The following is a 144,179-nucleotide window of genomic DNA, read 5'->3' as shown; positions in this document are numbered from 1 at the left end:
GGAATTCTACCAGACATTTAAAGCAGAGATAATACCTATCCTTCTCAAGCTATTCCAAGAAATAGAAAGGGAAGGAAAACTTCCAGACTCATTCTATGAAGCCAGTATTACTTTGATTCCTAAACCAGATAGAGACCCAGTAAAAAAAGAGAACTACAGGCCAATATCCCTGATGAATATGGATGCAAAAATTCTCAATAAGATACTAGCAAATCGAATTCAACAGCCTATAAAGAGAATTATTCACCATGATCAAGTGGGATTCATTCCTGGGATGCAGGGCTGGTTCAACATTTGCAAATCAATCAACGTGATACATCACATTAATAAAAGAAAAGATAAGAACCATATGATTCTGTCAATTGATGCAGAAAAAGCATTTGACAAAATTCAGCATCCTTTCTTAATAAAAACCCTCGAGAAAGTCAGGGTAGAAGGAACATACTTAAACATCATAAAAGCCATTTATGAAAAGCCCACAGCTAATATCATCCTCAATAGGGAAAAACTGAGAGCTTTCCCCCTGAGATCAGGAACACGACAGGGATGTCCACTCTCACTGCTGTTGTTTAACATAGTGTTGGAAGTGCTAGCATCAGCAATCAGACAACCAAAGGAAATCAAAGGCATCAAAATTGGCAAAGATGAAATCAAGCTTTCACTTTTTGCAGATGACATGATATTATACATGGAAAATCCGATAGACTCCACCAAAAGTCTGCTAGAACTGATACATGAATTCAGCAAAGTTGCAGGATACAAAATTAATGTACAGAAGTCAGTTGCATTCTTATACACTAATAATGAAGCAACAAAAAGACAAATACAGAAACTGATCCCATTCACAATTGCACCAAGAAGCATAAAATACCTAGGAATAAATCTAACCAAAGATGTACAAGATCTGTATGCTGAAAACTATAGAAAGCTTATGAAGGAAATTGAAGAAGATATAAAGAAATGGAAACACATTCCGTGCTCATGGGTTGGAAGAATAAATATTGTTAAAATGTCAATACTACCTAAAGCTATCTATATATTCAATGCAATCCCAACCAAAATTGCACCACCATTCTTCTCGAAGCTAGAACAAGCAATCCTAAAATTTGTATGGAACCACAAAAGACCCCGAATAACCAAAGTAATATTAAAGAAGACCAAAGCGGGAGGCATCACAATCCCAGACTTTAGCCTCTACTACAAAGCTGTAATCATCAAGACAGCATGGTATTAGCACAAAAACAGACACATAGACCAATGGAATAGAAGAGAAACCCCAGGACTAGACCCACAAAAGTATGGCCAACTAATCTTTGACAAAGCAGGAAAGAATATCCAATGGAAAAAAGACAGTCTCTTTAACAAATGGTGCTGGGAGAACTGGACAGAAACATGCAGAAGAATGAAACTAGACCACTTTCTTACACCATTCACAAAAATTAACTCAAAATGGATGAAGGACCTGAATGTGAGATAGGAAACCATCAAAACACTAGAGGAGAAAGCAGGAAAAGACCTCTCTGACCTCAGCCGCAGCAAATTCTTACTTGACACATCCCCAAAGGCAAGGGAATTAAAAGCAAAAATGAACTGTTGGGACCTCATCAAGATAAAACGCTTCTGCACAGCAAAGGAAACAATCAATAAAACTAAAAGGCAACCAACGGAATGGGAAAAGGTATTTGCAAATGACATATTGGACAAAGGGCTAGTATCCAAAATCTATAAAGAGCTCACCAAACTCCACACCCAAAAAACAAATAATCCAGTGAAGAAATGGGCAGAAAACACGAATAGACACTTCTCTAAAGAAGACATCCAGATGGCCAACAGGTACATGAAAAGATGCTCAACGTCGCTCCTCATCAGGGAAATACAAATGAAAACCACACTCAGATATCATCTCTTGCCAGTCAGAGTGGCCAAAATGAACAAATCAGGAGATTATAGATGCTGGAGAGGATGTGGAGAAACAGGAACCCTCTTGCACTGTTGGTGGGAATGCAAATTGGTGCAGCCGCTCTGGAAAGCAGTGTGGAGGTTCCTCAGAAAATTAAAAATAGACCTACCCTATGACCCAGCAATAGCACTGCTAGGAATTTACCCAAGGGATACAGGAGTACTGATGCATAGGGGCACTTGTACCCCAATGTTTACGGCAGCACTCTCAACAATAGCCATATTATGGAAAGAGCCTAAATGTCCAACAACTGATGAATGGATAAAGAAATTGTGGTTTATATACACAATGGAGTACTACATGGCAATGAGAAAGAATGAAATATGGCCCTTTGTAGCAATGTGGATGGAACTGGAGAGTGTTATGCTAAGTGAAATAAGCCATACAGAGAAAGACAGATACCATATGTTTTCACTCTTATGTGGATCCTAGGAAACTTAACAGAAGTCCATGGGGGAGGGGAAGAAAAAAAATAAAAAGAGGTTGGAAAGGGAGAGAGCAAAAGCATAAGAGACTCTTAAAAACTGAGAACAGGGGCGCCTGGGTGGCGCAGTCGGTTAAGCATCTGACTTCAGCCAGGTCACGATCTCGCGGTCCGTGAGTTCGAGCCCCGCGTCAGGCTCTGGGCTGATGGCTCGGAGCCTGGAGCCTGTTTCCGATTCTGTGTCTCCCTCTCTCTCTGCCCCTCCCCCGTTCATGCTCTGTCTCTCTCTGTCCCAAAAACAAATAAAAAACGTTGAAAAAAAAAAAAAAAACTGAGAACAAACTGAGGGTTGATGGGGGTGGGAGGGAAGGGAGGGTGGGTGATGGGTATTGAGGAGGGCACCTTTTGGGATGAGCACTGGGTGTTGTATGGAAACCAATTTGACAACAAATTTCATATTAAAAAAAAAAAAAGATTAGTTGGCCATAGGTTTGTGGGTCCATTTCTGAGTTCTCTATTCTGTTCCATTGATCCATGTGTCCGTTTTTGTGCCAACCATCTTAACCATTTTCATATGTAGATGTTCTGTTGTATTAAAAATATTCACATTTTTGTACAACCATCACTACTGTCCATCTCCCAAATGCTTTTCATTTTCCCCAGCTGAGAATCTGTCCCCATTATAAAACTCCCATTTCCTTCCCAGCTCTTATAAACCATCATTTTTGTCTTTATGAATTTGAGGCCTCTAGGAACATGTTAGATGGATCACACAATAATTATTCTTTTCTGACTGCCTCATTTCATTTAGCATAATGTCTTCGAGGCGACAATCAATGTGACAGATTGTCTTTCCTTTTAAAGCCTGAAAATATTCCATCATATGCATATCTTACATGTTTATTCTTTCATCCATTGATGAACACATGAGTTGCTTCCACCTTTTGGCTATTGTGAATAGTGCAGCTACAAACAGGTGTGTGCAAATATCTGCTCAAGTCCAGGCTTCCACTTCTTTAAGCTATGCAACCGGAAGTGGAATTGCTGAGTCATATGGTAATTCTATATTTAATGTTTTGAGGAATTGCCATACCACTTCTCACAGCACCTACACCATTTTACGTCCCTCTAGAGTTTGAATTTCCCCATATTCTTGCCAACACTTGTATTTTCTGGGTTTTAAGGAAGTATCTCTTGTGGTTTTGATTTTCATTTCTCCAGGAACTAGTGATATTGAGCATCTTCCTCTTGTGTTTCTTGGCCATTTGTCTATTTTCTCTGGAGAAATTTTTACTCAAATTCTATGCCTATTTCTGTGTTTTATTTTATTTAAATCAGAGTTAGTTAACATATAGTATAGTATTGATTTCAGGGGTAGAATTTACTGATTGACCACTTACATATGACAACACCCAGTGCTCATGTCAACAAATGCCTTCCTCAATGCCCATCACCCATTTAACCCATCCTCCCACCCACCTCCCCACCAGAAACTCTCAGTTTGTTCTCTATATTAGGAGTCTCTTATGGTTTGCCTCCCTCTCTGTTTTTATCTTATTTTGCCTTCCCTTCCCCTATGCTCATCTGTTTTGTTTCTTAAATTCCACATATGAGTGAAATCATGATATTTATCTTTCTCTGACTGACTTATTTTGCTTAGCATAATACATTCTAGTTCTATCCACACTGTTGCAAATGGCAAGGTTTCATTCTTTTTGATCACCAAGTAGTATTCCATTATATGTATATATATATATATATATATATATATATATATATATATATACATCTTCTTTAACCATCTTCTTTAACCATTCATCAGTCAATGGACATTTGGGGTCTTTCCATACTTTGGCTATTGTCGATAGTGCTGCTATAAACATTGGGGTGCATGTGCCCTTTCAAACCAGCATTTTTATATCCTTTGGACAAATATATAGTAGTGCAAATGCTGGATTATAGGGTAGCTCTATTTTTAATTTTTTGATGAACCTCCACACTGTTTTCCAAAAAGGTTTATCAGTTTGCATTACCACCAGCAGCACAATAGTGTTCCCCTTTCTCTGCATCCTGGCTAACATCTGTTGTTGCCTGAGTTGTTAATGTTAGCCATTCTGACAGGTGTGAGGCCATATCTCATTGTGGTTTTGATTTGTATTTCCCTGATGATGAGTGATGTTGAGCATCTTTTATGTGCCTGTTAGCCATCTGGATGTCTTCTTTGGAAAAGGGTCTGTTCATGCCTTTTGCCCATTTCTTCACTGGATTATTTGTTTTGGGGTGTTGAGTTTGATAAGCTCTTTATAGATTTTGGATACTAACCTTTTATTTGATATCCCATTTGCAAATATCTTCTCCCATCCCATTGGTTGCCTTTTAGTTTTGTTGATTATTTCCTTTGCTGTGCAGAAGATTTTTATCTTCATGAGGTCCCAATAGTTCATTTTTTCTTTTGTTTTTCTTGTCTCCAGAGACATGTCTAGTAAGATATTGCTGCAACCGAGTCAAAGAGATTGCTGCCTGTTTTCTCCTCAAGGATTTTGATTGTTTCCTGTCTTACATTTAGGTCTTTCCTCCGTTTTGAGTTTATTTTTGTGTATGGTGTAAGAAAGTGGTCCATGTTCATTCTTTGGCATGTCGCTATCCAGTTTTCCAGGCTCCATTTGTTGAAAAGACTTTTTTCCATTGGATATTCTTTCCTGCTTTGCCGAAGATTAATTGTCCATACATTTGTGGGTCCATTTATATGCCAACAAATTGGGCAATCTGGAAGAAATACACAAATTTCTAGAAACATATAAACTACCAAAACTGAAGAAGTAGAAAATTTCACCAGGTACATAACAAGTAAAGACATTGATTTAGTAATCAAAAATCTCCCAAGAAACAAGAGTCCAGGGCCAGAGGCTTCCCAGGGAAATTGTGCCAAACATTTAAAGAAGAGTTAATACCTATTCTTTAGAAGCTGTTCCAAAAAATATAAATGGAAGGAAACCTTCCAAATTCATTCTATGTGGCCAGAATTACCTTGATTCTAAAACCAGACCAAAACCCCACTAAAAAGGAGAATTGCAGACCAATCTCCCAGATAAACATGGAATCAAAAATTTTCAACAAGATACTAGCAAACTGAATCCAATAATACACTGAAAGAATGATTCACCACAATCAAGTGGGATTTACTCCTGGGCTACAGGGGTGGTTCAACATCCTCAAATCAAGCAACGTGATAGATAACATTACTAAAAGAAAGGGTAAGAACCATATGATCCTGTTAATAGATGCAGAAAAAGCATTTGACAAAATACAGTATCCTTTCTTGATAAAAACTCTCAAGAAAGTAGGGATAGAAGGAACATACCTCAACATCATAAAGACCATATATGAAAGACCCACAGCTAATATCATCCTCAATGGGGAAAAACTGAGAGCTTTCCCCCTCTAAGGTCAGGAACACAACAGTGATGTCCACTCTCACCACCATTGTTCACCATAGTGTTGGAAGCCCTAGCCTCAGCAATCAGACAACAAAATAAAATAAAAGCCATCCAAATTGGCAAGGAAGAAGCCAAACTTTCACTCTTTACAGATGACATGATACTCTATGTGGAAAACTGAAAAGACTCCACAAAAAACTGCAGCTAGAACTGATAAATGAGTTCAGCCAAGTTGCAGAATACAAAATCAATGCACAGAAATTGGTTGCAATTCTATACACTAATAATGAAGCAGCAGAAAGAGAAATCAAGAAATGGATCCTGTTTACAATTGCACAGAGAACCATAAAATACCTAGGAATAAACTTAACCAAAGAGGTAAAAGATTTGTATGCTGAAAACTATAGACAGCTTATGGAAAAAAATGGAAGAAAACACACAAAAAAATGGAAAAACATTCCATGCTCATGGAATGCCATTAAAATGTTAATACTACCCAAAGCAATCTACATATTCAATGTAATCCCTATCAAATTAACACCAGCATTCGTCACAGAGCTAGAACAAACAATCCTAAAATTTGTATGGAACCAGAAAAGACCCTAAATAGTCAAAGCAATCCTGAAAAAGAAAAACAAAGCTGGAGGCATCACAATTCCAGACTCCCAGCTATGTTATAAAGCTGTAATCATCAAAACAATCTGGTACTGGCTCTTTTGCCTATTTTTTAAGCTTTTTGTTTGTTTGTTGTTGTTGGGTTATAAGAGTTCTTTATGTACTCTGGATAGCAATCCTTTTTTAGAAAATTGTTTTGCGAATATTTTCTCCTATTTTTATGGGCTGTCCTTTTAATCTGTTGATGTTCTTTGATATACAAAAGTTTTAATTTTGATGAAGTCCAATTTGTCTATTTTTTTCTTTTGTTTCTTGTGCCTTTAGTATTGAAGAAATCATTGTTAAGTCCAATGCCATGAATCTTTCCCCTCATGTTTTCTTCTAAGATTTTTATAGTTTTAGCTTTTGTGTTTAAGTCTTTGATCCATCCTGAGTTAATTTTTTATACTGTGTGATGTAGGGAATCCAACTTCTTTTCTCTTTTTTCTTTCTTTCTTTTTTTTTTTTTTCATGTGAATATTAAGTCTTCCCAAAGCTGCTTATTGAAAAAAGTATCTTTTCACAATTAAATGGTCTTAAGTACCCTGGTCAAATAGCTTATGTTTAAAAATGGTAATGTTCCCAACTTCCTGTGCCAATATGTCACACAAGTTTTAGATTTACTATTGCTGTTCATTACCTTATTAACTAGTTGTAACTGGGGTATTGAGGGCTATCAGATTCATTGTGGGGAGTCTAAGGGATAATGTTCTGTCTATCTACATCTATATTTATAACTTCTTTCCCTGTGTTGTTGGGTTCCTCTGAACTTATCTCATTATGTTGTATATTTTCATCAACTTCAAGCTCACATTCAAATTTCCTACCTTCAAACATTGATCTATTTAGCCAATTTAAAAGTTCAACTATAAAAGGTAAATAGAGATGAATGGTAAAGTTCCCACTTCAACACTTTTAGTCTTTTGTTATCAGGAAACTCCTTGCAAAGAAAAGTGACTTTAGGCCTAATCTTTTGTTTATAGACAAAGCATTTGGTGGAATACAGTTGTGGCAGAAAGTTGAACTGTTAACATTTTGTGTAATGTCAATTCGTTTACTCCATTGAACAACTGTGTTGTGTATTACATGCTGGGAAATGATTCTGAGGATAGACTAGTGAAACAGAGCAGGCAAAATCCATGTTTGCAGGGAGGTTATGTTCTAGTGGGAAGCCAATGTGGAATAAAAGAATAGAATCACATTCCTCGGCAAGAGGACAAACTGAATGCCTCAAAAATCCAGGCACTTGATTCTGGCCAAACTTGCCAAAGATTTTAGTTTATGCTCATTTATTTCAGTAGACTAACCCTGCAACTAGCCATTCTCACCCCAGACACATGTTCTTAGCACAGCTATCACTGAATTTACTAAAATCATAAATTAGTCAATTCTATAATCACTGCACATAAAATTTTCAATTATCCAGGTCATACCAGATAAAATGTGACTGAGTAATGTATAAAGGTGAGACTTTTTGTGAATTTGTTTGACAAAACTTTTTAAATGTTCAAAACTTCAAAACTTTTCAACTAAATCCTTCAGGAGCATGTTCTCATGGCCTAAGCCCTATGCATCACTGCTTGCTCCTGGCCACCTACACAACAGTTGGAGAAGCATACATGTGAAGAGAAAACAATGAACTTTGGAGTCAGACAAGCCAGGGTCTGAATTCCAGACATGCTTCTTATTATCTGTCTGTAAAGTAGGGATAATGGTGCCTACGTCTCGTAATTATTACAGGAATTAAATGAGATCGGTGATGCAGGAGAAGTGTCTGGTATAGTATGTATCAAATAGTAAGTGCCCCAAAAATATTACCCAGCACTTTTGTATTATTACTCAACAGTATTCATTACTCTCCCTTCATGCAAGCAAGGAAAAGTCATGGGAATGCTAATGTCTCTATGAACTGGGGTCTTCTATGATCTCTTTGGAAGACTATGCAGTTAGACACAGTGGCAGAAAAGCTGAAAGAGAATCTAAGTTTCCTCTCCTCTGACACTTTTCCTGGTTGATGTTGGAAAATTTTCTTCCACTTTTAACTCCATGATTTTTTCAATAATCAACATATTTCCATCCTCATTTTCTACCCACCTCTTCCTTTTCCCTCCCCTCAGCAAATATATTCACATTTTGTCACCTGTGGCTCTAGAATGTTCGCACAGGATGTTGTGTGATGTGAGAACTGGTGTCTCCAGCAACCCCAGGGGACTCCATTCACACCAAGTAGAAACAGAACATAATCCCCACAAGAGGTCAGAGAACATGGCTCTGCTATTTAGCAGGAGGCTGTAGATTCTTTCGAGATCCCTTCTAATTTGGGGGTTCACCGTCCTTTCTGCTTCTCAGGAATAGGGACAAGGATTCGACTCCTAAACAATACCTCTTAAGGGATCTTGGACTGCTTTCCATGTATGTGGTCATCGTCATGAGTCTCAGCTGCTTGAGCTACTTAAACAATTTTGTTTATAAATTTTTCTCTATATTCTTAAACATTGTTTTGGGAAAGGAAAAAACATTGCTTTAAGGTAACTTATTCTTGTATTCATAGATTTAACTGTTGGCTATGAACACAAAGGATTAATTCTTTTCTTTTGAAAAGAGTGTTTTTTAATTACACACAATAGAAAATGTAAATTCTCATGTTCTTTCATTAACCTGAATAGTTTGTGAGAAATAAAGAATATAAGAAAAAAGGCAATGTAGGAATTTTTTATTTTAAAAGTAAAGAGATGTTTCCAGAAGATGTCTCAGTATTGACCTCATAATTTCAGTAGGAGGGAATCATTCAATCCCTTGACATTAAACTTCAGTTAGAAACCATAGCAGTCTTGGGATGCCTGGGTGGCTCAGTCGGTTAAATGACCAACTTCAGTTCACGTCATGATCTCACGGTTCATCGGTTCAAGACCCGCATCAGGCTCTGTGCTGAACTCTTGTTCAGAGCCTGGAGCCTGCTTTGGATCCTGTGTCTCTTCCCCCACTTGTGCTCTGTCTCACTCTCTCAAAAATAAATAAATGTAAAAAAATAATTTAAGAAACCACAATAGTCTGGACCAGGAATTTATAAACTTAGGTCCTACTCCCAGGTAGCACCTTGGTGGTGGGTCTTTGGTCAGTTCAAGTTCTTTCTTCCTGCTCTTTCTCTGAAACATGGAAATGCTAACATATCTTCAACTTACTTTACAGGTTTAGTATGCAGGTTAAATTGTATACTGTAGAGACTTCCCAAATGAGTAAGAGAGAATGTTTGGGAGGAAATAGGGTGCTTTGACTCCTGCTTTGACTTGGTTTCAGTTGTGCTATTTATTTGGAAATTTAGAACATTAAGAGAGCTCATAAATAGTGGCGTTTGACAAAGTGGGTTACAGTTTTAAAAGTTGAGAAACACTGAGTGGAAGTATGTGCTTTGTACAAATGTTCTTATGCTAAAAGCATTGTAAACATTCTCTTCAGTGAATAAAACAATCTTTTGCTCAAAAAGCAAACGAAAATTTAGATACATTATACTTTATTAACTAAGACAGAGTAGCAGTCAAGTAAATATTTTAAGGTTTTGGTTGAACTGAAAAAGCTTTCTGAGTTCCCTGCATTAAACCAAGAGCTCCTTCCAATCCTTCTGACTTGGATTGTGGGTGTGATTACACCATGTTGATCTGTAATCTGGGTGGCTTGGGGTGACCTCAGAGGTGAAGGACTGAGTCAGGGTCATAAGATGTGGTAAGGAACACTTCTGGAAGTAATTCAAAGAGTCCATCGGCCTGGAGAGAGAAGGTGCCACACTCATTTCCCAAGGCTGTGGCCTTTGTGCATTTGCCTTCCAACAGCACCCTTCCAGACCTCCTAGCCCATCCCCTCAGACCAAGCTTATTCCGTTGCTTATTTTGTTAGTTTTTATTTAAATTCCACTATAGCAACATACAGTGTTGCATTAGTTTCAGGTGTACAATATAGTGACTCAACAATCCCATACATCACCTGGTGCTCATCACAGGTGTATCCTTAATCCCCATCACCTATTGAACCCATACCCTCCCCTCCACCTCACCTCTAGTAACCCATCAGTCTCTTCTCTATAGTTAAGAGTCTGTTTCTGGTTTGTCCCCCTCTCTCTTTTTTCCCCCTTTGCCTATTTGTTTTATTTATTAAATTCCACATATGAGTGAAATCATATGGTATTTGTCCTTCTCTGACTGACTTATTTCACTTAGCATAATACTCTCTAGGTCCATCTACATGGTTGCACATGGCAAGATTTCATTCTTTCTGATCGACAAGTAATATTCTATTGTACATACCACATCTTCTTTATCCATTCATCAGTGGATGGACACTTGGGCTATTTCCATAATTTGGCTGTCGTAAATAATGCTGCTGCTATCAAAACAGAGGTGCATGTATACCTTTGATTTAGTGTTTTTGTATTTTGGAGGTAAATACCCAGTAATGTGATTGCTTGATCATAGGATAGTTCTCTTTGTAACTTTTTGAGGAACCTCCATACTGTTTTCCAGAGTGTCTGCACCAGTTTGCATGCCCACCAATAATGCAAGAGGGTTCCCTTTTCTTATTTTAATTGGATTTCCATGATGTTATTTGCCCCAGTCTTGCACCTGTTTAGGAAAGACGCAATCGAAGGGGAACATGAGAAACTGTGAAGGACCTCTTCCTGCTTCATTTTTTCTGTCATAGCAAACTCTTCCATCTGGGCATTGTGGCTTGGGCAGCCCTTATGTATGTCCAAACGCTCTTTAAAACATGTTTGTTGAGAAGTTATTGTATCCCAGGAACTGTGCCAGGCTGTGAGAATACAATACTGACCAAAAGAAATGGAGTTTAAAATTTAGTGGGAGACACAATCACTTAAAAAGATAATTTTAGAATGTGTTATATTTATTTGGGGGCAGACAAATTTTAGAGTGTGTTGTATTTATTTGGGAGAAAGAGTCTCTGTCTCCCTCTTTCCCTTGCTTTCAGAATTGTTATGATTCACATCTGCTCCTTCGATCCCCTCCCTTCCCCCTTCCACTACCACCCCCAAGTTCCATCCCCTTCTCACATACACATTTACTGGCAGCTAAGAAAAGGGCAACATTTTTAAGGGAATAAACAGCTGCCTAACTCATAAGTGTTGTCCAAGATTACTTTAAAAATCACATTTATAAGTGATAATGTGAAACCAGATTCTCTGCCAAATTACCAATTCTTCAGTTACAGCCTGGACTTAATCAGATTTGCTTTATTTATTAATCACTTTTTAACATCTGGCAAGATTCAGTTCTTCCAATGAGCTTGAAAATCCTCTGACTTCTATGGTTTTCCATCTGTAATAGTTTTGAGATGATATTACCTGGTTAGTGTGTAGGTGATTTCTCAAAAATGCTCCTGATATTTCAAATCATCCTGCTCCTTTTATTATCATCAGAGAATGGAAAAGTCAAAGGAAGGATTACCTGGTGGTGCAACTCACAATAGCACTTGGGCAAGACAGGACCCCTGCACCTTCTCTGCAGTGGGATCCACAAGATAAAGTTCCATCCAGATGACCTTGCCACTCTTTACACGTGTCCTCAATTAAGAATCCACAATTATTCCTTAAGCCCTAAATTCTTATTATTGGCTTATTGGTTTTTGCATAGAAGAGACAGTAGGTCTCCAAAGAAGCTTGTGCTTGTGTAAGATGAAGCAGAACAAGTCCGGCAGCACAAGCCAGAGGTGTAGGAGCCCAATCCCCCAAGCCAACTTTCCCTCTAGAGCTGCGGTCAGCACCTCATACACTACTTCTTATTGCTAGGGTGTTAGTGGCTTAGGGCTTAGAGATTTGCCCTGAGTATACTACTTTTTTTAATATCAATATCTAAAAATTTTCAAGATGGTTATTCTCTCTCTACCAAGAACGACTCACAAACATTTGTAGAACATTACAGGGCTTAGGAAGTCATGGGTCTGGCAAAATAAGCACCTTTTATGTGCAAATGGAATTTTAAAAGTGAATCCATGTTATTTTCCTGTCCATCAGTAAAACACTCAAATGATGATACTATATAAGTGTTCAAACTAACAGCAGGTGTAACAGCATTCTGTTATTGGAATAGAACTATGATAGACTGAACTATTGGCCACCAATTATCACCTCTTTCTGCATGCAAGCTCTACACCATGTAACTTGGCAGTTTCTTCCATTAGAGGCGAGTTTATTTCCTCCCACATTGGTGCTGGTCTTGGCCAGTGTATTGCACTGGCCAACAAGATTGTAGTAGGTGTGTTGTTATCAAAGATTTGAAATGGGGCTTGCTCTCCATGCTTCTGCCATTGCCCAGAAGAGTGCTGGCCCAGCTAGCTCATTGGCAGGATGATAGACAAGTAAAGAAGACCTTGCCCCACCTGTAACTTGGAACCAACTAAACAGCCTAGACCTGCTGACTTTCAGCCAAATGATAAATACGAGTGGAAGAAAAGATAAGGATACACAGAAGTCATTGGTGGTTCTCCATGGAGGTACAATTACTGGAGATCGTTGCTTCCTTCCCTGTTTATTCTGTGTTTTCTAAAGTTGCTGCAGTTACCATGCCAATAAATAAGATGATGCTGTAGATCTTCACTGGCCTTTAGTGAACCGTAACTGAGAAGGTCACTGAAAAATGTTAGACATTTCTCCCATGCTGTTTCCCACAGGCCCTACTATATTCCCAGAATAAACCCTCTGAAAACAAATGTGGTAACACCATCACAATTCCACTTTTATATTCTTTCCCCAGGTTTGAATAAACCACAGCCATAAATTAGATTCATTGTTTCAGGTCTGAATGATGTACCACCATTAACTGTTGGACTTTGATTTGGAGAGATATTTTTAGTGCTTACTTTATGGGGTAGAAAGATGGATTGGGGTAGTCTTTAAAAGAAAGACTAATAACCTAATAAAGATTTTTAAATGCACCCTAGGCTTAAACTCTACACTTTATATAATTCATTGCCTTTATAAACACCAGCAGCAGTTAAAATGCAATTACAAACAGGTACATTTATTTTTTTAATTAAAAAAAATTTTTAATGCTTATTTATTTATTTTGAGAGAGAGAGATAGCATGAGTGGGGAAGGGACTGATCGAGAGGAATGAAGAATCCCCAGCACTGCCAGCACAGAGCCCAATGCAGGGCTTGAACTCACAACTGTGAGATCATGACCTGAACCGAAACCAAGAGCCAGATGCTTAATTTACTGAGCCACCCAGGCGCCCTAACAGGTACATTTATAATAGCAATAAAAATAGGAGATATCTAGGAAGAAATCTAACAAACTATGGGCAAGATTCTTCTGGAAAAAGTGATATAAATTTGTTAAAATTTATTAAAATTTATTTTAAAAGATAAGAACAGAAAGAAATCACGTTCATGGGTAAGAAAACAATATCATTAAAATTTTCCATAAAAATAAAGCGCAAATCTAATTCAATACCAATCAAAATTCCAAGAGGGTTTCCTTGATGGACCCTAACAAGCTGACTCTAAAATGTATATGAAAGGTGGGGCACTGGGGCAGCTCAGTCAGTCAAGCATCTGATTTCGGCTCGGGTCATGATCTTCCAGTTAGTGAGTTTGAGCCCGGTGTTAAGCTCTGTGCTGACAACTCGGAGCCTGGAGCCTGCTACAAATTCTATGTCTGTCTGCCTCTCTCTCTCTCTCTCTCTCTCTCTCTGCCCCTTTCCCGTTCATTCTTTGTCTCCCTCTCTCTCAAAAATAAAGATTTTAAAAAAAATTTTTAATGTATATGAAAGAATAGAAAACCAAGTATAGTCAAGACAAATGCCTCCTTAGGTTGAAAATCTCACCACATGCAATCGAATTATCAAATACTGATTGCATTAATGTTCTTGGCACAGTACTGGACATTGAAGTTACAGTGATTAGTGAGATCAGTACACAACAGTAAGGTGCCCCTGGTGAATGCTATAAAGGAGAATCATGTGACAGGAAGGGGGATGCCCTGGAATTCTAGGATGAAGTGAGGTGGTCTGTGGAGCCATTTGCAGGCTGTAATGGAAGATGGCATGGTTATGATTATGATTATGGTCCTACAGCCAATTTCTCCTGAAATCTTACAATCAGGGATTGTTCTTAATTAATATCAAAGCATGGGGAATTTCTCTGGGCTGCTTCTGCTTTCCTGAAACCCGTACTTAGGGTCCCAGCTCCACTCCTATTCTTTGGCATCCTAGCTCTCTCTCAATTAATTCTTCTAACATTGAAGCTGATAAATGGCTTATTCCTCCTTGGAGTTCATGGATCCAAAAGATGAATTTTTGAATACAAAATATCTTCAAGTTCAAAAGGAATGCTTTATTGTAATATAATGATAATAATGGTATAATTTCAGAATGTGCATCAGTAGTAGATCTATTTAGAGAAGGGCCTGGGAATGATTTTCTAAATATAATTTGGCCAGTGGATTTATCGTGGATATACCTTCATCATGAACTTGGTCAAAGCCCATAGAAAAGAGCAACCTTGCCAGCAACACACGTCTTGCATGTCACTAGAGCAGGTGGGGGTACACAGTGATTCTGCAACAAATCAGTGAAGACTCTAGGTCCCTGATACTCCCAAAGTCACGCTCAACTATGGGTTAACATCTAAGTTCACATCCCAACACATCCCAGTACCTGGGCACTGAAGGAGGAAGAAAGAATAAGTAATGGAGGGAATATCCAGAGAGTGGAATGTTTATGATCATAAGAAACTATTTTTTCTCATTGCAGGAGATTTTGCCTTTATTTATATTATTTGAGATTTTGTGAAATATACCATTCACCTGTTATGTGTGTGCTTATAATTAAACAATTAATGACAGAAAGATAAGACTGCTAAGAGCTAATCTTCTATCTACACATCTGTACATGAATATGTATAAAAATGAAATTATCATTCATATTTATAAATTACATATGTAATATGTATTCCTTTTTCAATCCAGCATTTCCTATTAACAATGCATTCTCTACTGACTATGAAAAGGCTAGCTTACTGCACTTGAATTTTTCTTACTAGTTATTTATAAATCATCAATTATGTATTTCGTAATTTAATTTACAATTCTGTATTTACCTTAATACTTCAATACCTGAGAGATATTTCAAAAATAGAAAAGTTAACAAAATTAAAGGGCTTTTAAGACCCTTCTTTTGACTACTTTGAATATGACTTTCAAGGTTGAAAAATACTTGTTACTTGACTACATTATCATTGGTAGTCCAGTAAAATGTAAGTCAAACTGGGTCTTGCTTTGGATTTGAAACTGTGGCCTGAGTATGGAAGGTCTTTGAGCTGACAGATGTACGCTTCACACCAGTTACACAGAATCACACAGTTTAACACTGCAATGATCACTGTTTAAAAATAAACAACATTTGGGAAACTTTTTAAGTTATAGGTCAGAATATTAACTACAGTTACAATTTTCAAAAAGCTTCAAGGATTTTGAGAGGAAGAGCATTCTGGATATAATTTAATAGGGTAGGCTCACAGCTAAACATAATATGCTAATAGCAGAAATAAAAAGTGCTGAGAGACACATTCAGAATTTTCAAAATTTTACCTTGACAGTGTTTGGTCTTGTTCAGATCTGAAGACCCAGTGAAATCAAAGCTAGAATTCCAAAGAAGTTTATTTTAATCGTTTTTGTCAATTTACTGATGATTTTATGGAGGGATAGAATTTTGGATTTCCTTACTCTACCATTTTTGCTTTTCCTTTTTTGAAAGGCAGTTTGCTGCATTTAGAATTCTTTGTTGACTAATATTTTTTAGCACTTTTCCATTGCCTTCTGATCTATAATGGTTTCCGATGAGAAATCAGCTGTTGGTACTATTAAGGATACGTTGTACATGAGAAGTCTCTTCTCTCTAATTGCTTTTAAGATTCTTTCTTGGTGTTTTGAAACTTTAATTTTTCTAGGTGTATATCTCCTTGAGTTTGTCCTTCTTGAAATTCGCTTGAGTTTCTTAGATGCATAGATTATGTTTTTCATCAAATTTGGTAAAGAATATTCTTTCTCTCCTCTCCTTTGGGACTCCCATTATGTGTATGTTGGTGCATATGATGGGGTTCACAGATCTGAGTCTCCATTTTTCTGTATTTCTTTTTCTTTGTTTCTCAGACTGGAAAATCTCAATTGACTTATCGTCAATTGAGTTTACTGTTTCTTCCTTCTGACAGCTCAATCTGCTATTAGCTATGATACTGAATTTTTCTCATTTTAGTCATTCCATTTTTCAATTTCAGAAGTTCTCTTTGATACTACGTTATACTTTAATCTGCTTATTAACATTCTCTTTTTGGTGAAATGTCATTCTTTTACTTTCCTTTAGTTCTTTAGACATCAAACCAGATCTAACATTAGTACCTAGGACATATTTATAATACCTGATTTAACGCCTATGCCTATAAAGTCCAATGTCTCTGATTTTTTACAAAAAGTTTCTCTTGACTACTTTTTTTCTGTTACAAGCCAAGTTTTCCTGTTTTGGATATCTCATAATTTTTGTTGAAAACTGGGCATTTTAAATAATATAATGTGGCAGCGCTGGGAATCAGACCATTGCCCTGCTCCAAAGTAGTTGTTCTGTCTTTGTTATTATTACATTGCTGTTTGTTTTGTGACTTTCCTGAATTAATTCTGTAAAGTCTATATTTTCTATTACATGTGGTCACTGAAGTCTCTGCTCCATTAGCTTAGTGGCCAGCTAATGATTGGACAGACATTTCCCTAAAAGCCTTGAACCAGTAACTCTCCTAGCCTTTGCTGTGGGGCTTTGTGTGTGAGTTGGTGTTTCTTTAATGCTCTGGCAAGTACTTTACAACTCTGCATCATCCATTTATACCCTGCTTGTGGAGATCTTCAAGGCAGACAAAAAGTGAGAGATTTGGGTTCTCTCAGGTCTTTCCTGGGCAACATGTGCATGGCTTTTTATATTCTCAGGAATATTTTGGAGCTTTTCAAAGCCCTATGAATGTGTTATACCTCAGATATCCCTTTTGTTATTCCAGTCAGCTTCTTGTTTGACCCAGAAGTAATTGCTGCCTCAGGCAGCTAGTGTGTTAAGCAATTGCCACTGATTTTTTTTTTCCATAAATGACCCAGGGAAAAGATTGTTTATACTGAGTAAGCTCTGAGTCAGGTCAAATAAAGACAAGTCCTTGAGTGGAGGTTTCCAGAGAACTGCCAGACATGTCAAATAGTGGCAATTATCTGGGCATGGGACTTTGGGCAGCTTCAAACCCATCCTACTCCATCCAATGGCTACTTGTCACAGCCACCATGACTGTGGCTCTGTTGGTTTTCAGTGCCACTGCAGAAGTAGTGGAGAAGGGTTGGCATAGGAAAAGTTAAAATGCCACAAAAATCTTACCAAGATTCAGCCATTTTTCTTGAATAAAAATTCCTTGGGATGTTGCAAGCCTTTGGTTAAATTCTAGATTATTGAAAAAGTTTATTTTGACAATTTTGCCAGTCTTCTCATTGCTTTTATGGAAGAATAGATTTTCCAGTCCTTACTCCACTATTCTGGGAAGGCTGTTTAATCTGAAAATGGAAATTTTTAAATAATGTATATATTTACCTAGTAATAGGTGGTTAACAACTAAAATGTGGAGTAGTTAGGGACTAATAAATTGGTAGAGAAGCAGGAAATGTAGAAGGCCTGAAGAATGAAAAATAAAGAAACTCTCAATTTAGATGAGCACATCTACCCCAAGCCCAGACTCGGTGTCTTGGGAGAGGGTGTGGCTGCCACAATGCACCAGGGCTGAGAAGACCTTGTTGGAAGGTGGGGCTGACGGAATGCAGCACCCTAAGGTGAGTCCTGCCACACCACCCCATGTCCACCCACTGGCAGATGGCAGAACCACACCTTCCACTTGGTATTCACAAACCCTAACATTGCCAGCTGGCAAAAGACATCTCTGTGTACAGTTTTCATATCACAAAGCAAGGCCAAGAAAGATGAATTTCAGTCAGAGAGGCAATATATTGATAACCAGAACAGCATCTTTTGATAATGGAAATGGAATCCTCTGCAATGCATCCAACTTTTGTCTCTGTCATCCACGCAGAAGCCGGCATTCTATGAGCAACCCCCCAAATGATAGCTTCTTTATTTAAATGATGCTTCGGACTTATCAAAACACAAGGTCATTTATCTAGGAAGCTTTCATCCTGTTAGTCAACTTTCAAACGTTTCCTGCGCTCATTTGGTAGGTTCTTTGAAAGTGTGAATTTTTATTTATTTTAATATTTTGCATCTAAACTCTAGTTGGATAAATCTGAGTGAGTATCTGAGAGCTTGGTGTTTGTGAGCTTTCAGTTTGATAATAGAACTGCCTTAGTGAAGCACTTAGAGAACTCACTTAGTGAGGCACATCTTCTGTACTGCCAGATTGATTCAGCCTCATTATATTTAGGTGGTATTGATGCGAGATCATGGGGCGGACTGAGGACAAAGTGCAAGCTAGCACACCCTCCCTCCCCCCAGTTGGGACAAGTGTGACATTCCTCAGGCACTCCTGGCTGCCCGAAGACAAAGGAAAGGAAAGAAAATAAATAGTTAACTGATAAGAGATCACAGTTATGCAGGACAGGAGTCTCCATCAGTTTGCAAATATCTTAGTATATTACATGAAAAAGACAATCTTATCAATAGCCTAATCTCCAGAAACCTGTGGACTCCATTTCCTGGACCCCAACATCACCCTCCAAAGTGATGTGGGGAACAAAGGCAAGAAGGAAATGACAGGTAAGACTGACAAGAGGCTGGCAGAGTTAAACAGTTCTCCAGGAACCCCCTACCATCCTACTCTTAATGGCTTACTAGAAGAAAAACAACCTTAGTTTGACAATAGCCAGGCCTCAGGTGACTTAGGAGTCCTCTTTAGCATATCAAAGTCCCTCTGGAAGCCTCCCTTTTGACTTTACTCCCCCCACCCCCAGCTTCATAGTACAGAAGGAGCCATTCTTCACAATCCCAGGGCAGCTCTTCCTGCCCACGGGTCCTGTTAAAGACATCTTCAAGAATTCTTGTTTGGTTATCGAGCTCCGGACCCCACGAACCCCCATCACCCCAAAACTTCGTCAGTATGAGTAAATTCCAAAATGTAAACCAAAAGAGAACAAACTGAAGTTTGAGAAACCACCCTTTCTGTGTCTGCAATTGGCTCCTAAGATTTTCTAGGGCAAAAACTTCCTGACAAGATATTTTTAAATAACTTTGTTTGAGATGTCATCTTCTGCAATAGCTTCCTAGCTACATGTTTATTTACAAAACAAAGAATTTGTTTTTGGAAAAGCATAAAAACTAAATACAGTTGGCTACGGGACACAATAAGAAGTATCACATGAGCAATTGTGACCTAGCAGGAGTTGGTATTTCAGAGAGCACACAATTGCATAGAAATGACGCGCATGAATCTCCTTGCCATCTTGAATATTTTATGGTGATTTCCTTTTACTCTCCACCCAAGAATATGAGGTGGCTCACCCTACCTAGTTCAATGGCATTAGAATTTAAGGGAGAAAGTAGTGTAAAACGCAATTTTCTAGAATATAAAATGCAGGCAACAGGGTATTAACTCCCTTTATTAAAAAGCCATTTCAGGGCACCGGCATTCATGCACTAGCAGAAACTAATAGAAGCCACATGCCTTCATGTGGCTTGAACAAGTCAACAGCCTTTGCTGTTGTGGAAGTAATGGTCAATTTTGTCAAGGCTACGGAGGTACTACAAGAAGAGAAAGAAAAGATTTGAAATGACAGGACACAAAATTTCTGTAATTACCAGATGATTTTGATGAGGTTTTGGGTGACGGGGGGTCCGTGGGATCTGGAACCAATGGCCAAGAAAGAATTCTTGAAGACATCTTTGGTGCAAAAAGGTGATTTTATTAAAGCATGGGGACAGGACCCAAGGGCAGGAAGAGCTGCCCTGGGGTTGTGAAGAGTGACTGTTTTTATACTATGGAGTTGGGGAGGTAAGGGAAAAGGGAGGTTTCCAGAGGGATTTGGATGTGCTGAAGAGGACTCCGAAGATACCTGAGGCCTGGCTATTGTCAAGCTAAGGTTGTTTTTCCTCCAGGAAACCATTAAGATTAGGATGGCAGGGGGTTCCTGGAGAAATGTTGTACTGTGCATTTGCCTCAAGTATTTGTCAATGGGCTGCAGGTTATAAGGAAATGTAATCTTACCTGCCATTTCCTCCTTGCCTTTGTTCCCCACATCACTTTGGAGGGTGATGTTGGAGTACAAGAAATGGAGTCTATGGGTTTTTGGAGATTAGGCTATTGATAAGATGCCTTTTTCTTCTAATATACTAAGATATTTGCAATCTGATGGAGACTCCTGTCCTGCATAACTGTGATCTCTTATCAGTTAACTGCTTATTTTCTTTCTTTTCCTTTGTCTTCATGCAGCCAGAAGTGCCTGAGGAATGTCACACATACCCCACCTGGGGGGGGGGGGGGGGGCGTGCTAGCTTGCACTTTGTCCTCAGCTCCCCCATGCTCCCTCACCAATTTTGTAACGATAATGTGTGTTTTCATGGGAAAAATTACCTCTTTGAAGACTTCTGGGAGATATTTTCACTCTTGATGTGGGATCAGAGACAAAGGTTTTATTTTCCAGTGTCAGTCTCAGACAACTGTAACCCCAAACCACCAGGAGCCATGTGCTTACCTCAGAGGGGGTCCTGCCTCCTGGTGCCTTCCCAGCTGCCAAGCAGCCAGTATTGGATGTGTTGAGCACAATCCGTGAGAACCTCTCGTGAGGGCCAGTAAACAGGCACCTTAGAGCTCAGAGGACAGATCTTTCAGGGTCCCTCCAGAGCAATTGGCAGGTTTCCCAATGGGGTCAGCCAGCAGGAATATCAGATGCCTGGCAGAATGACTTGAAAAATAAGCATGTGATATGCCCCGATTCGAGAGACCCCCCGAAAACAAACCACCAGAGTCCAGAATCAAAGCCAGTAGTTTATTGCAGGTTCGAACCCGGTCCTCCGCGCACTCGTTGCCAGTGACGCTAAGAGGCCCCGAGTAAGGATCTTACAGCTTCTTTTATAGCCCGGCACAAACAAGTTAGGGACCTTTTTTAGAGGTTACAGAGCTGTTGTTGGTTAACATTTAAATTTGAACGCTCAGCAGAACTCGATTGGTTCCCGCCTTTATTTTAAACCATTCAGCAGAACTTGATTGGTTCCCGCCTTTATGTCAGACTACAACCGGGCACGCCCTGGCTGGTTTCGGGAACGGTGGGGGGGGGGGGGGGGGGGGGAGATCTTTTCTTTGCAGTTGTGAGTACACCTGGTAATTTTTCTCTTAGCCTCTCCAATGGACCATGAGGGGGGCCTGGGTGGTTCAGTCAGTTAGGCATCTGACTCTTGATATCGGTTCAGGTCATGATCTCATGGTTCGTGAGATCGAGCCCTGCATCTGGCTCTGTGTTGAGTGTGGAGCATACTTGGGATTCTCTCTCTCTTTCTTTCTCTCTGCCCTGCTCCGTGTGTTTCAGAAACTGGTCAGGATCACAGCAGAAGAACCAGCGGCACTCGAGATACTGGAAGGCAGGAGGTTTATTTCACAGGGGGTTGCGGGGGGTGGGGGGGTGCTCAGAGGAGATTGCTCTCCAGAGGTCTGAGTCCTGAGCTTAAAAGCAGAGGGGACAGTTTATAGTCTGTTTGAGCACAGCAAGCGGGGTGGGAAGAAAAACACAGGGAGTCTTCGGGCAGGGACTGGAATCCCCCATCAGTCCCGTTGGCCACCTTATAACAGATTTGTCCCTATTACATGCACTCTCTTTCTCTCTCTCTCTCAAAATAAATAAATAAACTTAAAAAAGAAAAGAAAAGAAAAAGAAGCATGGACCATGAAATTTTTTCTAAGGTTTAAACCCATTGATCTCTATTACCGTTCTGAGGGTTAAATAGAGAATAGGATATAAAAATCTGTGGACTTTCATGTCCTCATCTGCTCAAAAGACAGATATGTTAGGGATGGGCAGAGGGTCCGTACACAGTGTCCAGGACTCATGCAGCTTGCTTGTCTCCCTGGAAGTTGATGGCCCGGCACAGCTGTTCCAATAGCAATAGCCCAACCCAGCTCAGAGCTCGAGGAACAGCACAGGCCTGCACACCACGAGCTGCACACCTCCCTTCGTTAACAGCTGGATTTAACTAGTCTACTCTCTTCCTTACTTTTACAGCCAGCAGACCCTATGCCCACCTTTCCCAGTTCCCTCCTAACTATCGTTCCATCCATACCGCTATACACGTGGACAAGAAAGTCACCTCAGAAAAGTCAGGCTTGTGATCTGGAGAATGCAGTCTGCCCTTCACCCACAATGACCTCACACTCCTCACTTTCTAACATTTTTTTAACGTTTATTTATTTTTGAGAGACAGAGACAGAGACAGAGTGTGAGCGAGGGAGGAGCAGAGAGAGGGAGACACAGAATCCAAAGTAGGCTCCAGGCTCCGAGCTGCCAGCACAGAGCCCGAAGGGGCTTGAACTCACAAACCGCAAGATCATGACCTGAGCCAAAGTCAGACACTTACCTGACTAAGCCACCCAGGCGCCCCCACAATCCTCACTTTCAAAGAGCAAATGCCCAGTGCAACATCTGGAGACCCTATACTGTTATATCTGGGCCTTTGTCTACATGGACATGAAACTCTCTATGGGAAGTATGTTTTACAAAAAATGTACCTCCTTGTTTTCTTTTAAAGAGTCACACTTTTTAAAAGAAATCATTAAACTATAGTTAATGTACAATGTTATATTGATTTCAGATGTACAGCATCTTGATTCAACAATTCTGTACATTACCCAGGGCTCACCATGATAAATATGGTCACCATCTGTCACCATACACCCTTACTAAAGTAGTACTGACTCTATTCCCTATGCTGTACTTTTCGTCTCAGTGACGTAGATGTTTTATACCTGGAAGTCTGTACCTCTTTATCCCCTTTACCTATTTTGCTCATCCCCCATTCTTCCCACCTCCCCTCTGACAACCACCAGTTTGTTCTCTGTGTTCAAGAGTCTGTTTGTTTAGGGTGCCTGAGTGGCTCGGTCAGTTGAGTGTCCAAATCCTGATTTTGGCCTAGGTCGTGATCCCAGGGTCATGGGATCGAGCCCCTCATTGGGCTCTGTGCTGAGCATGAACCCGCTTAAGATTCTCTGTCTCTCCCTTTGCCCCTCTCCTCCGCTTTCACTCTAATAAAATTAAAAATTAAAAAAAAGAGCCGGCTTATTTGTTTATTCATTTGTTTTGTTTTTTAGATTCCACATGTAAGTGAAATCAAATGGTATTTATCTTTCTCTGATTCATTTCACTTAGCATAATACCTTCCGGGTCCATCCTTGTTATTACAAATGACAAGATCTCATTCTTTCCTGTGGCTGAGTAATATTCCATTTTGTATATGTATATCTTCTTTATCCATTCATCTATAATTGGTCCTTGGTTAATTTAAGGGTTGAAATTACCAGCTAAGAGGTCAGCGAATTGCTTTTTGTGAATCTACACTAACTTCAAATTAAGCCTATTCTCAGAAGTACGCAGACTTAGTAATTGGAAACACTTTCAAGCTCTTCTGCAATCATTACTGGCATAGGACTATTGAGTTCACAAGGAATCACATCTTTTAAAAGTCTGAAAAAGAGTATTAATTCTTTAATTATCAATAATTATATTCAGCTTCCTTTAAAGCAAAGATACTTAACTGAGAGAAGAGACATATACTGTAAGTTCAAGCCATCTTTACACTTGCTTTCTCTTACCTGGTTCAAGAAAGTGCCTCAAGTCAACCTAATCTTTGGATTGGAAAGAGAGGTTTTAGGACAAAGTATCACTTTATAAGTTGCATATGGAACATTAGCTCCCGCTCGACCTGAGTCCCAAGTGGCACATGCCCTTGAGGGCTATAATCACATCACCAAGTGATACCCACTAGGATACTTGCCTCACACAAACTGATAAAAACTCCATTCTGGGCAATTCTCAATCTACAGGCTATAAATTCACATTCCATGTATACTTGATACCAGTACCATATGGCTCTCTCCGGCCGTTTAGCCCACTGGCCCCCACAAAAAAAGAGTTTCCACAAACTTTCCCAAGGCAGGGATTTCCAGCCCAGGCATCCAACCCTATCATCTGGAGCCACTGATTCTCCTTTCTGAGCCTCTTTTTCTGATTCTTAAAATTAGGGAGGTCTTTCTCACCACTAGGATTTTAAGATTCTTTTTTTGAGGCTCATGTAAGTCCCAACTTCATTATGAGGAAATGGAAAGAAACCAGGGTGGTTACCCAGTTCTCAAGTGCGTGCTAGAGTGAGAGGTACAGGTAGAAGGGAGGCAGCTGGGGCAGTGTCATCCCTACGCTTAAAAACCATTTTTGTTTGTTATTCCTTAGGACTGACACTTGAGAAAAAAGTTTTACTTCCTTTCAATCAATTTTCTATCTCCTCAGAGATCGGATTTTTTGCGAATATATGCCATAAATTTGACCTTCTCCTTAAACTTATTTAAAAAGTAAATTAAAGGGGCACCTGGGAGGCTCAGTCAGTTAAGCATCTGACTCTTGATTTCTGTTCAGGTCATGATCTCACAGTTTGTGAGTTCAAGCCTCTTGTCGGTTTCTGTGCTGACAGTACAGAGCTTGCTTGGGATTCTCTCTCTCTCTCTCTCTCTGACCCTCCCCCACTTGCTCTCTTTCTCTCTCAAATAAATAATATTTTATTATAATTTTAATAATTATTTTAATTATTTAAAATTTAATTTTAATTTAATAATTTTAAATAAACTTAAAAAAAGTAAATTAAAAAGAAAATCAACGAATAAGTATTTAGTAAGCATCTTTTTTATAGTCATTGTTGCTGTGCCAGGGCTAAGAGGTATACAGCAACTCTCTTCCCAGGAGAGTTTATAAGGCAGTGACCAAAAATTATTTAGCAATGAAATAAAAAAGTAACTGGTTCATAACAATGTGAAGGAGCAGCCTCAGGAAGGCACAGGGATGCTGCAGTGGGCTGTGAGCATTGCCCTTGTAGCCCCCAGCCAAGCTGCACTCAAAGCCACCTGGCTTCAGGCCCTTTGTCACGTGCCCTCCGTCTGAGTTTCTCTGTATTTGGAAGGGCAGAGGCACCCCCCTTCCAGAGCCCCAGTTCCACCAGCACACTGTGCCTGTCCACTGTCCCAAGCAGAGGGATTTATTCCCTCACCCCTCTCCACATTTTACATTTTGCATATGCCTTTATTATATAACTTACCACTTACACTGTGAAGTAAACTTTCAGTGGGTATCATTCATCTTTTTTACCACTAAACCACAGCTGCTACCACACACAGTAGATCTTCATAAGTGACGAATCGGGTTGATTGTTCCAAGAGCTGTGATGAATGGAAGTGTTAGAGTCCCACCTGGGCGTTGAAGATTCGGGGTGAAATGTGGCTATTGACAGCCGTTGCAAAGGCATCATGGTGCACAGGCCAGTGGGAGCAAAGGGAGGGAAAATAAAGCAGAGAGTCCCCAACGAAAAACAGATGAAAACTTAGCAGGGAGCCCGTGGTAAAGGACCTTAACCAGGCAGCAGAGCCTCAGCTTGACTTGGTGGTTGTTGGGGAGCCCATTCCCCAGCAGGAGGAGGGCATGCAGACAAAACAACTTCTTGACACTTGCCTGGCCCAGGGCAGCCGTGATTCCTTCCCGTAGGCTGAACGAGACCAGGAGGCAGGGTCTGGGAAGGAAGAAGCAGAGGCAGGAATTATGGGAGGCTCTTGACTATGAAGAAGTGACCGTCCTGCTCCGTTTAGTCTAAAGGCCTTTAACTAATGTTGAAATGTATCTCTCCATGACTAACTTAGTTTAAAAATTGGGACGAATTTCTGTTGGTTCTGAGAGACCTGAGGATACTTTACTCAAGGAGGCTGTGAACTTTCCCTGTCTGCCTGTGGTTCCCTGGCAACACAGCAGAAACAGCAGCCAAGCTTGGATTGTGTTGGTTGTTACCCAGAGCAGCCAGAATTAGCTGTAGCCCAAGGGTAAGTACACGTTGTAGCCTTGGGGCGTAGCCAATGCTAACTTCAGAAGAACAGCCACCATAAGTACAGGGCCAATGGGATTCGGGGAAATGAGTGAGACAAAAGGTCAGGCACAGAAGCAAGAACACAAAGCAGGCTATAGAGTCAAGACACTTTCTGGGACAGATGATACAAATTAAACTAAAACCAGTTTGCAAAAATTGAATTCTTTTACTCCTGTAGCTGTGAAGTCCAGGAGTGATAAGGGGTTGTGGACAATGATGCAGTGGGGACTTGGTCTCTCCTCCTTCCTGCTCTTCTCAGCTCACCGACAGCTCCTTTCCCGGGCCACATGGCTCATGTGCCCTTCCCTGAGTAATGCCAACAGAAAGGAGGCACTTTCCCTTCCCTATAATCCTGTCCCAAGTCAGGAGTTCAGTTTCATTGGCTCAGAGGGCCGTGTGCCAGTCCCTGAAGTAATCACAGCAGCCAGGACATGTAATGTTTGGATGGTCAGGGCTAGGTCATGGCAGCTTCTGGAAAATGTGGAGAACAGATGGTTCGCCAAAGAAAATCAGGATGCTGTCATCCTAAGAAGAGTGACTGGCAGAAATAAGGGAAAGCCTACAAGAGAAATGGTTCCTACAGCAAATCCCTTTACCACTGGGTGCCAGCTCCTGACTTGAGCTGGGGCCACAAGCTCACAGTCTGGGAAGGTTATCAGGGATTTCACAGAAGAAGGAGATAATAACTTTCCTTAAATGGTTTCTTCCAGACTCGGAGGTAGAGGAATAAACTATGTGGTCAACCTCCCTGATACTTGTCCCCTTCCTAGTCCCCTGATTTTCCCACCCTTGGCCATCTGTTAGATAGTCAGATTTCAACCAAGCTAATTATCCTTATGCTTGGCCAAATTAATTTACCATTTCTTCTAGAATTAACACCTAGAAATATGCCAAATACTCGAGAAATGGACTGTTAAAATTTCTCTGGTATCATATACCCTGGTATCTTTGAAAACACAGAGTTAGGAATCAGCTTTTCTATCAGCGATGTTTCGCTATCAGATCCTAATACATAGTATATGCTAACACCATTTACTTTCAGAATTTTACACAAACCCATCACTTGGCCTGATGACACTCAATACTGGTTTATATGGTAGTTGAATGTTTTTTTTAAATGTTCTTTGTATAATAAGAGATCTTTCTAACAGGTATATTTTCATGAATTGGTGGGCGGGGGAGAGGGGGTGGAGAATTAGGTAAACTAGCCTGGAAAGATTTATTCTTAGTGAACCCAGAGTCACTGAGATCCCATAATACCATTCAACTCCTAGAGCAGAAGCCACATTTTTCTCCCTTTTTTTCTGTTATTTTATAGTGGCCAAATAGCAAACAGGCACTCAGAGTTCACATGTAGAAGCAGAAACAACACACCTCTCAAATTAGTGGAAAGGGATTATTGGTTCCATGGTGGAGGTGCCTGTGAAGTGTAGTGTGGCATTGAGTTCTGGGCACCATGAGTCAAGAGGCCCAGTGAGAGGCACAGAAAAGTTGATGGTAAAGGAATTTAACACATTAAAGAGAAGACACAGGGAAGCATGATATTTGAAGTTCCATAATGTGGAAGAGGGATTATATCTATTCTAAATTCCCAAGGGTTAAATTAGGAGCAAGGGACGGAACATTCAGGTGGGGATTTGGGCTCAGTCAGAACTGTCCAGAGGTAGCCTGTGTTGCCTTTGGGTGAAGACCTCGGGTGCTTCTTGGCTTTGGGTATATTCTAGAGGAGTATGGGTAAGCACGAAACGATCTTGCTATAAGATGCAAACATCTCTTCTTCTACTATGTGAAGCTAAGCTCCCTGTGTGGGGGACCTTGTCCTTCTAAAGGACTTTGATCAGCCAATCAACTTCAACATCTAGTTCTTTATCAGCTCCTTCCCATCATGACTTAAGTGTCTCTGATCTTAAAAACAAGCCCAAACCCTGATATTTGTCACATCTCCTTCAGCTGCTGATCCTCCCCTTAGAACTTGCAGCCAAGCTTCTCCGATCCTTTGTCCAGATGCATTGTTTGCTTTGCCTTGAACACACTTCACAGACCAACCAGCCTGCCTTGTGTTTGTACCACTCCTCTGAAACCGACCGTGCCAACGCCGTTGATGATGACTGTAAATCTGACAGACACACTTCAGTCTTCAAGTTGAGTGATCTCTCAGCAGCACTGAAATGTGACTGCCCTGCCCTCTGGAAACATCCATTTTCTAATTGCTTCCATGCTACACATTCCGGGCATTCTAACCACCTCCCTGACTGCTACCCCACGGTCTCATTTGTCATCTATTCCTGCTGTGAAGCAGAGGCTCAAGAATCTGCATTTTCATGGGCGTCCCCAGCGATTCTGGCACCGGAGACTGGTGGACCACACTTAGAGAAACACTGCCTTATGTGATGGTGTCCCCCTGGCCTCTTTCCTGACTCTACTTCCTCTTCCACAAGCTCCCCTGGATTTAACTACCACATAAAGTAATAATTTCCAAAGGACTCTCCCTTGGGCTCCTAAACTGTAGATATAACTTGCTTCTTAACATCTTCACTTAGACCTCAGGTTAGACATATCTGAAACTTACTCCTTATCTTCTCCCAGCTTCCTTTTCCTCCAGACTCTATGTCAGGCCATCCCCCAGGGAACAGAGCCAAGCAAAACCGAGTATGAAATGGATCCTGAAAGGAGGGGAATTGAGAATAATCAGTAGAACCTGCCATCTATCCAGTTGTTCATGCCAGAAACTTAGAAATAGCCTTTATAGAAGCTCATTACCAACTTCTGCTGACTCCAGCCCCTAACTGTGACAGGAATCTTGCCATTTCTTCCCGTCTCCATGCCTCCAGTCCTGTTCAAATCCCCAGCATTTCTCTCCCACGTTACACAGTTTCCTGTCTGGCATGCCTTTTTCAAGCCCTCCTATTGCCCTTTGGACAGAATCTGCATCTTTATCTTATTCCGCAAGCCCTCTTCTGACCCTCTCCCTCTCTACCCTATGGAAGAGGCCTTCCTCAGTTCTCAAATGCACGTCCTTCTCCACTACAGGCTTCAGCGCTGGGTGTACTGTTTTTCCATCTGGAACGATCTTGTCTAAGTCCTTATCATCACTTGGGTCTCAGATTAAATGTTGGTTCCACTAAAAGACCTTTCTCAAACTCCAGGGCTCTGGGGATGTAGCCTCTTCATACTGGTTATTATTCACCTTCCTTGGTAAACGCTAAGCTCTTTGAGGCCACAGCTAGTGTTTGTATTCCCACCACACAGGACTTGTAGTGTGTAGATTCAAGTGTCAGAGGCCCTTTGAGGATCAGACACAGAAAAATATAAATGTTTATAATTGCCTAATGTGGCCTTGGGCAGGTGCACTTCTGTCCTGTGCTCCCAGTGTCTCTTTGAGTTGAGCCTGGCAGAGTGTAGGGTCTGTCTGGAGTCCTGCTCCCTCACATGCACACACTGAACTCATTTATGGTGTGCTGGCTGGATCTCCCTCCCATCGTGCCTCTTCCCTTCTGCTTGTGGGAATTTTCTGTCGTGGATGGTCCGGGTTCCATCTGAGCAACAACCATCTCTAGGCATGGCCAGTCTCTAAGCTGCGATTGGACAGTCTGTGCAATCGCACCAGATCATCTTTAGATGCCTTGACTAGATTCTGTGATGCTTCCTTCTTTGCTTCCTTCAGAACCCACATCTTTTCTGGTAAGGCACACATTTAACCAAGCTTTCCAAGTCACAGGAGTTGGGAAAATTCAGGATTTGTGTGTCCTGCCCACTGCGTCTGAAGTTCTGGAGCTGAACTGTTTCACCTGCTTCTGAACCAGTATATTCCCATTAAACGTACAATCAAAATTGCATCTAGTTAGCCAGGCTTTAGAGGGAAGGGGTAGGGGGTGGGCAAAAGGGGTGAAGGGGAGTGGGAGGATTAAGCAAGCCACAGTCAATAGGATTGTGCTAGAGCTGTGCGGTGACACTTGTGGTGAGGGCAGTGTAACCCACAGACTTGGTGAGTCACCATGTTGTACATGGGAAATGACTGTGACATCTCGTGTCAACTATACTTCAGTTAAATGAACAAACAATAAATAGCTAGGCTTTAAACCCAGGACTCATAAGAACATTGAAAAACCTGGGACATGCAAATCTTTCCCTCTAGATTTCCCTGCCAAGTCACCCCATGTCAGGATCCCTGTAACACTTAAAGAAAGAAACAAATGATGAGAAGTGCCTTGGAACAGAACCCAAAGTCCTGAGCTACTTGGAGCCCTCTGAAATGGTTGCTTGACCAGAGGGACCTTAAAGCAAAAAACCTTATCTTAAACCAACAACAAGTGTCAGCCATGTGCCCTCTCCGTGAGGCTTTTTACATGATCCCGTGTTTATATCAAACAAAATGCGAACGCTGTCCTGTGGATGTGTCAAAGTTGGTGGCCTTGCCAAGGGCTTCAGAAGGACTGCCCGGTCAGGCTCTGCAGAGTAAGTAGCTAGAGGCCTTCATGGTGCAAATGTGGTCCATCTGGCCTTGCTTTTGTTTGGCTTAAGGCCCTGAAAGCTGGGAGCCCCAGCTGCCTCCAGCCGTCAGCAGGTATAAACACAGTACCCACAAGGCCTGGCACTTGGCTCATGGATGATTGAGGATGAATAACGCACGAGTTGCCCCTAGGCTGTCTGTTTCTAAGGGCATCCAAGGGAGAAATTTGTTGCTATAAAGATAACCACTTGGAGAAACGCCACTGATAAACTCATTGAAATGGATGTGGGGGAATGCTTTTCAACGATAATTTTTAAAAAACAGATTTGTCGGGGCGCCAGGGTGGCTCAGTCAGTTAAGCTTCAGCTTCAGTCAGTCTCACGGTTTGTGGGTTCGAGCCCGGCGTCGGGGTCACTGCTGTCAGCACAGAGCCCCCTTCTGTAACCCCTTCTCTCTGCTCATTCTCCTCTTGCACACACTCTCTCTCTCTCTCTCTCAAAAATGAACAAGTCTTTAAAAATCTTGTATCAAATGTGCTTCTTAACATTCCTCTACCTTGTTACCTTAAAACATATAAAAAGTCAAATCTAAATCCTGATACTACTGAAGTTCTAGCTGCATATTCTTTTTTCCAGTTTTGTAGTTCACTGCAAAACAAGCATTTAAGAGGGATGAAATAACCCTTCAAATAATCACAGCTCCCTCCAGCCTCCCCAGCATTGCTCCCGGGGAGGTGGGGGGGGCCCATTTGGCAGGAAAGGTTATATTGAGCGGAAGGGGCTGGCGGGCTGTGCACGATGCAGTTACAGGGATTCTCTCTCTTCGGCTGGTGGCTGCCTTCATTTGCAGCATAGATGTTACTTTGTTCATCGCTTGCTGTATTTTGATGTGCTTGTTTGCAGGACTAAATTATTGCCAGTCCTGCCAGAGCTCAAATTTATGAATAAAATTAGGTAATGCTTAAAAAATGGGCACAGTGGTGTGAACTTGAAAATTTTGTAGGATTTAGGTCAGTGGCTAAGGAATTTCTCTTCCTTTCAAGTGTCTGTCCATTTCCCTCTATGCCGCATTACCTCAGCCGGCTGCTCTGGTCCCACAGGCTGTCCCTCCGGTCACACTGCGTCTTCCCCTAGCACTGCTTCCCTCTTGGCCCTTCTGCACCCTGAGGCTGCACCATGCCCTCACTCCTGACACCCTGGGCCCACACTCCTGACACCTCTTCCCAGACAGGCAAGTGAGTACTGAGGTTCCTCCTCCTGATACGGACCCCAGGCTGTGGGGAGGGGGGTATGCGATCCTGGGTGAGCTACCCAGCCTCTGGCCTCAGCGGTCTGTGCAGAAGCATATGTTAAAGGCTTTAATAACGCCCAAGTGGGACGATGCGAGTCAGAGGCTTAAGTGCCGATGTCTTCCTCCTCTGCTTCCTCCTGCTGTCTACTCACAACCTCGGTGCTCTGCTGGCAGATGGAGTAACCACTGACCGGGACGCTCTCTTCCTCACTGTCATGCCCGGCGAACCTTGGCGTTGGAGAATTTTAATTCTTTCCTATCCATGGAGTCTGTCCCTTGCTCTCCAATCCCGTGGCTTTTGTTTGGATTTAGCCCCTTGCTGTCTCTTGTGGGAGCTGGATCCTTTAACGGGCCTATCTCCCTACTGACTTTACTTTCACCCCTCTGACTCCACCTCCACCCTTCTCCTGGAGTTATTTTTATTAATGGAACCTGACCCCGACACTCCTTGCCTCAACATGTTTCCACCAGCCCCCATCCCTGGAGGGCGGGGCCCTGAGCACCTGGGCAGGTCGGCCTCCTTCAGAGTCATGACACTCGGGTGCCAGGCTGTCTTCTCAGGCCAGGCTCTGCCCGGGACGCCCACCATTAGCCAAGAAAACACCATCTCTTCCTGACAGACACAGCTCAAAGGTAGTCCCCTCAACCCAGTCCACAAGTGAGTTTGCTTACTTTTTCATTTTTGTCTCCACTAGGGCCATTCTTATGACATATTTCCTTACGGTAGAAGCTGTTTAACCCAAAACCCATAGGACCAAGTCACTGCGTTAATGAAACCGATCGATGCCCAAGGTGAGCAGCGTGCCAGAGGCTCTAGGTGACTCTGACCCTCCCTCACACCAGCAAAGTGGGGCACTCGCTGTCCCTCAGTGTGTGCCACCTGTACTCACTAAGAAACAACACTAAGTAATAGCACATAAACTGAAGAAGTATGAATGGAGAAGTGAAAACAGGTTTTTTGTTTTATGGTAATTCCTTTGAATTTATTAAAGAATTAATAAAGCAAATTGCCAAATATTTGCTTAAGCCAGTATCACAAAATTCTGTAAGATTTTTTTAAATCACAAAAATAACAGAATATGCAGTTCTCAGATAGCTTTTCCTCAGAGTCCTTAAATTCTTTTTCATTTTTACTCTCACAAAAAAGTGGACAGCATAAATGATGTATTACGGGTGAGGTTTATTCCAGGAAACACATGGAGAATTCCAGACAGCAAACGTTGTCCAAGGACAAGCTATGAGTTGAACGGAAAGTGAATGTACTTTAGTCTTTAAGTTAACGTTTTTATGAATTTCTGGTCAAATTAGTGGAACAGAGGGTGCTGATAGAAGTCCCCTACCAGAGTGCGTGGACCTTACCTCACCTGTGTCTCATTGCCCAGCAGAGGACCTCGCACCAAGGGGTCACGTCATGTTTGCCAAATGAGGGAAGAACAAACTGAACCAGGCCTCAGGGCAAGAAAGAAAACCGACCTCCCGCTGCCTTGCACTGAAACCCAGCTTCTGTAGAAGAGAGAATTTCAGGAAGCCCACACACAGGGCAAACCCTACAACTGGGAGCTAAAGGTAATTCTGGGATCACCAGAGCACTTTCTGGGTCATCACTTAACACTGAACATTTTCTGAAATGGATTGGTTCACTTTTCTGGCTGAATACACTTGACCCTCTGCATGATTCAGAAGGCACAGGAGCGTCTCGCTGTGATTTGGGACATGGCTCAGAATATCAATTCTCATTGTTTGTAGCAAGTGTGGGGAATTACGATGAACCTGCACTGACCCCCAGGGGTCGCCAAGCTTGAAGCTCTTCTTCCTGACGCCTCCAATAACTCTCTGTGAGCAGCTTATTTTCAGGTCCTCTGCTTCTCTCTTAAAAGTCAAGTACAGTTCTGAGTTGCTAAATTTTGATAAACTAGAATGTCCCTGTATTGTTTCATAGCTAAGTCACTAATTATTGGGCTTGGCTCCACTTACGGCTACCTCAGGGATATTTTCCAGGTTCATCAAGTTTGCATTGAGAGGCCCCAAGCTGCCGTGTGAACTTGTTACTTTACAGGGCACTGTCAGCCTAGAGGCATCTCACGCTGCTCAGGGCTCGTGATGGGGAATCCTGAGTGCTTCCCAGACCACCTGTGGAGAAGACTAAATTACATTTCTAATGTCCAACTCATTACAGACTAATACTGCTATAAAACACAGGAAAAATCAATTACCAGAAAAATAAAATTTAAAAATACGTACACTACAGCAACTTCTTACTCAATACTTCTCCAGAGGCAAGGGAAGCAAAAGCAAGAATGAACTACTGGGACCTCATCAAAATAAAAAGCTTCTGCACAGCAAAGGAAACAATCAGCAAAACTAAAAGACAACCAATGGAATGGGAGAAGATATTTGCAAATGACACATCAGAAAAAAGGTTAGTATGCAAAATCCATAAAGAACGTCTCAAACCCAACACCCAAAAAACAAATAATCCAGTGAAGAAATGGGCAAAAGGCATGAATAGACACTTCTCCAAAGAAGACATCCAGATGGCCAACCGACACATGAGAAAATGCTCAACATCACTCATCATCAGGGAAATACAAATCAAAACCACAATGAGATATCACCTCACACCTGTCAGAATGGCTCACATTAACAACTCAGGCAACAACAGATGTTGGCGAGGATGCGGAGAAAGAGTATCTCTTTTGCATTGTTGGTGGGAATGCAAGCTGGTGCAGCCACTCTGGAAAACAGTATGGAGGTTCCTCAAAAAACTAAAAATAGAACTATCCTACGACCCAGAAATTGCACTACTAAGTATTTATCCAAGGGATACAGGTGGGCTGTTTCGAAGGGGCACTTGCACCCCAATGTTTATACCAGTGCTATCAATAGTAGCCAAAGTATGGAAAGAGCCCAAATGGATAAAGAAGATGTGGTATATATATATATACAATGGTAATATATTACTCGGCAGTCAAAAAGAATGAAATCTTGCCATTTGCAACTACGTGGATGGAACTTGAGGGTATTATGCTAAGTGAAATTAGTCAGTCAGAGAAAGACAAATATATGACTTCACTCATATGAGGACTTTAAGATCCAAAACAGATGAACATAAGGGAAGGGAAGCAAAAATAAGATAAAAACAGGGAGGGGGACAAAACATAAGAGACTCTTAAATATAGAGAACAAACAGAGGGTTGCTGGAGGGTTGTGGGAGGGGGGATGGGATAAATGGGTAAGGGGCATTAAGGAATCTACTCCTGAAATCATTGTTGCACCATGAGCTAACTAACTTGGATGTGAATTATAAAAAATAAATAAATTATAGAAAGTAAAAAAAATGCTAGAAAAAAGGATTAATTTGTTAAGATAATATCTAAAAAAATAAAATAATAAAATAAAAATAATAAAATACATACAAAAGCAAGTCCTGGATTTTATTAGATTTAGGAGACATAAAATCATACTTTAATAAATATAACCAGAACATAGCATAGTACGGACAAATTACCATAAATGCATGAGTAGTTCACTGAACTGTACATGCTGGGACACATATAACTCTTCAGCACTCTGCAGTCATAGCTACATGAAAACTTATGAAAGCAGTTGCCCACATGCATGCTTTGAAAGCATTTCAAGTCTTGGAGGTAACAAGTGTCGGAGGCTACAAATGAAGCTGCTTCTTGCCTGGTGTATCTAATCTAAGCAGGAGAGATGAGAGACACTGTGTGCAGGGGTGATGTACAACCGACCAGTTTTCGTGCTTGGTCTTTAGAAGCTCAGAGAAACCGGTCTGACCGAGGTTCCTGGGGCATGCAGGTTGTTGATGGGTTGGAAGGAAAGATAAGACATCATTTTAGCAGGCTTAGGGTAACCCTGTTAACTTTCCTGGAGAGAAGCAAGCTGTACCCTCAACCTCTCATCAAGAATCGGTACTAACTGTGCATGCTGTAAAGTCACAGTCACTGTTCTGTCAGACTGACAAATGTGTCCTAAGGTGCCACACCCATGGGGTAGACCGGCTGTGCAGGAGTGGCCGACAGCACCCATGCACATACAAGCTCCACACCACCAGGGCTGCCTCTGCCCACCCAGGACGGCAGGGAGCTCACACCTTGGGTTACCGGGAGTGCTACGCTGCTGTAAGGTTTCTGGAAGCTCTCTCGTCCGTCCGTGGGTGGCCACCACACTTCGAGTAGTCCCTTGCTCCTGGGGAGTTAAGTCCCCTCCACTCCTGGAACTTATCTGGAGAGGGCTGGTAGGTCCTTCAATCTGTGATTTTATTGGGTTTTGGACAGCACTGATGGGCATGCGTGTGTGTAAGTGTGTGCCCACATGAGCATGCGAGGTGTGTTCTTGTGTGTACAAGTGCGCACCCCATGAATGTGCGTGTATGTGTGGGATTGAGGTGGGACACAGTAAGTTCTGTGTGCTGCCCTGTTTTGTGGTTGCCTTACAGTAAACCCCTGAAAAGATCTATTTGAACAGTAGTTTTCACACACACCCTTTCTTTAAGTTTTCAAGTTAAATCACCCATAGAAGTCACTGTGTAAAGCAGACAAGTCGAGCCTCTCAGTTTATAGGCATGGGGTGGGGAGGAGAGACCTACCTCTTCCCTTGATCATTCAGCCTTTCACTGGGAAAACACTTCTATTAGAAGATGAATGGGGCACCTAGGTGGTTCAGTCGGTTGAGGTTGAGCGTCTGACTTTGGCTCCGGTCATGATCTCACAGTCTGTGAGTTCGAGCCCCGCGTCAGGCTCTGTGCTGACAGTTCAGAGCCTGGATCCTGCTTTGGATTCTGTGTCTCCCTCTCTCTCTGCCCCTCCCCCGCTGATGCTCTGTCTCTCTGTCAAAAATAAATAAACATTAAAAAAAACTAAAACTAAAAAAAAAAAAAGAAGATGATGAAGACAGAAGGCGAGACCCACCCACACAGGAGGAGAGTGCTGGAGTTCCTTCCAGGAAGATCCTGCCTGTCTCTGCCTGGTGCCCTCTTCTCCACTAGGCCCAGTGTCCACAGCCATGCTCAGAGCAGAACTTGAGTTATGCAGACCCACGTCAGGGTTCCTCCTGGAGAGTGATCCTGAAGTTGACCCAAGTGACAAATTCATTAGTATATAGGCCCAATGGCTAATACAAACGACTAAAAGCTCATTGGCACTTCCAAAGGAAGGGGATGAAGGAGCTGTCCATCTGGCATATTCAAGGCCAGGGGACTCTCAGCATCCAGAGAGCGGGGACACTTGTTCTGACCCTCTGGGGACTGTCTCCTTCTCTGGCAAGTGGATGACGGGAGCTCACAAAATTTTATGAAGGAAGGAGGGGAAGAGAAAAACAGGAAGGAGCAAAGGGTAAGAGAAATGTGCATCTGGAATTCTGCATTGTCATCTGCAGGTGGCACATCACCACCGATAGGCTATAAGACTCATCCGAAGACACATACTAACTAGGCTATAAGACTCGTCCAAAGACACATACTAACTAGGCTATAAGACTCGTCCAAAGACACATATGAAGGAGCACAGTCCAGTGAGAGTCTCTCACTTACTTGTCCATTCACATCTCCAGCACGTGTGTACTGAACTTCTGTAACATGCCAGGATGGGGTTCTCTGACAAAACACAGTCCAGATGGGGGAACCACAGGCAAACAGGTAATTCAAAGACGTAAGATAAGCCCATGGGAGGGCCTAATTCCACACGAGAGGCTTGGGGCAGCTTTCTCTGGGAGGGGGCCCGTGAGCTGATTCCTAAAGGAGTTAGCCAGACACATGAATGAGGGATGATTGGAGAAGTTTCCGAAGCAGAGAGCAGAGCATACAAAGCACACATAGCTCTGTGTGGCTCGCATCTAGACCCAAGGCAGGGCTGGGAGAGGTGGGGCTGACTCCAAGCCACCGTGCCCCCTTATACCACACTGTCTCCCAAGGAGCAAGCAAACCATGCGCATTTTATTCTCTTCATAAATACAATAAGTAATGCAGGGTATTGCCTCTTTGATTAGGGTAGTTGGTCAAAGTAATATAATCACATTTGAGAAAATCTTGAAAACAAACTAAAGGGGAAAAATTCTTATCATTAATCTTACCACTAAGTATGGCTAACATAACCAATTGAATAAATTTCCTTATATTCCTTTTTATATGCATATTTTGTGCAAAAAGAAAAGTAATCATAGTATATGTACAATCTTGTAATTTGCTCTTACAGTAATCTTTATACCATAAGTATTTTTTTTAATTTTTTTAATGTTTGTTTATTTTTGAGAGAAAGAGACAGACAGACAGACAGGCAGAGCATGATCAGGGAAGGGGCAGAGAGAGAGGGAGACCCAGAATCAGAAACAGGCTCCAGGCTCTGAGCTGTCAGCACAGAGCCCGACGCGGGGCCTGAACCCATGAACTGCATGATCATGACCTGAGCCAAAGTCGGACACTCAACCGACCGAGCCACCCAGGCGGCCCTGTAGCATAAGCATTTGTTCATGTTACCATACAGTCCTCACTGGTGCATTTTATATCTGAGAGCCAGCTACGGCTTGGCCTCCCTCATTCCTGGATGCAATATAAGGCCAGACACACAGCATTTAGACTGAACATCAGGAGGATCTTCAATCCTCAACCAACTGGCTGAACACCTATCTCATGCCAAGCAAGTGCCAAGAAAGTCTCCAACAGTGCTGACATTCTGGCAGGGAGGCATACAATTGAGTTTAAAAACAACAAAACTGAACAAGATGATTACAATGCATGTTGTGTTAGCATCGTGAAGAAAACACCCAGGGCGATGAGACGGAGTGTCTCACTTAGGCCAACGGGCTATACTACTCTAAATTCAATAGTTTTGTCTGTGAACTGGAAATTATTTTTTGAGTTGCTGTTTCATAGGATTTTTCTCAAAAAAGATAACTTTTTTGAATTTAAAAACCAAACAGAAAAATTAATATTGCTATGATTATGATTGGTGACATAGCTCATTTTTCTCTAAAATAATTGATAGTATCATGTTTAGACTAAAAATTTCACTTGAAATATTAATGGAAACTTATATTTATTACAGAAGTTGTGAGAAGGACCAGGCGGTGTGAGCTTTCCTACTGATTTATTACCAATAACAATAACAGCTTGTCTTCTTTTCCATATTAGAAGGAAAACATTCTTTCACTATTAAGCATGGTGGTTTTTCATCCTTTGGCAAGTTGGGAAAATTCTTTTCTATTCCTAGTGTATCTTGAACTTTTGTCATGAGTGGATGTTGACTTATCAAATGCATTTTGAGCATCTATTGATATGATGATATAGTTTCTCTTTTTTGTCTGTAATATGATGATTACATTGTTTGGTACATTATTTTGATTATAATGCAGGAAGGTGACTTACATTGTTTGATTTTGGACTGTTGAACAAGCCTTGTATTCCTGAGATATACCTGATTTGGTCACTATGTATTAGCCCTTTTTAAATATGGATCCGATTTACTGAAATTTTGCTGAGGATTTTTCTGTCACTATTCATGAAGAATATTGGTCTGTAGTTTTATTTTCTTGTAATTTTTTTTCTGGTTTTGGCATCAGGATAACTGGTCACATAAAATGAGTTGGGAAGTTTTTTTATCCTCTTCTATTTTCAGGAAAAGATTGTATAGAGTTAGGGTTTTTTTTCTTTGAATATTTTCTAGAATTTACCAGTGAAATCATCTATGCCTGAAGTTTTCTCTGTTGGAAGGTTGTTGACTATAAATTTGTTAGTAATATGGAGCTATTCAGATCATCTGTTTCTTCTTGAATGAGAGTTGGTAGTTTGTATCTTTTAAGAAATTGTTCTATTTGATCTAAACTATCAATTTATGGGTGCAAAATTGTCTGTAGTAGTACTTTAAATTCCCTTTAATATTTTCAGGTTCTTTAGTGATGTCTCTATTTAGTTCTGATAATAATAATAATATGTGTCTTCTCTCATCATGGGGTAGTCTGGCTAGAGGTTTATCAATTTTAGTGAACTTTTCAAAGTACAAGGTTTTGAGTTCATTAATTTTCTTTATTGTTTTCAATATTATCTATTTCTGTTTTTATATTTATTATTTCTTTCCTTTGTCTTCCTTTGTGTTTAATTTTCTCCTCTTTCTTTAGGTAGAGTTCCTTCTTTTTTTCCCCTAAGGAAAACACTTAATGCTAGAGTATTTGCCTCTAGCCATTGCTTTAGCTAAGTCCCACAAATTTTTATATGCCTCATTTTAGTTTCCATTCAATTCAAAATATGTTCTGATTTATCTTGATATTTACTTTTTTCTTTTTTTTATTTTTTTTGATGTTTATTTATTTTTGAGACAGAGGGAGACAGAGCATGAGTGGGGGAAGGGCAGAGATAGAGGGAGACACAGAATCTCAAACAGGCTCCAGGCTCTGAGCTGTCAGCACAGAGCCCGATGCGGGGCTTGAACCCACGAACCGTGAGATCATGACCTGAGCTGAAGTCAGACGCTCAACCGACTGAGCCACCCAGGCACCCCTTGATATTTACTTATTGACCCATCTATAACCCAGAGATGTTTTTTTTGATTTCCAAATATTTGGAAAAATTTCAGCTATCTCTCTTTCATTGATTTCTAATTAAATTCCTTTATAATCAGATATCACACATTGTGGTCTCAATTCTTTTAACTTCAGTAAGAACTGCTTTATGATCCAGAGTGTGGTCTATCTTGATTAATGTTCCATCTGCACTTGAGAAGATGCACTTGAAATGTATATTCTGTTGTTAGGTCAAGTTGTTTGATAATGTTTGTCAGATGTGTATATCTTTACTGATATATATCTTTCGTCTACTTGTTCCCTTGATTACTGAGAAAGGAGTATTGACATTTTCAAGTATAATTGTGGATTATATCTTACTTCTATTAATACTTGCTTTACGTATTTTCAAGCTCTATTGCTAGGTTCATGAACATTTAGAATTGTTGTGTCTTCTTGATGAATTGACCTTTTGTGTAAAATCATTTTTATGCCTTTTATTTTTCCTAGTCCTGGTCTACTTTGTCTCTTGATGATATGGTCACTACTGACCAGCTCACTTCTGACTTGTGCTTGCATGGTATATCATGGGTTTCTTATAGACCGCATGTAGTTGGGTCTTCTTTACTTATCCAAATTGATAGTGTCTTTTAATTGATGTGTTTGAACCATTTACATTTAATATAAGGATTGAGATATTTTGACTTATATCTACCATTTTATTTTTTTTCTTCTTTGTTTTTCTCTTTCACCTTTCTTGATTTCTTTAGGGCTATTTGAGTATTAATAGTATTCCACCTTAATTTATCTAAATTTTTGCTCTTTGTATTATTTTTATCATGTTTTTTATGGTTTGTATTCATTTTTATAGTGTTAACTTAGATTAATTAATGCACCACTTTAAGTAAAACAGAAGCATCACAGTCTAAAAGTCCTTTTACTCTCCTGCCTTTATGTTCTACTTTCCAAATATATTACATTTACATGCATTGACACCCCAAAAAGTTTTTTTAATAATTTTTGCTTTCAACAATTGTATGCTTTAAAGACCTTAAGAGGGGTGTCTGGGTGGCTCAGTCAGTTAAATGTCTGACTTCAGCTCAGGTCACAGTCTCATGGTTCATGGGTCCAAGCCCCACATCAGGCTCTGTGCTGACAACTCAGAGCCTGGAACCTGCCTTGTATTCTGTGTCTCCCTCTCTCTCTGCCCCTCCCCTGCTTATGCTTTGTCTCTCTCTCTCTCTCTCTCTCTCTCTCAAAAATAAATAATAAACATTAAAAAAAGTAAATAAAAAAGACCTTAAGAGAAGAAAGATAGTCTCTTATATTTACCCATATATTTACCACTTTTGTTCCTCTTCTTTCATTCTTCAAGTTCCATGTTTTCTTCTGTTACCATTTTCCTGCCACCTGAAGAATGTCTTTCAGCATTTCTATACAGCATAAAAAAATATTTTCTTCTCCTTCATCTGAGAAATGTTTTCATTGCCCTCAGTCCTGAAGTATATTTTCACGAGATACAGAATTCTAGATTGACAGTGCTTCTTTCCAGCACTTTACAAATGTTTCACTGTCATCACCTCCATGCTTTCTCATGGGAAATTCAGTCACTCAAATTGCCATGTCATTTTTCTCAGCTGCTTTCAAGGTTTTTCTTAATCTTTGTTTTTTTAGCAATTTAATGATGGTATATCTGCATGCAATTTATTTGTCTGTTTATTTGTTTTTAGTTTGTCTTGGTTGAAGTTCACTAAACTTCTTCAGTCTGTAAATATGTCTTTCACCAAATCATCAAGTTTTCAGCCATATTATCCTCAAATGTTTTTTTTTCTTCATCAGTCTATTTTATTTTTAGGATACTCCAAGCACATAAAAATCATACTTTTTGGTATTGTCCAATGGATACCTCAGGCTGCCAAAATTTTTTCCTTATTATTCTCTCTGTCCTTCAGAAAGATAAATTTCATTGCTTCTTCTTCAAGTTCACTGTCTTTTTTTGTTATCTCCATTCTGCTATTGAACCTATCCAATAAGGTGCTTTGCTATTATTTTCATTATTATTTTATTATTGTTGTTATTTTACATATTTTTCGGTTCCAAAATACCCAATTTTTGTAACAGTTTCTACTTCTCTGCTGAGAATTTCTGTATGTCCATGATTTCAAAAGTGCTTACAGACCATGTTTACAATAGCTGCTTTAAAGTCTTTCCCATAATTCCAACATCTGAATCATCTCAAGGCTGGCATCTATTATCAATTCCCTTAAGAATTGGACATACTTTTTGGTTTGCAGTATTTTGAGGAATTTTGGATGGTATACTTAGCATTTAGTCTATTAAATTGTGAGGGTGCTGTTAAAATCCTCTAGGGATCCCTGGGTGGATCAGTTGGTTAAGCGTCCAACTTTGGCCCAGGTCATGATCTCGTGGTTTGTGGGCTCAAGCCCCATGTCGGGCTCTGTGCTGACAGCTCAGAGCCTGGAGCCTGCTTCAGATTCAATGTCTCCCTCTCTCTACCCCTCCCCCACTCACACTCTGTTTCTCTCTCAAAAATAAATGAACATTAAAAAAAAATTTTTTTTAAACCCTCTAGAGAACACTGATATTTTGTTCTATCAGGCACTCAACCTGGTTAGGTTCAAACTAAAATTTTGTCCCACCTTATATAGGTAGTAATTACAATAGCAATTCATTTTTCAAAGTTTTTGTTATGCTCATTTGGTTATGCATATAACAAGTTTTGATGTATATAGTATTTTCACTTTTTTCAGTTCCAAATATTTTTTTATTTTTTGCCTTTTTTTGAACCATAGTTATTTAAAATAGATTTATTTTACCTGCTGTAATAGGTATTTTGAGAAATATACAAAAGAAGAGAAAATAGTCTCCATAAAACTATCCCTTATTTCAATAATTATCAGCCAATCTTATATAGGGCCAATTTTGTTTTATCTATCTTCCCATACATTCTATTGGATGATTATGAAACATATTCCAGTCACTAAATAATTTCATTCATAATTATTTAATCATGTTTCTTTTATAAGAAATCTTTTAAAAATCTAGCCACAATTACATATTACACACTAAAAGTTAAAATAACTCATTAAAGCCAACAAATATCCAGTTAGTCCAGAAGTGTATTTTTAATTTCTAAACACAAAGAAATTTTATAGTTATGTTTTTTCCTTCTTTTATTCTAACTTAACAGTGCTGTAATCAGAAAGCTATTTCATCTGATTTCAATTCTTCAAAATCTACTCAGTACTCTATGGCATGCCAATTTTTGTTCCATGTGTATTTGATAAAAATATGTATTGTGCTGTTTGGGGGATTAGTTTCCCCCCACACACAGGCCGAATTTATCTGACATTTTTAGATTCCTTATTCTATCAAGTACTGAGAGAAGTGCATGAAATTCTCCCATTGTTGTTGCAGGGCATTTGGGGTTTTGTTGTTGTATTTTAGTTTTGCCTACTTTTTTCTTTATATATATTTAACACTGTTATTTGGAGTATACATAATTAGCATTAGTAGAGCTTCCAGTAAATTGTACTTTTTATCTTAACGTCTGCATTGATATATAGCTTCATAATCTTTTTATTTATGTTCGCATAGTGATTTGTTTCCTATCCTTTTACTTTCAGTTTTATCTTTATATTTTATGTGTATCTCTTAGAAGCAGCATATAAATTTGGGGGTTAATCTTGGTCCTATTATTAAGTATCTGTTTCATTTACATGTAACATAATTGTTGATATATTTCAGCTGAAATCTGTCACCTCATTAATTGCTTTCTATTTGTCTCATATGTTCTACATTCTTCTTTTTCTCTATTCACATCCCATTTAGTTGACTTTTTGTTCTTTCCTTTTTTTCTTCTAACTATTAGCTTGGTAGTTATATATTCTATTACTATTCTCTTTTTGGTTATACTATACCAAAGTATAACTTTGGTTATACTATACATGCATCTTTTACTAGAAAATTCAAATTTAAATTAGTGTTTTATCTCTTTCTTAAAATTTCAAGGGATTTAGAACATGCTTTACTTCATTTGCCACCCCAAAAATCATGCTACTTATATATTTTTTAATTTTTATTAAATTTTTAATGTTTTATTTATTTTTGAGAGAGATAGAGACAGAGAGGCAGAATGGGAGTGGGAGAGGGTCAGAGACAGAGGGAGACAGAATCCAAAGTAGGCTCCAGGCTCTGAGCTGTCAGCACAGAGCCCAACACAGGGCTTGAACACACAAATCAGGAGATCATGAACTGAGCCGAAGTCAAATGCTTAACCAGCTGAGCCACCCAGGTGCCCCATATTATATGTATTTTAAATGTTTTCAGACATTATTGCTGTTATCGTTGTTATTATTTTATACAATCCATGTTCACTCAAAATTACCACACATATTCACTGTTTTCATTGTTCTTTATTCCTCCCTGAATTTCTGAGATTCTATCATCCAGTATCACTGTCCTTCTTAAATATTTTAAGCAGACTTTACATATTTCCTTTAGACAGTTCATGCTTCTTATGACAAAGTTTCTGTTTTGCTTGTCAAAAATATTTTAATTTTTTTAAAAACTGTTTGTTTATTTATTTATTTTTGAGAGAGACAGAGTATGAGCGGGGTAGGGACAGAAAGAGATGAAGACAGAATCCGAAGCAGGCTCCAGGCCCCAAGCTGGGGGTTCACTTGGCAATTTCTGCCCCTTCAACTCCTGGAGCCCCTTGTAAAAAATCTCGATCTCAGTTTTAATTAAAGAGTATGCTTACCACCTTTTTGGCAGTTAATAACATTTGGCCATGTGACATCTCTTACATGATTGCCTTAGACTACTGTTTGACACTGTGGAGTGGTGTACCTGCAGGATACGACGATTGATTCTGTTATCCACACTTCAAACATGCTTTTGGTAACGTATCTGTCCTACGGACTCACGACACCCTGCATGCCCCTATAACGCACCCCTTATACGGACTTGCAACACTCTGTACACGTGTGTAGCACATCTCTTCTGTGGGCTCACAACACCTCATTATCCTATTGCCGTATCCACCATCACCCTAAACTCTAAGCCACTTGAGGACACTCATTAAAAGATACTGATAAATGCTGGTCAAATGAAAGAATATGGGTATTTGATGTCTTCTGCTAAATTTTTTAGCCCTTGAGGAAATTCAATGTATTTCCCACACCTCCAGATAGCCCATTACGCACCATAAGCCCCTAATAATTATATGCACATTGAATAAATAAAAAGTGAACGTAGATATGAAAAGATGGGGGGAAATATAGATCAAAACATTACAGAAACAATCCCTGAAAGATATTTGGAAACTTAATTCTGTTTATGACTACCAAGTTTCCTGCAGTAAAGATTAATTATTTCCATGATTAGAAAAAAAGAATTTAAAAGCACCACGCTGACGAACTCATCAGGTGGAAGCGGCATCAGAATACGGAATGATCCCAGGTTGGGAGACGACAGAGCCTACTATGCCCGGATTCGAGAGACCCCCCAAAAACAAACCACCAGAGTCCAGAATCAAAGCCAGTAGTTTATTGCAGGTTCGAACCCGGTCCTCCGCGCACTCGTTGCCAGTGACGCTAAGAGGCCCCGAGTAAGGATCTTACAGCTTCTTTTATAGCCCGGCACAAACAAGTTAGGGACCTTTTTTTAGAGGTTACAGAGCTGTTGTTGGTTAACATTTAAATTTGAACGCTCAGCAGAACTCGATTGGTTCCCGCCTTTATTTTAAACCATTCAGCAGAACTTGATTGGTTCCCGCCTTTATGTCAGACTACAACCGGGCACGCCCTGGCTGGTTTCGGGAACGGTGGGGGGGGGGGGGGGAGATCTTTTCTTTGCAGTTGTGAGTACACCTGGTAATTTTTCTCTTAGCCTCTCAAGCCGTGAACACACCAGACACGTGAACACAGGCTGCCTGGGCAAGCAAGGGCTCCAGGACAGTAGTGCACCCTATGAATGGCAGTGACTACTTGTGTTGGGGCTGATGACTGGTCTTCAGAAATGAAGTCCTTTGGTCTACTAAGAATTCCTGTGTCACCAGGGGAACTGAGATTTTACTGAGACAAAATGATTTCTGTAATTACTAATAAGGCAACATCAACACACTAGTGGCATTTCACTAACAAGATTCTATCCCACGAAGCTACTCAAACTGCCAGCTGAGCTCTTGTCACTGGGTCTCTGGCAGTAGTTTCACACTGCCTTTGTACGTGAGGGACAACAGCCTTTGCATCCAGGGCCCTCAGATGGTTAAGTGCGCACTGGGTCCAAGATGCAAAAGTAGGGAGGAAACACAAGAAGTGGCAGTGACCTGCTTTGAAATCGTGCCCATGACTGACGGGAATAAACGAAGGTTCTTAGATGGAAAATCTGCACATGTTAAGAAACTAGACTTCCTTCTGTCTGGAAAATAAAGTCATAAATCTTGCTTGTGCTTGTCAGTCCAGCCACAGGCAGTTCAGAACCATTTTCTCTGGCTTGCTGTGGAGGAGCTTCTGGCGTAGAGGAGGGTTTGGGGATGATGGTGTTTTCCAGGGACTCCTCAGGAAGAGCGAAAGTGCCAAGGCTCAGACCTCTTGTTGTATTATCAAGGCCCAAAGAGGCAAAAGTGACTTGCTGATGATCCCCCAGGTGTGAGGTGCCAGCGAGGTCCCTCTGTAGAGGTCTGTAGAATGACGGAGGTGGACAGACAGCACTGCACGCAGCCAGGAACAACATGTGCCCTTTAGTCTTGCAAGATGAGACGTTTGCTGTTCAGTAGAGGCTGTGGTGAACATAAGTGGGCTGGTTAGTAAGAGAGGCCCACCAAGATCAAGGTGAACATTGAAAAACACATTAGCAGGGTTAGCCTCCTCTGTCCCTAAGAACTTTTACCATTAGCTTTATTTATTTGTTTGTCTGTTTGTTTCCTTGTTTCACTCACTCCTTTGGGTTAAACCCTTGGAGGCTGAATTAAAAAGCCTGAAGTAGGAGGTCACTTGCGTGGCCTGCCACTTTAAATTGTGACTACCCATTAATAGCTTAATGCTTAATCCTGATTGAAGCTTGCCCTGTAGGGGAATCTGGGGGAACAGGACAGGGCTCCGGGGAGGGGGGGGAACCAAAGAGGGCGGGGGAGGTCAGTGCAGGGAAGAACAGACTGGCCCATGGGGAAATGCTGAGCAAAGTGGCAAGAAAGCAGGTGGAGACAAAGAGCCTTTAGGGGAACAGAGCAGTGCCAGGAGCAGAAACACCACCACCACCAGGACCAGCTAACCCCTACTGAGTGCTCGCACTGCCTGGACCCGTTCTAGATTTTCTGTGTGTTTCTTCTCATTTGATCTTCATAATAGCCTGTGTCGATGAGACTATTATTATCTTCATTTTGCTGCTAAAGACCTCATCTGCCTTCTAAAGGTTACGAAGCCCAAGCAAAGTGTCGCACAGGGACCAACACAGTGTTGGGATAAACTCGGTTTATGCTCTGAGTCAGAAACTATGTTCTGCTCTCAAAGCAATGCAAACTCAGTGATTTTCCCTGTTGCCAATCCTGTACATTATAGTCTCCCAGAGAAAAATCTTTATAAATGACTCAGTGACATCGCATGTGATAGCCAACGCCAAAAGGCGGGTGAAGTGAAGGAGTTTATTTGGCACAGCACAAATCCAGGCTTAGCATCAGATCCTCGGTTTCATTTAGTAGATGTTCCCCCAAAGTTTGTCCCAGGTCGTGACAATAAATCTCCTGGGGCCAATGGCCACATTCCTGCACAGTCTAGCAGCCCAAACATTATGTGGATGTTGGCCTGAAAGATGTGAATTCAGAACAGTTGTTTCTACTTCTTGGTCTTTTCCCCTTGGCCCCTCTCCCTGCAGGACAAATCGCAAGGAGAGCTCTGTTCTACATACAGCTTGCGTTTGGAGTCTGAACTGAGTTTGGGCTGCAAGCTCAAATAGAAAAAAAAAATAATTTATATTCAAAATCCCTCTCTCTACTGGAAATACATGAAACTTGAGCTTGGGAGCACGCCTTCACTGAGTCTTAACAGTTTTCCTTGTACTAAATAGAAGGGGATCTGAAAGGATGAGGACACCAAAGGGGAGAAAAAAGGCAGGCTAATCCCCTCAGCAAAAGAGCCATTCAGGAAAGGATTTCATCTGGACCAAGATCCCTTAATTTTTTACACCAGGAGTTAGGAGATATTGTCTGAAATACCAGAGTGATTGTCTCCACTTCATCATGGTGTTAAAACCAGATTTGTGACAAAAGAAAAAGTGCTAAAGGGAAAAAAAATTTATTTTGATTTTAAAATGTAACTTGGAAACAATTCTGGTGTGCCTGGGTGGCTCAGTCTAAGTGCCGGCTTCAGTATAGGTCATGCTCTTACAGTTCATGAGTTCGAGCTCGCGTCAGGCTCTGTGCTGACAGCTCAGAGCCTGGAGCCTGCTTCAGATTCTGTGTCTCCCTCTCTCTGCTCCTCCCCCACTCACACTCTCTAAAAATTAAAGAAAGAAAGAAAGAAGAAAGAAAGAAAGAAAGAAAGAAAGAAAGAAAGAAAGAAAAGAAAGAAAGAATTCTGACATTCTGAATGCATGTGGGTGGGAAGCACCATTGTGTCGGGGCTTAAGCCACTCACCTCTCCAGGGCATGCCTGCCTTAAGGGATTCCAAGTCTCTACCTGGAACTCTGGTGGAGCGTTACTGCCCCAGGGGCTCCAAGGGCATGTGGGACCTGGAGGCTGACTGCTTTGGCATCCTATCCCCTGGGCAAAACCCTTCTGAGGCACGTTCTGTATCACCCCCAGAGACCCTGAGCCCCAGCCTTCCACACGGGCAATCTGCTTGTTAATGACCCTTCCCTTCCCTGTCTCTTGTCCCGGCTGTCCTACCAGCACTTCAGGGCCACCTCCCAGTCAGACCCCTTGAACAGTGTTAGCTGCATAGGTGTGTGATGTGAAAATTTCCTCCTGATGGAGCCAAGAACAATGCTACTGAGAAATGGTGCCTGCTATTTTCAAGGAGTATTTTGATCAGCTCTCAGTTTTGAACCATTTTCACTGTCTCTTGAAGTCATGTGAAGTGTATAAAATATAGAAGAAAATCCACCAACTGGCTAAAAAGAATCCAAGAAGTTAAATGTTAGAGATCTTAGTCTTTCCTCAAATGGATTCAGTGTATACCTCATCTGCTTCTGCTCATAAAGGGCTGTCAGGAATTGGAAATATTGAAAGAGATATTTTTCATTCAAAAGAAAGACAATGTGAAGCAGCCAAACTGCAGTAATAAGATCGTAGTGACCTTTGACCTGTGTTTAATGGACTTCTCTAATCCCCTAAATCTATCCTTCATTTATTCCCTTTCCTGAAATTAAGGAGTTTGCTACTACCTGGTCCATCCATTTGGGTGTCTATGAAATCAATGGCTCTTTTTTAAAATAGTCTTTTTCTTCCAGAAAGAAAGAAAGAAAGAAAGAAAGAAAAGGAGGGAGGGAGGGAGGGAGGGAGGGAGGAGGAGAGAGGAAGGAAGGAAGGAAGGAAGGAAGGAAAAGAAAAGAAAGAAAGAAAAAGGAAAGGAGGGGAAGGGAGGGGAGGGGAGGGGAGGGGAGAGGAGGAGGAACAAAAACAGGTCTATGATATTTGTAGCAGGTTGGGCCGGGCCTTGTCTCTAGATGAACAAATGACATGTTTTCTCAAGTATAACAATGGTCCCTGGATAACTGAGGTTTTCTTCTCTGATGACCAGACAAGGACTTGACTGTGGTGTCATGGGATTCTCTCTTCCTTAGGACACACGAGACCAGGGCCTGGCAGGGAGGTGCCCAGGCTTGGCCCTTGCTGGGCAGCTCCCTCCATAGTTAGTCTGCTCCACATTTATCTCAAAGTGGCTGAATTCACCTTTAGGCAGCCAGGGTAAGCTCCTCTCTGGGCACCCAGCCACACTCCAATCTGTTAGAGGGCAGAGGCTCAACTGGTTCCTTCCTGCTAGATTGCCAGCTCCTGCCCTTCTGAATCCCAGAAGAAAGACATCTTAAAACAAGGAGGGAACATAAGGTAGACATTAAAGTTATGGTCCCTGAAATTAGGCGACTGCGACTCTGTATCAGGCTCTATCACCTAATATCTCAGTTTCTCACTCTCTTCTCAGTTTCCTTGTCGCTGAAACAGAAATACTAATGACATTTGCGCAATAGGGTTTAATGGGGTTTCATAAGGTATTTGTGCACAGTGCCTGACTTTCTGGCTCCCGGCCAGGGCCTGAGGGAGGCAGCCTGGAACAGGCAGCAGGTGGCTGGGGAGGATTCACAGAGGTGCCGCCCTGCTCTGCACTCGCCCAGAGCTGGTGAGCTGGACTCAAAAGTTGCCCTGAGCTACAGCTTTGAGCACCCCGTGCTGCCCCTCCCTTCTTGCCGGGAGCAGAATTGGTAATTCTGCAGTGTCCTGGGTCGGGTCTTCAAATCCTTTCATCGCAGCCTTCTGAGAAGCCGCACCCAGCCCGTCACAGATGGCGACAGTGGCGGGGACGAAATCTTGGAGTCATGACTGTCCTCCAGGGCCTCAGGCCCCCTGGTCAGGGGAGCAGGGAGCATGGGTCAGGGAATCTGTCTCGAAGCCACCAGCCCAGGTGTGCCCTGCAGCAAACTCCTCACCCACCGGCCAGCCAGTGTCCCCACGGGGTGTCCTCCCTCGGCCCCTGTGGCTGATCACCTGGGGACGCCGCTGAGGAATTCCCCGGGGAACCGTGGACAGGTGGCGGCCTTATGGAGTCCACCAATCTCAAATAACCCAACTGCGGCCACCCACACACGGTGCCTCCGGAGCAAGGAAACAAATGGGCGTCCCCGAAACTGCCGGCCTCCTATGGGTGGTGCGGGAAAACCAACACAAGGGACATGTAATATCCTGTCTGCATTTTGCTTTTTCGGTACCTCCTCCAGATTCCGCACATTCTATTTTTAATCCTCTCAACCATATTTGACAAGCTGGAAGGACAGTACACTCCATAAAGAAAATTAAAGCGGGATGTGACCTGTTTGAAGGATGAAACATTTTAAGTAATCAGCTAAAGTGCTCTCAATTATAAGAAGGAACATTTTCAGGAGGAATGTGGGCTGATTTGTGGGCTAACAAATCTTCCTTTTCTGCAGTTGCAATGTGTCCAAGTTGATGCATTTAGCTGTTACATTGACTCATAAAGGCATTTCAGTTAAAGCTCAAAACTTTTTTCATTTACTCCCCACCTACCTATCTAGTTACTCATTCTGTGTAATGGGCTAGCCGAGCTGCTAGAGCAGAGCATGGTTTTCCTGCAGTCATCGGATCTTTGTCTCCCCTGCAGACGGCAAGCCCTCCAGCCCAGCCGCAAGTCTGGTTCTCAGTGATGTCTTTCATTCATACTGGGTGCTAACTAAATACTTGCTGACTAGTGAAGAGTCAGTTGGATAATCAGGTTTTCTGTCTTGTGTGGTCCTCTGAAGACAGGCTGGCAAGTGATGGAATGTTGCGGATTAATTCACAGCAAGTATGGCCATATGGGAGGCCCCAACTGGCACCACAGGGGGCAACAGAAATGTGAGTCATGGCCTGAACTTGACGAGTTTACAACTCAGCCGAGAGGTGGCACAGCCATAAACAAACAGACAGCCACACAGATCAACACGGGATTAAATATCAAAATGAGTGGCACAGCCCTGTCACAGTATCTGTTCTGGATGGCCAGGCCCTGCCATGGTCTCTGTACTGCACGGCCAGGCCCTGCCACGGTCTCTATACTGCACAGCCAAGCCCTGCCATTGTCTCTGGGCTGCACGGCCAGGCCCTGCCATGGTCTCTGTACTGCACGGCCAAGCCCTGCTATTTTCTCTGTGCTGCATGGCCAGGCCCTGCCAGTGTTCTCCTCATTGCCTCACTGTGGCCTTGACACAACCGTGTTGGGTGGTGAGACGGAACAGTGATGGGGAGGAGGCCACGGAGCCCCTGGCTTCTGGAAATGTTCCAGCTCTGGGTCCACTGGTGTGCCCATATGTAAAACACACATCAACCGGAGAAAGGAAAGAGGGAAAGGTGCTTCAAAGAACAGACACGTGCACCGTTTAATTGAATCCAGAAACGTGTGTATGCCTGGCACACAGAGACTTGCTGGCACCTGGCAGTACGAGCTGGAGAAGGCAGAGAGACAGACGCGGTTCTTGGAAAATGTGCCACCCGGAAGGCTTGTCTTGGTCCTCTCCTGTCCATTTGTGTAGGAAATTTCTCATCTAAGATCCTTAAATTCAAAACTTGTCACAAATGGAACAGTTAAGTACCTGGAAGATGAGTCTTCTGACACTTTTATTCTTTGCCCCTCTTCCAGCTGGAAGTGGGACATCCCAAAATCTTATGAGAATCTCAGCACTAAAAAGAGGGATAAAATGCACCCATTTTCTCGATGAGGCGTGCTGTGTGTGCAAGCACAAGCACACATGTTTTTCCTTAAAGACTCCGTTAGCCCCCCGAGGTGCCAGCCCCTGAGAGGCAGAGACCCACCTCTGGTGACTCACATTTCCCACACCTGGCCTTGGTGCACGGCACAGATGTACTAACAAATGTATAAGTATTTATAAAGCCTAATATAGCTAGAAACTATGAGAAAAAACAGACCAAAGAAAATGTGTTTCTACAGGTATATATTGTTCCATTAAAAACTTCAAAAATAACTTTTGTTTGTGTTTATAAAGTAATTGTTTAGGAACTTTAACAAAAATAAACAGAAATATAAAAAAATGCAAAAGACTCAGATTAGAGCCCTGCATTTTAGTATGCAAAAATGACCATCACAACAGTAGCTCAGTCGAGACTAAAACCACAACAAAGTTTTAAAGTCAGAGTTGACAAATTGATCCTCAGAACCTCTGTCTCCCTCTTCCATGGCTCATTCCCCAATTTTTCTGCACAGCCCTCCCTTACTGTCCAATGTAAAGCTCCGGCTCCCCACCCAGTTTCTGTATTTAAACGTTGACCAAAGCCTTGAGCTAGAAGCCAAAACCCTGCCCGAGAAGCTCCAGGCAGCAGCCTTGGAGTCTGAAAGGACTGAGGGATGGTGGGTGAGTAGGGTCCTGGGTCATTCTTGCTATGTCCTCTTTGAGTTTATGGTTAAGAAATGGCTTATCTGATCATCTTTCTAACTAATGATACAAGAATCAACTAGGTCCAGTTAAGTCATCAAAATAGCCCAAGTAGCTGGATCCACGGTTTGAGGACCACCAATATGCACCCGTCTGACACCCAAAAGATGCTCTTTGGACCCTGGTAGCCTCACACAGGCCCACTCAGGCAGGGCTTGTCCGGGCCTCGAGTCTCTATTATACAGAGTCCACCTGGTAGCAGGACTGGCCCCCACCAAACCAAAATGCCCAGTTAACGACCCCTCTAAGCCGTGTGAGCTGGCTTCTTCCCCCTCTGGAAATTAAGACAATCAGTCCAACCTTCTTTAACCAAGGGCACAACAAAGTGTTGACCTGGGCACGCATGCAGCGAGGTAGGCAGGCACAGAATGTCCTGACACAGAGACGGGGGCTCCCAGGCTGCCCAGGCCTGCACACAGCAGTTCAGAAAGCACTACGGACGGTTTTTAAAATTTTTGATAGCAAAGGACAAATGTGACAAGCATCTCCATAATGCATCTTGATGCCGACAGAAAAGTAAAATACAAATATGTTTTCAACAACTCGAATACAGATTTAAAGCGCCCCTGTCCCTAGACCTTAGCTATGCAGCATCTTGCCAGCCAGCCCCTCCTGAGTCCCTCGGAGTCCAGAAGCAGTTTCCATTCCTCGCTTTCTATGCAGGACTACTGGGCCTCACCTGCCTCTCCTTAGCCATTAGCAGGGTGCTCCACAGGAGCAAATGTCCCACCCACCTGCTGAAGCCTACTCTTTGAGGCCACCTTAACCACCGTTTGTGAAAAATGTTCTCACTTCTCAGCTTTCTAAAGGTACCAAGTGCCTAGCATTTGCTTGGTTCTTCAGCCACACCTTCGTGAATACCAGATAACACCATCTACGTGCAAAGACACCCCACTGGCATGACTTTTCAGTTCCTGTGTCTTTTTGTTTTCATTTAATATCTGCTCTGCTAATTTTTTATGGTTTTCTGTAAACTTGACTCAGAGTTTCTAAACTTCTTGGAACTTGGCCGCCAGAAAGTCAGATAACCAAGCTCCACACCCAGTGAAAACAGAGGTGACCGACCTGAGTGAGTCCCCAGCCCTGAGGAGCAGAGTCATTTGCCAGCTTTCCTGCCAGCGACATAGGCCAAGCAGTGATCTCCTAGCAAGGTCATCTTTGGATAAGTGAATGGTCACGGCGATACTTTTCTCTCTCAGATGAAGAACTCACGCTGGTTTGCAAGTTATAGGTCAAAATTGCACAGTGAGGGTAAGACCAGACACAGTAATCGGCTATTTTCACTGCTTCCAGGTGTGAAAACAGTTCTGAACTTTTGTCTTCTACAGATGCATAATAAAATAAATTATAAGAAAGGAAATTAGGTGCTCCTGGGTGGCTCAGTCAGTTAAGCATCCGACTCCGGGTCAGGTCATGATCTCACGGTTCATGGGTTCCAGCCCCACGTCGGGTTCTGTGCTGACAGCTCAGAGCCTGGAGCCTGCTTCGGATTCTGTGTCTCCCTCTCTCTCAGCCCCTCCCCTACTCATACTCTGTCTCTCTCTCTCTTTCTCTCAAAAATAAATAAGCATTTAAAAAGTTTTAAAAAAGGATACGCTAGAAAATTAAACACTATCACCAGAAATGAACACAAGTGATGGGTTCATATAATGCATGTAGGACATGCATTGATTCTGAGGACAGAATCAATGAACTGGAAGAAATGTCCATAGAGACTTCCAGAACTGAATATAATGAGGGGAAAAATGAAAAAAATGGAACAAAATATCCAATAACTGTGGCACAATTCCAGGAGCTGTAACATACACATAATGGGGAAAAGAAGAAAAGGAAAAAGAGAAATAAATGGAAGAAATACTTGAAACAATAATGACTGAGAATTTTCCAAAATTAATGGTGGGAACTGAAGATTCAGGAAGTTCAGAGAATATCAAGCAGAATAAGTACCAAAAAATCTACACCTAGACATAACATATTCAAACTGCAGAAAATTAAGAAAAGAGAAAATCTTGAAATAAACCAGAAGGGGAAAAAACACCCCTTATATATAGAGGAGTTTAAAAAAATTGAAGTCAACTTCTCTTCAGAAAAACTGCAAACAAGAAAAAAAGGAGTGAAATGTTTTGGAGCACTGATGAAAAACCTACCAACGTAAAGTTTTGTATCCATGAAAATTAACCTTCACAAGTGAAAGAGAAATAAAGACTTTCTCAGACAAATATGACTGAGGGAACTTATTGCATGTAGCCCTGCCTTGCTGGAAATATGAAAAGAAATTCTTCAGAAAAAAAGAAAAATGATGTAGGTTAGAAACTTGGATCTCCATAAAGAAGATTGGTAGAGAAGGAATAACTTAAGGTTTTGGGGTTTTTTTTTTATTTCTACTTGATCTAACAGATAACAAATTTTTCAAAATACTGATAGAATAGTGCATTTAGTTATAGCTTATTGACACATAAAATGAATGACAAATTATAAAAGACAGAAGGATTTATTGGGAATACTCTGTTATAAGGTACTTGTTCTGCCTATAAAGTGGTACAATGTGGGGTTTTTTTTCACTTTGTGAAGAAAAATTTACTCAAGAGGACACTTCCATATATTAACAGATTCCCCAAAAGACATATTAAAATCTCGAAGAGTTAGAACCAGAGGAAGGCTTGAGAGATTGTCTTGTCCAACTTCCTTATTTCACAGATGGGGACTCTTAGGCCCTAAGAGGAAGCAATGCCAGTCCCCGGCTGGGACGCAAACCCAGAGCTGCTGACTTCAGTGTTTTTTCTCTTCCTGTTCTTTGACTGTCTTGTCACTACATCTCTACAGGGATGTGTCCTCTTTCATGATATAGTGTTATTTGAAAGTGGACTTGAATCCAACTAATCAAAATTTGTGGGATACGGGAAAAACAGTGCTTAAAGGGAAATTTATAGCATTAAATGCATACATTAGAGAAAAAGAAAGATAAAAAATCAGTAATCTAAGCTTTCACTTTAGGAAATGGGGGGGGGGGACAAATTAAATCCAAAAATAAAAAAAATAAAGAATTACAGCAAAATCAATGAAATGGAAAACAATAAGAAAGTCAAGAATCCAAAACTGGTTCTTTACAAAGATTAGTAAAATTAATAAACTTCTAGGCAAGTTATCTAAGAACAAAAAAGAGAAAACTCAAATTATTAATATCAGAAATGAAAAAGGGTTCATCACTGTTGATCCTGTGGACATTAAAAGGATAATAAAGGAATGTTAGGAACAACTCTATGCCCCAAAGTTTAATACCTTAGGTAAGATGAGTTAATTCCTTGAAAGACACAATCTGCCAAAGCTCACACAAAGAGAAACAGAAAATCTGAATAAGCCTATATCTATTAAAGTGAATTAAAATAAACATTTAATAACCTTTCCAAACAGAAAGTACTGGCCCAGATGGGTTCACTGGTGAATTTTATCTAACATTTAAGGGAGAAAACATAAAAATTTTCTACAATCTCTCCCAGATGATAGAAGTAGAGGGACTACTCTGAAATCACTCTACGAGGCCAGCATTACCCTAACACCCAAACTGGACCAGGGCATTGTGAGTAGAGAAAACTATAGACCAATATCTCTCATGGTCATAGATACAAAAATATTCAACAAAATATTAACAAACTAAATCCAACAATTTATAAAAATAATCACACAGCACAAACTTGTGGAATTTATTCCAGGTATGCAAAACTAGTTCAACATTTGAAAATCAATTAATGTAATGTATTACATCAACAAGCTACAAAAGAAAAATTATATAATTGCATGAAGTAGGTATGGAAATAGCATTTGACAAAACCCAACACCTATGCATGATAAAAACTCTCAATGAAGTAGGAATTGAAGGGACCTTCCTCAATTTAAAAAAGAACATCCACCCAAATAGCCAAAACAATCCTGAAAAAGAAAAGAAAAGCTGGAGGCATCATGATTCCAGACTTCAAGCTATATTACAAAGCTGTTATCATCAAGACAGGATGGTACTGTCATGAAAACAAACACATAGATCAATGCAACAGAATAAAAAACCCAGAAATGTATCCACAACTATATGGTCAACTAATCTTCGACAAAGCAGAAAAGAATATCCAATGGAAAAAAAGACAGTGTCTTCAACAAGTGGTGCTGGGAAAACTGGACAGCGACATGCAGAATGAAAATAGACCACTTTTTTACACCATACACAAAAATAAATTCTGACTGGATGAAAGGCCTAAATGTGAGACAGGAAACCATCAAAATCTTGGGGGAGAACACAGGCAACAACCCCTTTGACCTGGACCGCAGCAATTTCTTACTAGACACATTGCTAGAGGCAAGGGAAACAAAGGCAAACATGAACTATTAGGATACATCAACATAAAAATACATATCAACCTCATCAACATAAAAAGCTTCTGCATGGCAAAGGAAACAACGAAACTAAAAGGTAACATATAGAACAGGAGAAGACACTTGCAAATGACGCATCGAATAAAGGGTTAGTATCCAAAATCTATAAAGAACTTATCAAACTCAACACCCAAAAAACAAATAATCCAATTAAGAAATGGGCAGAAAACATGAATAGACATTTTCCCAAAGAAGACATCCAGACAGGAGTGCCTGGGTGGCTCAGTCAGTTAAGTGTCCGACTTTGGCTCAGGTCATGATCTCATGGTTCATGGGTTCGAGCCTTGCATTGGGCTCTGTGCTGACAGCTCAGAGCCTGGAGCCTGCTTTGGATTCTGTGTCTCCTTCTCACTCTGCTCCTCCCCCACTCACACTCTGTCTCTCTCTCTCTCAAAAATAAATAAACATTAAAAATTTTTTAAAAAAGAAAACATCCAGACAGCTAACAGACACATGAAGAAATGTTCAGCATCACTCATCATCAGGAAAATACAAATCAAAACCACAATGACATACCCCCTCACACGTGTCAGAATGGCTAAAATTAACAACACAGAAACCAACAGATGTTGGCAAGGATGCAGAGAAAGGGAAATCCTCTTACACTGTTGGTGGGAGTGCAAACTGGTGCAGCCACTCTGGAAAACAGTGTGCAGGTTCCTCAAAAAGTTAAAAATAGAATTATCCTACGACCCAGCAATTGTACTACTAGGTACTTGCCAAAAGGCTACAAAAATACAAATTTGAAGGAATATATGCACCTCGATGTTTATAGCAGGATATGGTTCATATCAACCATAGCCAAACTATGAAGAGAGCCCATGCTCATTGACTAATGAATGGATAAAGAAGCTGTAGTGTGTGTGTGTGTGTGTGTGTGTGTGTGTGCCATCAAAAAGGATGAAATCTTGCCATTTGCAACAACATGGATGGAACTAGAGTATATTATGTTAAGTGAAATAAGTCAGTCAGTCAGACTCTTAATGATAGAAAACAAATTAGGGTTGATGGAGGGAGATAAGTGGAGGATCAGCTAAATGGGTGATGAGTATTAAGGAGGGCACTTGTTATGAGGAGCACTGGGTGCTATATGTAAGCAACAAATCACTAAATTCTATCCCTGAAACCAATATTACATTATATGCTAACTGTTAAAATTTAAATAAAAATTTGAAAAAGAAAAAAATAGTAATAAAAAAGGGAAAATAAGGTAAAATCAAAAAGAACATCCAGAGGCGGGGGGGGGGGGGGGGACTCCTACAGTTAATATCATACTTAATGGTGAGAGACTAGATACTTCCCTAAAATCAGGAAGGCATGAATGTCCCATCTCACCATTCCTATTCAACATCATACTGGAAGTTCTAGCTAATGCAATAAGACAAGAAAAAGAAATAAAAGGTATACAGATTGGGATTGAAGAAATAAAACCATTTTTGTTCACAAATGATATCGTTGTCTATGTTGAAAATCCCAAAGAATCAACACAAAAATACTTCTTACAACCAGTTAGTGACTACAGCCAAGTTGCAGGATACAAAGTTAATATACAAAGGTCAGCTTCTTTCTTACAGAACAGTAATGAACAATTGGAATATAACTTACCATTTATATTAGCACCAAAAAAACCCCTGAAATACTTAGCTATAAATCAAACGAAATGTGTACAAGATCTGTATGAGGAAAAGTACAAAATTCTGATTAATGAAATCAAAGGAGAACTAAATAAATGGAGAGATAGTCCAGGTTCATGGATAAAAAGACTCCATATTGTCAACAGGTCAGTTCTTCCCCAATTAATCTGTAGATTCAACACAATCTCAATCAAAATCCCAAAAGTTATTTTGTGGGTATGGTCAAATTGATTCTAACATTTATATGGTGGCTAAAGATCCAGAATAGCCAACACAGAATTGAAGAAGAAACAAGTCAGAGGACTAACAGTACTAGACTTCAAGGCTTACTATAAAACTATAGTTATCAAGACAGTGTTAAAATAATATGTTAAAAGACAAAACAATTAAAAGAGTAGACAAATCAGTTGAATAGAATAGAGGGCCCAGAAATAGACCAACCAAATACAGTCAACTAGTCTTCGACAAAGGAAGAAACGCAATTCATAAAGAAAGGATAGTCTTTTCATCAATAGTACTGGAACAACTCATTCACATCCAAAAAAAAAAAAGTGACTCTAGACACATATTTTACACCTTTCACAAAAATTAAGTCAAAATAAATCACAGACCTAAATGTAAAAGGCAAAAGTATAAAACTCCTAAAAGTTAACACAGGAGAAACTACAGATGACCTTGGGTTTAGTGATGACTTTTTATATACAACACCAAAGCATAACCCAAGAAACAAAAAAATTGGTAAGTGGGACTTTATTAAAATTAAAGAATTTTTCTCTGTGAAGGAAATACTAAGAAACTGAGAAGACAAATCACAGACTGGGAGAAAATGTTTGCAAACCACCTATCTGATAAAGGACTAGAATAAAAAAGGTACAAAAAAATTTTTTAACTCAACAATAAGAAAACAACACAATTTTTTTTTAATTGGCAAAAGATCTGAAACAGACACTTCACCAAAGAAGATATACAGATGGCAAATAAGCATATGAAAATATGCTCTTCATTGTATGTCATCAGGGAAATACAAAGTAAAACAATAAGATACCATTACGCCCCTCTTAGAGTGGCCAAAATCTGGAACACTGATAATGCCAAAAGCTGGCGACAGAAACTCTCCTTCATCGCTGGTGGGAGTGCAAAGTGGTGCAGCCACTTTGGAAGAGTTTGGCAGTTTCTTACAAAACTAAACACACTCTTACCATATTATCCAACAATTCCACCTGTAGGTATTTACCTGAATGAGTTGAAAACTTATGTCTACACAAAAAAACCCACTCATGAATATGTATAGCAGCTTTATTCATAATTGCTAAAATTGGAAGCAACCAAGATGTCCTTCAGTAGGTGATGGACAAACGTGCAGCCAGACAGTCGAATGCTATTCCATGCTAAAAAAAAAAAAATGAGCTACCAAGTCTAAAAGAAAAAAAATGGAGGAACCATAAATGCATGTTGTCATGTGAAAGAAGCCAATCTAAAAAGACTATGCACTGTATAATTCCGCTATGTGACATTCTCCAAAGCAAAACTATGGAAACAGGAGACTTCACACCTTAGTTAATAATAACATTGGCTAATCAGTTTTAATGATGTGACACAATAGTACAAGATGTTAATAAAGAGAAAACTGGGGCACCCAGCTGGCTCAGTCATGTGACTCAATCTTGGGGTCATGAGTTTGAGCCCCACATGAGCGTATTATGACAACCTTGGAGGAGGAAATTACAGAGGTGGGAATTACGATGATTTTGGAAATTGTAAACAGCAACTTTCTAACAACAGGCAAATGAAGAGTGGAAACTTTGGCGGCAGCAGGAATATGGGGGGACCATATGGTAGAGAACGCTCTGGTCCTGGAGGCAGTGGAGGAAGTGGGAGTTATGGAGGGAGAAGCCACTACTGAGCTTCTCCCTATTTGCATGGGCTTCTCTGTATAAATTGGAGAGAATGAGAGCCCAGAGGTAACAGAACAGCTTCAGTATTGAAATAACAATGTTAAGGAAACTCTTATGTCAGTCATGCATAAACAATGCAGTGATGTGGAATGTGAAGGGGATGTCAGAACTGTGTCCTTTCTACTCAGTTTTACTGTGGACAGTAACTGCAACCACACCTTTCCAGATGCATCTTACACACCACCACCGTGCTTCCTTTATTCTGGGGGGAGGGGGTAGGAGGGCAAGGAACAGGCCCCTCTCCAGTGTTTCTGAAGGCTGCTGGCCCAGGCTCAGCTCAGGGCTGTGTGAAAGAACATCAAAGGTGACTCAGCCAGTTATGTCAGAATTTAAACTCAAAGGCCAAAAAGGGACGACCAATTACCCCACATTTCAAAGTGAGGTGCTAGACCATCAACAGAAGAGTTGCCGAGGGAATGACCCCAAAGACTCTGCTCCAAGTTGAGTGGGAGAAGAAGGCCAGGAAGGCAGGACTTTTAGAGGACAGCCCCCACTGACACCGCCCTTCCCCATAAGGGAGCGAGGGGACACCTCCCCTCCCTCAGACCAAGTATAGCACCTCAAGCTCCATCTGGGGAGCTTGGCCTGTGTCCTCTGAAGGAAGCAGGAGTCACTCTGACCCCCAGGGAGTCTGAAGGTGAGGCCACATCTGGCAGACTGCCCCATTTGGCAAAACAAAGGGTGTGTTTTTATTCTCCTTAGCCAGCTGTCAACTCCCATGGAATATCTTGAAACTCTTCCTTTCAGGCAGACAGACTGGAGAGGAAAGAAAACCCCAGTAGAAGGGAAACCTGTGGGAGCTGCAGGCATCCTGAGAGGCATCCTTCACGTAGAAAGGGCTACAGCTGAGGTGTCTCCAGCATTACTGGATCAGGGGAGGCCTGAGGAACTCAAAAAGCAACCCGTGCTGTGCCAGTAAGTAGGGCTGTCTGACTCTTCCCACCCTCCCTCTGGCCTAGAGGATGCCCAGGCTACAGTGGTAAAGTCATGTGGAGGCTCCTACCCTACCATGCCGTGCACAGGACTGGGCTGGGAGAGAGGCCTTTTATTTTTATTTTTATTTTTATTTTTATTTTTATTTTTTTTACTTTTATTTTTATTTTAAATCCAAGTTAGTTATCATATAGTGTAATAATGAGTTCAGGAATAGAATTTAGTGATTCATCACTTACATGCAACAACACCCAGTGCTCATCTCAACAAGTGCCCTCCTTAGTGCCCATCGCCCATTTAGCCCATCCCCCCACCCAACACCCCGCCAGCAACCCTCAGTCTGTGTTCTGTATTTAAGAGTCTCCTATGGTGTGTCTCCCTCTCTGTTTTCATCTTGTTTTTTCTTCCCTTCCCCTATGTTCATCTGTTTTGTTTCTTAAATTCCATACATGAGTGAAATCATATGATATTTGTCTTTCTCTGACTTACTTCACTTAGCATGATACATTCTAGTTCCATCCATGTTGTTGCAAATGGCAGGATTTCATCCTTTCTCACTGCCAAGTAGTATTCCACTGTATATATAAACCACTTCTTATTTATCCATTCATCAGTTGATGGACATTTGGGCTCTTTCCATACTTTGTCTATTGTCAATACTGCTGCTATAAACATTGGGGTGCATGTCCCCCTCTGAATCAACTTTTTATTATCCTTTGGATAAATACCTAGTAGTGCTATTGCTGGGTCATAGGTAGTTCTATTTTTAACTTTTTGAGGAACCTCCATACTGTTTTCCAGAATGGCTGCACCAGTTTGCATTCTCACCAGCAGGCAAAAGGGTTCCTCTTTCTCTGCATCGTCACCAACGTCTATTGTTGCCTGAGTTGTTAATTTTAGCCACTCTGACAAGTGTAAAGTGGTATCTCATTGAAGTTTTGATTTGTATTTCCCAGATGATGAGTGATGTTGAGCATCTTTTCATGTGTCTGTTAACCACCTGGATGTCTTCTTTGGAAAAGTGTCTATTCATGTCTTTTACCGATTTCTTCACTGGATTGTTTGGGTTTTTGGGTGTTGAGTTTGATAAGTTCTTCATAGATTTTGGATACTAACCCTTTATCTGATATATCATTTGTAAATATCTTTTCCCATTCTGTAGGCTGCCTTTTACTTTTGCTGATTGTTTCCTTCACCGTGCAGAAGTTTTTAACTTGATGAGGTCCCAATAGTTCATGTTTGCTTTTGTTTCCCTTGCCTCTGGAGACATGTCAAGTAAAAAGTTGCTGTGGCTGAGGTCAAAGAGGTTGTTGCCTGGTTTCTCCTCTAGGATTTTGATGGTTTCCTCTCTCACATTTAGGTCTTTCATCCATTTTGAGTTTATTTTTGTGTATGGTTTAACAAAGTGGTCCAGGTTCATTTTTCTACATGCCACTGTCCAGTTTTACTCAACACCATTTGCTGAAGGGACTGTCTTTATTCCATTGGATATTCTTTCCTGCTTTGTCAAAGATTAGTTGGCCATGCATTTGTAGGTCCATTTCTGGGTTCTCTATTCCGTTCCATTGACCTAAGCGTCTGTTTTTGTGCCAGTAACATACTGTCTTGATGATTACACCTTAGTAATACAGCTTGAAGTCCAGAATTGTGATGCCTCCAGCTTTGGTTTTCTTTATCAGCATTACTTTGGCTATTCAGGGTCTTTTCTGGTTCCATACAAATTTTAGAATTGTTTTTTCTAGCTCTGTGAAGAATGTTGGTGTTATTTTGATAAGGACTGCTGGGAGAGAGACCTTTTAAATTAAGCAGTTGAGAGTTGTTACCCCACAGCACTGCGACTTTACTATCTGGAAAAGAGATCCTCACCAGAAAAGGACCTAGGGCTGCCAGGGTCTCACAAGGCTGCAGGCGCAAAGGGAATTTACTCTAAATGAACCCACCTCACTGGATAGGTCAGCTTTGGCTGAACATAGGAAGGGCCGGAAATGGCACGGGCAGACTTGCAGCCAGATGCCACTAACCCAGCCTGGGGCTGAAGCCTGGGTTGTATCTGTCCATCCAGGCAGCCAGGGCCAGGAGTGGGGCCAAGGGGGACACATCCCCAAGGCCGCACTTCACATCCATATACTTTTAAAAACGTTTGCATCGGCTCTGCATGGCTCATATTTGATTTTTATCTTTGTCATCATCTTGAGAAATAGGCCACACACGTGTCAGGAATTCTACTCCACAGCTTGGGAAAATAATGCAATCTTATGTGGCACAATGCACTGAGCATCAGCTCTGTGCCCCAGGGTACCCTGAGGTACATAGAGCATAAGAGGCCAGGCTGCTCGGTGCCTATAGGAACTGGAAACCACAGGAGACCCATGGGGTGCAAGGCCAGGGTCTAGGCCCAGAAGGGCTTGCCTGTGACCGCCTTCTGATCCCCCTAGACACACACTTGTGAGCGGGCAAATGACTAAAAGTGTTCTCCAACACCCCAGGCTTTTTTTAGGGGGCAAGAGGAAGTACATGTTTTCTTGAAATCTAGCATCCAGGCTTTTAAAAGTCACACAAATTGGGATACAGCAAATGGCGAATTTCCTCATAGGTACAAGTTAACAATGGCCTTGGGGGGTGTGGGAATGACCTCCACCCAAGCAGATATGGTGCCCAGAATTACTCATCTCGGCAGAGGAACCAGAAGGACTTCAGAGTCATGTGTATTCAAAGCTTACTTTCCTCTTTTGGTATTTCGTTGTGAGCGATTTCACTCCCTTCTGACCAGGAAGATCTGAGGCTTCCCCTCACTGAATCAATAGGTTTCTGGGCTTCTAATCTGCTCAAGCTTCCACCATGAAAGATTTGGTTCTCTCCACTCAGAGCTGAGCCTGGAAAACCCAGGGGAGCCACAGGCGAAACAGTGCCAGAAAATGTGTGCTGTGTGGGCAAGGGAGTGCTGGCAGAAGAGGTGTCCAGGTAGCAGGTGGGGAGGGCAGCTGAAATGTGTCCTACAGTTTCCACCCCCTCCTGGGTGCCCTCTCCGCTGGCAAGTGCAGGTACCGAGGGCAGGTGTGGTCAGAAGACCTGGGGGAGCAGGAGGCAGAGGTAGGGCCCTTGTGACCAGAGCCCAGGATAGGGACCAACACTTCTGCAAGGCATCAGCACAACACGGTCGGTAAGTCCAGTGCCAGAGGCCCAGAAAACTAGGCCAATGCTGCAGCGCATCAGGCCCCCACATAGTAACTCCTCTCCCAGCTCTGAGAACACATAGGCCCTTCTTCAAGGAAAGTAGGAAAATTCCTGGGAGAGTGGGCATTTATCCAAAAGGGACAGCACCACCCATCCCACCATCAGGGGGAATTCTGAACAAGGTAAGAACAGTCAGAACTAAAGAACAGTTGGCTGTGCGTGCCATCTGCAGGGTGTATAATTGTGGCTCTCATACAGGATGGATTTTGCTCCCCATCGGGTTGATTATCTGTCAGGTTCTCAAGCCTCCCAAATTGGCCACACTTCATGATTTCTCCGATGCTGGCAGCACCTTCATTGTTCCTTGTGCTCCTGCCCAAGGTCTTTATCTGAGATGCTTTCCACTCTCCAGTCTTGGTCTCCCACCTGTAACCATTCCTCTGAACGGTCACACTTAAGTGTCCACTCCTCTGAGCCCCTCCCATAAGAAGCCAACCCCTCCTTCTCCCATTAGCCTGTATCTCATTGTCATCCCGCTTCCTTCACATCAGATGAACTCAGACATGGGAAGACACCTTGTGTCTTGCCCTGAACCCGATGTAGTAATGTTTAGAGTGTAGGCCCTCAACAACAAAACATATATGCATGCATTAATGATCTTGGTTCTTACAGCCACACTCTGAGGTGGAAGGCAGTTACCCTTATTCTCATTTACAAATGGACATACAGCTCAAAGTTCATTGCCTTGCTCAGGGTTGAATAGTGAGTAAAAGAAATGTTTGTCAAACTGGACCCAGGATCAATAAGCTTCTAGACCCCAAACTGCACACGTAGAGCATCCAGATCTTGGCCTCTCCTACTGTTCCCAGCAGAAGGACAGATGATAGACAGACAGACAGATAGATAGACGATAGACAGATGGCTGATACGTATTAATGGATGCATGCGGGGAGGGTGAGGAGTGGTCAGAGGACATAAATGATAAAAAGCTAATGAGGTAAAACTTTAATAGCTGAATCTAAATAAATGATGACAGCTCAGGGCCTGGAGCCTGCTTGGGATTCTGTGTCTCCCTCTCTCTCTGCCCCTCCCCTGTTCGCACTCTGTCTCTCCCTCTCTCTCAAAAATAACCATTAAAAATAATTTTTAAAAAATTTTTAACGTTTATTTATTATTGAGAGACACAGAGAGACAGAGCATGAGCAGGGGAGGGGCCAAGAGACAGGGAGACACAGAATCTGAAGCAGGTTCCAGGCTCCGAGCTGTCAGCACAGAGCCCGATTTGGGGCTCAAACCCACGAACCATCAGATCGTGACCTGAGCCGAAGTCTGATGCTCAACTGAGCACCCAGGTGCCCCCAAAATAATTTTTTAAAGGGTGTTCTTTGAACTTTTCTTATTCTAACCTCTGTGTAAGTTTGAAATTATTTTCAAAGGAAAAGTCAAAACCACAACAAAATTACCTGTTTCATTCTTCATTGCTAGCTACCCAGCAACTAGCTGTAATGCTAAAATAATCCATTGGGAAGTTAAAAGCGGACGCGATGCTTCAAGAAATGCTCATTTCTGTCTCAGGCCTCTGCACTTGCCGGCCCCTCTGGCTTTCACCGCTGGACGCAGGCAGGACCTGCCACCAGGGGGAAATCTGCCCAAACCCAAACGCACTCTGATTTTCCTCTTAATTTCCAGTTACCCCAACCCACCCCCACCCCTAGCCCCCTCCCCCGGCTTCGAAGGTAGCACACGCACCCTAACTGGGTTTCTGGACACTTTCCTGGGCGTCTTTTCGCTTATTATTTAACAAGGAGGACACAAGTGGGCGCAAACCCATCTCGGTTCACACCTGGAGCCTGTTCCCAAAGGGGGTCACTCCCCAGTGGCTCTTCCCCTGACCTCTCCACTTGGGGTCGGGCAGGCACTGCGAGCGCCTGACCCCCCCCCCCCCGCTGCCATCTCCTCTCCGCGTTCCCAGCGGCTGAAGGCGCGAGCGGGGGCAGGGGGTGGGGCGGTGAGCGGGAGGAGGGGGCGCGGGGCGGGGCCGCGGGCGCGGGGGGCGGAGCCGCGGGGCGCGGGGAGCAGCCGGGGCCGGCGGGGAAGCAGGCGGCCGCCCCACGGCAGCTGCAGGGCGCGCGGTGCTCGGACCGCGGGAGCCGGGGGTGCGCGCCCGCGGCTCGGCCCATGCGGGCGTCGGGGGCGCGGGGATGAGGGCGCCCGCGCTGCTGCCGCCCGCGCTGCTGACCTGCTGCGGCTGGCTGCTCGCCCCGGTGAGTGCGCCCCGCGACCCGGGTCCGCGCCCTGGCTCCCCGGCTGCGCTGCCCTCCCGCGTCCAGGCGGTGGAGGGTGGGGGGTGGGAGCTGGCCCGAGACCTCCGCCCGCCCGCGCGCGCCCCGCCCCGGGTCTGGGGGAGCTGCGGACCCTTCCCCGCGGCTCAGGGAGATGCGTCTGCAGCCCCGGGTTCGCGGGGCGCGGGACCCAGCTTCCTCCAGGGCGCTGGTCCCGGCGGAGCTGCTCCGGCCGCGTCTTCCCGAGGCGCGGGGCGCCCCGAGCGGGGTCAGGGGACCGGGCTGCGGCCACCTGCACGGGCTTCCCCCGCAGGAGGGAAGTGAGGTGAGGAGTCCCCCACCTCCCGTAGTTGCTCCGGGGTGTCACCGAGGGACACGCTGTGGCTAAAGAAAGTTTCCTCTCGGAAAAATACCCTTTTCGTCGCTACGAGAGCACAGCAGGAAATGATGCCCTGCAGAGCAGTTTGTTAAATGACTGTATTAGTGGGACATTCCTGTCATTTGAAGACCTTTTAAACAAAATTGTCAGCCTTGTGTCTTGCTTCCCCCGTAGAGCGAGGCCGTTGTGGCCGGTTGAGTGCGTATTGCAGCCGGTCCCGGCCCCACCGAGCCCCAGCCCCTCCTGAGGAGGTGAGGCCGAGGGCGGGGCTATGTAGGGAGGTGGTGATCGCACTGCTTGGGGAGCAGAGAACCTACCTACTAACTCCCCTGTCTGGTGTTAAGGCTTAGCAGGCCTCTCCTCCCTCAGAGGAAGGCGGTTGGACAAGACCTTTGTTAGTGGTTTTAATGCTTTGAAAGAGCCAGCGAGTTAGGAGTACCAGGAGTTATTCTGGCTGATGCAGCTTTCATTTCTAAGATGTCCCAAAGTAAGTCCTTGCTCTGCATGTTCCAAGAATGTCAGGAACCACAGTGTCTTTTTATACCTTGACAAACACGTTTTAAGTCAACATAACTTTCCTAATTCTGAAATGTAAACCATTGGCTTGTTCAGATAGGAAGGTACAATCTGTCTGAAACCAGGAGTTTCTACAGTTTGGTGGTTGTCCGAAGTGGGCTGCAGGGAGGCGCTTGGTGTCTTTTTTTTTTTTTTTTTTAATTTTTTTTTTCAACGTTTTTTATTTATTTTTGGGACAGAGAGAGATGGTGTCTTTTTTAAAATGAGGGTAGATGTGGTGAAAGTATCAACGTTTCCCTCTTAATTCTGCTCAGAAACTGGATTCCTGGTTAGAGTTCTAGCTGACCTCTTTGATAGTAGGATAATTAAGTATAGATGACCATAGTATACTACCCAGAGCATGACTCTCTTAGAGTAAAAATAAAATTTTGGTCAGACACGGGAGGGGGTATGCAGCCTGCTGTGTGAGCACTTGGGGTGGGGGGATAAAAACAGAGAACATTGGATTTTCATGAAAGCAAATCAGAGAATACTTTCTTCTAAGGCTGAAATGTGTCGTTTTGTCTTTTCACCGTTAATGGGCAATATTAACTGCACCTTTGGTTCCTGCGACCCGTTGGGAGGGGAAATCAACCACCTCTTGTTTGGTGGCAACCACAGTGACGCAGCCCTTCCCACGCTTTGTCTCCCTGCTTACCCCTCTGATCGTCCTGAAAATCTCCTTCACACCAATTCCAAACTTTCAGATGTGACCTGGAGTCTCTACGAATAACGTTATCCTATTAGAGCTCTGTTGAGATGCAGAGGCTGTGGTCCTTAGGTGACGCGTGTAGGCGTCTGGGCTAGCGTGTGGGCATTGAGAATGGTCTGTGAGGAGATATGTACATCCTTTAATTAAATCAAGGACCACGAAATGGAGGGCTCCAAGACTGAAAGATGATTAGGATCGAAGAGCTTTATTACTGCCAGATTAGTACCAACATCATACAGTGTATGATGTTAGTAAGCTGTTTTCCTGCTCAGTAAAAAAAATATTTTATTAGATTTTATGTTTGTTTTAGAATTCCTTCACAAAGTGAATTTGTTTTCATAACCATGCCAGAAATATGAAGGTGACTGCTTTTAAATGAGTGTTATTTGGGGAGCACTTTGGAACCGAAGGGTGTTTTATTTTATTTTGTAGAACTGTTGTTTGACTTTCCTCTTCTGGTGGAATTTTTAGTCACTTCCGTTTTTTTAAACCTTGACCAGGTGAACAGTGTTCACCCAGAATGTCGATTTCATCTGGAAATACAGGAGGAAGAGACAAAATGTGCAGAGCTTCTAAGAACTCAAACAGAAAAATACAAAGGTAAGGTAGTCACGGGGTGAGTGTATGGTCCTAGCTAGAAAACCTGACGGGCAGATAGCTGATGCCTCACTCTAAACATTGAAGTTTTAAGGTCACCTGCGTCTTCACGAAAAGGTCTGTTTCCACTGTTTTCTAATGAATGCTGGTAAAACTCCTATGAATATTAGGGGCGGCAGAATCCTTCACACAATAAACCCTTTAAAAGAAAGCCGTAATCCTTAATAGTAACGGTATCCATCGTTTAACATAATAGCAACAGTTACTGAAATAATTTCATGGGCATTGTTATGCTTTGCAAAAGCAACTCCCATTTCTACCGAATGAGTATCTGATTTCTTTCCTTTAAAAACTGTAGTCACATCACAGATTATTTTTGTCAAATTAAGAATGGTGGAGGAGCGCATGGGTGGCTCTATCAGTTAAGCATGCAACTCTTGATTTTGGCTCAGGTCATGATGTCATGGTTCATGGAATCAAGCCCTGTGTTGGGCTCCTTGATGAATGTTGCGTGGGGAGTCTGCTTGGGATTCTCTGTCTCCCTGTCTCTTTGCCTCTCCCCTACACACACACACACACACACACACACACACACTCTGACTCTCTCTCTCTCAAAATAAATAAATAAATAAACAGTAAAAAAAAAAACCCACCAAATATAAAAAAAAAAAAAAAAAAAGAATGGTGGAAATGTCAGAAATCAAACAAGAAAATGAGACTTGTGTTTTCCCAAAGACACTATTGTGTCTAACCCCTATTGTGAATACCGTGAATTTGCTCCTTTTATTTTCTCCAGGTCAAAGGACACATGCTGGGACCACATACATTCCAGTTAGACACACTCCAGGTCTATAAACTCAGAAGGTGCTGTGACAACACCCAAATTATAACAGTAGCAAAAACCTTTTGTCCTTCAACTTTCTTTTTCTCTGTCCATTTTCAAATTAAAATCAAAGTAAGACTGTGTTATGTGTTCAAATAGTTTAGTGTCCTGCAGAGGGACTTCAGATCAGACTTACAGACACGGGCTTTGTTCTAGACCAACACTGCCCAGAAGAAATAGAATATGAACCACATAGGGAATTTTTAATATTCTAGTTGCCACATTAAAATAAGTTTTAAAAATGTGAGACTATTTTTAATATACTTTATCCTAATACTTGTATCCAAGTCATTATCATTTCAACTAGTAATCAATATAAAATACTGATGAGAAATTTTACATTTTTTGTATACTAAGTCTTAGAAACCCAGCCTGTATATCCAAATACATCCAAATCTATCATTTCAACTTGTAATCAATAGAAAATATTGATGAGAAATCTACATTTTTTTGTATACCAAGTCTTAGAACGCCAGCATTTATTTTGCTCTACAGTTTGGACCCGCCACCTTTCGGGTACTCACCACAGCCAGTGGCTCCCATGCTGGACAGTATGGCACCAGACCTCTACTAACATAGACATCCTGTGCTCTTTCTGGTCCCTTCTGGAGCCTCCGCTTGCTTGGCTGAAAAATGAGGTCTGTGACCCCAGGACTCCTCCAGCCTTAAAGATCTGTGATTTTGGTAATGCACACGTGGCCCTGAGGCCACATCTTCCAAATGGTCTGGTAGAGCTCTGACCAGAGAAAGGCGAATGAAGCAGCTCAGCCCCACAGCAAATGTGGACCAGGCGTCACTCCTGTGCAGAACTCTATGCTGACCACGAGCCAGGTGTGAGGACAGAGGAGACACTGGTTCGGGCAGCCAGAACCTCAAGATGAAACAGTCGTCATGGCCACTGAGGTCTGTTCCCTGTGGTGAAAATTAAGAGATTTAAGACAAATAAATGCTGAGAAGAGACAGACTTAAGAATTGTCTGGTGAGTGGCCAGTGGACCCAGGGCCCTGCAGCTCCGTCCACACTGCCTCCTGCATGAAGGGGGATGGAATGCTGTCTGCTGCATCCTCGGTAGGTGACCCCGGGCTGTCTACAGACTCCTGGAGAGTGGGAACTTTACCCCCTCACGCCATTATTGCACAGTCAAGTTGTTGACGTGTTCTGAGGCTGCCCACAAATGGTGTTCACTCACTGGCGTTAATTTTTCTCCTGGAGCATGAACAGACCTGCTTCTTCATGTGAGTTCTTCCAGTCTTCAAAGGGCATTCATTCACAGGCTCCATGGGGCCGAACACGTCCAATTCCTGCAAACTCCCCAGGCCCTCTGCCATCCGCTGTGGATACGCACAGACACTCCCGAAATGGGGGAGGGAAGATTGCCTTGACATGGCTGGCACATGCCCACAGGTTGTACTCGATTTCATGATTGTTGATAGATTGTTTGCAGACAACACACCTGTCCCTCGCGTGCATCTGGGGTCTACTTCCCTCCCCTTGCTTCTCTCACAACTGATGTTTTAGGGAAAAGCTCCTAGAATGCTTAGTGTGTCTTGTTTGTCACTCTTGATTACCCACATTCATCAAGAACATTTTGTTAACAAATAGAAAACTGGCACTGTTTCAGTGGGCAGCAAGGAACACTTAACATTTAAAAACTAGAATATGGCTCATGACTTTCCCTCTGAGGAATCCCCTCACAGTTGGCCAGGGGGTGGCTGGATAACGGACAAAGCAGGACAGAAGGGGCATCTGTAAGTTTGTGCCAGTGACTCACCTCATGGGTGCTGTGTGGCGGGAAACGAGACTAGTTCAGGGAAGTTAGGTTTTCTGCCATTATGAAATAGGATGTTACGATCCACAATCAGGGTTTTTTTAATATATGAAAGATTCTTTATCCCTAGTTGTCTCACATAGTGAGACAACTCTCACATAGTGAGATGGAGTGTGGAATTCATTAGTTCAAAACAATGTCCTTTTAGTTTTACTCTGTTCCAAAGGCACGGGTCTGACCCCTAGTCCCTGGCCAGCCCTTCACGAGTCTCAAGTGTTGGCCTAAGAGAGAGCTGATGGCCGTGTGGCAGGGCAGGGGCAACGTGGGACGGTGGGGATGTTAGGAACTGTGGATGGCAGCTCCTCCTTACGACCCTCAGTTACCATGAGGAAATGCAGGTGCCAGCCTGCCCAGTTCCCGTGTTCAGAGAACACGGAAATGCAAACTTATACATAAAATATTCCAATTTCTTAAGAGTTTGCAACTAGTTCTTTTAAAAAGTTTGGCAGGAGACAAGCAAACCCACTCTGGGGCAGACAGACACTGCCTGAAAGCTGTCAGATTCTTGCATGGGACGGTACGAAGACGGGTCAGGACGTTTCCAACATTCATTAGGGTCTCCTTCACACGCCCTTCCTGCCTTCGTCTTCAGGGTCTCAGAGGTGATCTGTCTGTGACCCACACCAGATGGCTGGACGGCAGTATCTAAGTAAGGGCAGAGTCTTTGAAAATCACTAAGTTCACCTTGACATCAGCTGGAGCAGAGAGAACATGGTAGTTTTAGATAGAGGCCGTCAAACATCTTCCTTGTGTGGAGTGGTAGAGAAAAACGTCCCTCGGTTTTCTTGCAATGACAAAGTGTGAGTCCTTAGACATTTTCTTAAATTGAAAATTTTTATTATTACTATTAGCTCTATAGCAAAAATATCTGCGTGTGACCCATTTCACCTTTGGGTCTGCAGGAAGAGCCCGCTAACAGGCCAGCTGCCCTTCAGGAGACAGGTGGCATTGTGACAGTCCTTTAGGCCTGGCCACCCGTCAGCTTCTGTAAAAAGAGACAATTTGTGTTCTAAATTCCTTTTTTTCTTACTTTTTGAAATATACAGAGCTCAAATGCCAGGGTTATAGATAGTAATAAGTCACCAGAATAAAGACACTGTACATGAGGTAAGCCAGGAGCAGAGCGAAGGCATTCTGATCGGATGAAAGTGTACGTTTGCTCACTTTCGGCAAAAGTAAAAGTGAGAGGAGACATTAAGCGTCCGTAGTATCTACTTTTAAATTTGTAGGATTCAGAAATTGGTGTGAAAACAGAAACAAAACCAGCTTTCAGTTATAGTAAGGTGATTCGTATAAATCTGACAAGGAATTCTTTTTATTACATGCTGAATCTAAAACAAACACAAACACATAAATCCAGACAAAATAAACAATTTCAATTCTAAACCCCTTTAAAGTGTTCACTTTATAAGGAAGAAAAGCTTAGGAAGTATTTAGAGCTTTGTCACTTAATATTAATTCATCGACAAGACTAACTTAATGCTCCTAATAGACGTATGAGGCCTTCCGAGGCCACAGGTGCCTAAAAATACAGCTAAAATCCGGCAGTGCTCCCTAGCGGTGGCCCGGGCTGACCTGCGTGGGGAGGGCATGAGTCAGCTCCTGCAGGCTTTGCCTGTGCACAGATCGGACAGGAGCTTCCGTGGGACTTTGTATTATTCCTGCCTAGACCTGGAGGGGTGTGGACTGTGTCTGAGAGGAGCAGAGGTGGCACCTGGGTTTTCCTGGCAGCTCCACCCCCTGAGCTGGACCATGAAGGTGCTGGGCTGAAATGGCCGTGATGGCAAATGTTAGCTTAGGACCAGGGCCATGGGAAGGGCTCCACTAGAAGACTTACTTTTCTCTGACTTTTTTAAACAAAGGGTGCTTACTACGTTAATTTTGATCGACATGTCAAGAGCTGTGAGGGGTTTGGAGTCCCCATACTTGCAAGCTAACCAGTTGGGCTGCCACGGTTTCACAGATGCCTGCGGGCCTGGGACCCTGGGTCAGAGACAGACTTGACCGCTCCCAGCAAACAGGCAGCTGGGGTGTCATGTTCACATACTCCCTTTCCCCAGATCCCACAGGACTGACGCGGTGCCCGCGGGCGGTTTGTGTCACAGCTGAGAAGCCCTCAGTGTCACGGGAGGCTGCTGGCCCTCCCACCCAGCCTTTGCTCCAGAGAAAGATGCTCTCTCATTTACTGGGTTCAGCCCAGAGGGAGGCACTGTGCCTGTCTGTCAAACCTGTTTCACAGACATTCTCAAAAAGACAGTTGGGACAAAGCTGTCAGCGCTCGTCCCAGGACAGCGGCTTCTCAGTAGGCTTGAATGTCCTTCTTCTTCTCCACAGCATGACTGTCGTAACCATGGCTCGCTGACCCCCACACACTGTCCTCAAGGGGGAGAGGGCATTTCGTCCCCATCACGGCCCAAGGTCTTACACAGTACTTGGCATTTAAAAAGATACTGAGTAAGCTTTTGCTGAACAATTTAATGAAAATTTTCACATTAAAAATTAAGTGATATATGCACATGAAAAAATACCATTCAAAAACGTGTCTAATGGCTAATGTTCCCCACTCCAAACCTCCAGCACCCCTCCCTTACCGCCTAAAGACCGTGCGCACACAGTGTGTAATGCGTCCCCGTTTCCCTTTTGTACAGACGTGAGCCAGGCACCACGTACCCATACACTCCGGTCTGTACTCGGTCTTTCTTTTTGTTTTTAACTTCAGCAATGTATTTGGTCACGGCTGTGTATTTAAATATTCTATTAAGAGATGCGTAGTGTTCTAACATACTATTCATCCGTCTGTCCCAGGCTCCTAGGCTTTTAGGGAGCTTACAAGCTGTGCTCTAAGGCCTGCATTTGTTCATGTGAATAAAATACTTCACCAGCGTTTGACGGTGGACTTCAAGCCACCGATCATGAAATTGAAACATTCTCCTCATGTGACTGAATAACTTGTTAGCAGCTTTCTTATTTCTGTGATGGTTTTGTCACATAAAATGTAAGTGATTACATCCCATTTTACGTCTCATCTCTTCCTTGCACCTTTTTATCACAAAGGGAACTAAACCCTTTCAGAAAATCAAGTGAGGAAGCTGTCTCTTCTGCAGACTCTTCCTGGATCCCCACCTGTCCGAGGCACCTGTTTCTGGCCAGCGTGGCCCGTGCACAGAGAGCCCTGCTGTCACATGCTTCATCTGCTTTGTGGTTGTCTTTCTCCCTGCAGAGCACGAGCCCTTGAAGAGCAAGCTCCATATTCGTGGCTTTCTATCCCTGGTCCTTACAGACACGTGAGCAGATGCGTAAACAGAGTACCCACCGTCTTCTATTCATGTGGGTCTGAAGGGAGGCATTCTGGAAGTTCACGGCACGGCCAAGGAGAATGCAGCTGCCCTTCTGATGTCAGTGTGGTGCTAGAGGCCTGCTTCTTCCCCCTCCCCTCCCCACTGACGTGGTGGGCTCTTGTTCTAGTCCAAATATCTCTTTGGGCCGATAGATTAAATAGCCTGATCTGTTTTTTCCCATTGAACTGGGTCTTTTTTTTTTTTTCTGGACTAGATTTCTCGTAATTCTAAACTCCTTAGAATCAGCTAGTAGCCTTGGTTATATAAATAATCAATAATCATTTATTGAATTTTCTGAAAGGAATGACTCTAAGTTTACTTTTTACAGGAAAAAAATCTCACTGAGAAAGATTCTACCTTGAATTAAATTTTTATGTTTAGACTCACAACAGGAATCGTAAACAAGAAATCGGTTTCTCGTAAGTGAGATACCTGCACACCTAGAAGCCACGGCGATCGCTGATCTCATTTGGAAGAAGAAGCCTATAACCTGAGGTTAAATCCCAGGAAGGGACTTCGAAGTGGGCTCGCACTGCACTGATTCAGACCAGGGTCACTTCTCCTGTCCTTCCTTCTAAGACCGGCCCAAGTCCCTGGTGCTGGTGACCCCAAGGCTCAGCTCAGCGGCTCAACGATGGCCTTCACTGCTTCTGCCTCTTTGCTTCGTGTGTTCCCCTCTAAGCCCAAATTTCTTCCTTCCCCCAGATTCTCACAGGACCAGTGGCATGTTCTCCTGCTCTTCTGGTTGGTGGGAATTGGGCTGTAAAGCCGGGTTTCTTCTCCAGATGACCCTGGCAGCACAAGTTCTGATCCGACTGATGTTCTGTTGTTTCCCGTTTGCGCACCCATCACGTGCAGTGTGTACAGGCAGGAGTTTCTACGGCCTGCTGTCTCTGGGGTCTTTTGCCCTGGCACGAGAGCCCTGTGGAGGCCCCCAGCCCCCCCGCACCTGTGCTCTGTGCACACACGTCAGACAGAGCCACGGTTTCTGCCTGGCACTGGCTGTCCTGGCACGGGCCCAGTGCTGCCTTTGGAGGATGGAAGGTAACGAGTATCACTATGGCGTGACCCCCTCAGATCCTTGGTGGATTTTCTCCTGCACGGTTTTGACTGTTGAGCAGCCCTTCCTGACAAGGACTTGGAGATTTGAAGGTGTTCAGTTGCAAGGCTTTGTAGGGTTTTCTGGGTCAAGCACCAATTCTGGGGAGCTGCCTTGAAATGCCCTGTGGCCAAGCCTCTGGTTTTGAGCGGCTGCCTTGTATCATGGCATGAGTGAAAATGAGGCTGTCTTGTCATTTGCGGACACATTGGCTGAGTCTGTCTTTCATTAATTTTTTCAGCATGTTTTTATGGAGTGTATACCAGGAGGGAAGGCATAAAGCGAAATTGGACGGAACATGATCACCCCCCCTCGGAACCCCAAATCACGTCCCCAGCGGCATGGGGTGAGCAGGGATAACAGGGCTTTGAGTCAAAAGGCAGTAGGATTTCTGAGGGGAAACCAGAGAATGTAGGCATACAATAACATCAGTTTACTTGGAACCAGAAACTGACAGTGATAGAAAAATGATTAAGGACTTACATCATCTTTACTCAGAGATAAGACAGAGTGAGGGTGGGTGGGAACACTACCAAGAAAAATTGATGCTTTTTGATAATAAGCTAATCAGTGGCCAGTATTTTGCGAACTTACTACACACACTTTATGCACAGCAGTCCTCCTGTTCAGTGACGTCATGTGTCCTGTGTCAGACCTGGGATGGATTCACTCCCACCTGGTGGCTCCCAGACACCCTGCCACCAGGCCAAGCCCTTTTGCATCTCGGTATTGCTTCTGTCATGACAGTGAGCACACGCCCTCTTGTACTGCAGGCGTCCCTTCTCCGGGTTCCTCAGCCTCTTGGCACAAAGGCTTCTGCTGGAGGGGCCCTTCCTTTCTGGCACGGATTGATCTGAGAAGCACAGGCTGTGCAAATTCCACCAGTGTGCAGGGCAGAGGGAGGCACCAGGCATGCTGCGTCCCTGAGAGGCTGGGCCCTGTCTCAGGACGAAGGAGGCAGGTGTGCACACGGCAGATGTCAGGGCAGCCCTCCATCCTGATCTGGATCAAGGCGCGTCGAAGTATAGAAATGCGAAAGAACATTCTGAGAGTCTCGTCCAAAGTTGGTGGCAGACAGAGCCCAGGTCCCTGGCCTCCTAGTCAAATGCTGTTTTTACAAAGCCATGTTTGGTATCTTAGCGAGAACATGCTTTAGAAAAGGATTTTCCTTCCTCTTTAGTGTCTGCTTCAAAGAGACAGGAGATTCCTTTGACACTACACGATCTGTTAGCCGAGACTGTGCTTAAGTCTCTTGAGTGCTCACTTTAACTGTCAGCATGTTCAGCTGAAGCTACCTCTTTGCATAAGGGATTCCGTCATTTGTGAAATCAGCATTTCCTTTTCTCTGGCCTACAGTGATGGTTTTGAAGTTTCGGGACAGGACCTTGATTGGTACCTGTGTCTTTGGCCTTAGTTTCCTCATCACACCCCTGGTGGGGTCCCTCAGTCCTCTGCTCTTCTGTGTGGACATAGGCCTGTCACCGGCTGCTGTGGTCTTTCTGCAGGTGGAGACCGGGAGGTCCGGGATGACAGATCCATGGCCCAGAGCATTCCCAGACGTCTGCACCCCCCTGGGATGCCATACTTACTGTGACTCAGTCAGCAGTGCTCTGGCAGCCCAAGAGCTACTTCCGAAGACTCCCTCCCTCCTATCCCAGGGAGATATTAACACAGCTTTTTAAATCTGTGACTTCTTCCCAGCCCCTTCCTTTCCTGCGGAGAGAGGACAGAGGCCTCTTTGGGAGGGCAGTGGGGGTGCAGCCAGGATGCCTGGTGGGGCCCTGCCCACGTAGCCCCAAAGACAAGGGCAGCACGTCCTTCCTACCGCCCCTTCCCCGGCACTTCAGCTCTGTCCTGTGAGCCCCTGGGCTCAGTACCCTGAGACACTAAAAGATCCACGCAAGCCCGTCTGCCTGCTCCTCAGGAGTTCAGAGGAGGGAGTGTTTCCACTGGGGGGCCGGGTGCTGGCTGTGTTCTCAAGCTCCGAGAGGCAGGGCTTGGACCAACAGTGAAGGGGAGAGGCACGCGTTGGGAGTGCAGGGCGTCAGCCCGGGGAAGGGCTAGGAACAGGGAAAGGAAAACGGATTTGACCCCCAGCCTGGATTGCTGAGAATAAAGAGCCTACCGAGGGATTCTGGAAAGTGAGCTGCACCTCAGGCAGGCTCTTGGGGCAGACGCTTCTGAGAGGAGTCGTTAGGGTGGCCCTGGGAGCGGAGCAGCCTGCTAAGTGAGTAACATCCCAGGCGGGACGTGAAGGTGTCCGCTGTAGGGGAGGAGGGGAAGAGCCGTTGCCACAGATGGTGCAGCCAACAGCCCAACTGCGGAGAGGTGGCGACCGGGAGGCCCTGGGGGCTGGACGGTGTGAGTCAGCTGCCCTCCAGAAGTGCAAAAGGAGCCGGAGACAGAGCTGAGGGCCGAGGAAGAGGTGCCTTGGGGTGGGGACCACTGAGTCCACGTGGGAGCCAAAGAGAGAGGCAGAGGCAGAGGGCCGCTGAGCGGGTGGGACTGTGGCAGGCCTTGTGTGCAGACGCGAGCTCAAGGGCAGAGCTGAAGGAAGAGGCGGGCAGGGAGGACAGGGTGAGGTATCAGGGGCCCCCACACTCCCGGGGGGATGGGGCTGAGGAGGTCACCAGACCTGGACCCGGGGCCCTGACTGGCAGACACTCGTGGGGACCCTGGCGGCTGTGTCGTACTGGCCTTCTTAACAGCTGCACTTCCCACAGCGGCCGGTCCCAGAGGGAGCTGGAGCGCCCTTGGCTTGGAGGAGCAGGGTCGGGCGTGTCTGTGCTTGGGCTGGTTCTCACACCCAGGGTCACACTCCGCTGTGCGCCTGCTGTGATGTGTGTGAGGACGATTTGTCACGCTCCTCATAACACTGGTAGATCTATGTCCTGGAACGATCCTGGGAAGTCACCCAAGTCCCGATCATAAATCTGTGGAGAATTATCCTGGGAATAACATGGCAGGAGGCCCAGCATATTAGCCTCTCAGCAGAGCAGTGCCCTGCCCCGCCTGGAGTTCACATGGTCCCGACTTGTCGAAGACATTGGGAGCAAGGCTTTGGAGAATTTTTGACATTTAAGGAAACAGAGGCTGCTTGTAAACGGCGATGACAGCAAACACTTCAGTGAGTGAAAGGCACAAGCTGGTTGACACGATTTAGCACACACATCAGTTTCCCTAAACCGACACCATTTCAGGGCCTTACACAGGCTTCTGAAGGCGGCCTGAGGAGGGTGTGGGTGCTGCCCTGGCCTTTGAGGTGTTGGCGGCCCATCCCTGGGCAGCGGTGCTGACCGGAGGGTCCCACCCACAGGCATCAGATTCACTCAGGCTCAACTTGGAGGACATTCTGATGTTTGGGATTTATTGGGTTTGGCATATTTTTAAATTTTTAAAAAAAAATTTTTTTTAATTTATTTTTGAGGGAGAGAGAGAGACAGAGCATGAGCTGACGAGGGGCAGAGAGAGAGAGAGAGGGAGACACAGAATCTGAGGCAGGGCTCCAGGCTCTGAACTGTCAACACAGAGCCTGATGCGGGGCTTGAACCCACGAACCGTGAGATCATGACCTGAGATAAAGTTGGACACTTAACCACCTGAGCCACCCAGGCGCCCCAAATTTGGCATATTTTTAAAACATGTGAGTTCAAACTTGATCTCTTTGTTGAAAAATCCTTTTGTTTGGTTAACAGCCTTGGTTAATTCTGGGTTTTGAGTCTTGGTTTAATGTGAGTTTGAGTCCCAGAATATGACTCTCACTAATGGAATCCACCTGCACCACCAACCCCAAAATAAAACTTTCCTGCTTCCAGATGCAAAGTTTCAAAGCGATCTATTATAAAGTGCCATCCAGCGGCAACGTCGTAGCAAATGGCATTTCCAGACCTTAGTTGTAGTTCGCCTCCAGGCTACTGAGAAGAGCATTACTTCATTCGGCACCCTAATTAGACAGAATATTGGGGTATCCTGGCATTGTCTGAAAAATACCTTCCTTGTAAAATATTCCTTGTAGCACCTTAAATGTCTCTGGAGTCCAGGTCGGCTGTGGGACCTGGGTTTTCTAATGTGTAAAATCGAGGTGTCTCACAAGTGACCTACAGAAGCAGTATGGCCCCAGGGCCTCATCCAGGCCTGCTTAGCTGTTTCTTTCAGGGACCTAAGGCTTAGGGACCTGCTTTGTGGACTCATGCACAAGCCCCAGGAATGATGAAGCACCAGTCTCCAGCTGATGTCTCTGTGGTGTATTCTCCTGCTGTATCTTGGTCAAGGCCCTCCTGGCAGAGGTAACTCGTGATAGTGCAGCCTTGGGAACATAGTAGCTGCTCACTAAACACGGGTTGAAGAAATGAATACTTGTTACTGCAGGTGATAAGAGGGCGTGGCTCATGTCAGCTACGAGCCTGTTACATCACGAAGAAAGTGCAGGCTGTTGGTTGGACAGTGTGTTGTTTCGTTTCTGCCTCCACGGACAACAGACAGCTAGGTTGTCACCATGCCCCAAGCTTGTTCTATCAACTTGTCTTCCAGACCCTTCCGGGAACACGCTTCTGGCGTGTGCTTGTCTTTCACCTACACTGATGGTCTGTGAATGTCCAGAGCACATTCATTAGTCCTGAAGAGTTACTGCATTGGCTACGTCCCCTCAAAAGTCCCCTTTCTGCTGTGCTTCTGCCAGTAAGCATTATTTTCATCATTCCTGATTGCAACATTGTAAAAACATTTTTTAACCTTTATTCACTTTTGAAAGAGACAGAGCATGAGCAGGGGAGGGGCAGAGAGAAAGGAGACACAGAATCCGAAGCAGGCTCCAGGCTCCAAGTCATCAGCATAGAGCCCAACGCAGGACTTGAACCCATGAACCGTGAGATCATGACCTGAGCCAAAGTCAGACACCTAACCGACTGAGCCACCCAGGCGCCCCATGATTGCAGCGTTTTTAAAGCAGCATTTGGCACCATACCCAGCTTAGCAAATGCATGGATGTATCTTGCCGTATCTTACTGGTAAATATTTTAAGAACAAACGATGTAAATACGCATCCTTAGAACAACAGAAAGAAGGAATCCCTCATCTAGTAAGATTTGATCATCACTTTTCGGGCTCAGATTAACTAGGGTTCTATAGGATTTAGCGTAACAGGATATTTGTAATTGGCCCCCAACTGGCAACATGCAAAGAATATACAAGGAGGAAACCAGAAACCCAGGGAAGGACTGGTGGGAAAATTTAGGAGTGGGAAGTGTGTTTTGGAGCCTCCGGACCCAGTGGCAGGTTTACCGGTGATTCTGTCCACTGTCCACAGGGCTGGGAATCTGGACCTGCTGGGCATCTCCAGGCAGCTTCCTTTGGACTTTGTCAGCCACACTGGGGAGCCTTGTTTACAGTAAATGCTGAGACGAGCCCAGCACGAAGTGTTCTCTGCTTCTGGCAGTGCTGGAGGGAGGACTGCCGTGTCTCTACCTCATGCACCCTGAGCTCGGGACACAGAGACCCTCCCTGGGGTCCTTCCTGTGCTGTGTGCTCAGCTCAGGCTCCTGGGAAACCCTGCCTTGAGTGTCAGAAGTGGTCTCTGTGTGTATGGGGTGGTCTCTGAGCAGAAAGTCAAAGCTGGGTAGGGAGGAGAGTGTTAAGTTGTTGCCATTTCTGCCCATTGAAGACTCCAGAAGCAGAATTAGGTCTGAGAGCAGAAATTACAAGTAGCCCAGTTTTGACTGCAGGACATGGGACAAATCTTATAGTGACCTGAGGCCCCGAGGTGGGAGGGTTACTTGATGATGTGCTGACCGCCACTGGGAGAAATTAGAGGGTCCAGAGCTGCCCGTTGGGGCTACATCTGGTCCTTTGAATCCTGGGTGCCCACCAGTATGTGGCGTCTGGAGTGAGGGGAGAATGCTGGTCACAGAGTCTTCCTGGCTCTGGGGCTCTCAGAGACTTGCGTGTGTGTTCACCTGTTTGTGAGCACTTAGCAGGAAAGGAAAAGTTCATGTCCCTTCAGTGAGCCTGGTGCAGCACGGCCCTGGGGCCAACTCTGTGGGGCCAGCAGGCAGGGGCTGGGCAGCAGTCGGCTTGTCTGGGGATTCAGGTCAGAACAAATGGCTGTGTTCACAGACAAAGCACTGTGTACAAAAGGTTTCTTCCAACTAAATTGGTGAGTCATTCCATTGAACTTTTAGTTCTTTAAATTGATAATAGGCATGGAGGGGGGCTGGAAATGGGAAACAGATCAATGACTTTGATGACCAAAAGGAAGAGACCATTACATAAGAATTTTAGAGCTCAGAGGATCTGTGGAAAGCTCCTAGGTGGCTGCCAAGCCATGCCTGTCGGGACTCCTCCAGTTCTCACTCGGACGGGAGGGACTGAGAACACAGTTCACACAGCCCAGGCATTCCTGGTGGCAGGCCGCATGGTGAGGCCGCATGTGCTGCGGGGCTCTTGTCTCAGCTTTTGTCTGGTTCATCCTTGTCCTACAGGAACAGAGTGCAAAGCGGGGCTCTGTCTTCAGTCAATAGCAATGAGTGAGCCCTCTGAAAGCAAAAGGGAATAGCTGCTTTGGAGGCGTTTTCAGGGCCTATGGGATGAGTCCCCATGAGGGCACAGGCCACGGCCTCATCCCTGAATTCGTCCTTGTCCTCTGCCCAGGAGCCGGCCTGCAGGGACCAGGGGCTGTGGCTGAGAGACAGAAGCCCTGTCCGACTGCACAGGGAAGGAGGGGGTGGAGGTTTCCACCAAGAGAGACTCTCAGCCTTCCAGACACACTGGGCACATCTGCCCCTTGCCCGCCCAGCCCTCGCTGCCCCTGCCACACCACAGGCCGCTGGCTGCCCATATCTGATCGGGAAACCAGACTGTGCCTCAGCCCACAGTCATCAGAAACTCGAGGGGCACAGCCTGCATTTCCCACTGGGCAGGCACGAAGGGACGGCGCCCTCTCAGATCAGGTCTGGCACAGGCATATCAGCGCACGGTTTAACAAACATGAGAATTGTGAGTTTCCCTGCATGCTGCACGCTAGACTGTTAGGAGAGGGACGTGGGCACAGTGTCTCCCTTCTCCTCTTTCGTGGGCTCATCTGGCGTGGAAACATGCTTCCAGTGGGTGTAGAATGCACACCTGGAAAAATACGTCGAATTTTAAAGACATATTTCAGTGAGGTGCTTTTACTGTGACCTTAAGTACTGAGAAGTCCTCAGTGGACAGATGCTGGGGCAGTGGGATTTGATGAGGGCTTGGATGTGTTCCCAGTGGGTCTCATGACCTGAGACAGTCTCGCAACCTCTTGAGGTAGGACCTCCCCGCCGCACAGCAGTGTTTTCCAGATGAGCTGTGAGTCTCTTCCCGATGACACGATTTTGCGTCTTTTAGAATGATTGTCCCACTGACCCTCTGAACAGTCACGTTTCCTACTTTCTTTTTGTCCCTGGCAAAGCATTGGTACTTATTTTGAGGGACCGATGAGGGAAATGGAGTGAGAGGTGACATTTGTTTTTAAAGTGCTTTTCCCTATTCAGAGATGTCCAGTGATTAATCTGGCCTGAGTCACCCCAGACCAAAATACAGGCCACAGGGGCTGCAGGGGAGCGGCCCCCCGGGGCAGCCCCTGCAGAGGCCCCACACCCCTGGGCAGAGCCGCCTGCCTGGTACTTCCAGGGACTGCCTCATGGGCTGCTGCCCCCAAGACTGGGCCCCCTGGCTGTCGACACCCCCCCTGCTTAAGTCCCTAACACACAGAGGCTGTGTGGGCCAGGGGTTCAGGCTCTTGTGCCTGCCTCTTCCTCTGTGCAATATACACCTTTGGCCTTTTGGGGTTTTGGTGACACAATGAGTTCACGTGTCCAGAGTGTTGAGGGCAGTGTCTCGCCCACAGGAGGTGTTCTCTCTGTCAGCTCTGCCACCATCACCACTAACACTGTGGCCCCGTCTGTTTCTCTTAGTGGCCACATCTGAGGGGCTGGTTGTCGGGCTCAACTCCTGGGTTTGTGGAGGTGCAGAGGAGGGGCGGGCACTTCAGCACCCTTAGGAGCACGTGAGGCGCTGTCCCTGCCTGGTGAGCATCCTCTTGCCTCATAGCCTCTAAATTTTCTGCCCGGGGCGCTGTCAGGGATCACCTCCACTTTGCAGCGAGGGAAACTGAGGTTTAGAAAAGTTAAGCACGTGCTTGTGGTCGGAACCAGATGTGCTATTTTTCTAGTCTTTCTTGAGCAAGGTTTAAAAACTAAAAAGTAAATGAAAACTCAGCATCTGTCATGAAAGCCCTTGGATTTGATGGTGTGTTTCCACTGCGGGCTGAGGATCCCAGACGGAGGCCTTTCCCCTTTTCCCCTCCTGCCTCTGTTATTAAGTACTTCTCAGTGTCTCCCCCGCCCCCATCTTCTCATGCGCATGAACTCTCAAGCCACCCGCGACAGAGACAGGGACCAGGACAGAGGACCCGTCTCTGTCTCACTGCATCAAAACCATTTCTTTCGCGTGTTCACGCAGATGGACTCGGCTGACAGCGTTTCATATACAGCTTCTGGAAGCCAGTAAAATGGTTCCTAGCAGAGTACGCCTCCACAGCCAACCCACTGAAATTCCTCTTCCGGGACTTTGCTCAGGATTCTGGCAGTGGGGACGGCAGAGAAGTCCATCTGCAGAAACCGCCCCTGGAGAGGCACGGGGCTCCCACCTGGCGAATGCCCAGTTAACAGGGAAGAAGAAAGGCTCCTTGGCCAGCAGCCGTTGTGCCCACTGAGGGAGCTCTGGGCAGGCCTCCCGAGCTTCCCTGCAATGTCTGATTCCGGAAGAAGCTTTGCTACTCGTGACTTTAAACTTACATTGAGTTTTTGAATGCAGGAAGTTATTGGTAATGTTTACTCTTAAATGTGGAGGGAGGCATACTGCCAACCAGTGCCCAGCCAGAAACAGTTTTCTCTTTCTCTCCTCTCCCCACTCACCTGTTCCTGCGGCCCACCCCTCACTCTGTCTAGAGCCCGGAGACTCAGAGGACAAGGCCTCCCGATGCAGGTCTCCCAGCCTCTCCTCCACAGGCAGGGCTGCAGCCACGGAGTACCCCCCACCCCACCCCCCATCACTACTCACTGCTTCCTGGTGCAGGCTGGCAAATGGGCCTCCATCACTCTGTGAATGTGGGAACCTCACAGTCCATCTCTAAGAGCCGGGCCCACCAGGGTTTCCTAAGCTTCTCTCTCCAGGAGTTGGTATTTGTAAGGGACTGGATTCTCTCATGGTCGAAAGGTAGATGGGTCGTGGCATGGCTACCGCCCACAGTGCCCCAGGAACCTCACACAGAGAGGGCAGTATCCTCTCACGGGGTGTGTGGCCGTGGTCACAGCCTCGTCTGAAACATAAATCCTGATGTTTGCTGCAGGAGCACTGACAGGCATCCCTCTGTGCACATGTGCAGGTGCGAAGGGACTTCTCTGCAGTGGGGGGGTCACAGCTGTGTGGACGAAGCACAGCCTCACAGGCCTCCTTCCTGCAGAAAGTGTGACATGACAGGAGTGAGATGCACGTTGTGCTTTCCCTGAAAATTCGTTGGTGTTTATGTCATTGAGATAATGAGAAAAAGATCCAGAAGTCAAAGCAACACAGGCACCGTCTTCTGTGAGAGTTATGACTTGCCTGGAAATATTTTAGAAAATTTGGTAGAAGGATTAGTTTCCTTTTAATCATGGCAGATTCCTCCCCACGTGGTGAGACTCTGCCCTCTGACGAGATGATCTCAAGAAGGTTGAGCTACAGGTGCCTCCTTAGAGTTTGGTTCTCTGTGCCCGTGTTTCCAGCACATCCACGTGAACGTGTTCTAACAGCAGCCTTTCCTGAACGCTGCTCACCAACGTCCTGTGTGTACCCCATTGACAATGCCGTGAGGTTTAAGAAAAGTCTGCAGGCCGCACACGTGGAGGGTCAGTTTTTCCAAGCTGCTGAGTCTAGAGTGCGGTTTACGTTGGGCACCTGTACTTGCTCTTCCCTTGAAATTGGCAGGTTCGCCCCAGGCAACTTGGCCAGGCTCCTGGCGAGGGCTCTCCCTGCCCACCTGTCACCCCCCTGCAGCCTCTGGGACACTTTGCAACATACAAGTGCCCCCTAAAGCTGTCACTCACCCTACTGCTCCATGAAATAGCATGCAAGCTGATGGAGAGCCACAGAAGCACTTGTCTCTGAGGAAACTAGCGTGTGCGCTCTGGGAAGACTAGGAAAAGCGAGGTGCCGAACAGTGGTAGACTTGGAGGTGAGAATGACAGCTGGGGTCAGCTTTGGAAATCTAGTCTGGAAGGAGTCTGTCGGCCCATGTCCAGACTTTCAAAGTGGGAATCCTAGACAGACTTCAGGTATGTGTATGCAGGAGAGACTCTGCAAAGCCCAGTCGGCAGGCCCATGCTCAAAGGAAAGGCTTTGGCTATATGTTCCAAGTGTAAGTAATAAACATACACTTTTGTGTTTTATTTTTTCTCTATTAAAGCTTATTTATCTTTGAGGGACAGAGAGAGACAGAGCACTAGCAGGGAAGGGGCAGAGGGAGAGGGAGACACAGAATCCGAAGCAGGGTCCAGGCTCCGAGCTGTCAGCCCAGAGCCCGAAGTGGGGCTCAAACTCCCAAACCTCAAGATCGTGACCTGAACCAAAGTCGGAGGCTTAATCGACTGAGTCACCCAGCACCCCTGTGTTTTAGGTGTTTTTTTTTTTCCCCTAGCTTTTCAGTTCAGCAAGCTACTAACCATCACTTAAATGAGAGGGCTTCTTCCACATCTCTTTGGTGGGTTTTGAAAGACAGAAAATATTTGTGTGATAAGTGGAAAATACATTTTTTACCAAAAAAGTCTCACATATTTCTTCATAGAGTATTTCAGATAATGTGCGTGGGCACTTTTGGCTGATAAACCAGCACAGGGAGACAGTCTCACCTGTCCGGACTGGCTTACCTTCAGCACTAGAGTACAGAGACAGCGATGACGGGCTCCATTTTCTCTCTTCGCTTTAAGCTTCTTGATAGTTTGGAAGAGTGGCTTTTAGTGGGCTGTTTGGTGGCTTCCTTTAACTAGAGCTCCGAGAGAACTTCCTGTGAAGACAGCCGTGTTTTCCACCTGAGCTGTGATGTCACAGCCACAAACCACGCCTGGCCGCTGAGCTCCAGTTTGAAATTCAGCTACTGCGACTGAGGAACTGAATTTTTATTGTATTTAGTCTCCACTAATTTAGATTTAAATTTAAATGGTCACAGTGGCAAGGGGTTGCCATACTGGAAAGTGCAGCTCTGGGACTTCTCAGTTTTATAGCAATGTACCCGCTGGGTTCATTTTCTTTTAGTTATTGTTTTAGCTAAAACTGCTGGCTTTTGTTAAATAACAATGGTGATAGCAAGTTTCCAGCCAGGTTCCTGACTTTGCACACTGTGTTTAACCATCTCTAATAATACTTTCTAATTTAAACAAACGGTCTTTGTCCTATTAAAGTGTCCTATATCATTTTCTTATTTGGAGCTTTTGACCATCAGGAATGGTTGCTAACTTCTGTCGGGTAACCTTTCAGAGTCTATTTGATATGCACAGACTTTTCCTCCTTTCAGAGGGACTCTGCTACGAGTGCATGACAACAGTAAGCTCCCCGTGCAGGCCTGACTCACTGCCTCCCCTGGCCGCTGTGTCTTAGACGATCCACACTGCTCATCATTGTTCAGACTAGTCTCTGCTCCCAAATGTAATGTCTTCGTTCATACTGTTCTTTTATTGGGAATGGCCCCGCCTGTCACACTTCCGTCCCTCCTCCAATCTGCCCTCCAGCGGTCACGTCGCAATTGTCGGTTTGCATTATTATGATCACAGCTGACCACGTAACAATCAATATTTCCTTTCTTGTCTAACTTTATGCTTTTCCTGGAACAGTAAGTGCCTGGCTTTTCTATTCCTTCATTTTCTATGTATCTATTGGTAATTAGGCATCAAACTTTGTACCAGAACAACAAAATACTCTCAAGACAATTGGATAACGTGAGGTTATCATAAAGTGCCATTTCTTCCTTAGAGCCTCTTCTCCTGGGCCCCCACCCTCCTGCCCCAGTTGGCCTGGCTGGTCTGGGGCCTCCCGTGGTCCTGTTCCAGTTAGGTGGCAAAAGTCAGCCTCCACAAACAACTGATGGGGGAAGGAAGGATGGAAGTCTCAATGCTCAGAAGTCACACTTGACGTGATCCTCTCGAATTCAGTCACCCCACGCCCGGCGTCCTGCGTCCGGGGCCCCTCCAGTGCGTAAACACCGCCTTCCTCTTGCTTCTCGCCCTGCTGCGGGTGCTGCGTCATTATTTAGCACATGTATGCTTTTGATCTTCAAAGTTTATCGACATCTCTGGGTGCAACCCTTTCACACTTGTGGGTGTCATTGCTGTGAGATTGGGAAACAGGAGAGAGAAGCCATGGACGCGTCACTGGCGGTCTCCGGCCCTCAGACTCCCCACAGGTGTGGATGCCTCATCACCAGCCTGCCATCCTCCTGCGCCCCGGCCCCAGGGCCGGGCAGACGGCTCTCCCCGCTCACCGTAGGTGGGAAGGCCACCACAGCCTCTGATTCCTGCACTGCCCGCTACACGTGGGTCCAGTAAATGCACAAATAAAGGGACGGCTTGCCAGCGATTGAAGGGATTGACCCATCAGACTCTAGGTACTTAACTCAAATCTTACTATAATGGGAAAAGTGACTGAAATGAACCCGTGGATTTAATATGTCTCCATTAAGATTTCATTATTTAAGCAGAAATTTGTCATTTCTGTGGTGAGGACGGTTGAACCTTCACAATGACCAACGGCCAGTGGTCAGAACACACTGCTTTCCCAACCGTGGAGAGGCTCGGCCACTGCTGTGTTTCCCTGGAGACCTGGACACCTCACTTTCTCCCTCGTTGGAGCTCTGTTGGGAACCCCGGCCCTGACCTGCCTCATCCAAGGCTCAGCAAGCACCTGCCCTCCTGTGCCGGCGTCCGGAGGCGTCATGTGTGGTGTCACTGCAGGGCCACTCCCTGCCCTGGTCTGTTCAGCCTAGGCACAACGTGGAGTAGCTAGTGACTCATTTGTACTTGATGACTTATTCTGAATATTTCTTTAAGAGCAATATTTTCCTCACATATGTAAGGACATTAATATAGTATGAATTTATTACTCACTTAATCATTGGTATCTAATTAAATTTTTAGAATGAATATATTTTCATTTTTATTTTATTTTTTAAAATTAAAAAAAATTTTTAATGTCTTTATTTATTTTTGAGAGAGAGAGAGACAGATCATGAGCAGGGGAGGGGCAGAGAGAGAGGGAGAGACAGAATCCCAAGCAGGCTCCATAATGTCAGCACAGAGCCCGACACGGGCCTCAAACTCACGGAGGAGTGAGATCATGACCTGAGCTGAAGTAGGATGCTCAACCGACTGAGCCACCCAGGCGCCCCATTTCTATTTTAAAAACTTCTAGAAAGTATTTTCACCTGCAAAACTTGATTTATACCCAACTTATCAGAGGCATCTGCATTCTTGAGCTAAAACACTCCTGTGCTCGAACCAAGAATGTAAATACTTCATTGGTGTTTTTGTACGGTTCCTGTGCAGGACTGGATGGCATGTCAGAACTGTTGTTTGTTTGTTTTTACCTAGGCTAGCACCTCCAATATTGAAATTAATACAGTATCAGTACCTGGGACTTGTAGTAAAAAGCCTTGGGTTCAAATGTGGATTGTCATGGTTTGTGTGACGTTGAGAGGTCATTGCCTTTCACCTTGGATGATTGGCACGTTTGTATCCTTGCATAGGGTGTGGTGGTTGCTAAGACCCTGTAAGAGATCTGGAGAATGACTTAAGTCATAACATTATACAAATTAGGTTATTTGATAACTGCATGAGGGTGACCTAAGATTTCATCACATAGATGTCATCTTGACTATTAAAATCAAGTAAATCTTGGGGCACCTGGGTGGCTCATTCAGTGAAGCGTCCAACTTCGGCTCAGGTCATGATCTCAAGGTTCATGAGTTCGAGCCCCGTGTTGGGCTCTGTGCTGACAGCTCGGAGCCTGGAGCCTATTTCAGATTCTGTGTCTCCCTCGCTCTCTGCCCCTCCCCCATTCATGCTCTGTCTCTCTCTGTCTCAAAAATAAATAAACGTTAAAAAATTTTTTTAAATCAAGTAAATCTTATCCAATATTTAAATGTGCAAATTATCCTTGAAGTCAGATTCCCTAAAAGCAGAAGTATGCCTTCATCCAGGGGACCCTAAGCCTTCAAGAGTACCCATATTATCACACTGGGGGAAGCACCTCAGCAGGAGAGAAGTAACGATTCTATTAAAGTTCATCGGTGCACATTGCACATTGGATTACTCAAATACTTTCTACCACACATCTGGTTATTTCTCCAAACCTGATTAAAACGAACTCAGACGCTAACTATATTCTCAGCAATTCTGTTGGTGCAAACTTGTTTCACAAAAAGGTAATTTGCAAGATCGTTACCTAAGTAAGGGACTATCTACTTGCAAAGCCTTTGAACAGATGTGCTCCTGCTGACCTAGGCATCCCCCAAGCAGCCACGTGTATGCTTCCGTTGCACTGGTTAGTCCTTCTTACGCTGTCTCTCTCCTCCTAGCCTGCACTGGCGTCTGGGACAACATTACGTGCTGGCGCCCTGCGGACGTAGGCGAGACTGTCACAGTGCCCTGTCCTACAGTGTTCAGCAATTTTTACAGCAAACCAGGTACCGTCTGTCAGCGTTGTGTCTAAACCCCCGCAGAGGCTATGGGCTGGCTTCTCCATGGAAGGCAGCAGGAAGCAGGCTCCTTGGTTTCCTTTACTGAGTCAGGGAACAGCTGTGCCATCATCTACTAAGCTGGTTTGAGGAGCAGGAGGATGAGAAGCTTCTTGCCAGGTCAGCCACCTCAAGGGAAACAGCAGGGGAGAGCAGGCCCGAGACAAGCATGGACGAGTGAGCCTGATACGGAGCGCCCCAAAGGGGGCGGGCGGCAATGCAGATGAGGAGCCACTGGCTTCAGGCACCGAGGAAAACATCCGTGCAGTCCTGTGCCTCCCTGCCACTCGTGGGTGTCCGTGAGCCATCAGAGAGCGTCCTCCAGATGCTTTGAGGCGCCCTGATGCTCAGGGACAGTGGCCAGGCTTTCCTCAAGCCCAGAAGCAGTCTCTCGTCCACAGGAAACATCTTGCTCATTGGACCGAGCTCAGCTCCCAGCTCCCACTTTCTGAACCGGCTCCATGTGGTCAGAAGACTCACTGTCTCTCTGTCTCCAGGGTCCGGAGGGGCTGGCAGGGCTGGGGTGCCACCGGTCCTGCGCCTTTGCTCTCCGCACGCTGCCGCAACATCTCTTGGCTTGTTCCCAGGAAGGTGGTTGTGCTGTGCTGTGCTGTGGTTTTTGTTTTCTCTTGTAAAGGATCCAGACTTTTATAACATGAAGAAATCTATCCGGAAGAATAGAAAAGAGGAGATACATCTGGAAATCAGAAAGGCAGGATACTTTTAAGCACTGTAGAGAACTTATTTTCATCTTGAGCAAGTGTTACAGGGTAAAAACTCTTGAGAAGTAGAATTGTTGAAACACTTCAAGCAGAAATTTGTGGCACAGGTTGGGATGGAGGAAAAGAAAGGTTTCCTTTTCTCCCTGTGACCTGCAAGGCGAGACTCTTCCTGAGTTAGTCAGTGAAGCAGTTTGAGGGGACTTGGGGTCATACCTGCATAAGCAGCATTGGTCATCTTCAAGTCAGAAAAACTAAATTATTTTAGAAAATCTAAACTCTAAAAAATATCCTATCTAGTCAATAACATTTGTACTGAATGGTTTGGACTATAAATATTCTCCCAGAAATCTCAAATGAATTGGCATAGACTTAGGCTTCCCCTAATAGATGGTGGGTTCTAAATGCCTCCAGGGGGCAGCCGGGGGTTGCACACTGGAGAGCACGAGAGCTCTGATTCTGGGCCACCTGTTGCGAGCGCCTAACCTCTGCCAGAGGGGAGCCATCTGGGGCACCCAGCCCAGGTCAGGCTAGAATGGGCCACCTGTTGCGAGCGCCTAACCTCTGCCAGAGGGGAGCCACCTGGGGCACCCAGCCCAGGTCAGGCTAGAATCTGGCTCTGCTATGAGTCATTGTGCTGCTATGGAGAATGAAGACTCCGTGTCTGCCTTGGGTTAAATGCTTGATGCTCTTTTTTTTATCCAAACAGGGAGCATGACACTGCCTTGCTGCTGTGGGGAGATCTCTACTACTAGGGAATTCTCCTGAGTCTGTATAAAACAGCTAGGTGATCTGAAAAGTATATGCATCCCCTTATTTAACTGGTCACAAAACATGTGAACCATGAGGCACTTACACAGACTGTCGACAAACTGTGGTCCACATGGAGTGCAGTCTCTAGGAGTGTTGGACAGAGTGTGGGCCTTAGAGAAACGTGAACATAATCCGGAGCTGGGGGCTGGGTAGGGCTGGGGCTGGGGCCAACAGGCATTGGATGGCAATGGGTGGAGGCCTCAAATAGGAAAGTTGGCAGGGATAAAGTGTGGTCTTGAAATACAGTTAAGAACCAGTAGGGCTTGAATCTGTATGTTACTTCCCAGTTAGCAGAAAGCACTTAGAATGGGATAGTTGCTCCCACAGTGACCTGTGGGGAGAGCCAGATCATAGAGTGACTTGTGACTGTTTCAGCCCATAGACCCAGATGTTCAAGAGACAGATCTGTGCTTTCATGAAAATTGTTTTCTCTTCTGAGTTCTCCTACCTCCAGTAGCGGGAAATTGGGTGGGCTCTCTAGATGATGTCATGGCAACCAGCACCTTGCTGTCTGCTGTCTTCATGCTGCATGAGCTCCAGGGTCCGTGGGAGGCCCCTCTGAGCTGTGCTAGGATATGGGGTGCAAATCCACTCCCACAGGCCAGCAGAGTGACAGGAAAGCTGTGGGGACTCAGTTTAGCACCGAGGATGAATCTTTAAAAGGGACGGCGACAAACCATCAAGTGAAGGAGGGAGGCAGGCTCATAGACTAAGGTTTGTTCTGAAGAGTTGACCCCTTAGGGCATGGTGGTTCCTGCTCACTTAGCGCTTCTCCAGGGCAGGGAGACAGTGGGTGTGACTGCATCAGAGAGAAAGCCCAAACAGATGGACAACAAAATGGTCCAGAGCACAGGCCCTGCAGCCAAGCAGCCTGGCTCTGAGTTCTGGCTCTGCCAACTTGTCCCAGGGGGACAAGAGTGAGTCCCGAAACTAGCTAGGCATTGGGGTTGTGGTCAGACCTTACCCTGAGGGCTGTGGAGCCTAACGCAGTGCCTGCAACACAGAGCTCACACTTGGGAGCTGCTCTCACATCAGACTGGGTCGTCTGGAGGGCAGGGACCCCCACGCCCCAATAGGCACAGTGCTCCCCGTGCAGGCACACTCACCCTCCCTGCCTCTGCAGACGACCAAGGACCCTCACAGACTTACACCCAGTGAGCTTATAATCAGCTTTGGGGAGCACGCGAGAGCGACACTTGTCACCGCTCTGCTCAGGGCGCCAGGCATGGCTGCTAAACTTGGGACTACAGCAGGAAGAGTTCACAAAGACTGGGAGGTCCTCACAAAGTGGTGGAGGTTCCCATTGAGCAGATGGCACCCACAGAGCCAGGGTGGGGAAGCGGTCCACTCAAAGAGGAGGGAGAAGGAGGTCCAAGCTCCTGAGTCATAAAGCTGTGGCTTCCCCCTCTTTTCCTATATGTTCCCACTCTCACCTCCCTGGACTTTCTCTCACCTCCCTGGACTTTCTCTCTTCTCCCCAGGCTCCCTCCCACCTCCTGGCCCCTCTCTCACCTCCCTGGTCTCTCTCTCACCTCCCAGCCCCTCAGCCACCCCCCCAGGCCCGCTCCCACCTCCCGGCCCCTCGCTCACCTCCCCAGGCTCCTTCCCACCTCCCAGCCCCTCACTCATCCCGCCAGGCCCTCCCCACCTCCCAGCCCCTCACTCACCCCCCAGGCTCCCTCCCACCTCCGGGCCCCTCTCTCACCTCCCTGGTCTCTCTCTCACCTCCCAGCCCCTCACTCACCCCCCCAGGCTCCCTCCTACCTCTTGGCCCCTCGCTCACCTCCCCAGGCCCCCTCCCAACTCCCAGCCCCTCACTCACCCCCCCAGGCCCCCTCCCACCTCCCGGTCCCTCGCTTACCCGCCCCCCAGGCCTCCTCCCACCTCCCGGCCCCTCTCTCACCTCCCTGGTCTCCCTCTCACCTCCCGGCCCCTCGCTCACCCCCCTCCAGGCCCCCTCCCACCTCCCAGGCCCCTCTCTACACATTGCTGCCTCAAGCATTTCCTGGAAGCATGCCTTCTGCCTCTGCCTCCAGGTGTCTTCCAGGCAAAATGGAGAACCTGTGTGGGATCTTGACATTTCAGTGTCTTCTTTAGTGTTTGCTGTGTATTAATGAGGAATGGCTGGCTCAGTGCCCACTCCTGGCTGCATCCGCAGAGCTCAGGTACAGGTCCCAAGAGCTGGGCAATGAGGGCCAGACAGCAGGTGTGCTGTGCAGACGAGGAGACCACTGCCTGGGATTGGAACAGGGCCCCTCGCCTGTCGGCTCAGGTCCCCCACCTGTGACGTAGGACCACTAAAGGGCCCCCATGTAGTCTCAGGGTTAAATGGGGGCCTGGGCACCAAGCCTGGCATACAGCAGGAGCTCAGCGAGCCATATGCAGCCACAGCCACTCCCACTGCTGTTCTGATTCCTGACTCTGGGCAGATCTTTATCTCCTGTGGGCCTGTCTCCCTATCTATAAAATAGGGCAGTGGGGCCTCATCTCCCAGGACTCTGTCTTGCCTCCACTCCCTACTATGGTCCCTGCCCTCCAGCCGCCCCCAGACTCCCCTGGGACACCCTCTGGAGCTGGAGCAGGAGGAGGGTTGGGGGCCTGGAGTCAGAAAAATGCACGGGACGGTGGTGTTGGAGAGCGACCGGGCAGCATGAGCCCAGGTGATGCTGCCGGGGGCTTTGCTGAGACCCCCTCCCCACTTGCCAGCAGGTCAGGGTCTGGGCCCTCCCACCTGCCTCCACACGGCATGCCAGGAATCGCTTACACATATTATCACCTCCATGTGAACGCACTTTGCTTTCAATTTTGTCTGATTAATAGATCAAAGCGGGTGAACATGTAGGCTGCCCTGGGGTTGACAAAATAAGGAGTTTTTGAGTTCAAAAACCTATCTCTGCGGCTCAGTCGTTGCAGAACCTCGGGCGTGTGACGGAACCCTCAGAATCTCATTTTCTCAGGTGAAACGGGAGCAGTCATGCCCACCAAGTCTGCCTTACAGTCTTGGCTCGTGTGAGTGGAAAGATTTGCTGGGGCTGTGAGTCACAGAGGACCCTCTGGGGGGTCAGCTGCTGGTAGGGATCACCAAGACAGGAAGGGCCTCCCGGGCTCCAGCCTCCCAAAGCCCACCCAGTGAGCCCCAGCCCCGCCCGCCCCCATCACAGGCCACCAGTGCCCAGCCCTGATTTCACTCATCACCACTCAATGACTGTGGTCACCTGCTGAGGACACTTTCATTTCAGTAGCCTGAGGGAACATTGCATCCCTGAGTTTAACATACACATTTACATTAATTAGGAGCAAAAAAATGGTACTGTAAGATCAAAACTGCCTTTACCTTATGTGATTTAAATCTTACACCCACAGTCTCTTCCTCCAACATCAGTGGTCAGTGGTCCCTGCTCCCTGGTCCCAACATCAGTGGTCAGAGGGCCTGTGCTCCCTGGTCACTGTGCCCGGGGCAGCTGAGTGAGGGTGGACTGGGATAGCGGGCTCCAGAATGGTCCGTCACTGGGCAGAACACAAGTTGCCCACTGTGCTCCATAATGATAACACCAGACTTTGCAGCCATCACCGGCATAGCTACGGGCACCACCACTGTGCTTCGCGACACAGAAGCTCTCCCTTGAGCCACCGAGGCCCTGCACAACCCAGGTTTCATGGGTGGGAAGCGCGGGCAGGTGAATGCACATACCTCCAAGCACTGCCCACGCTGTCGCTGCTAAGGCCGCTGTCGTGGACCCACAGACCTGACACCTGAACTTTACCTTCTAGGAAACATAAGCAAAAACTGCACAAGTGATGGGTGGTCAGAGATGTTTCCAGATTTCGTAGACGCGTGTGGCTATAATGACCCTGAGGACGAGAGCAAGGTAAGGGCCCCTGCATGGTTCCCTGCACATTTCAGCCCCTTTTCCAGAAGTGCACACGAAACAGCGTCCATTTGCTACCCTGCGAGAATTGTGCAGGTTTCCTTTCCTCTACTTCTTAACGGCCCTATTTCAGTTCTGCGCCAGGCACTTGGAGTCATTTCTTGACTCAACTCATTTCGTTGACTTCACGTCTTGACTGCCGTTCTGCCGTCGTGGAGGCGGAAAGCCTGGCTCTCTTCGCCTACCTTCAGTGTGTCTGAGCGGCACTGCCTGCCTGAAGTGAGCTTTAACGAGCATCCGTTCCCCCGATGGGTTTGAGGCTTTGCCACAACGTGGGCTGTCAAGTAGCCCCGCGGTAGTTTTGTGACCCCGAGCCAGCAGCAGGGGACGGAACTGGGCATAGAGGGTGTTTGCAAACCGAGAGGGAGCATGTCTCTGGCCAAGTGCCCAAGTCGCGCTGGGGGCTGCGCTGGGGGTCGGCATGGTGTACGGGGGCCGTGGCGGTGTGCTCAAGATGACCCCTTTCTGAGAATGCGATCACTTAAATGATGTGTCAAATCAAGTCCGCTCAACTCTGCTCGGGGTCCTGTCTGTGGGTTCAGCCCACAGCCCCAGGGCTGGCGTCGCTGTTCTTTCCGCAACACTCACTCTGCAACGTTGTACCACTGTAGTCTTACTCTGTGTACCACCAGGAAACCAGATCGCTGTCCTGCCCCTTGGGCAACATTCACTCACCCCTGACGCCATACGGACAGGTGAACGCCTCCTTACCCTGAAGTCGTGCTGTGTTTCCGCAGACGTCTGCTGTGTAAGAACATACTTGAGGCCCTTTGAAAGAGCCTGAGGGCCTACCTAGCTACTCGTGCACCTCCCGCCAACCCTGGGCCCTGCCATCCGGCCGCTGGTGAGACTGGTACTGATGTCACCGTCAGATACGATTTCCTGCGGGATCATCTTTCACGCCCCTTTTTTATAGAGGGGCTGTCTTTGCTCTCCTCACTAAGGTTTATGGTTAAAGGCCAGTTTTCCCCACCAAATCACTAAATTCTAGAAGAGGAAGTAGCTTCCGTTTTAGCCGATTTCTCACTAATTGGACGCCTGGCCAGTAGTCAGGGAGGGAGGAGTGCTAGAAGAGTGGACAGTGTTGAGCCGTACTGGGCGCCGGGTCAGTTACCAGTACTGTCTCATGCAGTCTTTTCCCATTGAGGTGTCAGTGACAAACATTGTACATACTTAAGGTCCGGGCACACCTCGTTTTGCTGCACGTGGCGGATACTGTGCTTTCACAAGTTGAAGGCTGTGGCAAACCTGTGTCGAGTAAGTCTCTGGGGGCCGTTTTTCCAGCACCGTTTGCTTACATCGTCTCTCTGTGTCACGTTTTGCTAATTCTGACAATATTTCAAGCCTTTTCATTATTATTGTATTTGTTATGGTGATCTGTGATCAGTGATTATGACTCACTGAAAGCTCAGATGATGATTAACATTTTTTAACAGTAAAGTATTTTTTAACTGAGGTGTGTGCATTATTTCCTTGGACATAATGCTGTTGTACATTTAAGAAACTACACTGTGGTGTGAACATAACTTTTATAAGCACTGGGAGACCGAACAACTCATTTGACTCCCTTTATTGCAGTATTTGCTTTACTGTGGTGGTCTGGAACTAAACCCACTGTATCCCCAAGGCATGTCTGTACACGGTACGTGTGATGTTTTGATGGGTATATGTACATATACATTGTAAAATGAATACCTCAATCGAGCTAATTATCCATCACCTATTTACCTTCTTTTTTGGTGAGACACGGAACTCATTCATCCTATAACTGAAAGTTTGTGCACTTTGACTAACCTGCCCAAATTTCCCCCACCTCTTATCTAGTCTTCATGACAGACCACCTTTCAGATAGAAAGACTGAGGCTCAGAGAAAACAGGACACGGTCAGAGGCCCCAGCTCTGTTTCTCTTGTGCACAATCACTGAAATGTGACTTTTTGCGTCAAATGTATTTCACTCCCCCTTGGCATGCAGTCACCTTTGTGGCACCTGTGTTCTCTCTGGCCAGCAGGAGCCGCTTGGCGACCTGTGTGCACCCGGGACACAGGGAACTGTACCAGTGCACTCCGTCCCTCCCGCATGTGCCAAGACATGCGAGCAGTGGTTTCCACCCTCAGCCGGGCTTGTGAACAGAGAGGGTAGACACAGAGCATCTCAGGACGTCACTAAAATGTAATGTATTCAGAAAAATTTTAAGTTTATTTATTCTGAGAGAGAGCAAGCGGGGGAGGAGGGGAGAGAGAGAGAGACAGAGACAGAGAGACAAGGAATCCCAAACAGGCTCCACGCTGTCAGCACAGAGCTCTATGTGGGGCTCTAACCCACAAACCGTGAGATCATGACCTGAGCCAAAATCAAGTCAGATGCTCAACCACCTGAGCCACCCAGGTGCCCCACATATTCAGAATTTAACGCCACGGAACGCGCTGTCAGTTCTTCCTTCTCGCCTGCTTCCCATCTGTCCTCTGCCTCCAGGTAAGAGCCGTCGTGCGCATCCTGGGGTCTAATCACCTCGGACTTTGCACATTGTGGGGGGCTGTGCTACACGCCAGAGTGATGCTCAGCCTTGGACGTATTTCATATCGTTCTTTTTATATTTACTGGATTTTGCAAGAAGTCCCAGTGAGATGTCAGCCTCTCATGAGTTCCCTGTCGGGCAGGAAACGTGAGGTGCTAGAAAGCCCTGAACATGGTGGCCGACAGCTGTGGCAGCCATTTGGCTTAAGCTGCCCCAGCTGGAAGATGGGGGGACTGGTGCCATGTTCCTGGCGGCTGATAGAGCATAGTCCTAAGTCGCTGACCTGTTCATGTTGGATCTAAATTGAGAACATGTTTTCAAAGGCAGATACGTGTGGATTTCCGGTTCCAGACTAGTCTCCAACTGCTGTTTAGCTATTTAATATGACCAACCCGGGAGACGGTCTTGTTGGCTTTCTAAGAATAAAACTTGAACTGGTACAGAATTTACCCCCAGTGTCAGGATGGTTTCTGTAGCAAGAAGAGTTCACAGGGCCTGTTCTGCAGACCCTGAATTCTGACCAGGAACGGAGACTGCCCCACTTCACGATGAGCAGGGCTCCAGGAGCATTGTCACGTGTCACCTGCCTCCCAGGTGACCCTGGTGGACGGCTGTCAGACCATTTCAGGGGCGAGACAACAGGTCCCAAAGACCAGGAAAGTCTTGGATCTCTGTGGCCAGGGGGGTGGGGGCTCTACACCCAAGTTTGACCACCCACACCTCTCGTTCCACTGCGTGCAGGCGTCCCAGACTCCTGTGTGGGGTGGAAGCAGAATGTCCCAAGACATCCCGAGCAGCATTTATTCAGAGCCAGCTGTAGGTCCCTGTAAGAGGATGGGCCCGTCCTCATTCATCCATTCAACAAACAAGCATTTCTTGGGAACCACAAGTTTCTGAGTCTGTCCTCAGTTACCATGAACCCAACCTGGTTGTACTGGAGTCGCGGGTGAGCAGGAGCTGGGAACTAACTGACATCTGAGGCAATACTAGCAACTTCCCAACTCAAAGCCGGCAGCTCCTCCTTCTCTACATTTCCCTCGGGTCACACTTCCCAGGGAAACTGATGGAAAACTCTTCTGGGTCCGCTTGGTCCTTGGAAAAGCCTGGAACTGAATCCTGCCTGCATGAAGCACAGAGCATCCCTACTTTTCTGATGCTTTTCCATCCAGTTTGAAAAGCTATTTTTCTTCTTAATTAAACATTTTGGAGATTCTACAAATATCATGAACGCATATTCCCTACTAATGGATTAGAAAGTCAAAATATTTTAACGTGTACAAGAGAAGAAAATGATGGCACAAAACCACAGTGAGTAATTTTTCTCCCTGATTGCAGTTTCCGCTGTTCAAATACCTTGAATACTTGCTTGTTTAAGGAATCCTGTCAAAGATGGAAAGCATGTGGCGGGGCAGCGGCACAGAGGGCCTGGTGGGTCAGAGCCCAGCTGGGCCTCCCCGGGCACTGGGGGACCGGGGGACAGCCTTGCCGTGAGCCTAATGAACTCCACTTCTGATGTCACTCCTCGGCTCATCAGTGGCTCAGTCTCCTCCCGGTTTTATGATTCTGATTGGATTTCCTGCTCTCACACAGCAGCTCTGCTCTGGGTGTTGTGTGTGCAAACTTTGTTGACTTCAAAATTAATTAAGTTCAAGAAAAAAGTTAGCCTCCACCAAAGCCACAAGCTTGTCTGCAATGGCAAAGGAATCACCAAATAAAATGAAGTCGGGAAGGGGGAGTCCCATGGAGAAAAAGAGTGTCCAAAGACCCCAGAGGGTCCGAAGACATGGAAGAAAAAAGTGTCAAAGACCCTCTCAGACAATGGCAGGAACGATGCTGCTGAAGCTGCTTCTCACTTTGGACCAAGGGGGCCCATGAGTCGCAAGGGGGTTTGGCAATGGTCTGGGCCTCGGTTTTCTGGTCTTCACAGTGAAATCATGAAGCTGGCCAGGCTTGGCTCAGACTCCCTCTGTCACCGGGTCCCTGGTTTCCATATGGCAGTCTTCCTAGTCTATGTCCCCCTCCCACCAAAACCACCTTCCGGTGTGTGCCCTGGCGTAGGAGTATTTTCCTGTTGGGCCATTTATCTTTGGGTCTTTGCATAAAGGGCTTCATCACATTACGGGATTTAAGGAGCACCCCCAGGGACCCACAGGGGTCACACCAGCAGCTGCCCTGTGTCCTTTCCCATGCCCCAGCCCGTGGAATGTTATAGGAAAAGGTGGGTCAGGTATAGACCACAAGACCCTCTCAGCTGCCCCCCACCCTTTTATGGGGCACATGGGTTCCGCACCCATGGGAGCTGAGGGTCTCCTGTCCTGGCATCACGTTCTCAGCCTCAGGCGGGACTTCCAGTAAGCGTCATTGCACCTGGAGTCATGTGTCTGGTCATCCAACCCTCCAGGCCATCCCCCGCCCTGGGGCTCTCCTGACCAGGGCAGCTCCCTGCCACAGCACATTGTCCAGATCCCAATCTCTTGGCTTTTTTCCTGTGGTGAAGGCTGTCTTGAGGCCCCAGGTGGGGACACTCCTTCAGCCAGGCTCCCTGACTTAGTGTCTTCCTGCTGCCCATTGTCTGTACCTCTCCGATCTCCCAGGACTGCTGAGAGCAGGTGAAACATGGAAACACCTAGAAATTAGCACCCACAAGTCTCTGTGGGGCCAGGGTACCTCCTTTCCCTGAGTATCAGGAGTCTTCCTGATGAATCTTGAAGGACCCAGGGCTGCAGCTGACCCGGGGCTTTAGTCACCACGCAGGACTCTGCCCTCCAGCTGTGCAGGCCATCCCGCCAAAGGACAGCAGCCCTAGCAACACACTGGCGTCCTTTGAGCAGTGGACACCCAAAGCAGTGTGCTCCATGTGTCTCCTGTGTTATATATTTGCTACATAGTTCTTCAATAAAGAGCACTTCAGCTAAATTTAGCCAAGAGAACTGTCTGGCATCTCAGCCTCCCCATGCATCAAGTGGACACATTTCTTCCATATTATGCCATATTCCTAAAAATATTGTTGCACTCTCCTCTCAGCTTTCAGACACACCAGTAACTCTTTCTGCCTAACCGCCAGTGTGGCCTCCCTGAGGGTTCCCACCCAACAACAAGGGTCACGGCCACTCGGGTGTCTGTGGTGCCCCCAGGTCAGCTGCACTTGGGCCTTTCGCTTGGTCCTCAGAAGGACCTGTAGGAGCACGCTGCTAGCCCACGGCTTGGGAGGAGTCTCTCGGGGGTGTGCTGAGCAGCTGTCCACTGGACAGGGAGCCAGAGCTGGAGCCAACATGGCAAAGTGTGCCCAGGTGGCAGACTTGAGGATGCCGCCTGACCAAGATCTGGGCCACCTACACCCGGTGTTTGCTTCCCTTACAGTTGGCCGTTTAATTCAGCTTCTGAACAAGCTCCAAGGGCTGTGTCTGCCTCGGTTCACATCAGATGGCAGGAGGGAGCTTCCCACTGTGAGTCCAGCTGAGGTGGACCGCTCGTCAGCAGTGGGTGACACTGGGATCCTGGACAGCGAGGCCGGCACTGGGAAGCCCGGGCTCAGAGATTCAGACAGGACCCAGAGGGGCCGCGGGGCAGGAGGACTGGGTCAGAATGCCATAACCAGAGCACACAACACCCCGCTGCCCACGGGGAGGAGCCTGAGCTCGCGTGAGACCGCTGCTCAGGTCCGGGCAGAAATCTGACCAAGATTCATGGGACAGACACAGTTATTAGCTATCTTTATTCTAGTTCTAACTGAACCTGTAACAATAATGTGTAGTGCTTGCCCAATAAAGAAATGAGTCTTTCCCAGGCCAAAGGAGAAACAGGATGAGAAGTTAAGAAGGGATATAAAGAACACCTGTCATTGGGAAGGAGACCCAGGGAGTCTCACAGGGTTGGGAAGGCTCGGTCACGAGCCCAGGGCCCTGCCCTGATGAGCGGAGGCCTCTGTTTCTCGTAGAACAGTGGCGGGGATGGGGGGTGTCCACGGAGCTGGGCTGAAGCGCTGGTAGAAGGGTGGGCGGCACCAGGCTGGTCTCGGCCCGGAACGGTGCTCCCGGGAAGGGTCTGACCTCTCTGATGCTCCCTTTTCACTGGGCTTGTCTGTGAGCAGCCTACCTGGGGGGACAGGCATTTGGGGCTCAGGCATCTGGGAGTCTGCAAGCCTGGGGTGCTGGCTGCCCCTGCCGGGCCCTTAGGTGGGGACGGGAGGGAAGGCCCTGGTCCTCTGGCTGGTTGGGGAGCAGCCAGATTACTCACTGGACGGTCCGACTAGTTTCTTCATTTGATGTACACATGTCAGGACCAAGTGGAATAACTGAAGAAAGGATGGAAACCAGTAGTGTTTGCTTTACTGCTTACTACAGAGCTCCGTTAAAGAGCCAGCAAAAGAAAGACGAAGTTTTGCCAAAGTTCACCTACTGATGGTCAGTCACTTGGATGTACTTGGAGGAGGTTGTGGCTGGACACTCGGGGAGCCAGAGGCCCAGCTGACAAAGGACAGAAACTCCTGGCAGTGGGGAGTCGTTGTAATAGCCGTGTTCTTCCTTTCAAAAGTCTTTGTTCCATTTTCTACTTTCTCAGAAGTAAACATATATTACTTTTGTATTCAAATAAATCTAATTTTAGTCCAAAAACAAAATAAAACACTTACATTTATGCCAAGTTTGTCAGATCATTTCTCAGTTACATTTGCTTTTTAACCCTGGACTTTGTCGGGACAATGAGGATGCCTGACGGTCCCGTTGTCTCTGTCGAGCCTGTGGTATGACCTGGAAGTAGTTTACATGTTCAAATGGTGCGGGGAACCCACACGTCGCCAGCCCGATTCTCCAGGCAGCGTCTTGCCACATCTGCTCTGCTGTGTCCCGGCGAGCTGTGGGTGCATGCCCGTTGCCGCACATAGCGGGTTGCACACACACGCCTTTTACCACTTAAAACGTGAGGGCAGGTTTTTTAAAGTGAGGATGTTCTCTGATAGAACCTCAACACTGTTCTCCAATTTAGGAAATTCAATGTTATCTTATCTGCCATCAAGGCACCATTTCAGTCAGTGCCCAGTACAAGGTCACGTGTTGCACTGGGCTATCATGACTCTTCAGTGTTTTTCAATCTGGAACATTCCTCAGTCTTTCTCTTCCATATAGGCCTATGATGTTGTAAATGCCTGTCTGTTGGGATTTGTCTGATGTTTCTCATAGTGACTTTCAGGTCTCAGTGGGATAAAATGCCCCCAAAATATCTATGGCTGTTTGCCTCAGAAATGTCCTATTTGGATTTAAAAGAAAATCGTTTTTTCCTCTCAGCCCTCCACACCAACATAGGAATGTTCCATGCAGTTACTTAAAGTAAAGGGCGGAATTGCATGCTGAGTGGTGTGGCAGCCCCTTGGGACACGACCACCTCCCCACCGAGCCTCTCCTCTTTAAAATTTCAACACACAGCCATGCGTGAAGAAGCCGCAAAATTACATTTCCAATATCGCCGCAGGCCCCAAGCTAAATAACAGTGCAGAGTTTCTCTGGAAGATCAGCCTTTATTTCGGAGTAGGAGTCATCGGACTCCTTTGACTTCACCCGCTCCTCCATGAGGCATTTGAGCTCTCCAGAGGCATTTTCCAGATGTCTGCTCCTTCCTCGGAAGAGCCGGTGACCTCACAGAGGAGAGGAAGGCATGAGATGCCAGGACAGACACCTGCTGGTCACACACACGTCTCCTGGGTCATCAGCACTGAGCTCTCGTGTGCCCTCGTATGCCCTCTGACCTCGGAGCCCAACTCCTTCCTGGAGTGAGGACCTGTCCCTGCTGCCCAGATGTCTCTGATGTCTGCAGACAAGATCAGTGCCCACCTCTCCTCGACTCTGAAAGTGGGACATCAAGGACTGGAGAAGGTCCCAAGTCACAGCTCAGGGCTCTCCCACTCCCTCTGTTCGGCCTCCAGTTGTGCCTCTGACCACCCAGAATCTCCCACAGGGATTCTCTGGCTTGGGGCCCCTGCCTTGCCCCTCCCTTCCACAGCAATGCCAGTCGGGGCTGGATGGGGAAGAGGAGACCACTCTCCAGCGTGTTCTGACCTTTTCTGTGAACACAGCACATGCACAAAGGAAGTTTGAGAACTATTTCTTCAACTGAACAAAGACTTGCGTCATTGCATTCATAACTTTTAACATCTCTTTCATTATAAAAATGGTTCTCATTATAAAACCAAACCACATAACATAAATCGCTTACTAAGAGCAGTTACTAAGCTCTACATGGACTATCTCATTTAATTCCCAGACAAGCCAGGAAACACAGCACTGCGGTCACTTTCTGATTGGGCGGGGTGGGGGGGAAGCAGAGCAGAAGGGAACGAGCCTGAGGTGTCGTGTGTTTATGGGACGTAAGCCTGAGCCGGAGAACGTGCCTGCCACCCCGTGCACCGTGGGTGTGGGTCTCAGCTCCACGGGGAGCGTGGGCGGTGCCCTTGTGTGGAGCGTCTCTCTGTGAGCTTACTTGCCGTCTTGACATGTCCTTGGGTGAGCTGTCTGTCAAGGTGTTTGGCCCGTTTTGTTTAAATGGGGTTGTTTATTTTCTCCCTGTTGAGTTTTGGGAGTTCTTTGTTTGGAGTGACAGTCCTTTGTCAGCCTGTGCCTGCCTTCTTGCTCTCGGACGTGGGCTTTTGTAGAGCAGGAGTTTAGCTTTAATGAAGCCCAGGGTACCAACTCTTTCTCCCGCAGACCATGCCTGTGGTGCTGTGGCTCCAAAGGATCACCACACCCGGGCATCTCCATTCTTTCAGACATCTTCCAGGACTTGCCCAGTTTTACATTTCACATTTCAATCTGTGATCTATGCGCGTTAATTTTTGAGCAGGTGTGAGATCTGAGTGTCTGTTCCTGTTTTGCGTGCAGACGTCCAGCCATTCCCGTGGCATGCGGCAAAGAGACTGTCCTTCCTCCACTCAACTCTGCTCCTTTGTCACATTTCAGTGCCCGCTTATGTGGGTCTCTGTCCCAGCTCCCTTTTGTTCCACAGACACATTTGCCTGACCTCCTGCTGCACCAGGCCCGCTGGATTACCGCAGCTGAACCGGTGGGTCATAAGTCTCGTGACTGTGCCTGGCAGTGACTCCCTGTGACCGTCTGTCTGTCTAGTCCTGGGGCAGCACTTCGTCCTGTGTCCTCCCCCCTGGCAGATCCATGACGAGTGGTTGATTTGTCACGTCGTTCAGACTTTTACCATTATCAGGGTGAGGTGGCAACATCCAAGCTCCTTCAAGCAGCTAATTCCTCTTGAAGAAAAAAAATCTGGACAGAAGGGTAACTGGTCTCTCCCAGACGGATGATGCCGTGGGGCTCGGGCTCCAGTCTCACCTCTGCAGCTTGAGGGCCCGGTGTCCTTAAACTGGCTTCTCCCCTCCTGGGGTTCAGGTTCCTCATTAGTGTAATGGGAACATGGCGATAACACTCAGTCCACTTCCTTCCCAAAGTTGCTGGGAGAAGTGAATGAACTTTGGGCTACGTTTTGGATTATAGAAGCTGCAGCACTGTCTGAATATTGTTCAGCCTCCCAAGCAGAATCGCTTGTAGTAGAATAGGCGGGTCTTACACGATATTTTGCCGATAACCAGCGGGAAGAAAACTTCAACTTGGTACATTTTACAACACGCGATCCTGGGCTTCATCCTGCATCTTGAGACAAGGTGTAAGTCTCGGGCAGGGGCTTTGGTGTTCTGCCTTTCAGTCAGGAAATAAATGGAACCTTGGACCACACTCCCCCTGAAAATAGGGTTTCATGCCCATAAGCCACCCCAAGGCGAAAGCCCCTGGACCTGCTGGCATATCCGGGGTGTCCTGCAGAGTGAAGCAAGCACCGCCCTCAACCCCTGCCTGCGGCCACCTGGGGGGAATGGAATGTGCGAGTCCCGAGTCCCGGAGTCAGGGAGAAGCAGAGTGAGTGTCACCAGTGCTGTCGCTTGGGGCCCGGACATCCCTGCTCCTCCTGCCCAGTGTCCCCCCAGCTTGCCCTTCCCTCCAGCCTGGACCTGCACCATAGTCCTTCCCCACCCAAGGCCCGGCCTCCCACCACCTACTTCTTGCCCCTGCTCAAGCCTCGGCCATGCAGCCTGAATTCGGAGTTAGAAAGGCAGGTTAGCAGCGACTCGTTCATGTTTCAGGCATGTGTTGGTCTTGTTTATCAACAGGACTTTGTGTACCTTAAGGACAGGAGCTGTGTGGGCCCCATCCTGAGACACACGCTCTCTGAGAGCTGTTTCTTCTGCCGCTGGTGCAGAGGGGTACTTGCTGATGGGCAGGTTAATCTTCACTAAAAGGTTCTGGGAGACCATTGCTTTCCGGACAGTGATGCGTGTGATGAAGGCATCAGTGGGTTCAGAAGAAAACACAGCTGAGTGTCCGTCTCTTGAGTTCGCTGAAGGGAAAGGTGAGAGGTGGGTGCAGCTCTTACCAGAAAGCTTCTGGGACAGCTGAGTCACGAGTCTCTGGTCTAGCCAAGGGGCTTCCAATGCCTTTGATTAAAGTGCACAGTTGGAAATCCATTTCACACTGCAACCCAGCACAAACATTCACAAAACCACACTTTCTCTGCTACTGTTCGTCAAACGTTGGTCACTGCCCACTAAATGGATCGCATAACCTACTAACGGGTTATAAATAGGGTGACTGTATCATATGTCAGCCAAACCTGGCCCTTCGAAAGAGAAAGGAGGAGCTATTAATAATTACTCCAGGATACCAGATGCAAGCCAGGCCTGGCCCCGGGGCAAATCGGAGTGGGTGGTCACCCTCGTGATGACTCACTGTTTGCAAAACACTGGCTGGGCTTCTGCATTTTGAGAAGGGCCCTGTCTGCCCTTGTAGCACCAGCACACGTGCATTCGTGGAAAATTAGAAGAAGACATAGAAATCACCTTGTCCACCACAGCTGCTGTGGGAGCAGCCCCGGTGACAGGCTGACGGGGAAAGGCCAACCCGGCCCCTTGCTGGGACGTCACTGCCTCCCAGGCAGGACCGCCAGCCGAAAGCTGAGCATACAGCCTGCCTGCGCGACTCAGAAGTGACTCAGAGCGGAGGGTCCCGTCACCACCACTGCCCACCACAGGCTCCTCCAGAGCCTCTGGCTTCTCGGAAGTATTGAGACAGGAAAGTATTCCTGGACCGTTTTGTCTCACTTCCCAATGTTGTGATGATGCTGCTGATGAAAACCTTTTCCAAGTAAATCAGCCCCAAATATGTGATCATAAGACATGGCTCTACATCCGCAGGGGACCTGGGATTATCCTGGCACTCATGCAGGAGGGCGTGAAACATGGCCGCTGGTCGCTCGGCCTGCAGGGCGTCCCCGTGCCGTGGCACTCAGTGCCCAAAGTATCTGTAGCCTTTTCTGTGTCAGAGAACACTGCGACGTCATTTCTGGGTTCCCTCCGCCGGCCAGGCTCTTCCCACCAGGCCCCTTGTGTCCACACCCGGGAGCTGTCTGTGGGGAAACAAGACAACGTTAAAAAGACCAAAGCAAACATGAAAGCGAGTGTTTGTGAAAGTGAAATCACAGGTTCTGAAGCATCGGGCGTTGAGGTCTTCAGTTGGGATCTCTTCAGATGGAGATGCTTCCTTGTCATCGGCCACTGGTGCTCAGGGACGGCCAGCCAGGGCCCTGCTCCCTCGCCTCCATCATCATCCTGGCACACCGACCTCAGGTCCCCTGAGCCCGGCTCTCGCGCTGCCTCAGGGCAGGACGGCACTGGCAGCTAAGAACGGGACATCCGTTCTGTCCACTCACTGGAGGGAAAAGCAAAGCCAGTTCGCCCACTTGATTGACCCGTGGTGGCTAAATCCACAGTCAGACGGCACAGCCAGAATGTATCACTTCACCTGCATGCGGAAATGGAGGCACATTTCTCTCCCATCGGTGCCCATCGACAGAGGTCTTCAGGAAGCAGAGCTGTGGCCAAACGGCCCTGACCCCTCCTTAGTCTTGGGAAAATCTGAAAGAAGTGCAAGAATCAGAATCTGAGAGACGTGTGAAGCCCCGGAGAGACGTAACTTTGATCTGGAAGAAGCGCGTGTCCACTAGGCAAGGAGAGGGCGGCCACATCAGAGGCCCAGGCAGCTCTGGTCTCCTGTGGGCACTGAAGCCACTCTGATTTAGTCACTTCACACTTATCTGTTCGCTGTGCTTAATCAGCTCTGCGTTCAGCCCGATGTAACCCCCAGATGCTCCTGTGAAAACCCTCAGGGAAGGCCCAGAGGTCAGGCAGTTCCACGGCCAAGCTCCCCACTCCAGTGCTAAGTCACCGAGTCTTTGAGAAAAAGGGCGTGGTGCTGTCCTTCCCACTTCCCACGGAAGGACCAAGACTTGGGGGTCAGCACCGGGCGACCAAACCCACCCCTCCCACGCCACTTATTCACTGCCCTAGAGCTGCAGTTCCCTTTCTGCTCGGCAGAGACAGTCACCCCGGCCTGTTTCCCCGCAGTCTCAAGATCGGATGACATGGTAACGAGAAATTTGAAAACCATAAAGGCTTTGCACCTCGGGTTCCCAGGGGCCCACTGCAGGCTGGGTCGGGAAGGGGACAGGAGTTGTGCCTGTTCTCATGGAGTTCCAGCCACCGCAGCGTGACCTCGTGAGGGCAGGAGAGGACCAGGGAGGGTGGCTTCCCAGAGGAGGGGCCCCTCATAAAAACTGCTGAGGGCTGGGTAGGAGAATAAAGATGGAAATGCAGGGACACAGCGTGTGGCTGGCACTTGCTCCCAGCTCCTTGTAGGAGGCACAAGGTTGAGGAAGGCCAGTAGGGACCTCGTTACGGCTTCGCTCACAAGCAGCCTCTGTGCGGGGTTTGGAGCAGAGACAGGGAAGGTCACACTTACATTTCACCCCTATCTGCAGTGTAGACCAGAGGTTCCGGAAGCAGAGCTGCATCAAATTCACCTGGAGGACCACACCTTCCGGGGTTCTGATTCTGGGGCAGGTGGGGACAGATGGGTCAGAGAGTTTGCATCTCAACAAGTTCCTGGGTGCTGCTGTCTCTGCTCGTCTGGGGGGTCACACTGGGAGAACCATTGGTATCACGGTTCTCAGACCCAGATGCACACTAAAGTCACCTGGGAGCCTAGGCCCCACCAAGACCAGCGAGGGGGCGCCAGGAAGTTCTCACCTGCATCCAAGCTTGAAAACGGCCGGTGTGGAAGCTTGCTCTGTGGGCCACAGGACCAGTGCCACGGGGTAGACAGAACACAGAGGGTGTGTGCTGCATGGATGGGAAGGAAGCAAGCTCAGAGTCAGACTGCCCCTCCCCTGCGTGGTAGGGTTTGCTGACTGCTTGAAAGTGTGTGTGACAGACCGCACACAGAGACAACCCTGAATTGCTGTGCTGATGTCGGGAAATGGGGTGGGCATCAGGAGGGCCAGATTTAAGGCCAAGTGCTGCAGAAGAGGGGTGTGTTCGTGCATTAGTTTTCAAGCATGCTGAATGTGAGACGCCTAGAAATGCATAGGTAGAAAGTTCTAGAAGGCCAGAGGACAGAATGCCCGGAAGTGCCAGAGAAGTCAGGCCTAGACGTTCCGGTTTCTGAGTCAGCACTGCATGTAGCCGCTGAGACCCTGCAGAGAGAGTGTGTGGAGGGGGGAGAGCAGGAGCCACATGGGGACCCATCAACACTTTGGAGAAGGAGGAGAGGGACAAGGAGGGAATGATGCTAGGAGTCCAGCAAGGGCTGGTGGACAGAGGTCCATCCATCCCGAGGGGAGGTAGATGTGCCACAAAGGGCAGGGCGTGAGGCTGAGACACGGAGCGGAGCGCGGGCCGCTCAGGGAGGCGTAGCCGAGGAGAGCACAGTTATGGGGGACTTTTCCTTCTGCAGACATAAGTGAAATTAGTCTGTAAGTTTTGTTTATTTTTATTGTTTGTTTTAGTATATTGTCTGGATTTGATACCAGACTTATGATAGTTTCATTAATAAAATGTTGTGCTTTTCCTTTGTTATTATGCTCTGGAACAATTTTTGCATCCCAGGGATAATTTGGCTTAGACAATATGGAAGGACTCACCTGTTAAAGCCGCTGGGTCCAGTGTCACTTTTACAGATTGTATGTCATCAACTTTTTAAAAATTTCTTCATTGGTTATTGATATTTTTAGGTTTTCCTTAAATCTGTTCTAATAATTTTTACGCTTCCAGAGTATTATCCATTTTCGTAAAATCTTGACTTTGTTAGCACAGAGTTTAGTACTTTAATTAAAACATGTGAGTGTGTGTATAAAATACAATTTAGATATTTGTTTCTCATTATTTTTCCCCTTTAGATACTTGGCAACTACATATCTCATCTTGGCCTATACAGAAAAAAACTACTCTGTGGTGTTGTAAGTCTGACCATTTCCTAACTTACTTATGTCAACGATTTATAGAGTCCTCGCTGTTCTAGGCTTTTCATACTTATGTCAGATAAACACTCGAAAACTTGTGTCCTCGTGGGCTTGTTTCCTGGGGAGCCCCAGCCTACTGATTCTGACTTGTTTCTATCATTACTTCCTTCTTGTCTTACTTGGCTCATTCTGTTATTTTTCTGGCTTCTTTCGTTGATGCTTTATCTTCTTATTTATTAACAATGACATTTAAGGCCGTAATTATGCCTCTGATTATAATTTTGACACATTTGTTATGAAATGCTCCCATTCAAAATTTTTCAAATGAATTACTGTTTTTCTAGTTCTAATTTTATTCTTTAAAAGTGTATTTAAGGGGTGCCTGGGTGGTTCAGTCGGTTAAGCGTCCCACTTCAGCTCAGGTCATGATCTTACCGCTCGTGAGTTCGAACCCTGCATCGGGCTCCCTGCTGTCAGCGCAGATCCTGCTTCGGATCCTCTGTTTCCCTCTCTCTCTGCCCCTTCCCTGCTCATGCCCTCTCTCTCTCTCTCTCTCTCTCAAAAATAAACAAACAAAAAAAATCAAAAAAGGTGTATTTAAGAAAAAAGTTGGATATTCATTAGTTGCATTGCTCTTTTCAGTTTTACGATCATACATAGCATGTCCCATGAGCTTTAAAAACAGGATTTTATAGATCTGATTATTTGTGTCTGTTCTATTTACCTATGTTCTCCACTCTGACAGTGCAGTCACTCATTCATCCCACAAATACTTAATGATTCTCTGCAATGTGCTGGGCAATATAACTGTGCCTTTTGTTCCTGTTTTTTATACACAGTGAATTCCAACTTATCGAAACACTTGGGAGCTCATATGACTCTTCATTTGTCTTATCTGGATCCAGAGTAAAAGGATAAAGCCTTTGCATCTGTTCTCTTGTGAACGCTCTTTCTAATATTTAAGGTTTCCTTCTTGTTGGCTGAACTCCCTTGGTGGGCAAGGGGGAGTCCAGGGCCCTGGGTCAAAGTTGGGTGTGAGAATGGGTCTGGACATCACTCTAAGAGCAGCTGGGAATCATGCAGAATGTAAGTCAGTATTCATGACGAGATGGACTGAGGATCATGGAGCCTCTCGGAAACAAGCATTTACTCAGAAGGCCCCAAATGGGGATGTGCGGTCTCTCAGGGGCTGAGGCAGAGGGTCTAACTTGGGACCTCCAGGGAAGAAAGCTGGATTGGGAGGTAGGACCTGGGAAGACCCTGGAACCTGGGGACAAAAGCACCTGTGTAGACCCTCTGTGCGGTTCTTGAAACCACTTAGCTGGTTTTAGCCACTTCTAGTGAAAATAAATTTAAACGAGCATCAAAGATGGAAAACTCCACACAGTCCTTCAGGGTTCATGTTCTAAACATTAATTTTTATTCTTCAGTTCTGTCCACATAGGTGGTGTTACAGGAGTTTGGGTGCACCCAGAAGAAACCCCAAAAGTTGTCATCCTGCAGACACCCCTGATTTTCTTGTGATTTGCCTCATTCTCTTAAAAGTCGGCTGTGTGAAAGTTTCCTGTCTGCTAAGCACTGCACGCTGCACGTAATCACGGTTCTCAGTTGTTGCTACATGGCTGTTCTGTGCTTTGTTCTGTGAGACTTCCCCAGTGCTGCCTTCCACTGAGGTCTCTAGCTGGCCCTGGGGTCTGCTCTGCTTTGCAAAGGCCTTAGCAGAGGCAATTTGCAAATGACCAAATTAACCCTTCTTAAATGATTGAAAACATAAGATGGGGAAAACCTAAACCAGCTTTAAGCAAAGTAATATAAATTGAAATGTGTATATTCCTCTTTTTTTCTCTTATTCCTTTTTTTTTAGTGAACACATAAAAATTTTTTAATTCATACCTATCTCAATGTCCAGCTCATGCATTGTGTCCTGTTCCTCGTGGGTGGGGCCCTTCTCTCACTCATCCTGTACCCAAAGCACCTTGCTCAGTGTCTGGTTCCAATTAAGTGCTCGGTAATGGGTTGAGCAGAATGAATTAAATTAACCAGTAATACCACAAGTTCAGCAAGAAATAAAAATCTTACATAAGAAATTGGGGGTAAAAACTTCCCACTACAAATCACCCAAAAATACTAAGTAAGGTATAACAATGCTGCTTTAAAATGCACAGCTGAGATTTCAAGAAAGTAAAAAAAAAAATCTCAATAAAAGAGCTGAGAACAGGTGCCAGGCAACAGGGGCGGCTGGTTCCCAGGGCAACTGCTGGGTCATCATGAAGAGCTGGGATGAACGGCTTCCCAGTGCAGATGGTGGTGGGCGGCTGGAGTTGAGAGCTAGACCAAAAATCAGACCACGGAGGTGACAAAGAAAATTTTCTTACCCGCATTTGCTTTCCAGGAGGAAAATCTAAAAATCTGTCACCACAGGTGTGTCCCCCGGATAGCTGGGTTTTCCCATTTGTGTCTTCTTCCTGGTACAGAAACCCTAAGCTGGGACATTCATGTAAAGTGTCCTGAACTGGACGCAGCGGGGGTGCCCGGCTCCGGTACACAGGTGCTTCTGGAAGGAAGCATCTTCACCCAGGCCTCAAGTGCCCACAGACCAAGTCCGAGGACAAGCTTGTCTCCCCAGTGCACAAACTACACAAAGAAGGAGCCACTGTGTGTGCAAGTCCGCAGGTACCAAAGTGAGGCTACATCCTCAAAGCTTCAAATAATGAAGTGAGCAGGCATGAGTGCATTTGAAATGTTTTTGAAAAAGTGGAAATTAAAAATATAAACCTGAAACAAGATGCTGTAGCCAGACCTTATCTGGGAAAAAATCGACCTAAAAATAAAAGTCAGGAAGATATATTACATAGGAGCTCAGAGGCAGGCTCTGCAGTGAGGAATGTGGGCACCAGGGACGTAGCACCGGATGCGGTAGGGAGAGGGAACCACTCGGGAGGACAGCTGGTCAGTCTGACGGCAGGCCTGGCAGGAGGACATGCCATGGCTAACAGCCCGGGTGATGCACCAGTTCTCCAATGCGGAGAGCAGGATCACCCCAAATACAGAGAGAAGGCCACGGCCAGGCAATGGTGCCAATGCCAGAAAATGCCAGAGACCAAGAACAGACGGCCCCCTGCATGCACAAGAGCAGCAGGACAGACAGCAGGTGCCTTCCAAGGGCCTGGAGAAGATGACCGTCCACTCAGACTGTGCTGAAGCTGAACTTCCACCCAAAAATGAAAGGGAAGGAGACATCTCAGAAAAACAAACCAACAGGATCCACAACCAGGAAACCCTCATTAAAAATGCCCAAGGAATGTGCTTCAGGGGAGACTATGAAGCCAGAAAGAACTGAGAATCAAGAAATAATGTAAGCATAAATAGATAGATAGATAGATAGATAGATAGATAGATAAGGAAGCCTAGCAAAGACTTGACTATTTAAAGCAACAGTAGGGACGTCTGGGGGGCTCAGTTGGTTAAGCGTCTGACTTTGGCTCAGGTCATGATCTCACAGCTCGTGGGTTCGTGTTCCGCATTGGGCTCTGTGCTGACAGCTCAGAGCCTGGAACCTGTTTCAGATTCTGTGTCTCCTCTCTCTCTGCCCCTCCCCTGCTCACGCTCTGTCTCTCTCTCTGTCAAAAATAAAATTAAAAACATAAAAAAAAATTTTAAGCAATGGTAAAATTAGGCAGAAGGCACTAAAAAACAAGGTAAAGTAAATACTGGACAGCAAATAACACAGTTGACGGGGAGATAAAAGTTACATGCAGCACGTGCACAGAATAAAACTAAAACATCAGAGCAATAGCACGAGGTACTGATCACATGCACACACCCTGCGAGGGCATCATGGGGGTCAGCACCCCAGCATAAGCAAAGTGGTTACCTGGGGCATCCCCGGGGTCTGACTCAGTTGTCGTCCTGGTTTTGGTGATTGTTGGTAGGTATGTTATAGATGTATTATATTATAGATGTATTATATGTATATAACATATAACGTATATTATAGATATATAGATGTATTATATTAATATGTATGTAACATATTACATGTTATGTATATATTAGATATTATATGATATGTATACATTATATTGTTTTCTATGCTTTTGGTAGGTTTAAAATATTGCATTTTCCGTTATTTAATGTGAACTCTGACCACAAAACAAAATCACCAGTCCTATTTATAATCCCTCACTCAGTACAGAGAATAGAAAATGGACAAAGACTTAAAATTAGAGTTTTCAAAGACACTTTCAGAATGCCAGCATGCCCTCGCCTCTCTTCTTGAGCTAAAAAGAATGCCAACAGTGTCATCACAGGTGCAGACTCCTTAAAGTCTACAACGGGGATCTTGGTTTGCGTCTTAAGGTTCAACAAGGAAAAATCCTCCTGATATCAGATAATACATTAGCTTGCCAGGTCGAACTTCAAGCTAACCTTGATTGCCTGAACTATTTGAGAGGCTAGACTAATTTATTTCATTTTCTCATTAAATCTTAACTAGAAACTCATTTTTCCAAATATTATAGTTTACTTCTGAAATATGTCATTACTCAGTATTGAGCCTGCAATAACAAGGGTAACAGAGAGGGAAAACCCTTGCTGAAGTCATCACCTTGATGTTAAGAACAACACAGGGGATGGGTGGTGGGTGCAGGCCAGCCTACAGGGGTCCGCTGGCCTGCGGCAGTGGCCGAGCCCCGTGAAGCTGCAGGAGCAAAGGCCTCATCGGGCCACCCCTCCTGCCCCAGCCTGCACCTGAGTTAGCTCAATGACCCCAGGGTGAGGGCTCTTCTCAGTGTGTCCCTGGTGGGCACAACCCCTCTCTACAGTTTAGAACTAAGCTGGTGTGAACCGGGCTATGGAGAAATCAGGGCCAGTGCAGAATGTCCCATGGTCCCCACTCCCAGGGCCCAGGGCAGTGTAAACCCAGTTAGGTCAGAACACATTTGCAAAACCAGCCAGTTCCTGTGGTTGCTGGGGCTCTCTCACAGGAAGCACCCCTCCAAACCCCTCTGGTCTCAGCAGCAGAACAGTGATCAGACAGTGAAGCTGGGAACCCCTTCAGGTCAGTCTTCTCCTTGCTCCATACAAAGTCATCCACGGTGAATTTTAAGGAAAAAGGTGGGCATTTAAAGAGGTGAATAAAACGTCTGGGTTCAGAACGGAGGTGGGCTTGGGCACCTGAGTGGCTCAGTCGGGTAAGCATATGACTTCGGCTCAGGTCAGGATCTCATGGTTCATGGGTTCAAGCCCCGCGTCAGGCTCTGCTAACAGCTCGGAGCCTGGAACTTGCTTCAGATTCTGTCTTCCTCTCCCTCTGCCCCTCCCCCACTCGGACTCTATCTCTGTCTCTCAAAAATGAATAAGCGTTAAGAAGAATGGAGGTGGGCTGTGAAGTGACACTGTCTCTCATGTGCCCGGCCATCAGCAGCCAAGAGCCCTGCATGAAAGGAAGCATGTGGCCGGATGTGGGAACCTATGCTTTGTCCACTGCTGGCCACCAAAAGCTCACATGTGTGTTTTTCTTTCTTTGCAGATTGCATTTTACGTTCTGGTGAAAGCCATTTACACGCTGGGCTACAGTGTCTCCCTGATTTCCCTGACAACCGGAAGCATAATTCTTTGCCTCTTCAGGTAAGTATCAGAAATGAGCAGTTCTGCAGTAAGAGACCAGAAACTGTCCATTTAAGCCGTCTAGGCCCATCAGAGGAGGACAGAAGGTCACTGCCTCCAAGCCCTCTCTCTGTGTGTTAAATCAGTAAAACTCCCTCGGGGAATGCTTGTGTGAAATATGATGCTAATATTTACATTTTTATTTAACTATTCTGCATTTCTTATATAAAGAGATAATACTGCCTTTGGACAAGAATTCAGTTCAACTGCTGTTTACTGAATGTTAGCCATCGTGCAAATCTTTTGAAAATATAGAAGCAATGTGATCTCGCCCCTGCTACTCAGAAAGCAGCTACATTTGGGGCATCAGTGCTTTATTAAGAGACACTACACTGTGGTCAAGAATATGAAAGCAGGGGTCAGACTGCCTGGGTTCAAATCCTGGGTCAGTCTCTTAGTAGCTGTATGACCTTGGACAAATTACTTAACTTGTCTATGACCTGTAAAGTGTGGGTGCTAGTGAAGCTCTGTGGCATGCAGTCAGCACTCTAAATTTTGCGTTATTCATATGCTGGTGAGGTTAGAGTTCCCCCCGACCTGAACCGCTGGTAGGTCTTTTCAGTAACTAACAACATACACTGTATACAGCTGGTTGGTCAGGGTTAGAGTTAGAGGCTTTGGTTTCAGAACAAAAACTTCTGGCTTGAAAAGCTTGAGTATCACTAGCACTAAATAAACTGGATGATATCCCACTTATTTTAACAAGGATTTAATCTTATTTATCTTCACACAAATTAGTTCAAACGTTGGCCAGTATTCAGATAAAATCAAAGATAAAACAAATGGAATATTTTAGAAACTAACAGACAGCCCATTAGGAGATCCATACTTGGAAGTAAACAAGTGAAAACTGATGAAGAACGCAGTTGAGAATCCCTTCAAATGTAATAAAGTCGTTTATTTTTTTCAGGCATCTCAAACATATCTAGAGGGTAGTAATTCTCAGAAAGAGTACGTCAGTACCTTTAATCCAGAACCGTGTGGGGTAGTCACCATCATATTCTAGTTCTGAAAAGAAAAGGAACAACTCTGGTGCAACATTGATATCTGTTCTATCTTTCGTATTTTATTATGTATTTTTAAATCTTCAAATGGTTAAAGATTAAAGAAAAAGAAAGGAAAAATGTAGGGAGGTAAGCTGGTGACTCGATAAGGGTAACTTGAACTAGAGGAATTTCAGCTTATGTTTAAAGAGTTCCCATGTTGAACAATCCGTATCCGTGGCATTGGCGATTTCTCTCAGATTTGTGATACATGACATACTGAATTAGCCAGCCTAATGGCATTTTGGAAGTTTTGCAAATGTGGATGTGGGTCCTTAAGAGAATCTCAGATGGCATCATGAGTATCAAACAGTCTTTTATACATGGACCTCGTTAGTCACCCACTGGTGACACTTGGTTAGGAAAGGACATGTCTGCTTCGGTGTCATTCTGCTGCTGGTTCGGAGTGTCACGGCCGCCAGGAAAAGTGTCCAGAGCTGATGTGCAAGCCCTCAGGTCCGCCTCCACCTTGGGCCACAGAGGCGCTTACGTTGCTGCCTCCATCTGTCAGCTGTGCTTATGTGTCCCATGCCACAAGTGTCGATTTCAAACTCCCGACTGTAAAAATAACTCCATTTCCAACCCAGTAATACCACTCAGGAAACAGAATTACTTACAGTCGTGGAACACTTGCTGTTCATAGTGGCCTCGTAGCTAAGAAAGCATGAAGTAACCATGTTCTTCTTTTACACACACAGAAACGGCGTGACGTTATCTCCTACGCCAGGTCCAAAGTGCAGCATAGACTTGAATAACAAACACACGACCTAGTTTTGCGTGGGATTCGCTGGGTGGTCGTCGCAGCCACCATCTTTGAGTGCGTGTGAGGTCCAGGCACTTGACAAAGCAGCTCCAATCCCACGAGCCCAGGAGTAACCGCGCCGGTTGCTAACACAGACCACACCACACACTCTATAGGTGTTTATTAACTCAGTCCTTACGTTAGCTCAGGCAGGGAAGTGCCACTGCTGTCCCCGTCCTACCCGCGAGAGGAGGGCAGCCCACAGAGGTGCCGAGCACCCAGCTTGCAGAACTGGACAGATGCGCCACCGCCCGCCCCTCCCTCCACCCTCGGGAGTTGTTGGGGTTCCATTCTAGCCGCCGAGCCTGAGCGGGCTCCAGCGCGGCTTCTCTGGAGGCCACGGTCTCCGCTCCACCCTTCATCCAGTGCAGATCCATACTCGGAAGTGAAATGTTACACTGAGCGCTGAGGGGTAAAGGACTCAGCTAAGAAACTCAGCAAATGTGATTTATTTGGATTTAGTGTGTGTTCATCTCTGAGTGACAGCGATAACCCCTCCACTGCACTCAGGGGAAAGTCATGGGTGAGAGAGAGTGAGAAGGAGAAAGAGAGAGGAGAGGAGAGGAGAGGAGAGGAGAGGAGAGGAGAGGAGAGGAGAAGGGAAGGAGAGGGAAGGAGAGAAGGGGGGGAGGGGAGGGGAAGGGAAGGGGAGGGGAGGGGAGGGAACGAGAGGAGGGGAGGGGAAGGGAAGGGAAGGAAGGGGAAGGGAAGGGAGGGGAAGGGAAGGGAGGGGAGGGGAAGGGAGGGGGAAGGGAAGGGAGGGGAGGGGAGGAGAGGGGGAAGGGAAGAGAGGGGAAGGGAGGGGAAGGGAAGGGGAGGGGAGGGAAGGGAGGGGAGAGGAAAGGAAGGAAGGGGAGGGGAGGGAAGAGAAGGGAAGGGAAGGGAAGGGAAGGGAAGGGAAAGGAAGGGAAGGGAAGAGAGAACGGTGGTTTGAGAGATGAGTGAATGCAGCCAGCCCGAGGGGCAGTGGGCACAGGACAACGTGGGGCAAAGAGGCCGCTTTCCAGGAGAGCTGTTCCCACGAGGAGCAGGCTTTCACACGCATTACCTATTTCCTTTAATTTGTTGAATATTTTTATTAATTTTTCCCTTTAAGATTGTTATACATTCTGTTCTTCTTCTAGGCATCACCCCAAAATTGCAACACGCATCCTTGTCTCCTAGGAGTTAACCTCCAATTGCTATTTTTACCACTTCCCCATCAATTTGAGACTTTACAACATTTTAATTCCACTTACCCCCACCCATGCCTTTTGTGTTTTGTGCTGTATTTTAATCCGACGTCTATTTTAAGGCCATAGGTCATTATAGTTGCCGCCATTTAGAGTCAGTATCTATTTAGAGACGTCTTCATCTTCCCCGAGTTCCTTCCTGTATTTCGTGTCCCCACCTGAGGTCCTTCCCCTTCTGCCTGACGACCCCCTTCAGTATCTGTCAGCACAGGCCTGCCAGCAATGACTCCTCATGGTTTTTGATTGCCTGAGATCGCCTTAATTTTGCCTTCATTTGAGAATATTTTCAAGAGTGTTGAATTCCTTATCGGCAACTATTTTCTGTCATCACATTAAACATGAGCCTCGTTTTTCTTTTTAAAGTCAGCTGCCAGTCTCACTGCTGCTGCACTGAAGGGATGCGTCGTTTTCCCCGGACGCCTCGAGGGTTTTGTTTGGTCTCGGGTTTTCAGCAGCTGCACCATCATGGGACTTAATGCAGTTTCCTTGGTATTTCTCATTCTCGGGGTTAATAACATTCCTTTAATCTGTTACTGGGTTTCACTAGTTTCCCAAAATTCTTACCTAGTATTCTTTAAATATTGCTTCTTCCTTTTTTGTCTCCTGTTTCTTCCCAAACTGTATTGTCATGGGTTCAGGGTTTTCACCATTTTCCCTTATATTTCCTACACTTTTTCTGTGCTTTCCCTCATTTTGTCTCTGCTTTAATCTGTACTTACTCCACTGATATGTTTTCTAATTCAGAGTAGTCTCATGTACTACGTCTGATCTAACATCAGACTCAGCTATTTGTTCATTTCAGGGTTCTTTCTGAGTTTTCAGTGTTCCATTTGACTGTTATAATCAATTCCGTTCTTTAATACAATTCTCTACCTCTTCATCAGTTTTCTTGACTATGTAAATCTGAGCAAGACAGTGCATGTCTTAAAATGCCAGTATCTGAATCTCCTTCTATTCCCTGGGGTTTTTGTTGAATTTGATCATTAGCTCCTGTTCCCGGCACGCCTTGTAATTCATTTTTGAAATTACAAATAATTAAATTGTAGAGGCTTTGGGTGATATCTTGCTACAGAGAGGATTTAATTTTTCTAGCAAGATGGGCAGATCACCCTGAGCCACTCGGGGGTTGAGCTGATTTGAGACCATGTCTCAAGCTTTGGGAAGTCTGTTGTTTCTGGTTTGTCATAGTTCCTAGACCATAGCTCTTCCGGGGTTTCTAATTAAAGCCCAGGAGCGCCTCTCTTCCTGCAGACCCTGAATCCCAGTAGCCGTTGCTCAGTGCGAGAGATTGCTAACATTTCTTCCCAGCCTTACTTCCTTAGCCACTGCTTTGGCCTCATCCCTTGGCCTCTCACCCAGCACGGCACACCTTGTGTGGGTAGCTGCCTCACATGAGGAGACCCGAGGCGGAGGGAGGACGTAGGGTGCATCTCGGTGTCTCCCTTCTCACCTGGGTTTTGGCCCTCTAGGTCCTGGCCACTCTGGCCACAATCCTGAGTCCTCAGGTGGCTTTCTGAAATCACACTGACCCCCTGGGGGGAGGTGGTCAGATAAGCTGCTTCTTTCCAGCCTCTCGTGCAAGACTTCTGCGGTGTGTTTTCTAATGTCCTTCAAAAAATGGCACCTTTACTTAACCCTAAAGATCTAGTAGTGACTGTGGGAGCGCGCTTGTGTGAAGCTTGCTTCCTGAGGGCTCTGAATTAAAAGTCCACGGCAAATCAAATGCCCAAACAAGTGTTCTCCAGAGCAGAATTTAAGTGGTACAAGAGAATTAGAAACAAAATGTTCCGAGCACTTTTTAGAGAAGCAAGGTATCATTAAAGTTGAGTTCCAAGGCAGATCACTGCTATGGGCCTCGCAGGAAATTGGCTGTGAGGAGGTGGCGTCTTGGCGGCTGGAAGGGGGCACACGCCATTGCAGGCTCCGGACTCAGCACCGTTTGCTTTACAGTGTTATCCTGAAATCCTATTTCACAACCCCAGCCTAAGGAGCTCAACAAAAATAAAGGAAAAGCTTGATGTAGAAAAATAGTTACCATAATGCAAAACTGAAAACATCCCAAATATACAGTAAGGAACAGTAACTTCCATACAAAAAGAAGAAAACCTTAAGATTAAAGCCACATAGGTAATTGTTAATGTGTTCACAACATCCGAGTTTGATTATCTAACCCTCCCCCCACCCATCCCTGCCTCCCACCCCTCATCCCTGCCTCCCCCACCCCTCATCCCTGCCTCCCCCACCCCTCATCCCTGCCTCTCCCACCCCTCATCCCTGCCTCTCCCACCCCTCATTCCTGCCTCTCCCACCCCTCATCCCTGCCTTCCCCACCACAGGAAGCTGCATTGTACCCGGAACTACATCCACCTGAACCTGTTCCTCTCCTTCATCCTAAGAGCCATCTCAGTGTTGGTCAAGGACGATATTCTGTACTCCAGCTCAGGCACGCTGCACTGCCCTGACCAGCCATCCTCCTGGGTAAGGCTATCCCTGTGAGCAGGATCCTGTCACTGAGGGGAGGGTGGCCTTTGTGAACGGCCCCAGAGCCCTTGCCTCCTTACTGCCCCACCCCTTTGTCTCTGTCCCCAGCTCACGCTGTGATGAAGTCCCATAGCCAGCACACAGGGGTCTCTGAGGCACTGGTGAGGGCAAGGGGTCGGGCCCGAGAAGCGCAGGGGCCTGGCCAAGAGGCTGGGGCTCAGAGCAGGTCCAGGTGGGCAGGTGAGACAAAGACACACTCACCTTTGTCTCACCTGCAATGACAAAGGCACCTGCAATGTCCCAGGCACCTCCAGAGGCTGGAGGTCACGGGCCTTGAGCACTGAAGCCCAGACAGAGGCAGAACAACACAAGGGCACTGCCTCCAGTGATCAGCAGCCGCTCTGGGCTAGAAAACCTGATGCAGATGCACAACGCCATTATTTTCACCCCAAATCTCCCAGATTATGAGCATAGATGCTTCCATGGGTTGCTGGGAGGAAGTCGCCTGTGTGGTGAATGAACTCCCTCCTGCAGCACTTGCTAGGAGCCCAGTGCGCATCTGTGAGTATGCCTGGGCCCAGCTCTTTGATACAAGGGAGGCCGTGCCAATGATTTCTAGAAATGCACACCACTGGTGCCGCTCTTCGCCCCTGGCTGTGTTCGTGGTGGGTGTTGGCGGGCCTTTAGTGCTTGGTGCATTTACTGTGCCCTCCGATACGCAAGTCCCTCCACTGAGTTTCCTCTGCGGCCGCACAATGCAGTGTCCTCAGGGCCTTGGGCTCCGGTGCCTCAGTCTGGATTTGACCGCAGGCTCTGAGGCTGGCCCCTGTCTTCCTAAGGAGCCAGCATGTCGGCTCTCCTCGCGAGTTCCAAGCAGATGGACTCATCTGCGTGGCACTGTGGCTCTGGACTGAACAGGTTGGAATTAGTTGTAAGACAGTGAAGCCTTTTGTAACATCACAGAACATCAGCTGTTTCCGAGGCTGCAGGTGAACGTATTTCTGGGGATAATCAGCTCATAACACACTTGGACTGAGTTAATAAAAGGAGTTTGCTGTAATAATAAAATTAACACAAGATCCTTCACCTAGCAAACTCCCACCCCTGAGGGGACATCAGGGCCCCTGGGGCTCACGCCCCACCATGGGATCTCCCACGTAGGTGACAAGGGGTGAGCCCCAAAGCCAGTCCGGGCTCTCCTCTTGCTGAGAAACCTCCACTCTCTTCTCTGGGGGGCCTCAAAGCTCTGCTGGAAGAAGCCCTCCTTCCTCTGCTTCTTATTAAAGGACTGGGCCCTGGTGGGGCGTCCAGCCCGGGGCCGTGCTCCCAGACACATAGACAAGACCTGGTGGGCTCCTGAGGGGCAGGGGAGTGACGGGGACCGGAGGGAGCAAGTGCCCTGCCATTGCCCACCGCACCCCGCCTGCCCCTACGCTGGGAATCACAGACCCCTCCGCCATTCCCAACACTTGGGGCCTCGCCCAGCCATTTCTCGAGAGTCTTAGAGGACAAGGCTCTTTGCACGGACACTGAGGGTGAGTGCCCAGTGACCTTCCAGAGAGCAATTTGTGAATGAGGACACAGGCTGAGGGAAGCCCAGCAGCCGGGTGGACTCGATGGGGCCGCAGGCAGGGCTCAAGCCACAGGTGCACAGCACGCTCTGGCATTAAAGATCCCCCAAGGATCCAGGTCTGAGGACTGAAGTGTGAGAAGGAGGGAGCGGGGACAGGGTCCCCCTGCCCAGTCCCCAGCTGCACCCCTCCAGCACGGTGCCACTGAGCTGTGTGCCAACAGAGGAAAGAAGGCAGGAGAGAAGGAGGACTGCGTCTTCCTTCTTATTGTGCCCAGAGAATTGGAGGTTTTGCGTAAGTTAGTCAGAGATGCAGTCAGCCCGCAGCATGAGGCACAGAAAAAACATCTTTTCTTACAGTTGCATTTGTGTGGACGTTTTTGTTCTCAGCTGGGTTTGATCAAACCAACATTATGCTCCCAGGACGAACCCAGGGCACATCTCCTCCACATAGGTCCAGGAGTCTGTTTCTCAAGACATTTGCAGGACCGGGAACCCGACAGAGTCTGTTTCCTTCCAAGAGAAGGCTTCTCCCTCCACCGGCCCCTCTCTGTACACACCCTGGACGTAACAGTGACCCCTGGGCTCAGTGTGTCTCCTCCTGGCTGCCGAGGGGGCTGGAACAGGCAGTCTATTCGCACTGAGACCAGAACAGATGGCATGTGTAGTTGACAAGGATTCTCAAAAACCCACCCTCGGGCTTTCCAAGGTGCTCCCTGAGAGCCTGAGTGCAGCCTGCCCCAGGGAGGGCTTGGGTCGGGACGTACATGGCAACTATGAGCTCTGCAATGAAGCCATAACATCTGAACAGGGATGCACCCAGCCCAGAGCTAAGTTCTGACCTGGCCGCTGCCTGCTGCCCCAGGGGGGGCTGAGGATAGGATGGGAGGCACAGACTCAGGCTGGAGGCTGAGCGTCTGCACGTCATGGAGGCTCCTGGGCCCCCCGAGTGGCTGTGCCAGTCCACGGCCCAGGTCAGAATGGCCGGGGTCAGGAGGAAGGGAGTGAGTGAGAGTGTGCACACGCACATGCATGCAAACATATACATGCATGCTCACAGAGGTACACACCTGCATGAACACAGGTACTGGTGTGCAGACACAGGTGCACACACACAGTCACAAGCATGGGTGCACCCACAGGGGGACTCACACACACAGGAACACACATGTACCTTCAGACTTTATTCTGTCCGTGTTCGGATCTGTGCTTGAAAGGACTGCTGGTCTGGGCTTTGCGTGGTGCGGTGGGAGCCCCACATCCTCTAGTGTGGCACTGCTGTGACACAGGACACGTGTGAAGCTGCACAAGGGGACATCACCACAGGCACACAGCTCTGTCGCTTGCCGTGCCAGGCCCACATATGCGCCAAGGGCCACGTTCACCCCGTAGCCCTCTGCTTCATGGTGTTTTCACACATTTAAATAGCCTCTTTTTTTGGTGTTTTTAACCAACAACTACAGATGCCATAAGTCTCCCAGGGACTAGGGACACGCCTTACATTTCTGCACGGTGAGGTGTGTTACTCACTCTTACCTTTGACAACCTGGAGGTGGGTTCAGCTTTTCCTGTTCTCTCCAGGGAGTTGGGCCTCGAGGCCAAGTGCCTTGTGTTCTATCATAAAGCCAAACAGGGGGCAGTGCCCCACCTCCAGTTCCCTACCACCGCCCAGCTCCGCACACACAGCCTCCTTCTCTGCACGGCTTTGCCTGGCGATTGTCTGGCCTCTGGAAAGGCATAGTCTAGTCTAGAGACAATGAACACCAGGTGGGTGCCTGGACGCTGACCCTCAGCAGGAGCCCCCGGCTTGCTCCCCTTGACTCCAGCCATGCACACTGGTGGGAGTCTCCGGGACCAGGGGACGGGCCTTGGCCCATGCACCTGTGTGTGTGTGTGTGTGTGTGTGTGTGTGTGTGTGTGTGTTGTCCGGGCTGCAGCGGGTCCCGGAGGCGGTCCTGCCATGCTCTCTGCCCTGAGGGATGCAGTTTGAAACCACCACCCAGGAAGGGGAGGTCAGCAGAGAGCTTGTCACTGCAAACCTCCTGTCCGTACATGATGGTCAAGGAACAAATGAGAAGAAAGGCAGAGACGGCGTTTTCGCTGTTTTACCAAGACAATGGAGTCAAGTTAAACAGGCTTTTCCTGCGTCTCTCTTCCTCAAGCGGCAGGACACCATGGCAACACTCCAAGTCCCCTGGTGTGTCACATCGAATGGTGGCACAATAGTGTAGCGTGTGGACGTGACCTTATTTCATCGTCCCACCAGTTACAAGCACCACAGACGTCAGTGCACACGTGTCTTCATGCACCGTGTTCTTCCCTCAGAAGGAAGTCACGAGGGACCGCGGACCAGAGGGCACGTGTATTTAAAAACTGAAACAAACATTGCCGCTTGGCTTTCCCAGAGGTCAATGACGTGCAGCTTTTCAGAGCTTTGCCGTCTGGTGGGCACGGAACACGCACTTCTGTGGCACGAAGTCACAAGTTCACTTCGGTTAGTTTCCCTGCTCCCGTACTTGCGTCCCCACATGCGCCTCTCCGCTCACAGCACCCGGGTCATGACATTCTGTGGGTGGTTTCCACGTGCCAGCCCTGCTCCCGGCCCTGTGGGCATCTGGCCCTCAGCCTCAACTAGCCGCAACTACTCTCCGTGCAGCACCTTACAAAGATAAGCTGAGCCTTGCCCTACTTAGGAAAGAGAGACCGGAACAGGGTCAGGGTGGGAATACCGGAGAGAGTGCAGGGGCATCTTCAGTGGGCCACCTGGTTAACGCTCCCATCAGCCCCGGGCACCAGCTTGGAAGGGCTACCGTGAGTTTCCTGTAAGCACATCAGCCCCCAAATACACAGGTCAGCATGTCAGTATATCCACATACGCACACGCATATCTACCTCACATGTGTGTCCACCTGCATATACGTATACAGAACATCCGCGGGTCTCAGTATATCCACATGTATGTGAGCATATCCACATCTATAGAGCCATACTCACGCATATATCAAATATACCCACACATACATATAAGCACGTGGAAGTATGCGTGCATCTCCGTCGCACCTGGATACATATGTATTCGGGAGGGGAGGCAGCAGAGATATAGAAGAATAGAAATGAAGTCCTGATCATTTTAGTACACTTGAACAAACTTACTGACTAAAAGCCTCAATTTCACATTTGCTCAAGAGGCTAAAACACCCCTGGGGCGCCTGGGTGGCGCAGTCGTTTAAGCGTCCGACTTCAGCCAGGTCACGATCTCGCGGTCCGTGAGTTCGAGCCCCGCGTCAGGCTCTGGGCTGATGGCTCGGAGCCTGGAGCCTGTTTCCGATTCTGTGTCTCCCTCTCTCTCTGCCCCTCCCCCGTTCATGCTCTGTCTCTCTCTGTCCCAAAAATAAATAAAAAAAAAAAAAAAAAAAAGGAAGAAAAAAAAGAGGCTAAAACACCCGTACGTTCATGTGAAGGTCTGAGAGGTGAAAATACATTTATTTTATATGCTGTGTGGTTGTTCCCAGAGAACCTCTTTCAAAATGCCTGGGGACGTGAGGGCTTGCTGGATTCCCTTGTTTTGCCCTTTACTTTTCTGTCTCCTCTCAAGTGGGTGGTGAGGACGAGCGGGGCAGGTAGGTGAGCAGAGGGTGGGGGGGCAGGGGGCACAGGCGGGTGTGCTCACTGCCACAGTCCCACAGCTCGCTGCCTTCAGAGGCGTCTGTGGACATCTGCCTCCTGCCCGTGTTTCTCTTCCAGCAAGTTCTGGGTCCCAGGGCTGCGGACGCCAGGGGCCTCACTCTAACACTGCTGTGCTGGGTCCTCAGCTCGTCACACAAACGTGTGCCTGCTTGTGCCCTGGAGCACTTCTGCCCACCGTGAGCTGTCTTACCATGGCCTGAACATGTTCTCTTGCTCTGTCCGTGACTTTCCAGGTCGGCTGCAAGCTGAGCCTGGTGCTTTTCCAGTACTGCATCATGGCGAACTTCTACTGGCTGCTGGTGGAGGGGCTGTACCTGCACACCCTCCTGGTGGCCATATTTTCCCCCGGCCGACGCTTCGTGGCCTATCTCCTAATCGGATGGGGTAAGGACTGTCCTCCCCGTGTGTGCCCGACACCCTGTCTCCCACCCAGCAACCCTCCGGGCCTCTGTTCCTGCCCCTCTCATCTATAAACGCAGACCTCTCAGTTCAGAAAACCCTTTCCTGCCCCTGTACGATGCTCTTCAGGTCCTATTAGGACGGGCTTTTCTCGGGTGACTAGGTTCCTGGAGACAACTCCTGCATATTTCTGGGGATCAGGAACCTGGTTTGAAGCTATTCTAAGCTCCCACTCCTGGGGCTCCCCCAGTGGTGGGAAAGTCAGAAAGAAGGGCCTTGGAGGAGAAAGCCCTCTACCAGGAGGTCCCAATGACATGCCAGGTGGCAGGAGCCTCCACTAGTCGGGACTGGAAGGGCTGTGAAGCCACGAGACACCCACGTTCACAGCGAGGGTCACCTCTTGCGATCATTGCCACACTCCAGCCCACAGTGACCACACTCACGATGCACCATGACGCATTCCACCCAGAGAAGCTCCAGCTTTCAAACACATGTGTATCGCCACTGCTTTGTATGGCATGAGCATAAACTTCTGTGTGCTTCTGAAGCGTTTCCGCTTGATCTTTCCGTCAGAAAGCCCTTGTCCTTGCCGACTCTGGTGAAGGAGGGCGCACAGCTGCTAACTAGCGTGGGGTTGGGGGGAATCTGGTGTCTTTCTGCAGGCATCCCCACCATCTGCACAGGCGCATGGACCGCGGCCAGGCTCTCCTTAGAAGACACAGGGTGAGTGCTGTGTTCATACCTCTTGAGCTATGCTGGCTACTTGCTGGCATCGTTTTACGTCTTTGGAAACTAGAAAGCAGCTTATTATCTGCTTGGAAGGCAGGTTTGCGTTTGCAGTGGCAGCCACGCAGAGAGTAACGCGGCCATCATTTGAACATTTGAACATGGGGAAGACCTTGACCTTCACAAGGGAGGAATTGTTTGGGGCGGGAGTGTTTGGAGAAGATGCGTGTGAGGGATGGGAACTGAACCAGGTCCTGCGCGAAGCTGGGGTTGGGATAACGCAGGCAGAGAGGGGAGGAGCATCAGGTAGGAGAAGCAGTGTTCACAAAAGGGAACCAAGCAAAACGCAGGCGCTGTTTGCCCGGAGCCAAGTATGGAGAGGTGGCCAGTTGAAGACCAGGTTGAAATGGCCAGCGGGAGTGCAGCTCTCTGAGATAGTTGTTCTCTAAAATGCAGCATGAGCAGGGCCCAAAGCTCCTCTGTTTCACATACATAGTGAGCTGGATCATGGCCCCACACTCAGGTGCCACCAGCCCCCCCCCCATGAATGTTGTACCTCATAAAGTGTTGTCAGGGTTTACCACTTATCTACTCCCGGTAACAAACCGCCCTGAAACTCAGTGGCTTACATAATCACGGTTTACATGGTGTGTTTCTGTGCACATGGCATTCTTCTGGCCTCAACCCGGCTTGCTCACACACCACGGGCACCTGCCGGGTTGGCCGAGAGCTGGCGAGTCTGAGGCAGCACCAGCCGGAAGGCTCCTTTCTATCCTGCAGGTTCCAAGGGCTCCACATCCTACTGCCAAAACCAGCTAAGATTCAGAGGCATGGATTGGTCTCTGCCCTTGCTGGGAGGGGCTGCAAAGCCCCACTGTGGGGGTGTGGGTGACAGACGGAATAATGGAGACACTTGCAAGCACCCCATCCTAGTTCCTACTGGGGACCACCCTTATGCTGAAGACCGCGAATGGAGACACCCTGCTAGACAGACACTCCTAGCTGTGCCTGCCTCAGTTGTTCCAGAGGCATTTTGACCCTTCATTCAAGATACAAATACAGGGGCGCCTGGGGGGCTTGAGTTGAGCATCTGACTTCGGCTCAGGTCATGATCTCGCAGTTGGGGAGCTCAAGCCCCACGTTGGGCTCTGTGCCGACAGCTCAGAGCCTGGAGCCTGTTTCAGATTCTGTGTCTCCCTCTCTCTGTCACCCCTCCAATCATTATTTCTCTCTCTCTCTCTCTCTCAAAAATAAATAAACTTAAGAAAGATACAAATACAAAACATTTGGGAAGTGAGAGGAAATTAATTTTCGGGAGAGAAACTTCCCTTTTCTGATGTTGGCTGGCATGAACACGAGCTACGCGTCAGGGGCGAGGCCACAGGCAGTGCACGGACCCTTGTGTGCTTGGTTTGTGGATGAATCAGAGGTAACATGATTTTCCTTCTCTCTTTTCAATAGTTGCTGGGATACCAATGACCACAGTGTTCCCTGGTGGGTTATACGAACACCAATTTTAATATCTATTATAGTAAGTAATTCCGGTATCGAAACATGAGTTATCCCTTGGGTTGCACATTTGGGCAGAGAAGGAGCCCCTTTCCCTGTACTGAATATAAATAGCCCTGTTCTACTCGGTCTTGGAGAACCACACACAAGCGGCCCGGCCCCTTCCCGCAGTCGCAGAGGTGGACTCGCCCCCCTTCAGGATGAGATCTCAGTGAGGGCGGGGGCAGCGGAGAGAGCTGCGCGTTCCCCTGTGGGGAAGGAGACCTGTGGGAGTCACAGTCACCAGGTCACAATGTTAGGGCTCACTTGCTTTTCCCTTTAACATCTCACATCTCAAATTCACTTGTGAGACACGAGGCAGTCAAGAGACAAGGCTGCAACTTTGGGGGAGACCCAGGCTGGCCAGGGCTCCTGAGCTTCTGCGACAGGTGCCTGGAGCTCTGTCCCAGGCGAGGAGACGACCCAGGGGGGCTGACACATCCTGGCCACACCCACCTCACATACCACATGTTGTCTCTATTTGTGCAGGTCAATTTTGTCCTTTTTGTTAGTATTATACGGATTTTACTCCAGAAGTTGACGTCCCCAGACGTCGGCGGCAATGACCAGTCACAGTATAGGTGAGTATGTGTGTGGGTCCAAGGGCTGAGCTGCCTGGAAACCGAGAGTGGGGAGGATGGGCATGTATGGAGAGCAGAGACACTAGGGTCCTGGGTCTGTGCACCAAGAAATGGCCCAGGTTCTCCCCCTTCAGGGGCAGGACTGTGCTCGTGGCTAATTCAGCAGTGTCTTCTCTAAGGGGGGGGGGGGGGGGCGGTTGCCATGGTGCCATGGTTATTATTCGGGGCTAGCCTCCGTCTTTCATTTCTGCATGGATATCCTCTAGTGAGCTTGCTTACCGAAGCATTTGCCCACTTTTCCGTTTTGTAATCTGCCTGTTCTCCTTGGCCACACATTATTTGTGTTTTATGCTTAATTCTTCCTCCCCATCAGACCACGCGGTTCACGCTGGCCCCTAATGCCAGGCTTGGGCCTCATAGTAACTCACGTTTATTGGCTGAGTAATTACATGAAGATGGTAATCATCTTGGGGAAGAGAGCAGAGGCTAAGTGACTCACCCACAGTCATCCAGCTAATTAATGAGGGCCTGAAGACTATAAAAGAACGTAAAGATTCTTCTATAAATTTCTATCAAGAATTTATAAAGAAAAAGTAAAGCCCGCATCTCTGTTATAAAGTGGACACTGGCGTGGAGTGGTTGGTCCAGCCCGTGGGAGCCTCAGGATCAGGTAGACCAGGTCTGGAATCTCAGCCACCCAGAGCTGTGTGACCTGGGCAGGTTATCTGACTAGTGGCCGGGGGTGGCCCCACGCAGTGTCTCCTTCCTCTCCACCCTTTAGACAACAAGAGTGGACCTAGAAGCCAGACAGGCAGCATCTCTCGTGGTCAGAGGCCCGGTGCTGGGTTTACATACCAGCCAGAGGCCTTGGGGATGTGACTCCACTGCTCTCTGCCTCAGTTTCCTCATCTGTAAAGTGGAAATAATAGTAATTGTCACTAAGGTATGAAGATTAACTGAGTTAATATTTTAAAGACATTTAGTCCCCGGCACTAGTAAGTATTGTGGGGAAGTCTGGTAAACAGATACATCTGCTTGTGCCCCGGGGCACGTGAAATCCAAGGAACCGCTTTCTCTGCCCGGCCTGTCAGAGGAGGCTGCATAAAAGGCCAGACCTAGAGATGGGATCCCACATCGAACCACGAAGGATAAACCTGGAGGTCCTGGAGCCCACCCACACTTGCAGCTCAGGGCTGGGACTGTTCTCGGTTGCCCTGGAAACTGAAATTTTGATTTGGGGACAGTCTGGTCTAGCTCCCCTGCTGACCTTTTCTGCGGGTTCTTTGGGAGTGTTCATTAGGTAGGTCTTAGAGATACTTGCTTGTATTTTACAAACAAAAATAAGTAGGGAGATAGAATCTGTTCTTTTTCCAGGATAGCAAAAAAGGCAGAGCATGTCTGTGACGCTGACCTCTGGTTGTATGTTGATGTCTCTTCTCTGTAACTATTGTTACAACAGTAGCAGTAACAGAACAGGACCAGCCTCGCTGGAAGTCCCTCCAGAGACAAGCATCATAGCAAGCTGCCAAGGTGCATAGTACAGGAGGGCGTTCAGACAGGCTCCCGTCTCACAGTGAACTGAAGGACACAGGCCCCCACACAGCCCCACCTTCTGTCCACAGGCTAATGCTGAACCGAGGTGTTAAGGGCAGCAACCTTGTAAGGTTAGACGTCTGGGGCTGTGAAGGGGCAATTCTTGCTGATGGGCCATCCTCTGCGACGAGGCTTAGGTCATACCCCGGGCTTCTGGGGTTTGTGCAGATTGCATGAAATAAGAGACACCCTGCTTTTTGTAAATGCCACAGGACGTGGTATTTTGTTGTGAGGGAAATCAGAAGAGATGGAAACTTCCAGAACTTACATCCCAGGCTCTAGGTGCTAGCTTTGAAGCATGTGCCTCAAAAATACGTAAAGAAATTCATGACTTTTTCTAAGCATTGGGTAAGGTCAACGAACTAGAGAAGGTCGGGGGGGGGGGAAGGCCTCCTCCCTCATCTCCCTCAGCATGAGGCTGCAGGGTGTTCATTAGGGCGTCTTGACCTGCACGCACATCACCAGGTGGCCTGACTGGCCTGGGGTCAAGACCCTCATTCTTGACCAGCCCCTACTTGACCCCAATGCTCCTGACACAGACCTTGTTGGAGCTGCAAGGGTCAAATTTGGCCACACGCTGGAACCAGCCAGAACTGCCAGGGCCAGTGCTGCCCACAGAGACCTGATTTAATAGGAGTGAGGAGGCTGGACTGAGCTGTTTGAATCCCTGCATGATGGTCACGTGCAGTGGTGAGAGTTCCCGGCTCAGAGCAGTGGTTCTCAAAGCAGGGTTCCCAGTCAGCAGCCGTGGCACCTCTGGGAATCTGATAAAAATGCGGATTCTCAGATGACACCCCAGACCTCAGAGCCGGCAGCCCGAAGGTGGAGCTGGCCCTCCAGGTGGCTCTGGTGCGGCTGAGGCTCCAGAAGCACTGGCTTGGAGACAGAGGCTGTATTCGCTCAGGGGATGGGGACGGGGACACAGACAACAGGTGCAGCTGTGGGGAGGGCAGAGCGAGCCCAGCGCGTGATGCAGTGAGCGGAAGATCTGCTTTCTGACCTGACCGGGGAGGGCGGGAATGTGACGGACAGAGGGTCTGCACGTGCTCCACAGAACGCGTGGGACCCAGAGCGTGGGTCGCCGCCCTGCTGCCACACGTTGCACTCAGCTGCACCCCTGCTGAGTCTGCTCTTCTGATCCCAGAGTAAAACTCTGCCCTTCAGGTGCTGGTGATGGGCCCCGACCCCGGGGCACTAAGGCCCCTCAGGCCGGCGTCGCAGTTGGCGAACTCGTGGGACATCGTCTCAGAACTTGCCCGGGCGTGCTCGTTTTCCTCCCCACGTTGGCACACCCTGACCGTGGCGGGGGCGGGGGTGTCGCTTAAATCCGTGAGATACGAGGCCCAGACGGGGGAGGCCCTGGCCGTGGGCCTGCGTGCACGTGCCGGCACAGGCCTGAGCTCGCGCCCTTCTCTTCGGTGCAGGAGGCTGACCAAGTCCACTCTGCTGCTCATCCCCCTGTTTGGAGTGCACTATATGGTGTTTGCCGTGTTTCCTATCGGCATCTCCTCCAAATACCAGATACTGTTTGAACTGTGCATCGGATCGTTTCAGGTACACCTGGGAAGGGACCGTGCCCTCCCCCCAGCTTGGCGAGTGGCCTCTGACGACCCTTTCTCATTTTCAGGGCCTGGTGGTGGCGGTTCTCTACTGTTTTCTCAACAGTGAAGTACGTGCCCTGTCACAGCAGGTGACATTCAGCTTGTGCGGGATTTCCTCATGTGCCCCCCCCCACCTGAACGAGGGTCCAGGTCTGCTGTCGGGCAGCCCCAGTGCCCCAGATGGCCACGGCCGCCTCCTTCTCTCCACACCAGCAGTGCCGGTCGCCCTGGCCTCCCCCGGCCCTGCTCGGGAAGGCTCTCCGGCTGGGTGGTTGGGAGGGACCCTGCCACTCTGCACGGTCACCATCTTGCTCCTTGACCCTGGACATGGGGCCGAGTGGGGAGGGAGGGACACACAGATGAGAATCCTGCTCCCTGAGTTCGCAGCCCACATCTCATCAGAACGTCCATGCGTGAGCCCCTCTGAGCCCTGCTCTGCCCGATGAATGCCATTTCCCACGTCCTTCCTGTCCTGCAGCTCTGTGTACCTGCTCACCACATGCCTCTCCCTTTCATCAGTTCAAACACCCTTCACCTCTGTCACTGGGCTCCCGAGTACCAACTCCCCACCCGATGTCAGGAAAATCCCCGGTTCCTTCTGTTTTGTCACCTCTCCTCCTGGAGCTCGCTGTTGGGGTGGTGCCTTCTGTCGGGGCCGACCCGGCCCGGGGGGGCCTCTCTCGAGGGCACCCGAGTTTACGTTTCCAAGCTCACACCCCGTGTGACCCCCACTTCCTCATTGCCTTGCCCCCGCCGCAGGTGCAGAGTGAGCTGAAGAGGAAGTGGCGGGGCTGGTGTCCGAGCCAGCCCTGCGGCCGGGACCACAGGTTCCACGGCTCGTCCGTCTCGAGGAACGGCTCGGAGAGTGCCCTGCAGCTCCACCGGGGCTCCTGTGCCCCATCCTTCCTGCAGACAGAGACCTCGGTCATCTAGCGTGCCACCACGCTGCAGACTCCCCAGAGCCCTCGGGCCTCCCCTGGAGCCAGCACCGTAGAGAAATCCTCCATAACATGATGGGGCTGGCCTCTGCTCACCCATCACGGGACTGGGTTACGCTGTAACTGGGTCTTAAGTCCAGTTAGTGTTAAACTCCAGCAGGTAGGTCATTTTGCCATGACGTCTGGCCATGTCGTCTGGCCAAATAGACCCATTTTCAAAGAGAACAGCGAGACAGAGACGGCCCCTGACCAGAACTCGGGTCCAACTGTAATGGGAAGAAATCAAGGGGGTTTTCTCATCTCGATGCCAGTTCTGGGCAGGAGGCAGTGGCCTGACCTGGGGGCTGGGCCCTCCCTCTGCATGACCCCCACCACTGGCCGGTCCCCACTTGGGCAGCCCTCTTGTCTGCAGGACTCATGCACAGAAGCCCTTTGAGGATTTCTGTGAGACTCCGGCCAGTCCAGGTGGAACCTGCCCCTGCTGGGCGCCCCTGCTTTTCCCCTCCTGCCCCAGGGCCTCCTCTCCCTGCTTGTCCACCAGGACAGCCGGCCTGGCCCAAGGAAAGTGCAGAGACAGCTGTCAGACGATAGCAGGAGGGGTGGCACATCACCCCTCGAGGGCACCTGCGCTCTGTGAGGGGCCCTCAACCACTGAAACAGACTCTTCATGAGGCCACTTCAGGCCTCTTCTCCCAAGAGCAGTGAGAAGGCTGGGCTTGTGGGATCTGGTCATCGGGGCGACAGAGACACTAGGCATTTTATTTAGTGGGAGCAGAATCCTATTCTCCTCTTAATGAAAATCATCTTGAAGTCATTTCTGTTTAAATGGAGAATTAGTCTAACAAAATATAAAAATGTGTCGAGCGCTTCTGTCCAGAATTGACAAGCAGCAGTCCTAGCTTCCAGTTCCCTTGATGTCTACAGACTTGGAGGGAGGTCTGGGTGGCTGAGCAACCACAGAGGGAGCAGGAAGTCAGCGAGCGGACTGAGGCCACACTGTCCCGGCCCTAACCCTGCACACCCAATAGACGGGCGTTCTGCCCAAACCCCATCCGGCTGCTGCGCTCAGTTCCTCAACCCTTTTTATGATACCGTTGCCCCCCCAAAATGAGGCCACTAAGTCTTCTTCCTGAGGCACCACAGACCGAGGCCACAGGGCCAACGGCCTCGATGGCCGGTGCCAGGGAGTGGGGTGGGGCAGACGGGGGCGGGCCAGAGTGGAAGCCGCTAGTCTTGGGTCCCGCAGCTCAACTTGGTGTGTGTAAAAGGCCTGGACAGACAGGGACGCAGAGCGGCTGTGTTCAGAGGCCGCCTGGAGCCAGGGCCCCCACCTCAGATGATTTACTGTAACCGGGTCCACGTGACCAGCGGAGAGCCAGACCCAGGCTTATGTGGGGCCGCAGGCTATGCTCCGGGGTTAGACATGCACTGGCCATCCAGGGACCTTCTCCTCAGCCGGCATGGCCAAGGCCCAGTGAGGCGTCGACCGGTCTGTCCTGCCTGGGAACGGGAAGGGGGACGGGAAATTGAATATTTACTAACAGCAGGAGCTGGTGGTCTAAGAATCAACATGTGTCGTCTTAAATGTTGTCCATGTGTATGGAACACCCACAAGTCACGTGTGGAAACTTCAATAAAACCCCATTTCCTATCTGTAGGCTGGTAGACTCGCTCTGCAAGTCCTGTGGTCCTCGGGTCTCACACTGATGAGAGGTTGCACTTTTTAGCTGAGCACCATCACCTTCAGGGGAAATCCACACGTAAAGCGGAGCTCTGATAGAGGAGGGAAAGGAGAAGGCATTGGCACCTTCACGGCCGCTGGAAACAGCCACCCTTCCCCAAGGCACGTAGGCCGCCTTCCAGGACATCCTCCTTAGAGCATCCTGGTCCACGGTCATAATGACTTACGGTGGCCCCAGCAGCCCTGGGGGTGAGGGCCCTGCACACACACAGGAACCCGAGAACCTGCTGACTGGGGGCAGGGCCGACACACGTGTGCACGCACGTGTGCGCATCTGCACGCTGACCCCAAGCCTCACGTATGTCACAGGCAAATAAAACCTAGCTCTGGCACACTCCCTGCTCACCCAGACACCTCCCTTCAGGAGGACTGCCACACACTGCTAGAGCTCAGACCTGCAGGAGGCCAGACTAGAAGCAGGTGAGACGGACCAGCTTGGGAGAGGCGGCTCGGTGCCCGGCCGAGCCCCAGGCCTCCGGGTATCCGTATGTTGTGAGCTATTGGCGGATGGAAGGGTCCAGTCGCTGAGGGGAAGGACACCGGGGGAGAGGGCGGGGCTGAGTGTGCTTGGGGGCCGCCCCGAGGAAGATCCCGCCTCTCCAACGTGTGCGCGCTCCTTTCTAACCACGAAAGGCAGTTTTCAAGTGGCCTTTTTTCAGGCTACAGAAATTAAACGGAGGAGTTATGGAAGTTCAAATATTATAGGCAAATGTCACCTACAATGTGAAAAACCTCTGAATTCCGTCTCCCATCTGCCCCTCCCGCTTCTGGAGGTAAATATTATGAGTAATTGATATTGTTCCCGGTATTTTCCTCTGTTTATGCAAACCTCTGTCTCCCGCTCTCCTTTTCTTCTTGGTCGTCGTGGAAATAAGGTCATATTATTGTGTAGAAGCTTCTGCCACTTTCTTCTTTGGTTAAGACACATTGTGTGGATCTTGCCTGTGAACCTACAGTCGGGCCTTGTTTTTAACAACCGCATGCTGTTCCGTGGCACGGGGTGTATTGGTTTGTCCCGTCCACGCCCGCCGACGGACGTTTGGTGGTTTGGAGAGTGCTTGGACGTTTGCCCTCGTGCTCCCACAGCAAAAGCTCCCGGAAGAGGAAATGACGGGCGCAGGCACACAGTCAGCTCCGGGCAGCTGCAGTCCCTCTCGCCAAGGCTGTGGTCCCCACCCATGAGCCCCAGCATCACGACATTTCCTCTCTTCCTGGCCCCCAATCTGCCTGCCTTGAGGCACGAGGGTTGTGAGCACTTCTTTGCTCCTGATTTAAGGCAGAGCCTCAGCCTGGCCCATTGACGTTGCGGTCAGATGGCCAGCTCCTTTTCCCTCCTGGTGGCCGCCCCACCTCAACACAGGTCTGCTGAAATTTTACAGATTAACTTCTTTAGTCCTGGGAAACGGGGACGAGACACAGCAGAGGCCGTGGGAGATTTGCGTCACGACCGCCAGGTACTTGAAGAGGCACCGCTTGGCTTGTGGACCTTGCAAAAAGATGTAGGGCATCTTTTATACACAAAAGTGTTCTTTGGAAGATGGGAAGAAAGATGCCTCTTCCTTCATCCTCTCTAAAGGTTTCACAGGGAAAGTGGAGCGGGCAGAGGTGGCCGGCAGGTGATCTCCTCGCTCATGGAAACAGCCCCACCTCTGCCTGCCCAGGGGTGTCCCAGACGGAGCCCTGAGTGGCAGGTTGGAGCGTGAACACTGACCCCCAGAGCTAGCACAGGACCTCGTAAGATTTAGGATCATACATATCCTCTCATGTACTGAAGGTTGCAGGTAATGAAGCCAAAGAAACAGTCCACAAACCCAGTACACCTTAGAAACACGGCTTTTATGGCTTAACTAATTGTGAATCTGGAATATGCAAACTTTGTTATTTTCAAATCATAACATAAATAGAGTCATTTCAGACTTGAAAACACACTACACTGAAGCCCGCTACAAGGGGACTCATGCTTCTGCAGAGTTTTACCTAGTGTGGGTAGATTATGGTCTCCCCAATCGATTAACCTGCAGTGGAAACCCTGATCTGTCATTAGCTCTATGGAAGCTGGACGTGTGGAAGGCGCAGTCTCCGTAAACTTAACTCCAGTTTTGCATGTTTGCACGAAGCACACACACCGTGGGGACGGGATGCATTTCCATGCTGCCTCCCTGTTGCCTCTGGACAGGGTTCTGGCTGGCTTCCCACATCCTTCTCTTCCCTGCTTCCAAAGAGAGCTCCTCCTTGCCAGACAGCCTCTGGGGCTTTGAGATGGGGAACTGCAGGCAGAGAAGAAGGCCCAGAGAGGCCTCCGTCTGGGCAGGGTTGGTGGACACAGCCCAGGAGCAGCTCCAAGCCGAGAGCAAGAACTGAGGGAAAAGGAGACCAGGAATGGTGTCCACAGCCCAGGAATGGTGTCCGTGCTGTAAGAAAACATGTGAACTACTCAAAATTCCTTTAGATGCATGGACTTTGTGCTTTTTTTTTTAAGTTTATTTATTTTGAGAGAGAGAGTGAGAACTACCTGGGGTGGGGCAAGGAGGCAGAGGGAGGGAGAGAGAAAATCCAGCTCTGTGCTGTCAGCACAGAGCCCAATGTGGGGCTCACAAACCGTGAGATCACGACCTGAGCTGAAATCAAGAGTGGGACACTTGGAGCCACCAGGCGCCCCGGACTTTGTGCTTTTGATCCCATAGAACACTTCCCTGCGAGTGAAACCGCGGCTCACGGACCGATGAGCACGTCGGGTCTGCGTTGTGCCTAGTTACCCACATGTCCGTTGTCTGTCGGTGCGTCTGAGCCTGTGACTGCTCACGGCCTTGCAGAAGACAGCACCTGCAGTTCAGCAAGGGAAAGAAGGGTTTTGAGGAAGAAACAGGCCCTAAATGCGGTGAGAGGGGATATATGGAACGGACAGAGGAAACGTAGGGCCGACATCGCTAATGCTTGCGGAAGGGCTCTACTCAGCTCTGCGGAGGAAGGCGGGCGGACGGGCAATCACCAGATGCTCACAGTGGGTGAAATGGGCGCTCCTTGGAAACCCGGGAGTTTTTCAAGGCTTTTGAGCTGGGGAATGACACGGCTGAGGCAGTGTTTCGGGAGGTGAATTGGTGGGGGGGGGGGGGGGGGGGGGGGAGAGAGGAAGGGTCCCGTATGGACATCCGTGCCCTGGCCTGTGCAGGATGGGGAGGAGGGCAGGGGCCAGTGAGGCAAAGAGAAGGGGAACCACACCCTTGGCAGGGCGGTTTAGCCAAGAGGTGGCGCCGGGACGGCAGAGGAGTCCCTGGACGCCCACACGGCAGTGACCCACACTGCTGACAAGAGACTGCGTGTTCATGCCGTTACTCTGGCGCTTTTAGAATAAAATGAATGCATTTAAAAGATTCGTCTGGGGGCACTCGGGTGGCTCAGTCGGTTAAGTGTCTGACTCTTGATTTCGGCTCAGGTCATGACCTCACGGGTCGTGGGTTCAAGCCCCACGTCGGGCTCTGCACTGAAGGCTTGGGGTTCTCTCTCCCTCTGCCCCTCCCCCCTCCCCCCTCCCCTCTCACTTTCTCTCCCTCCCTCTCTCTCGAAAACGGAAAATAAAAATAAAAAGATATTAGTTGGCTTATGGAACTAACAGCCTTTGGTTTTTCCTGCCCTGTGGAAGTTTTTCTTAGGAAGGAGGGTGTCCGAGGGCCTGGGTGGTGGGGCGCCTCCTCCTCTGTCTGCCGTGCTCACATAGGTGCATCTCAGACCCACTCACACCAGGAGGGACGTGGGGGAAAGACAACCGACACCGGAGCACCTCACATGAGTTCGGACAACCCCAAACCAGACTGATTCCACATGCTCTTTTCACTGACCTGTGAAACCAGAAAGAAATCTATGCATAAAATCTACTCGACTGGGTCCAGCCGAGAGCAAAGAGAGAGCGTCCAGCATGAATCTGAGTCGCACCCGGCGAGCTGCTCTCGGCTACATGTGCCCTCCGCTTTAACAGACGGTAGCTCCACGCTGAGACCCCAGCGTGACCACCTGCCCCCCCCCCACTCTGCTGTCAACGGGCTCCCAGGAGCAATGTGATTTTAAGTGAGTCACACCCCAGAATCCTATTTGGGGATTAGCCAAGAGGTGACACCAGGATGGCAGGGGCCGTGAGGGGCTGTGAGGGGAGGGGTCCGTCGTGAGAATTACCCTCCAGGGTCAGCAGACAGGATTGCCGGCCGAGGTCTGGAACGGCGAATCAAGACAGAGGTGGCAAAGGCCCCACGGGAGGGAGGAGAGGTTGGGCGGGACAGTCACGCCCCAAACACGAGGCAGGCTGGGTCCCGAACCGCCTCAGAGCACCGTGAGGGTGGCGGTGTGGCACTGTGCCCCCTGTGCCGCAGGCACCGCTGAGAAAACCTGTGAGGCGGGGCCCAGGTGTGCCTCACGGACCCTGTCATCGGGGCCCCCGGCGACCCCACAAGGAGGGAAGGCGAGTCCTGGGTCCACATCTCTCAGCACATTTGTCCGGCCGGCCTGCTCGCCCACAGCGGCTGCTGTGGGGGCCGAAGCAGGTTACCGGGGATGGCAGGAAACCACCCCACATCGTCGTAGTGCCCCCAGACTCTGGTCAGCACCACACACTGATGACGTCCTGCCACCGAGAGACGGCGTCCACCCTTCGGTCAGCACGGCCCAGATAGGCGCTTTGCTCAGGCCTCGAGGCGAACGTGCCCCCAGAGCTGGCACCACAGCAGCCCTGCTCTCAGCCCCCACTGCGTGCCTGCCGGCCGTCCGGCTTGTTTGGGGGTGAGAGCCGATAAAGCGATACATAAAAACACCAGTCCTGTAAAGGGGCCGGGGGAGGGGGAGTGCCTGGCTAAGCATCCGACTCAATTTCAGCTCAGGTCACGATCTCAGGGTTTGTGGGATCGAGCCCCACGTCAGGCTCCGTGCTTTCCGTGCTTGACAGCATGGAGCCTGCTTGGGACTCTCTCTGTCCCTCTATCTCTGCCCCTCCCCCACTTGCACAATTCTCTCTCTCTCTCTCTCTCTCTCTCTCTCTCTCCCTCCCTGTCTCAAAAAACCCACTAGTCCTGTGGCCATCCAGCCAGTCATACTGGCCAGTCACACTAAGGTCTCCCTAGGCACCCCATGCAGTCCCCTCCTGTTTCTGGCCCTGGCCAGGGTGGATTCCCTGCATGCAGGACGGTTCTTTGGATGTGAGCACCCGGCAGAGGAAATTAGAAAGGGGCACGGGCTTCAGCTTCCTGGGGGTCTGTGCTGGGACCTTCAGGCACAGCTGAAATGCACATGATGCTCCCGGCCCACAGCATCAGCGCTGCCCTGGAGAAGCCGCAGCGTTTGCAGTGGTTTGGGGTAAGCTCCTGACTAATCTGGGCCTCCTCGCCACCCTCCCGCCTATTTTGAGGACCGTCACACTCCCACTCATGTGGCCCCTCCACCAACTCCTTGCCCACGTGGACAAAACTCATGAAGACACATGACTGGGCTGGCCGGCCAGAGACGGTGGGAGCCTGAGGCCGAGGACGCGTCACGGCAGTCTGGGTCTGGGTCAGCGGGGACGCTCAGGAACCCTCGGTGAGCAGCGCAGCAGGTTCCGGGCAGCCCGCCTTCGGGGAGGGTGATGGGCAGACCGGCCGGAGAGCTCATTGGGG

General features: G+C 46.9%; 1 protein-coding gene across 3 annotated transcripts; it reads left to right on the top strand.

Annotated features, from left to right (window-relative positions):
- Positions 1-68,232: 68,232 nt before the first annotated feature.
- On the top strand, positions 68,233-138,455 carry VIPR2 (vasoactive intestinal peptide receptor 2). Of its 3 annotated transcripts, none has more exons than XM_019424971.2 (13): positions 68,233-68,420; positions 70,585-70,684; positions 92,456-92,563; positions 97,918-98,015; positions 118,465-118,562; positions 124,015-124,156; positions 129,650-129,800; positions 130,478-130,538; positions 132,003-132,072; positions 132,579-132,670; positions 135,688-135,817; positions 135,891-135,932; positions 136,624-138,455. In XM_019424971.2, the coding sequence occupies exons 1-13, from the start codon at positions 68,358-68,360 to the stop codon at positions 136,795-136,797; spliced, it is 1,329 nt and encodes a 442-aa protein (XP_019280516.2). In that variant the 5' UTR covers positions 68,233-68,357; the 3' UTR covers positions 136,798-138,455. The 3 variants fall into 3 exon arrangements, with proteins under 3 accessions (XP_019280516.2, XP_053754641.1, XP_053754642.1); XM_053898666.1 differs by having other exon boundaries at positions 135,891-135,953; XM_053898667.1 differs by lacking the exon at positions 92,456-92,563 and having other exon boundaries at positions 135,891-135,953.
- Positions 138,456-144,179: the final 5,724 nt, after the last annotated feature.

This window comes from Panthera pardus, unplaced genomic scaffold (assembly GCF_024362965.1).
Source record: "Panthera pardus isolate Hobbes unplaced genomic scaffold, ASM2436296v1 HiC_scaffold_9, whole genome shotgun sequence".
NCBI classification, from domain to species: Eukaryota; Metazoa; Chordata; class Mammalia; order Carnivora; family Felidae; genus Panthera; species Panthera pardus.
This window is presented reverse-complemented; position numbering and strand designations above follow the sequence as displayed.

What these genes read in the sequence shown, in the direction of transcription:
- VIPR2 (XM_053898666.1), top strand. Translation starts at nt 68,358, where the DNA reads ATGAGGGCGCCCGCGCTGCTGCCGCCCGCGCTGCTGACCTGCTGCGGC. An exon ending in ATAATTCTTTGCCTCTTCAG is followed by an intron (nt 118,563 to 124,014) that starts GTAAGTATCAGA and finishes TCCCCACCACAG; the next exon opens with GAAGCTGCATTGTACCCGGA. An exon ending in CAATTTTAATATCTATTATA is followed by an intron (nt 132,073 to 132,578) that starts GTAAGTAATTCC and finishes CTATTTGTGCAG; the next exon opens with GTCAATTTTGTCCTTTTTGT.